A 144,179-nucleotide genomic window follows, 5' to 3' on the forward strand; every position below is an offset into this window, starting at 1 on the left:
CCTTTAGTATTAAGCATTTATTTTGTGTATAAGAAATAAATACCAGGGCTATACCTGATTTACACTGTATGCTTAGTGCCTTTCTACTCCCCCCTTTGAAGAGATTGTAGACATTAAGTAAATCTTCCCCAGCACTGGGGAAGAAGGAAAGAAGAAAAGAAGAGTAGTGTCACCTTTCTTTTAGGTGAGCCTCCCCTACAACTAAACCTTTTACGGGCTGTGTAAAAGAAGTTCAAAACATGTTTGTGGGGAGGGAGAAGGCACAGTGCTCCAGCCCTTTTGACCAAGAAGTGGTTATAATTGTTAAGTAACTAATTAGAAGACATAGCCAAATATCAAGTAATTTTGGAAGTGAGGCACTAAGAACTGGGGAAATCAGGAAAAGCCTCTTCTAAGAGGTGACACTTGAACTGAGCCTTGGAAGGAAGCACACGTTTCTAGAGGAGGGAGTGAAGAGAGAATTAATTCCAGGCAGGGGGATAAGTCTGGCAAAGGTATGGAAAGAGAGGAAGGAGATGGTTTACCATGTATTTGGAATAACAAGTATACTAGTTTGGTTGTAAAGTAAAGTGTGTGGTGGGGAGTAATGCAGAATCAGTCTGACAGGATATTTTAGAGCCAGATTTAAAAGGCCTTCCTTTGTCAAACAGAAGTTTGTATTATGTTGTACAGACAATAGGAAGTTAATGAAACTTCCGTAGCAGGGGGGTGGCATGGTCAGACCTTTGAATGAATGGAATGAGTGGAAATGGATGAATGGGAAAAAACAACTATAAAGCACTGATGTGCTAGGCACTGTTCTAAGTCCTGGAGATCTAAATAGTACTTTCCCTCAAGGAGCTTACATTCTAATAGGGGGGAGTAAAGGAAATGGTGGCCACGAAGGGTATTTTCACCTTTTAAGTGTCAGGGATAGTGAGTAGAACATTAGGGTAGTTGATTTATATATCTGTTGCAGAAGATATTGTTGATTTTGTTTCAGTTGGAGTGGTTTATGTATGTGTAGACAAGACAGATAACTGGGGTGAAAAAGTGTGGTAGGGTCTGAGGCCAGCTGGCAGAAGAATGGTAATTCGGGTTTGGCGTGTGGAGCAAACGGTGACAGTGGTATGTATGGCAGCAGGGTAATGAAGCTCAGTCGTGTCTAGGACCAGCTAGATAGAGTGGGCTTTCAGTTATCAAGGCAGCATAGTCCTATGGCATTACAGTTTGGAAGGCACTGTAGCATGATAACAAGGTAGAAGATGGGGAGGAAACATGGCAACTGGTAGTACAATGGATAGAGCACTGGGCCTAGAGTCAGGAAAACCTGAGTTCCAGTTGCCTTTAGATACTTACTAGCTATGTGACCCTGTGCAGATCACTTAACCTTGCTTTGCCTTGGTTTCCTCAATTGTAAAAATGAGGATGATAAGAATAACACCTGCCTCATGAGTTGTCATGAGGACCAAATGAGAAGGGAAGTGAACATTCTATTTTAGAGTATATTATAGAGAAGAAAAAGGGGGAGTTGTCCATAGGGGCCAAAACAGATGCACAGGAAATTCATTGACCAACTTAAATTTTAAGAAGACATGTAAGGTGGGGCAGCTAGGTGGCAAAGTGGATAGAGCACCGGCCCTGGATTCAGGAGGACCTGAGTTCACTTGATACTTACTAGCTGCGTGACCCTGGGCAAGTCACTTAACCCCGGGCAAGTCACTTAACCCCAATTGCCTCACACAAAAAAAAAAAAAAAAGAAGAAGAAGAAGACATGTATGGAAGGCATAAATAGGGACAGGTTACTGAGGGTGAATAGAAAAAAAATGCAGAGAGAGAACTATAGGATCAGCCTTAAAGCTCAGAAAAAGCTGACTGGCAAAAGTCTACAAAAATGTTTTTTTGTTTTGTTTTTGTAGCTATGTTGGAGAAAAGAGAAGGATTAAATAAAGGCTAGGACAGCTACTTGGGGTGGATGGTGAGAAATATTGGATATTAGCCCTGTTAAATTATTATTTTGCTTTTCTCTTTTCTCTGTCAACAAGAATGATCTTTAGACTGGAGACAACAAAGGAAAAATGGCTAAGAGGGAGTTAGCATCCAAGATAAACAGTGGACTAGTCAAGCAATCACCTAGCCTCCCTTGATGAGTTCAAGCTGTTAGGCCTAGCTGAATTACAAACCAGACTACTTACCAAGAGAACTGGCAGATATAATTGCTGAGCCACTATGATCTTTGAAAGACTATGAAGAACATGAGAAGTACTATAGTACTAGAGAAGGGGAAATATTCTAATTTTCTCCAAAAAGAAAGAAAGATAGAAAGAAAACCAAGCATGCAAGTTGTAGCTTGATTTTTATTTCTGTGAAAATTCTAGAATTTCTTTTCAGAGGGAGGACTATTGATCACAAAGAACCAGAATATCATCATCAAGAACAGGTCACATCTGGGCAGCTAGGTGGCACAGTGGATAGAGCACCAGCCCTGGAGTCAGGAGTACCTGAGTTCAAATCCGGCCTCAGACACTTAACACTTACTAGCTGTGTGACCCTGGGCAAGTCACTTAACCCCAATTGCTTCACACCAAAAAAAAAAAAAAAGACCCAATAAAAAAACAAAACAAAACAAAAAAAACAGGTCACATAAGATCATTTCTTTTTTTCCCCCTGACGTTTTTCCTGCAGTGATAAATGGGGGATTCCCATAGATACAGTTTACCTAGATTTAGCAAGACATTTGATAAAGTGTTTCATGCTATTCTTATTTCTATGATGGAGATATTTTACAGTTGAGGGAATTGAAGCCAGAGAGGTAAAGTGATTTCACAACATCCCACAGGTAACAGATGTTAGACCTAGGATTAAAACCCAGGTCTTCTGACTCTAAATATAGGATCCTCCCTCCTTATTCTGCCATAGTCTTTCTCAGTAGAATTGAATTAAATTGAATCACTTCTTCTTTCTGATTCTTACCTGTTTTTGTTTGACTTGAGGTTTTTTTGTTTTTACAGCAATAAGTTGTAGTGTAAAGAGCACCAGATTTAGAGTTAGGGGATCTAGGTTCAAATACTAGTTCTACAACTTTCTGTCTTTGTGACTTTGGGTAAGTCACTTAACTAACCTCTTTAGGCCTCAGTTTCCTCATCTACAAAATAAGGGAATAGGATTAGATAATTTCTAAATTTTCTTCCAGTTCTTAGTCCAATTCTACTGTTCTATTCAATATCCAATTCAGTAGATAATCATTAAGGTACTTTGGAGGTTACAAAAACAAGCTTTTTACCTGTTGGCCCTTCGGTGGCCTGGAGTCAACCAGAGAGAGTTAATAGAGGAGTCCCAGAATTTGACCTGGTTCTAGTTGTTTGGTATGGTAAGATTGAAGCAATAGATCGTTTCCCCTTCTAAGTTAATTAACTTAATAATTTCCAAGAAAGGTGCAGAGATAGATAATAAGCTATTTAAGTGAAGAAAAAAGACAGAAAAGAAGAAACAGGAATTCAGAATGAGGAAAACAAAAGAAGGGACAGAAAGTTAGAGGTCTTATTTTGTGATATCAATATGTGGTACATTATTTCTCCTTTTAGGGTTAAAAACTAGACTTTTGTATGAGCTGACTTCCCCATCTTACTGATGTTTGTCATTGGAAGAATACTACAGGGGAACGAGTCATCCTGAATTGTGAGGGAAAAAAAAGTTTCCTTGGAGGCCAAGTCACAAAGAGGGTGCCTCCTAACACTGGGGCATTGTGCTCAGTAGCCAGAGATGACAGCTTCAAATCAGGAAAACTCCTCTTTTACGCAATCAGCTTGTTCTGGGCCCACAATGATTTCAGGAGCCTTAGCATTTTATAGGGTGAGCTTCCCACTGGCAGCAGCTAAAGAAGCTCATTATGCCCCACTATCCACGTGATCTACTTCATCAACCAAATGGAAATGGAAGAATAAGTCCCCCTCACAAGATCCTTCAGTGTGCTCTTCACAATGACTTGCAGATGTCCTCTTCCTCCATGGGCACACAATGAGTTTCCTTGTCCTGTGCCCTGATACAGGAAATGCATTATCCCCATCCCAAGACAGGCTTTGGGAGGGGAAGCTGAACCACTGAAAGAGAGCAGTTCCCCCCACAAAATGAAGAGCATTTGCAGAAGCTTTTAGGAGGAATCACTCAGGATTTATGAGCCACCCTGCTAGGGTCGGCTACAGTTGAAGCATCAGTTCATTACTAATGCTAAATGTCCATAAAGGGAGAGTGGGAGAGGGAGGGAAAGGGAACACAAATCGGTGGGAAGCCTAGTCCCATAGGTAATTAATGCTGTTTGTTTATGGCTGGCTCTGACTCTCACTGGTGGTGGGCTGAAGCTCCAGTGGAGTTCTTGCTTCAGCTACTCTTGGGGCCTCCTTCACAACAAGTTTCTTACCAGTAGTTTCATAGCTTTAGAGCAGGAATGCCCTTTATTAGAGGTTATCTAGTCTAACCCTCATTCATTTCACAGAAGAGAAAATAGAGGCCCAGTGAGGAGAGATGCCTTGCACAAGACCACAGAGGTAGTAAGTTATAAGATATGAATTCTCCCAATTACATTTTTTGGGTGCAGGAAAATGAGGGTTAAGTGACTTGCCCAGGGTCACACAGCTAGTAAGTGTCAAGTGTCTGAAGCCAGATTTGAACTCAGGTCCTCCTGAATCTAGGGCTGGTGCTTTATCCATTGTACCACCTAGTTGCCCCATAGGATATGAATTCTAACCCAGGTTCTTTGACTCCAAATCCATTTTTACATCATCTTTACATGCACATTTATTCCTCCTTCTTTCCCTATCCAAAGAATCATTCTTTGTTACAGAAATTAAAAAGAAAGAAAAAAAAGTAGTTTGGTAAAATTAATCAAAATATCCAACAAGTCTGAAAATGTTCCATACCTGTGGTCCCCCGCCTCTGATGTATATTGTTTCCCTGGTTATGCTTGTTTCACTGTACACTTATTCATATAAATCTTCCCAGAGTTCTTTTCCATTGGAGCACACTGCATATACATTAGGTTCTTTGTCATTTCAAACTACATCTACCTCATTTAGGATCTGCCTAGAAACCTCACAGTTCACATCAGGTAAAAGGAACACCATTTGTGATCAAATCCTATATTCTAGCCTGTGGAGATGATGCTAAACCAGCCTGTTAGTGACAACCTCTGTCTACATCATTGATTTTTCCATTTCCAGGGAGCACTTATGAAATTCTTCTTCAAGACCAATAGTACACTAATAGAATGCCTGGGTAGTCTTGCTAAGGGTGGGTTTGCATTATAAGGCAACTCCTACTACTTAAAAAACTAGACTTCATAAGTTCAAAAAAAAAGTAAGAGGTCTTAACCAACTTCATGCTTCTTAGGTGCCATCCAACTCATACCTCCTATGAGTCTTCTGTTGTATGTCAACTAGATATCACTAGTATAAAGGTTGGGGTTTATGTTAAATGGAGACCAATAGAGAAATATGTGACCTCAAGCCATCTTAGATGCCTCTGGAGAAATAGAGTAGAGTGGATTGAGTCCTGGAATTGGAGTCTAGGGACTGGGTTTCAAATCCTCCCTCTGACATTGGTAGCTATGATTCTGGGTAGGTCATTCAACCTCTCTAAACGTCAGTTTCCTTATTTGTAAAATGGAGATGATAATGATTCCCATACTGTCTACTTCACAGGGTTGTTGTTGGGCTCAGATCAAATAATCTATACAAAAAGCAACCTATGAAACAATGACAAAAACCTAAATATGAGTTATTCTTAGATACATGTATTGTGAGAAAATAATGGGATTTGGCAGATACTCAAAGGCTCACCTGGAGATTAATCTAAACTGATTGAATTAAGTGAGAGTGATTGACTTTGCTGATTAGCCTACTTCAAGTTAATTAGATTGTAACCACACCTGGCTAGCCCATAAGAAGGTATTGTTCTCAGAAGCTAAGAACTTTGAACTCAACTCGAGACCACCTTCAAGTCCAGTGAACCAATGGCTTTGGATGATGCCTACCAATCAGCTTGAAGCAGTGTGTAAGGACCGCCTCTGCTCCAGACCCATAAAAAGCTTCCACACTCAGTTTGAGGGGAGTTCATGATTGAAGCAGGCTCATGGTAGAGGACTTGAGGAAGAACCAGACCAGACTGGAACTCTAGGCTAGATAGGCCTTTTCTTAACTCCACGTGTTCTCTTTTTTCTAATACCTGGTATGCTTTAATAAATGCTTAATGCCCAAAGACTGGTGCTAAAGCTTCTAATTTAAGGTGACCACACATTAGATTTTGTAAACCCCACAATTTAGATTTTAAACAACACAGTATAAAGGATATATAAATCAAATAATATTGTGGCCCTCCTCTGTAAAGTTATGCCCCCTTTCCCTGAACTCCCTCCAACACAGTTCTCTCCTTTGACCATTGTATGATAAAACTACTCTGACTGACCTTCCATTGAGTAGAATTCAACCAAATGCCACTTCAGCAACATAGCTGTGGTCCTATAATAATTGATGTTCATAATGAAACACTAATATACTGCAAATTCATGACATACCATCAAAGAAAGCTTCAGGTAGGGCATGGTGTTATTGTTAATGTATTTCACTTGATAATAATAATTTCTATTTTATCCACCCAGTAATAATAGCTAATATTTCTATAGTCCATAAAGTTTTGCAAAGTATTTTACACACAGACTCATTTTGAGCCATAACATACTTATTTTATAGATGATGAATCACCTTCCTTTTAAGCCTTATCTCATATTACTCACCTTCTCAAACTACATTCCTAGATTGCTATATGCCCTTCCATCAGGCTTTGACTTCTTTCTTCATACTTCTGTTCAAACTATTCTCTACACATGGTCTGTCCTTCCTTGCCCATCTCATTTCTCACTTGAATTCTTGTCCATCCTTTAACTCGATTGTTACCTCCTCTAGAAAGTCTTCCTTGCTATTTTCTATTGGAAATTACCCTCCCCCACCCCATCCCAACCTCACTAGCATTTTGTTTTGTATCTCTAATGCCCTTATTCTCCAATACTATAGTGGTAAGAGATCTGTGGATCACAATGGATCCATGATCTTGTCCCTCTAGGTATTCCTCCAGTGATGCAGATCCCAACCATGCTGTGTGACTTTTCTGTTTTTCTACATCATCACAAGGAGTCCACCCAACATGCTGGAGGTCTTCCTCATTTTCTCTCAGTGTTACAAGGATACCAGTTGAGAATGCCAGCTCTAATAGCCTTGTGGTTATCCCTCTCCCTTAAGGGTAGGATTGTATTCTCTAATGCCATTGGTTTAAGTCCCCATTCTGGTATTTTTCCTTCTAATCTTGGAAGTTCCTATCCAGGCAGCTTTCTCCTCCAGTTGGTGAATTCATCACTGGAGCCCCCGATTTGATGAAGTACCCAACTCCATCCATGTCTCCAAACTCAGCTCAGCCCATGACTCCCCTGACTAATTCTCCATATCTGCTTCTGTGACATTCTCATGACAGCAACACCTCCACCTTTTACTATAATTAGTGAGTTTATCTCTGGAATCTCCATTTGATGAAGTATCATCAGCCATACTCACTTCAACCTTGGCTCAGCCCATGACTATCCAGACTACTGTCCCACTCCCAGCTTTTCATTTTCCTTGTACTGTTATTTTCCCCCATTAGAATGTAAGTGTCTTGAGGGCAGAAACTTTCTTTTTGCTTATATTTGTACCCTGGAACTGAAAACAATGTCTGGTACTTAGTAAGTACTTAACAAATGTTAATTATTAATAATTTTTCTACTATCCATCCATCTGTCATCTATCTATCTCAGCCCCTGAAGGGGGTCAGCTCATACTTAAAGTATTTGCTACATGGCCTTCAATTCATCAAGTTCACTTCCAAATGCAGCATATCCAACAGATACATGAGAAGGTATCTATGCTATTTTTGGACTGGGTCAAGCCAGTGGTTCTTTAGGACCTTGGTTGCCACTTTATTCACGCTTCTTGTTGTTGAGACATTACACCTGTGCCTGACTCTCTGTGACCCCGTTTGGGGTTTTCTTGGCAAAGATACTGGATTGGTTTGCCATTTCCTTCTCTAGTTCATTTTACAGATGAGGAAACTACAAATACCAGCATGGGCTTCTGGTACTTGAAGCTCACAAGTTTGTAGCTATCTCTAATACTCTTTCACCTAACAAAGAACAAGAAGAACAGACACAGTAGAGACAGAAGCAACAGTAGAGTTACATGCTCACAAGCCATATGGTGGCAACCCTTATGAGGAGATAAAAGCCCAATGCCTCTAACCCCACTTTTGAATGAATTCCCAGTTCTGGCTCCTCTATCTTTTTCTTTGGCTACCTACAGCTTTACAAGGCCCAATTTGCTTCCACCTTCCCCTCATACTCCAGGCATCCTCTCCAGCCACATTTCCACAGGGTTTGCCTTGGCCCCATTAAGGTATCTTCCATATCCCTCCACGCTCTCCCCACCCTCAACTTTCTAGCCATAAAGACCTACCTGATGTCCTGGGACCACTCTAGCCAAGGCTGAACCCTGTTAACAATGATAGCCTAGCTGAACTAATTCCTTAATAATTACCATACTTCCACCCCATCATAACCACCCCTTCCCAGTGATTCTAAACCCCATTACAATTTTCAAACCTTGTTCTTCATCCCATATTACTGTTCCCAACCCCCTCAAAACAAATCCCCTCCAACCTCCTACTCTAAAGATACCCAGCATTTCCACTGTGCTCTCTGGAATGCCTGCTTCATAGGTAACAAACTAGATTTCATCTTAAACCTTTTCCTTTCTTGCTCATTGCATCTTCTTGTTCTTACTAAGATCCGGCACCTTCCTGATCCCATAGCCTACCTGGCTACCTTTTTTTGGAGGGAAGGGGAGGGCAGTGAGGTTTAAGTGACTTGCCTAGGGTTACACAGCTACTAAGTGTCAAGTATCTGAGGCCGAATTTGAACTCAGGTCCTCCTGAATCCAGGGCCAGTGCTTTATCCACTGTGCCACCTAGCTGCCCCCTTGGCCACCTTTTCCAGAGCTGATTACACTTTCCCTCATATCTCCACCACCACTCACTGCTAATGGTGGGGCAGTCGGATTACTCCTTAATCCCTATTGCCACTTCCTGGATCTCCCTCTACAATTATTGCTCAGTAACTCTTCTTCCTTGAGGTTCATTCAATCCAGGAATTAGCACATTACTGTATACATAGTAGGTCCTTCATACATGTTTATTGAATTGAATTAAAATGGAAGTGAATTGAATTATATAAGTACCATGGTGAAATTGTACTAGATGAGAAATAGGAATCCCTGAATTTATCTCCTAGCTGTAACACTGTGTGACCTTGGACAAATCACTTTATCACTCTCTCAACTCTGAGTCAGAATATTTCCTCCCAAGGTTGTTCCAAGGATCAAAAGAGATCATGTAGGTAAAGCACAAATCAAAGCCTTTATTAAGCACCTACTATATGCAGAGCACTGTAGTAGCTAATAGAGGAAACACAAAATTTAGAAAATTCCCTCACAGAACTCATAGTCTATACTAGACTGTAGGCTCCAGTGATTTTTTTCCAAATGATCAAATTTTCAAACTCAACACATGTTAAATGTTTTATCTTTAATCTTTCTACTTTCTATTCTAAAGGAATGCCCCCTCCAGGAGCAAAGGAACCTGTGTAAAGAGAAAGAGGGCTGGCTCCTGACACTGAGATGGAACTAGAAAGCCCCCATGGCTTTTCCCAGCCCTCTCACCAAAACAAATCCCACTGATTAGCTCGACAGAGAACAACTTGATGAAAGTTTCTAAGTAGGAAGTCTCACACACTGGCCTCCCCTAATGTTAGCCAGATGGCCAAACAATGCTTTCAAGCCCCCTCTTCATTTCTTATTAATGTTCTGGAAACAAACAGTGTCATTAACTACAATTACAGAATGGGGTGACTTGCCTTTACCTCACATCATGTTGCTGGTGTGGAAAAAAAAAAGATTTTCTAGTCATCTTTTCAAAAAAAAATTATAATGTTCCAAGTCCCTATAATACCTCCTATAAAGGCATCCCCAAACTACACGATAGGAGATATGAAATAAGAAAACTGCATTCAAAGCACTCCAAAGCATAATGGGTTGTTGACTAGGTCTGGGTCACCATTAAAGGCTATGATGTGGTTTGGCGGCCCATATTCTGAACATAGAGCTTAGGAAACCCCACGTATCCATATCCATAGACAGTTTTGGCCCCCAGTTCCAGCAAAATCACTCTTTGCTAGGTCCTCCATATATTTAGCTGACTGGCTCAACTTCAAACATTACTCACACCCTATGGAGCTGAGTAGAGAAATGCATTTGATCTCTCCCACCTTCAGCAGCATCAGCTGTGTGTGTATGTGTGTGTGTGTGTGTGTGTGTGTGTGTGTGTGCGCGCGCGCGCGCGTGCGTGTGTATTTTCCCCCAAATGTGAATGTTTGATATAAAGACAAGGCACATTGTTGCCTTCCATTTCATGGCAATGCCAGCATTTTTCTCACTCAGGGATTCTGATTGCTCTGTAGGAAGAGGTGATCTGTGCCTGATGGGCAGGACTATAATTTATTGGTTTAATATGCTCATTTTGTGATGCCTTTTAGCAGATTTTCCCCATTTCTTATTTTCTATCTCCTAGTTCATGCTTTCTGTCATTATGTATAGGATTTTTGAATTCTATCATCTTCAAGGATGTATTAGTAGGGAGGAAAATGAGGGGACTTCCCTGGATTTGGATAGATCTCTATTCTACTTTGAAAATGAGATCACCAGGCCCTAATATTGAAAATGCAAATAAAATACACAATATCCCTCTGGCCCTTGGTTTCCTCCCCTTGTCGAAATAAACTGAATGACCCATAGCTATAGAGGAAGCATTATATAATGGATGGAATGCTGGATTTGGAGTCAGGGATACCTGAGTTCAAATCCTTCCTTAATTACTTGCTAGCTATAAGGCCATGGGCAAGTCACCTAAGTCTCTGCATCTTAGGTTCCTGGTATATAAAATGGGGATGATAATACCTATCTCCATAGGATGGTTGTGAGGTTCAAGTGAGATAAAACAACTTTAACTCTATAAATGTCCATTTTTATTATCATCTCTACGATCCTTTCTATATCTATAATTTCTTTAGTACTTATCATATACTTCCTTTGGGGGGGGGCAATGAGAGTTAAGTGACTTGCCCAGGGTCACACAGTTAGTAAGTGTCAAGTGTCTGAGGCCAGATTTGAACTCAAGTCCTCCTGAATCCAGGGCCAGTGCTTTATCCACTGTGCCACCCAGCTGCCCCATACTTCCTTTTTAAAAAATTATTTTTCCATATATCCTTAGCAAGAAAATTTTCAAGGACAGGGACTGTGACTTTCCCATCAGTTAGTTAATAAACATTTTTTTTGGTGGTGGGGGGGTGTTTTTTTGCGGGGCAATGAGCATTAAGTGACTTGCCAAAGGTCACACAGCTAGTAAGTGTCAAGTGTCTGAGGCCCCAGGGGCTGTGACTTTCTACCTTCTCTCCTCTCCTCTCTTTCCCTAAGATCTTTTCACCTTTGTTTCTCTCCCCTTTTATCTTCTCTTTTCTTCCCTTGCTGGAGGGTTAGAATTTTTTTTCCCCTAGAGCCCACTCATATTCACTCTCCTTGACCCTGTACCTTGTTAGGGGGCATAGTAAATGCTTGCTGATCTACTGATTGATTATTTGTAACTGCTTCCTCCTCTAATTGTCTCCCATTCTGCCACCTTTCTTGGGCTGGCTACCTCCATTCCACTACATGGGTAGTAGTTTCACTAGAAAAGAAAGAGTGGAAACTGGACTCCAGGCACTGGATTTGGGGCCCTCAGTGGCCCATTATCCTTTAGCCCTCTATAGAGAATCACTCGTTTAATGATCTGTAAAGCTTAGCTTAGAATCATGTTTAGAAATTTGACCACATAATGCATCTGCCCACCCTGCTTATATCTCCCATGCTGTACTATATAGTTGTTTAGTATCTCTATGCAGATAACTCTCAGATCCATATATCCATTCCTAGTTCTTCTAGTTAAATGTCAGCTTCACATCATCCAACAATTATCCAAAAATATTGTAAACTCAAACTGGATATCCCTTAGACATCTTAAACTCAACATGTTTGAAACAGAACTCATTATTTTTCTCCCTCCTCCTAAATCCAACTTCCCTGCCTAAAATCCAACCTTCTGAACTTCTTCCTTATTTATATTGAAGGTACCACCATACTTCTGTTCACCCAGATTCTTTTTTTTTTAGTGAGGCAATTGGGGTTAAATGACTTGCCCAGGGTCACACAGCTGGTAAGTGTTAAGTTTCTGAGGCTAGATCTGAACTCAGGCACTCCTGACTCCAGGGCCAGTGCTCTATCCACTACGCCACCTACCTGCCCCACCCAGATTCTTAATTTTGGAATTATATTCAACTCTTTACTCTCCACATATCCAATCATTTTCTAAGTCTTATTGATTCTACCTTTACAACACCACATTCTTCACCTTCTCTCCAATACCATAACGATTACCTTAGTTCAAGTCTTTCTCACCTCTTACCTGGATTATTTATTGTGATAGCTTCCTAAAGTTTCCCTCTCAAGTGTTTTAAAAGATAGCCAAGCTTGAGTCTGGGTAGCTATAGTGGGCCATCATCAATCAGTGTGGCATAGCAGGATAAAAGTTCCAGACTTAAGTGCCTTAGCTCCTCTAGGACATGGTTTCTGGAAGTCCAGTTTGGAGGCTGCAGAAGCAATAACAAGGATGGCAAGAATATGACCAAGGTGAAGCATGATTGGGTCATGTCAAGTCAAATATTTTTTGTTGTTGGCTATCTTTTTGTCAGGTTTCCTGTCATTGAAGGTCTTCCTGTCTCATAGATGAACTATACTGTCTCCTTTATTATGGTAATAACTGTATTTGCATTTACTCCTCACTCTCACTTTCTCACTTGAGCGAAACTCAATAACTTTTGAAACCTCAACCCTAGGAAACAGTGAGAAGACACAACTGCAATAACAGAAGTGGAAATATTTTTGGACTCCTTCAAATAATTCTACCTATGGGTGAGCCTGCCCTTAGTAAAAGAATGATGAACCTATCACTCAACAGGCACTTATTAAGCATCTACTATGTGCCAGGCACTATGCTAGGTGCTTAAAGAGACCAAGATGAAAATGGAACCATTCCTCCTCTCAAGGAAGGAAGGAAGGAAGGAAGGAAGGAAGGAAGGAAGGAAAAGAAAGAAAGTATGCTTCAGTCTGTTTTAGATGTTATCAGTTCTTTTTCTGGAGGCATATAGCATCATGAGTTCTTTGGGATTGTCTTAAATCATTGTATTGCTAAGAATAGCTAAGTCATTCACAGTTGTTCATCATACAATATTGCTGTTACTATATACAATGTTCTCCTGGTTCTGCTTACTTCACTCTATATCGGTTCATGTTAAGTCTTTCCAGGTTTTTCTGAAATCATCCTGTTTGTCATTTCTTATAGTATGATAATATTCCATTACAATCACATACCACATCTTGTTCAGTTATTCCTCAATGGGCATCCCTTTAATTTCCAATTCTTAGCCACCACAAAAAGAACTACTATAACTATTTTTGTACAAATAGATTCTTTTCCATTTTTAATTTATTTATTTGGGATACAGATCTAGTATTGGTATTGCTGCATTAAAGGGTATGCACACTTTTTATAGCCCTTTAGGCTTAGTTCTAAACTGTTCTCCAGAATGGTTGGATCAGTTCACAACTCCACCAACAAGTATTAGTGGCCCAGTTTTCCCACATCCCCTCCAATATTTATAATTTTCCTTTTCTGTCATATTAGCAAATCTGATGGGTGTGAGGTGATACTTCAGAATTGTTTTAATTTGCATTTCTCTAATCAATAGTGATTTAGAGCATTTTTCATATGACTATAGATAGTTTTGATTTCTTTTTCTGAAAATTGCCTGTTCATATCCTTTGGCCATTTATTAATTAAAGAATGACTCTTTTTATAGATTTGGCTTAGTTCTTTATGTTGAGAAATGAGGCCTTTATCAGAGAAACTTGTAAATTTCCTCCCAGTTTCCTGGTTTCCTTCTAATTTGGTCTGCATTGCTTTTGTTTGTGTAAAACTGTTTCAATTTCACATAATGAAAATTACCCATTTTACTTTCTGTGATCCTCATTATCTCTTGTTTGATCATAAACTCTTCCCTTATTCTTAGATCTGAAAGGTTAAATTTTCCATGCTCCCCTAATTTGCTTATGACATCACCCTTTATGTCTAAATCATGTACCCATTTTGACTTTATCTTTTTGGTCTTATTTTTCTCCCTAGTAAAATAGGAGGCAAAGTGCTTAGCTCAGGAGATGAGAGGAGGAAGAGCCATGGGAGGTTTGAGGAGAGATAGAAAGGTTTGGAAGAGCTGCTATGGTGAGTAGGTTAGTAAGTTAATTTGGGAGGAATAAAAGGATTCCTTGTAGCTATGTAGGCCCAGTAGATGTTATGTAACATAAATATGTAGTGGACCTAGTCAACATGGTTATACGATTTTCTCTAGGTTCTTTCATTAACACATGTGTAGGAGCAAAGGTATCTGATGGTGGGAGTGATCCAAGGCTGATCCAAGGCAACTTTAGCAAAAAGATAAGGAGGCAAGAGACTCAAAAGAAGAGGACAGTTTAGAGTTGAACTGGTTTATCAAAGGGTCAAGATGGGGAAAGGATGAGAGTGTGTAGCTCAGGAGTAATGGCCTGGGATGGGGGAGACCAAGGGGTCAAGGGATTGGAAACCACGGTGGGGACAAAGAACAGGGTTTGGTATTGCAAAATACAGGGAGAGAAGGAATGACAAGAGATTTTAATCAGATAAGGGAATTTCAGAGTTCATGAACATGGAAGTGGGACATTTGTGGGTCATGGCAAGATCAAGAGTGTGACTGTATGTGGCCAAGGTGAGATGAAGTAGATCATGTGAAATTAGTAAATTGAGGCCCTGGGAGGGTAAGGTGTTTGAAGGAGTATCAATATGCATTGATTATGGGGCAGGACTTGGGAAGGAAAGAAAGATTTTGAGCCAGACACTGAACTCATTGAGTAAAGAAGGGGAATTTGCTAGAGGTCTCTAGACAACAGCTATGAGAATTTTAAATGAGTGGTAGATACAGATTAAATGAACTTCAAAGGAGGATAGGTTACTGAGTGATGAAGGTAGAAGAAGAAGCTAGAGGTAGCATTGGGGAGCAAGGAATACTTTATTCCAATTCCCCTACCTCAACCAGTGAGTCAGGGAATGAATGAAAGTGCAGCCAGCTAAAGAAAGAAAGGTAAGAAAGGCTGTGTCTGTGAGGAGAGAGCCAAGTCTCTGTGAGAGCCAGAAGATGGAAGTAGAAAAGGAAAAGATTTAGGACAAAAGCGAGTTTGTTACCCATGGAGCAGACATTCCAGAGAGCACAGTGGGTAGCTTTAGAGTAGGAGATTAGGGGGAAGGGAATGGGAATAAAAGACTGGGCAGTGGGGAACAGGGGAAAGGGAGGAAAGAATGAAGGAAAAAGCATTTGTTAGGTGCCTGTTATATGCCAAGCACTATACTAAACACTTTACAAATTTTTTTCATTTAATTCTCACAACCCTGAAAGGTAGGGTTTTTTATATTTTACAGTTGAGGAAACTGAGAAAAATACAGGCAACATTTGGAAAAGAAATGAGTATGCTAGAAGGAAAAACTGGAAGAGAAATGAGAGCTATGGAAGAAAGAACTGGAAAGGGAATGAGTAGGTTAACATAAGAGGCTTAAAACCTCACATAAGCAATAGACTCCTTGAAAATGAAAATGAACCAAATCAAAGTTAATGACTTCGTGAAACAAGAGAAATGAAAAATTTCCAAAGAGTGGAAAAACACAAGAAACTGACTATAATTCTACAGAGGAAAGAATGGATTTTTAAAGTCCATTCCTGATTTTTAAAAAAAGGACCAAAGCTGAATAGAAGCTTTGAAATACAGACACAGAAGTAAAAGATAAAAATTAAAAGGTAGATATGAATTTTTATGCTAATCATAAGGGACTAAATAAGGATTAAATGATTATAGTGTTATATGGGAAGATAGTAGATGAGTCTCCTCCGAATCTTATTGCTAGGGGTCATAGAAGGTCTATAATAAGACAGAAGCCTTACGAGTAAGTTTTTAATGTTCTGATGATCTTGAAAGAAAAAAAAAGGATGGATAAAGGAATGCGTTGGTGGGGAGTATGGAAGGAGAGTAAGGCTTGGGGGAATTATTTCACCAGGGTATGCAAGTAGAAGAAGACTCTACAAAGGGGGTGGAGGGGAACAAACACTTAAACTTCACTTTCATTTGAACTGCTCAAAGAAAAGAAATACATACACAGTTGAGTACAGAAATATAGCAGAAGGGAAAGGAGTGAAGGGAGGTTGGGGAGGGATAATATGAAGGAGGGTAGATTGGGTGCATAACAAACTAACCATACAGGATGGATCTCAAGGAAGGGTTTTAAAGGAAAGAAAGCATCAGAACCTGTGTTTGGGCTCTGGGCAGGGAAAATAAAGAGGGGTAGGGGAGGAGAAGTAGATTGCACCAACAAAGACCATTAGTGCTAACACACACTTTCTCTTTCACCACCTTCTTCTTTATAAAGAGGGAGTGTGAAACTATTAACATAATGACCAACATCCCAAAAGACTCATGATGAAATATGCCCCCCAACTCCTGACAGAGAGGTTATGGATTCACAGTACAGATCAAAACATTTTTTTGTATGTGGACAATTAGTGAATTTGTTTTGCTTAATTATGCATATTTGTTACAAGGGTTTTGGTTTTCTTTTTCAAGTGGGGGGGGGAATGTGGGTAGGAGAGAAGGTGGATTTTCATTATCTGAAAAAATAAAAATTAAATTTTAAAAGAGGGCATAGGTTGAATGCAACTAAGTTTGAAAGAGAAACAGTTAACTGGGGGAAAATGCTTTTTAGTAAATTTCCTCAATAGAGGTCTCATTTCCAAGATATGTAAGGAACTGATTCAAATTTATAAGAATCAGCCATTCCTCAACTTGTAAATGGTCAAAGGAAATGGAAAAGCAGCTTTCAAAGGAAGAAATTAAAGCTAGCAATAGACATGAAAAAATGTTCCAAGTCGCTAATAATTGGAGAAATACAAATTGAAGCAAATCTGAAGTTATAACTCACACCCTTAGATTGACAAAATTGACTCTCCCAAAAAGGGAAATGACAAATATTGGAGGTGCTGAGGGGAAATATGTACATTAATGCACTATTTATTCATAGAGCTGTGAATTGACTCCACCTTTCTGGAGAGTAATTTGGAATTGTACCCCAAAAGTTTCTAAATTGTGTGTATACTTTGACATGATGATATTGCTAGTAAGCCTATATCCCAAAGAGATCAGATAAAAAGGAAAAGGATCTATAGACACAAAATATGTATAGCAGCTCTTTTCGTAGTGGCAAAGAACTGAATTTATTAATTGGGGTGGGGGGATCTCTGTGTTGTATGTATGTAATGAAACATTACTGTGTCATAATAAATGATTAAGTGAATGTTTTCAGAGAAATCTGGGAAGACTTATGTGAACTGATTCCGAGTAAGTGAAAGGAACTAAAAGATCATAACATTATAAAGGCAAAAAACTATGAAAGACTTAAGAATCCTGATCAGTGCAATGACCAACCGTGATTCTTAAAGGACCAGTGGTGAAGAATACTCCTCACCTCTTGACAGAGAGATGATGGTGTCAAGATGCAGAATGAAATATACGTTTTTACATGGCCAATTTGGAGATTTGTTTTTCTAGACTGTATATTTCTTATAATTTTTTTTCCTTTATTTTTCAGTGTGGGTGGGTTGGGGTAAGGAGATAAAAATATACTTGTTAATTGAAAAGTAAAAAGAAAATTTTTATTTATTTTTTGTTTTTAATTAATTTTTTTGCAAGGCAGTGGGGGTTAAGTGACTTGCCCAGGGTCACACAGCTAGTAAGTGTCAAGTGTCTGAGGCTGGATTTGAACTCAGGTACTCCTGAATCCAGGGCCAGTGCTCTATCCACTGCGCCACCTAGCTGCCCCCAAAAAGAAAATTTTTAAACGAGAAAATAAAAAAAATGGACCAGTCATACGGTAAGAATGAGGATAGCCGCTATGCGTCATTAAGGACATTGAATGTCAAAAGAAAATTATGGCCCCTAGCATATTAGGTAGACCCCTTGTGGTGAACTTGTTGGAGGACATGGACAAAAGTCACATAGGATGAACAAGCAGGAATAGGTGGCAATTGGAGAGGATATCTGCTACAATGTGTTCATAAACATTTGAGTATTTGAGTATTTTTATGTATTCCTGGGGGAACTTTGTGTATTGGCCTATGGTCTTAAGCATAGGTCTTAGCATAGCAGACACTTCACTGGGTAATAACTATCTGCCCTAAGGTCAGCAATAGATTAATAGGATCATAAGTCTAGAGCTAGAAGGAACCTCAGCAGCCAACTAACAGAACCCCCTTACTTTATTTTTGAAGAAGTTGAAGTCTAGAAAGGTTGTAAATATATAAGAAATGGGATTTGAACACAGGTCTTCTGACTCCAAAGCCATTGATTGTTCCTGCTAATGTCCATGATTCATCCTTCCTCATATTTTCTGAGCCTTCCTCATTCTCTCAGTCACACTTGTGTCATAAGTATGCAACACCTCATATACCTAGCATCATCTGGGAATGAATTCCTCCTAACTGAATTTTCCAGATAACTGAAGCATAACCATTTACATGCTGACTTTTGAAAAAATTGCTTCCTTGGGGCAGCTAGGTGGCACAGTGAATAAAGCATAGGCCCTAGATTCAGGAGGACCTGAATTCAAATCCAGATTCAGACACTTGACACTGTGTGACCCTGGGCAAGTCACTTAACCCTCATCACCCTGCCTCCCCGCCAAAAATTATTTCCTAGACAGAACATAATTTAAAGTTCTTGTTTTTGGTAACTTAGCATTATCGTGTACATCAGTTACTGTGTAATACTGTAAGAACTATGATGACCTCAAGGCTATTGGGATGCATATTTGCCCATACACTAAATGGCCCCAGATACCTATAGCAGCTTTGTGACTGCCAGGTCTGAGTTTGTCATCTTTTCTGTCCCCTCCCTCACTGTTAATGGTCACATATTGCTACTGCCAATGTGCCTGCTTCTAATTACCCCGGCTTTCTAATTTGCTACTTTTAATCTACTACCAACTGAGAAACCAGATAATTAAGGCTGTTAGAATGGTTTTAAAAGTAAGAATAAGTAGGTTCTGTATGATATCCCAGGATTTTATGGAATAAAAATACATTTTTAAAAGTTGGAGAACAGTATTGAGGTCATCTCGCCTAACCCCCTCATTTTATAATATGGAAACATAGATTTGTTGAATTTGCCAATAACTAAAATATGTGAGCCTTAGTACAAAAATTGTATGACTTCTAGTCAGGCTACTTGGGGCTTTTAAAATTTCCTATTCTTGGCTATGTTCCAAATATTTTAAGAATGTTGGATAAATAAATTCTAGATAAGTCAGATGTATTACCCAAAAGGAATAACACACTAATAATACTCACACACACATACATATGGACATTTATTGGCTATAAGTGATAGATATAGATATATAATGAATTCAATATAAGTTCATGAAGCTATATATTATATATGTATCACTAAGCTATATATCTATTATATATATAGAAGTATATCTCTAATGCAAAATCCCCCTAAACCATATATTTTATATGTATATGTAGCTATATATTTTATCTGAATGTATGTGTATATATTATGATTTTATGTATGTTATGTATGTATTAGACTAGACCTCTGATTTCATAGCTGAAGAGAACTCCAAATGTAAAAATGCCCTCCACTGATATAGATCAGCAAATCTTTTGTGAGTAGTAGCCTTAGAAAGTCGCCTGAGGCACTGAGAGGTTACGTTGCTTCTCTGTGGTCATATAATTAGTATATGTCATAGGTACAACTTGACCCCTGGTCTTCCTGACTCCAGGGCCAAACTTCAATCTAGTATTACATGCTGAGTTTCATACACTAAAATATCAAATTAGATCATCATTAATTTATCAGATCCACTAGCCATCTAGTTCCAATAAGGAGATAGGACACAGGTAGTTAGTCTGATAGAGTTAGGGAATTTGATTTGACCAGTTTGGCCACTATTTTGTTACAGAAGCTGGCTGCTTCTTAATAATGTGTACTGGATGGGTCAGTTTATTTTTAGTTTTAATTTAGGTAACCACAGAAATAAGATTGGTAGATGATAGGATGGGAGAGTTCCAGGAAAGGTCTATAGCTTCAGGCACTGTCTGGAACCAGGGTGGAACACTTCTGGAAGGAAACTAAGGCTTTCAGGGGCTGGGATGAGGGCAGTGGGCACTTAGGAAAGGGAATATCAGGAGAGGGAAAGGAACATATACAGGGAGGCATACCTGGAGGTGAGGAGATGAAGAAAAACAGATGAAAAATTGCCAAGCAAACTTCTTAACAGTTTTGCCTTGGGGCAAGCCCTGTCCACACCTATCCATGGTTGTGTTACAGCAAGCAGCATTTCTGGGATGCTTACCAGCTGTGTTCTAGAAGTCTGTCATTGGTGAACATCCAAGAACACAGAGAGGGCTTTGCAAACTCTCCTGATTTTAAAATGAAGTGGAGGTCTTCCAGCAAGAGTGAAGCAAGAAAAATAAAAGTCATGTTCCACTTCCCCTTTATCCTTTTTTGCCTATACGAAATATCTCTGGCATTTTTAAACTTGGAGATTTAAAAATTCTGTTTTGTTTGCAATCCCTATGTTTAACAAACAATTTGGATATGGAAAACTACCATCCTGAACCTATTTCAGATATGTTTCCACTTAAGGGAACTATCAACTCTCTTGAAGTTTCTCAGTAACTGAACTTCACAGATAACAGCAGATTGGAAAATGAAGACAGTTAATCCCTAAACACGAGAAACATTTGGCCCATATCCCAGATTAATACAGGATGCGACAATTTGGTCAGGCCTCAGTCTCTTGAGAACGTGCTCATACAGTTCTCTGAAAAATGTGTCCAGGATCCTGAGAGAACCCAGTCTGATTTTTGTGCCATGGTAAATGCACCAGCAAGAAGCTTTCAGTCTTGGTCAACACCTAGAAGGCCAAATAGTTATCTGTAGCCCAGCTTCTGCCCAGTGACCGCAAAGCTTCTAGCACAGTTGAGAGGCTGCCTTTTAATAAGCAGACCTTTTGATAAAGCTGATTACGCTTTCTCCCCCACTGGAGCCTTTGAGCACCGGCCAACTTCTCCATATAACAAAAGAGGGCAGGAAAAAAATCCAAACATGGGTTTCATTATAAAACCAGGGGGGTGAGAGAAGTATATTTATTCTGTAAGATAACACACACCTGCTCTGGGCTTGGGAGTCTCATTTTCATCTGTTGCCATGGCAAACTCGTTACACTTCAAGGCCATGTGGCTTTGTTTCCTTTCCTGAAACCTGGTCCTTGTCCTACCTTTTCTAACACAATGACATGGAAGCTGGCAAGAGCATAATTGATTCCCCCTCTTCTCCATTAACATTTCACATTTACTCGGCAAAGGACCATGCCTGGCTTTTCCTTTGAACCATTGGTAATGAGGGCCCAGTGCTGTCTTGTATAGCCACCATCATTGTTAACATTCCAGCTTTCCTTCCCTTCCTCGCCAGCCATAAACAAGTTCTGCATCAATGGCCTTCTTCCATCCAGTTTTACAAATGAGTGGCTTGATTCCATGTTTTGCTGCTAATCCAGGTGCCCGGGGTAGTACATTGTGGAGTGAAGAAGCACATGAGAAAGAATAAAAATAGAACGGTAGTTTTGGAAGGGAGCCAAAGCAGCTACTTCATCTCAACTTGCCTTCCACATGAAATCTTCTGGCCTCAGATGTGCCAGCTTTCTCTTTTTGTGTTTCCACTCCTCTCTCCCTCTCCCTGGTCCCCTTATTTCTGCCCTCTCCTCTTTCTTAATCCACCTTCTCGTTACCATCCTCACAATAAAGGGAGCACTAGGACGTCAGGGGAGGTGCCAGAAATATCTGCTCCAATATTTAGGAGGGCTTTCAACCTAAGAACCTTTCCTCCAACCCTTAGACTACAGCGTGGCCGGAGTGTCTAGAAACAAGTGGGCAGTGTTGGCACACACACACCTTCATTTGTCTGTTCTTAAATCCACCTATTCATGCTGACTAGCACAGCTTCAACTGTCACTTTCTAATACTGTGGGTAAGGGAAGAAATTTGACACCAGGCTAGATGTTTCTTGTGGGTTTACATGGATTCCTACACTAAACACGAATTTCTTTCACATATTGTAGTCCTCGGCTTTTTTCAGTCGCTCATCACCTTTTGTCTGGGTTGTTGCAAGAGTCTCCTAATTGGTCTCCCTACCTTCATTCTTTCCCATCCCTAATCAATCGTCCACATAGCTGCTATTAGAAGTGGACCCGGGGCAGCTAGGTGGCGCAGTGGATAGAGCACCAGCCCGGAGTCAGGAGGACCTGAGTTCAAATCGGGCCTCAGACACTTAACACTTACTAGCTGTGTGACCCTGGGCAAGTCACTTACCCCCAATGCCTCACCAAAAAAAAAAAAAAAAAAGAAGTGGACCTAATATTAGCACTCTTAGTTCAAATGAAACGAGATACTTGCCAGCTATTGAACAGTTGAAAAAGGGTTTTACTTTACTCTAACACAATAAAGACATACAACTAGGAACAGTGGCATTTAGCTTCTCTGACGTGGCCCGCTTCATCTTCATTTGTTAATGTGACTTGCCTTTGGCCTTCAGAAATCCACGAAATTAGGCCTTGACTCCACATGGGTGGGACTTTGCATGCCCTTAGATGACCAGGAATCTGTGTCAAGGGAGTCAGGGCCCAGTCAAGTCCCAGGGACAGCTTTGTTGCCTTTTAGGAAAAACTAATTCCCATTTCAGGGAAATAATACTAAGACTCTATGACTTCCTATCACTTCTGCCAAAATTGATACCCCTGAAGCAAAGGTCTGAGAGGCAGCATGGTGTAGTAAATAGAGTGCTAGACATAGAGTCAGAAGGATCCAGTCCAAATCCCACCTCTGACACTCTCTGGCATTGTAACCACGGACAAGTGGCTCTCTGAGCCTCTGTTTCCCCATCTGTAAGTGGTGACATTACAAGTACCTGCCTTATAAAGCTGTTGTGATCACTTAACCCTCATTGCTCACTTAAGCTATTGTGACAATCAAATGATTTAATACCTATAAAGCACTTTGTAAGCCTTCAAGCACTATATAAACCACAACTGCTATTCCTTTTAGGCGCAGATCATTCAGGTTAGTTGTCAGTGCTCTTCTCTTCTCTCTACTTAGTCCTGTCTTCGATAACAGTCACCCATACATAACTCATAAACACCATCCTTAAGTTTTTACCTCAGAAGGACCATTCAATAGAAAACAGAATAAACAGGTAAAGTTAGAGGCAGAATCTCTTGAATAGCTTTGAGAACTCCTCAGGTGCCACAAATTCTGAATGGGCTGTTCCTGTATCCCCAGTCTCAACCATATGTTTTAGGAGAGCCTTGGTAGGTCTACCTTCCCAATATGTCTTTTATCTGTCCCCTTCTTTACATTCACATCTAGGTCCAGACCCACTCCACTTCTTCCCTGTGCTATTAAAATGGCTTCATTGGTCTCCCTGCCTCCAAGCTTGCTTCTTCTCTAATGCATTCTCTTCATAGCTGTCCAACTGCTGTCCCTAAAGATCAGGCCTAAATTTTCTCCCCATACACAGGAAACTTTAGTTTTGGCCCTTAGGCCAAAATACAGACTTCTCTAATTTAAAGGCCTTCAAAATCTGCCTCTAATGTATATTTCCAGAATGATTTCACATTGATACTCCAAATTCCAGTCAAATGGATTTACCCTGTGTACAGCATTCCATTTCTAGCCCATGTGGCTTTGCCCAGGCTTATCCTCATGCCTGTAATGATCCTATTCCTCATTTTCTTATCTTGTAATATTTAGTTCCTTTAAAGTTCAGCTCAAGTGACCCTTTCTACACAATGCCTTTCTTGAGTCCTTTGGTTATTGGTGCTCCTTCCCAATTACATTGTATTTACCTTGTTTATATTTTGTATTACATTTACTTGGAGGCAGCTAGATGGCTCAGTGGATAGTGTTCCGGGCCTGGAGTTAAGAAGACCTGAGTTAAAATCTCAGACATATACTAGCTGTGTGACCCTGGGCAAGTCTCTTAACCTCTGTTTGCCTTAATCCACCAGAGAAAGCAAACCACTTCAGTATCTTTGCCAGGAAAACTCCATATGGGGTCACAAAGAGTCAGGCATGATTGAACACCAGCAACAACTAGTATTTACTTATGTGTTGTTTTTTCCCAGTAGAATGTAAGTTCCTTAAGAGTAGAGACTGTTTTGTTTTTGTATCTCTAGCACCTAGAATATCCCTAGTATATTATGGGCACTAATAAATGCTTGTTAAGTTGAATTGAATTGGCAATAGGAGATTTAGACTAGGAAGAAGCTGTCACCTGTAGAAAGTTAGCGAAGTGAACTCTTCTGATTTTGAAGAGTTTGTCTAATCTCGTTGCATATTTATGGTTTAGGTTGTTTTGGCCAAAGAATAAGATTTATCCTTTTCCTGCTGCAATAGTAAATGTACGCCCAAACAGCTGAGCTCTTGTATCCCTATCTCTATTTAAAAATGTGGCATAGATATTCCTAGGAGCTGTGCATAATATTATTATTACAAGTGTTGCCCTTGTAGAGTTAGAAATCCATGGGAAAACCAACATCCTTCTGTGGCATAAAGCCACTGCTGGAGAATTTGATTAGGCTAATGGTGTATCTGGGCAGGTGGCTACCACAGAGCTCATCTTGTCTATCAACTTGGTGATGCTAAGAAATCTTTAAATCACTCCTCCATTTAAAATAGGATTGGGTCTTAAAGATATGAATGAGTGAATTGAAAATCATTCATTAAGCACTTAATATTGTTAAGGACTGTGCTAAGCGTTGGGGAATACCTGTATAAAGCAAAGAGAATACCTGCCCTTGAGAAGCTTGCATTCTAATAAGGGAACACATACAGGAAAATGATGGCCAAGCACAGATATTTTGGTTTGGAAAGTTACAGAGATGGTTGAGGGAGAAGAACCACACGATTATAAATTGATATACCCCATCCAGGAACACTGTCAGCTGATTTGATCATGGTTCGTAGTTCTGTAACTGGAAGGGTGAGTCATAAGGACTGAAACTGGACAGCTAGGTGGCAACGTAGGTAGAAAGCCAGGCATGGAGTCAGGATAATGAGTTCAAATGTAACCTTAGATACTTACCAGCTGGGTGACCCTGGGCAAGTCACTTAACTTCTATTTGCCTCAGTTTCCTCATTTGTAAAATGAGAGAGTGATTGTAAAGCATATAGTATAGTGCCTGGCACACAGTAAGCAATCTATAAATATTACTGTTACTGTTGTTGTTGATGGTGATGATGGTGATGATGGTGTTGAGGAGGGGGGATGATTAGGATGGGAATGAAATGAAGCATGTGTTGGACTTCCTTGAAATAATATTCTGGGAAGGCAATTAGCCGTCAGGAGAGTGAAGCTCCAAGTCATGGCCTCTGCCAGAATTCCTTTTAAAAATTCAATTTGCTTCAATTCAGCAAGCATTTATGAAATGTTTACTATGTTCCAGGTACTGTTCCAGGGGCTGCAGATACAAGGATAAAACCAAGACAGTTCCTGTCTTCAAAGGGCTTATATTCTCCTGAATATTTTCCAAAAATAGTAACACTTTTTTTTTTGGTGGGGCAACGGGGGTTAAGTGACTTGCCCAGGGTCACACAGCTAGTGTCAAGTGTCTGGGGCAGGATTTGAATTCAGGTACTCCTGAATCCAGGGCTGGTGCTTTATCCACTGCGCCACCTAGCTGCCCCCCACATTTCTTCTTCAAGTAACTTCCCCATCTGTACAATGAGAAGGCTGCACTGTGCAAACTGTAATATTCTATGAGCCCATGTAATTTCCCCTAGAACAAACTGGTCACATAAGCCTCAAAACAACAGAGGAGCGAGGCACCCACACTTACAAGCATCTTATGGTAATTAAGCTAATCTTGCCTCTGTGTGCCAGAGCAAATCCTCATCCTGGGTTTATGTCTCACTTTCCTGTCTTGCTACTTGTGTGGCTTTCCTCACCTGCACCATGAGAGGATTGAACAAGGTGACTTATAAAATTTTCACTCTCCTGGTTGCTAATTACTTCTAGCTCTAAAGCTAGATTTTGCTTTGGTTCACTAAAGAATGTTTTAATTTCACAATGAAAGAATTTTCTTCTTTAAAAAGTACTTTCCCACAATATGACTTTGATTTTATTTTTATTTGCTTCCAGAGAGTGGGCCCCATTAATTTTCCTTGGTGCGGGTGCACAAAGGAGCAAAAAGATCTTTTGGTTTTAGAAATGTTTTTTGGACCATTTCCCATTGGCATAGGAAGAAGTAACAAACTGGGTGGCTGGTGAAGGGCATAGAAAAAAGAGGAATATTACTGGGCAAAGGGGATATCAACATAAAACACATATCCAGTGTGACTTAGTTAAGCCACAGTCATCTTGAAGCATTCCAAGATGGCTTCTGAAATCAAATCAAGCTTTAAGTCAGTGCTTGAATAGACTGAAAAGACATCAACGATGTCAAGGAAAAAAACTTTCAACTGAGTGATAGGCCAAGAAACAGTTAATTAATGAATAAACTTCCTACGCACAGAGAAACTAGTTTGAAAATGGAAAAGGTTGAATTTGGTTAAACTACTTATTTCAAAACTATTTACTAATTGCTTGTTTGATGGAACCCAACCTTCTCCCCACCTTCCATCAATTTCTCTATATAGAAATACCTCTGAGTGTTTATTTTTTGCCAAATTATTAAACATAGATGAAGATCACCTTTAAATAAATAAAATGTTAATTCCAGTGGAGTTTAAAAACAGTTGTTAAATTTGTTCTTGTTGTTGTGGGTCTTCATATTTCAAGATCTTGAAGGGCCACATTTTCTTCACCCTAGCAGGTGTTTTTTGCCACCAGCACCAGCTGTAACATGTTAGAGACTATTTGGTAGACCATCTGGGACCTTCATCTTTCATTCACGTCGAACTCTCCAGGGAACCAGTTGAAGTTAACTGAGTGAGCATTTAAGGCAGGGACCAGGGAAAAAGAGCATGGGCTAGTAATGTGACATAAAGAAATCGTCACAATATGGAAGCATTTCAAAATAGTGGGAGATGAGAGAGGCAGGGAGAAAGAGAAAGATGAGAGGGAGGCAAACACAGAAGTTCAGCATCTTATAGTATTTAGACAAGTGTACATTCCTCTTCTAAAAGACACCCAAAATAATTACATCAGTATTCTTTGCTGTTCATAAATTGCGTGCTTGTACTGTGTATCTTCTAAAACATTTAACATAATGCCCTTGCTCATAATTGTCATTTGATAAATAATTGCTGAATAAATTAAAGCTATTCTTTTCCACCCTACATATAAGGTTTGAATTATTCCACAGAGCATTTGGGCCTTGGCTAAACAATCAGGGATATAGACAAGGGAAAAGCAGGAGATATAAAACCTAGAAAATCTGATCTGCCTAGTGACCTATCTATAGCTAGGCTTTGAGGACATTGTCAGACCCACACCCACACATACACACACACTGTGTTCGTGTGTATGTATGTTTATATGTATGAGTATATACATATATACACAGGTATATGTATACACACACACACATTGTATATGCTTACAATTATATGTAATGCACACATATACATGATGTGCATATGCATGTCTGTATGTCTGGATATCTGCTATAGATATGGGCCAAGAAAGAAGACCTAGAAGGATCCATCAGACATGTGGGAGTAATGTCATGAAAATACAGAGAAAATGGAATATCTAGAAGGAAAGGGTGGCAATCTGCTGGAGAAGATGGGAGGGGATGGGATAATATATATGGAGAGGGGTTGGTTTTGACATAGAGAAGGGCCATTTCCTTGTCAGAAACTAGGGGGCACAGAGGACAGTGCAGGAGAAAATGTCTGCTGGTTTTGAGATGAAGACGTTGTAAACTCCTTGATATTGGGGACTTGCATCTCATGAATATTCATATACCCCAAAGAATCAAGTGCAAGGTCTTCAGTATACACATATGTATATGTACATATGTATTAGAGGTATAGACAAATGCTTTGTACATGTATACGTGCTATGTATATGTAGGCTTTATCTATACTTTTAAGTGTATGTAATGTATATTACTTGTATACCCTAAATGTGGCCATTCCCTAAAGTTCTGTCCTAGTCCTTCTTCTCTTTTCTCCCTGTATTCTTCCTCTTTTTGTAAGATCAGCAACTTCCCATGGGTTTAATTGTCGTCTCTATGCATGAGACTTTCAGATCTATCTATCCAGCTCCAGCCTCTCACCTGAGCTTCAGTCCCATCACTAATTGCCTATTGGACATTTCAAAATGAATGTCCTGTAGACATCTCAAATTCAAGATGTTCAAAACCAGAACCCATTATCTTTTCCCCAAAATCCTCCCTTCTTTTTTTTTTTTTAAATCACCACCATCTTTCCAATCTCTCAGGTTTATCACCTAGGCATTATCTTCAATCCTCACTCTCCCTCACCCCACATATCTAGTCTTATGTTTTCTACTACCATAACTTTGCTCACATTCATTCCCCCTTCGTACATTCACACAGCTACCCAGTCCTCATCATCTCTCAACTAGATTATTACAATAGCCTCCTATTCAGTATCCCTGCCTCAAATCTCTCACCATTCCCATCCTTTCAATGCACTGCTGCCAAAGTAATATTCCTTATTAAGTATACATATGAACATGCAGACTCTCTTCACTCAACTTCTTTGGCTTCCTCTTGCCTCTAAGAAAAAAAAATATAAACTCCTGTTTGGTGTTTAAAGCCTTTTACAACCTGTCACAACCTATCTTTCTAGCTTATTGTATAGTACATCCCCCTGGCTCTGGAATCTAGGTAAACAGGTCCTCTCTTTGTTCCTCACACATGATGAACCATCTCCCACCTCCATTCTTTTGTACTGGCTGTCCCATGTGTCTGGAATGCACTTCTTCCTTACCTCTGCCTCATAGGTTCTCTCTCCCTTAAGAGACAGTTTGAACACCACCTTCTACATGAAACCTTTCCTGATCTTCCTGTTAGTGCCCTCCCTCTCAAAATACCATGTATTTAACAACTTTGTATATCTTTGTATTTATTCACTTAAAAATATATAGAAACAAACATATATGCATGTATATATACATATGTATGTATATGTGTACGTGTGTGTATGTACATATGTGTATATTTGTTTCCTTTATTAGAATGTAACTTCCTTGTGGATAGGAAATATTGTATTCTGTGTATCTGGATCCCCAGTGCCTAGCATATTGACTGGTTTATAGTAATTATGAATGAAACAATTTACTTCCTATGTAAACTAGTAAAAGTACATTCATGGAGAGGCTAGGTGGCACAGTGGATAAAGCACTGGGCCTATTCAGAAGGACCTGAGTTCAAATGTGGCCTCAGACACTTGATACTTACAAGCTGTGTGACCTTGGGCAAGCCATTTAACCCTCATCCCCCCCCCCCAAAAAAAAACTAATACATTCATGGAACCATATTTCAAAAGGATGTTTTATATGCCCAAGGGGCTATAGAACTGTGCATACCCTTTGATCCAGCAATACCACTGCTAGGTTTATATCCCAAAGACATCCCCAAAAGGAGAAAAAGACCTATTTGTACAAAAATATTGATAGCAGCTCTTTTTGTGGTGGCTAAGAATTGGAAAGCAAAGGAATACTTGTCAATTGGGGAATGACTAAACAAACAGTGGCATATGATGGTGATGGGATATTATTGTGTTATAAGAAATGACAAGCAGAATGATTTTAGAAAGGCCTGGAAAGACTTGTATGAATTGATGTATAGTGAAGTGAGCAGAACCAAGAGAACATTGTGCACAGAAACAGCAATATTGTTTGATGAAGAAGTGTGAATGACTTGACTGTTCTCAACAATACAATGATCCAAGACAATCCCAAAGGACTATTATTGATGAAACATGCTATCCACCTCCAAAGAAAGAACTGATACTGATGGAACAGCCTGAAGAATGCTATTTTTCACTTTCTTTCTTTTTTCTTTTAATCAAGTTTTCTTGTACAAAATGACAAATGTGGTAATGTTTTACATAATCATACATATATAACCCATATCTGATTGTTTGCCACTTCAAGGAGGGGGAAAGGAAGGGAGGGAAGGAGGGACAAAAATTGGAACCCAAAACTATAAATTAAAATGTTTATTATATTATATATTATTTATTATATTTTATATTATAAAAAGGATGTTTTAATTTACACTGAACTTTCACTAGCCCACAAACTAATGCTGCCCACCCACTCCCAGCTCTGCTGTCCAGTAATATACATTATATACACCATTTGAGACTGAGCTCACAGGCCATTTTCTCCATAAAGCTTTCGCTGATTACTTCCAAATAGGTAATCCCCTTTACCTCTTAACTCCTCTAGGATTCCAGTATTCTTTTCATAGCCATGTTATATTTATGTGGATATCTTATCCCTTCTACTAGTCCAGTAGTTTTCTTTCTTTTTTTTTTTTTTTTTTTGCGGGGCAATGAGGGTTGAGTGACCTGCCCAGGGTCACACAGCTAGTGTCAAGTGTCTGAGGCCTGCTTTGAACTCAGGTCCTCCTGAATCCAGGGCCGGTGCTTTATCCACTGCACCACCTAGCTGCCCTCAGTAGTTTTCAAAATATGGTCCTTGGACCCCTGGAAGTCCTTGAGACCCTTTTAGGATATTTAAGGGGTTAGAACTATTTTCATAATAATACTAAGATATCATTTATCCATTAAAATACTCCTCCCTTTCCCTACCATATTTCTATGTGAGGCTGGGTTTTCTTCAGACACTTCAATTAAAACAACATATCACAATCAATTGAATGCAGAAGCATGAGAATCCAGCTGTCTTCTATTAAGCCAGACAGGAAGGAGGTTTGCAAAAATGTGTAAAACAATGTCACTCTTGTCACTGATTTTTTTAAAGAGTAGAGTTAGTTTCATAAAAATATGTTATTTATGTTAACATATAATAGATTTATTATTATTCTGATAATTAAATAACATTTTAAAATAACTTCTTAGTTTTAATTTCTAATATGGTAAATATCAATAGATATAACCCACATAAGCAAAAGCCCTTTGGAGTCCTTAATAGTTTTTAAGAGTGTAAAGGGGTCCTGAGACAAAAAAGTTTGAGAGCCTTTGCACTAGATTATAATCAAGAATTTATTGAATGACTACTAAATTCCAGACATTTTACTAGGTACATGATGTACACATACAAAAGTGACATAAGTCTCTGTCCTCAAAGAACTTATATCATATTGGAAAGATACAATATGTTCACAGTAAATACAATATGCATAGAAAATGAATGAACGATAATTTTTAGGGGTGTAGGCGTGAACAACTGGGAAAATCAGGAATGAGGTGACGCATCAGTAGAGCCTTGAAAGGAGCAAATGATTCTTAGGGATGGTGGAGAGGAAGGAGACAGTTACAGGCTTAGGGGACAGCCTGTGCAAGAGCACATAGATTGAAGAGAGAATGTTCTATATGGGGAACAGCAGGTAGGCAAGTAAGGCTAAAATGGAGAGTACTGCATATGAGTGAGGGGAAATAATGTGAAATCAGCCTAAAAAGGTAGTCTGGAGTCATGTTGTAAAGGGCTTTATATGCCACAGAGAAGATTTTGGGTGTGGTTGTTTTTTTTTTTTAAATAATAAAAGCAATGGAGAAATACTGGAAGTTCTCAAGCAGAGGAGTGACATGGCCAGACCTCTACTTTAGTAATATCATTTTATGGAGAATGTGTTGTAGAAGAAAAAGATGGGATGCAAGGAAACATCCCTGAATAGAAAACTTGAATAGCCCTAGGCAAGAGGTGATAATGGCCAGAGCTGGAGTCATTGTGAGCTTGTGAATGGAGAGAAAGGGAGAGATGTGAGAGATGTTGAGAAGAAGCTGTTGGCAAGACCTGGCACCTAACTGGATATGAAAAGTGAGTGAGAGTAAAGAATCAAGGATAATGCAAGACTTAAATAACTGGAAAAAATTTAATTGATTACGTAGAATGAACCAATATAATAAAAATGAACACGCTGCCAAAATTAATTCACTTATTTAGTACCATACTAGTTAAACAACCATATGATTATTTTATAATGCTAGAAAAATAGTAACTTTCATTTGGAGGAAAAAGGTCAAGAATCTTAGGAGAAATAATGAGACATATTTTTTGGACACGGCTAGTGTGAGTTCATAGCTAAGCTGTGTATCCATTTAGAGTTTATCTTGAAATATGGTGTGTGATGTTGGTCTCTTTATACCCAATTTCTGGCAAACTACTCCCCCCCCCAGCAGTTTTTGTTAAATAGTGAGTATTTGTTAAATACCAGAAACCAGGCTCTTCAGGTTTCTGGGGAGAAGCACTATTCTACTAAGTTTCTTGACTTTGCACATTTGTTATAAATACAAATGTGTATTTGATACACATGTTTGTTCACATTTTTAAATTTTTATCCATCTTGGGTGAGGCAGGTGGGAGGGAGATAGAAGCTGGAGATAATGTTCCCCTTCTCCCTCCAAAAAAGAAAAAACAGAAAGAAGGCCAAAAAGGATCAGTCAGGACATCTCTGAAAGTTACATGTTGAAGTTATTAAATGCTTCAAAAGTGAGTTCTACATAATAGAGATTCACAGTTTTATGTATAATCCTCTCCTTCTACAATGTATTTGGAAAAGCTCATTTCATTCCTTAAGTTCAGAATTTAAAATTTAAAAAGAAATGTTTTAAAAGAATCAAGAATGACTTCTAGACTGTGTATCTGGTTGATTGTATATGTCACAAAAGGACAGGAACTCTTTCTTATCTTATTCTTTGTGGCCCCACACAGCACCTAGCTTCTTCCATTCAACAAATAGAATCCCAGCTTGACAGACCGTTTCATTTTTTCTTTCTGTCCCAAGACCTACTCTAGTGCTGAGCATATAGCAGGTGCTTATTAAATACTTAAAGAATGAATGAATGCATGAATTGTAAGGGACCTTAGTAACTATCCATTCCAATGTGACCTGACATGTAGTCATCTAGCATTTGCTTGAAGACATCCAGCCAGAGGGAACTAACTTCCTAGCAGGGAAATACCTTCCACTTTTGGATAGCTCTAATTGTTAGGAAATTGGGGGCAGCTAGGTGGTGCAGTGCATAAAGCACTGGCCTTGGATTCAGGAGGACCTGAGTTCAAATGCAGCCTCAGACACTTGACACTTACTAGCTGTGTGACCCTGGGCAAGTCACTTAACCTTCATTGCCCCACCAAAAAAAAAAAAAAAAAGATTTACTTGTTAGGAAATTATTCCTTAAATCAAGCCTGATTTTTTGTTTGCAGTTTCTGCCCATTGTGCCTAGTTCTGCCCTCAGGGGCCAAAGAGAAGAGGTCTTCCCTCTTCCACATGTTTTTGTAGTTACTCAGAAAAGTTCACTTACAGACACTAATGCCACATGGCTTGTCCTCACACGGTTTCTCCTCATAGTGGAGCTTCCCTACAGTATCTCTTCAGTAGGGGGTTCAATACCAATTCTCATAGTATTTATTCTCCTTATGTTTATTTTTGTAATTATAGATGTATTTGTAAGTTCCTTGAGATCAGGGATTGTTTCATTCCTTGTATTTTTATTTTGCCCCCCCCCCATCACAGTGCCTGGCATTTGGTAGGCATTCAATAAATGGTTGTTGATTGATTGCCTAAGGCCATACACAGAAGTAACACACCTAGGATTTAAACCCAGGTCCTCCAATTTCAGATTCCATGTTCTTTTCCACTGTAGTCTCTGGAAACCTTGACATCTTTTTCTGGCTAAACTGTCCAGCCATGCCTCTTACAGACCACACTTCTCTATCTCCAATCAAAACACCAGCCCTTCTCCATTATGGTGATACCCCTATCTTCCTAATCTGCCTATGCATCATTAACTTAGGCCCTACACTCAGAAGTGCCAGTTCTTTCAATATGCTAGGATGGTTTTTATCTGGGCCAGGCGACTTGAACTAATTGAAATCATCTAGGTGCTCGCCTACTAATTCCCTACTTGGTGGTAGTGTTCAGTCATTTCAGTCATGTCTGATTATGGTTCAGTTCAGTTATTTTCAGTCGTGTCTGACTCTTTGTGACCCCATTTGTGGTTTTCTTGGCAAAGCTACTGGAGTGGTTTGCCATTTCCTTCTCCAGCTCATTTTACAGATGAAGAAACTGAGGTAAGCAGGGTTAAGTGACTTGCCCAGGGTCACACAGCTAGTAAGTGTCTGAGACTGGATTTGAACTCAGGAAGATGAGTCTTTCTGAATCCAAGTCTGGCACTTAATCCACTGTAGCACCTAGCTGCCCAAACTCCCTACTTATCTTACTTTCAACTCCCTATTAGCTACTTGTATGCTATCCTTTCTGAAGGATACTTCCCCTAGGCAGAAAAAAGGGAGCAAGATAAGAGTTGAGAATATTTGCCTTCTCTCTGTTTTTGGTTATCATTGTCCCAGGGGTACAACAGGGGTAGCAGTCCTACCCCTTCTTAGAAAGACCATTTTATATATAATGTTCTATTCTCCTTCCATATGGAAGGCTCTATTCAAGGCACTACAGGGTATACCCAGGAGTGTGCTGGTAACTATTTAACATCCTGCTCTTTGGGAAGAAAAAAAAAAAGGATGCAGGACACACTTTGAAATTTAATCTGCGTTAACATTTGCTCCAGTACTTTAAGTCTAGAAAATCAACTAAATAATCAATTTGTAGTTTGCTGATTTCTGAGGTGTAAATGCTCACACTGAAAAGTTAACTAGAGAAAGTTGGATCCAGCGCAGTATACTTCTGAGTACATACTATATAGTAAAACTTAGCAATAAGTTACTATGTGGTGGTTCTTAGTTCTTTCTCACAAGGAGCCTACTAGATACAGGAGGTGATCAATGCATTGTCATCGGCTATTTTGGATAAAATGCTGCAGACCATTCACATACCAATGTATTTGCACACTGCTATATATTTTGTTGTTGTGCAGTAGTTTCAGTCAGTCTGACTCTTTGTGACCTCATTTGGGGCTTTCTTGGCAAAGATAGTGGAGTGGTTTGCCATTTCCTCCTCCAGCTCATTTTACAGATGAGGAAATTGAGGCAAAGAGGGTGAAGTGATTTGCCCAGGGTCATACAGCTAGTTAGTGTCTAAGGTCAGATTTTAATTCAGAAAGATGAGTCTTCCTGATTCGAAGCCCAGCGCTCTATCCACTCTACCACCTAGCCACCCACTTCTACCCATACAGACCCTGAAAAATAGAGCAAGGATATACAAAATCATGATTGTACCAAGGACCACATGGTATTGTTAAAATCTGAACTGTCAGAGTGTAAGTGCCAATGAGGTTGTTAAAAGAAGCAGTCTGTCAGGGGTAGCTAGGTGGTGCAGTGGATAAAGCATCAGCTCTGAGTTCAGGAGGACCTGAGTTCAAATCTGCCCTCAGACACTTGACACATACTAGCTGTGTGACCCTGGGCAAATCACTTAACCTTCATTGCCCTGCAAAAAAAAAATTCTTTTAAAAAGCAGTTTGTCTAGTTTGCTGTGATCCTATCATTCAGGAGAGTCTAATCTATTGTATCTGTTATTAGATCTAATTTGTTTTGTGCCTCTCCCCAGGAGGCAACTGTCTCACCATTGAATAGGTGTCCCCCCCCCCAGCGTTTCCCTCGATATAAATGAACCCCAGCCTTACAAAAGTAAACATTTTATTGTGTTGTACATGAAGTCCTTTTGTCTTAAGGATAGAAAAATACATCTGGCTAAACAGGAAAAAGAGACCTTAAGAAAATGGGGGTGTTTGTCAGTCCACAGTTATTGCAATATCATTTTCAGTATCTCTTTGCTAAGGTGCTAAGGGAAACACCCTAAGTGATTTTAAGAGGGGAAAAAAGTCTGTACATCCCACCCAGAAGAAGGTTGAAGAACTCAGGGAGACACATGTTGCTTCTGCCTCAGGATCAGTGACAGAGGCCATTTGGATGCTGAAGGGGGGGACAAGTGCTCAAGAGAAGTTACCCATGCCCAGGGAGCAAGTGAGAAAAGGCCATCAGCAGGAGCTGGCTTCCCCCAGTCCAGTCCCCCATCCAGGAATGCCTTAGCATCCAGTCTAAATGAAGGCAACAGCCCCTTTGCCCCTAGACTCCCGGGAAGCTTCAAAGGGGCACCACCTGCAGAGTGGGCAGAGGTCCTCTTGGAGGAGGGACATACTCCTCCTCCCTCAGGAGCCGAAGCAGGATGTTCTTCTTATTCCGGGGCCAGCTGTAAATGTGAGTGTTCTGCAGCCACGTGGGCACGTGGTCCTGTAGGAAGGAGAGGAGGGGGTTAGATGACACGGGCTCAGGTGGTTAGAAAAAACCCCTGGGTATCCCTCCCCACCACCACGACCACATGCTCCTCATGTTGGCTTCCTGGAATCACTGCCTTCAGACTTCAAGAGTTTGCTCATGCTTGTTCTTCTACCAGACTTGGTGGCATTTTTGTTTCATTTTTTTAAAGTGGCAGGAGGGGTTGCGGAGCTTACACATGCAGTTCTGTATGTAAGCATCACATCTAAATCATGGAAACCACATGTGCTGGGAATTTTCCATCAGGAAGAAGCAACCTTCCCTTTAGGTTATAATGCACTTTTCATCACCTTCACATGAAAGAGATGGTGCCAAGGTTGCTCTGAGTGATGTGGTTTTTCCCATGGCTAGACAGGAGAGGGGGGAGGAGAGTTTGCTGAGACTGTATGCTTCCTCTGACTTATTATCCTTTCACTCTAACAGTTCCCGTCTGTGCTTATGGTCACAGAACTGGATGGATGGGTAATAAATAGAGCTCCCCCAGTGCCTTAGATACTAGTTGTTCCAGATCTAGCAACAAAAGCATAAAGTCAAACCAGGCTGATTCTTCTTCCTATCCTTATTCTAATGCTCTCCTTAAGGTCCCTGCCATGGGACAATCTCACAAGGTGAAGCCACCTTTCAATAAGTTAAGTAAATCCTTACCTCAAAGTGCTGATGGTTGACCCACAGTATGCTTAATTCTACCCATAGTAAACAATAGGACCTCAAAGTTCTGACACATTTTAGCACCTTCTCATTACTATCATTTTTATTACACATTCACTGAGTATTTGAGTCTTGTGAATCCTGTATTCCTTTCCCATTTCATTTTCAGTTCAGTTCAGTTCAGTTCAGTTAAACATACTAAGCATAAATATATTGAATGCTAGGTGCTGGGGGAGATCTAAATGAAACACTTCCTGCCTTTAAGGAGTTTATATTCTACTGTGAGCATAAATATATATAGATAAGTAAATACTAGGTAATCTCAAGGGAGAACACTGACAAATGGTGGTAAAAAGGAAAATTCTCCTGTAAGAGATGATCCCTAGGCAAAGCCTTGAGGGAAGCTAGGGCTTCCACCTAGAGGTGGAGGAATTGAAGGAGTATATTACAGGAATAAGGGAAGGCCTGGGCAAAGCCTTGTAGATGTCATGTCAAGTACTGGGACTAATTTGGTTTCTCTTCCTTCATGCCACACACTTAAAGATTTTACCAATGCAATATTGTTCATCTCCCCTACTTTCTGTCCATAACTAGTATCTGTCAGACCCACATATTCCTGCTTACTTTGTAAACTCTGACTTTCCTCATACCTACTTTTTAGAAACACAAACACAAACACACACACAACACACTAGCTCAACCACTGATTCCACATTTTCCTGCCTCACAGATCTACAATCCATTAAAGGATGACTATATAGCTTGGCTAACTCCAGGTTAGGAATGCTGTCCCTAATTCTTGGGTAGGTGAATGCCAGGCTAAAGATGACCTATCCTGGGACCTGGGACTAGTTCATGGTTGACCTGGAGATTTTGATTTCCTCTTTATAGGCATTTTGGGGAGTTAGACTGCCTCTGGGGCTTTCATTACACAGGTCTAGAATAAGCCCATGTCCTTCCAAATTCCACTCAGCTTCAAACAATACCATTGGAACATGCTTCTAGGAAGAATACGGGCAGCTAAGTGGCACAATGGATAGTTTTCTTTTTTCCCCCCATAAAAGTATTTTATTATTTTCCAGTTACATGTAGAAATAGTTTGCAACATTTGTTTTATAAGATTTCTAGTTTCAATTTTTTCTCCCTCCCTCCCCTCCCTCCCCCCTCTCCAAGACAGCTAGCAATCCGATATAGGTTATATATGTACAATCACATTAAACATATTTCTGCATTGGTCATGCTGTGCAAGAAGAATCAGAGCAAAAAGGAAAAACCTCAAAAAAAGAAAAACAAAAAACAAAAAAAATTAGAGTATGATTCAATGTGCATCTAGATTCCATAGTTCTTTTTTTTTTTCTGGATTTGGAGAGCATTTTCCATCATGAGTCCTTTCGAATTATCTTGGACCACTGTATTGCTGGGAAGAGTCAAGTCTATCACAGTCGATCAACACACAATGTTGTTGATACTGTGTACAATGTTCTCCTGGTTCTGCTCATCTCACTCATCATCAGTTCCTGTAAGTCCTTCCAGGTTTCTCTGAAATTCTTCTGCTCATCATTTCTTAGAGCACAATAGTATTCCATTACATTCACATACCACAACTTGTTCAGCCATTCCTCAATTGATGGGCATCCCCCTCAATTTCCAATTCCTTGCCACTACAAAAAGAGCAGCTATAAATATTTTTGTACATGTGGGTCCTTTTCCCTTTTTTATGATAATGGATAGAATTCTGAGCCTGGAGTTAGAAAGACTTCTTTTTCTGAGTTTAAATGTGGACTCGGACATTTACTAGCTATGTGACCCTGGGCAAATCACTTTCCCCTGTTTACCTCAGTTCCTCATCTATAAAATGAACTGGAGAAGGAGATGGCAAACTATTCCAGTATCTTTGCCAAGAAAACCCCAAATGGGGTCACATAGAGTCAGACATGACTAAACAACAAAAATATGTTCCTGTCTTCTCCTGAATAAGTCCAGAGATTCCATTCTGCAATCATGGGTACCTACCCTAGAGCAGATCAAAATGGCCAATGCTGCCATTGAATGCAAAGATCCTCCAGGTCTCTCTGAGATGAACTCTGATCCTACCCTATGTTAGTTACATAAAAGGATTTAGAGGCATCCATACCCAAAGTGGTATTTCTTTCATCTATCATTTATTTATTTATTTGTAAATAGTATTTTATTTTTTCCAAGCACATATAAAGATAGTTTTCGACATTCATTTTTTTTACAAAGTGATATTTCTTTTTTTTTTTTTTTTGGTGAGGCAATTGGGGTTAAGTGACTTGCCCAGGGTCACACAGCTAGTAAGTGTTAAGTGTCTGAGGCCAGATTTGAACTCAGGTACTCCTGAATCCAGGGCTGGTGCTCTAGCCACCAAAGTGATATTTCTAAAGCATAGGTCTTATCATTTTCCAGCTCAAGAAACTTCAGTGGATTCCTCTTGCTCTTGGATAAAATGCAAACTCTTCTGTTTTGGTATTTAAAGACTTTCACAGTCTGTCTCGAACCTATTTTGCTAGACTGATTTCACATTACTCTTCCTCACACACTCTATGTTCCAGCCATAGAACATAGAACAAACAGCTTACTTGCTATTTCCCAATCACAACACATCACTTCCTATCTTCATGCCTTTGTTTATACTGTCCCCTAGGTCTGGAATCACCTCCCTCTCACCTGCCTGCACTGCTTGGAATCCTTGGTTTCCTTAAAAACCCAGTTCAAGTGCCACCCTCTCCAGGAGGCTGTTAGTGTTTCTCCCTCTCCATATTATTCTGAGTATGTTTTTCATTTACTTACCTACATACATATTGTCTTTCCCTGCCTCACTCCACAGTAAAATATAAACTCCTTGAGAATAGAGACTTTTTTCATTTTTTTACTATCTTCAGGGCCTGGCACATGGCAGATTCTTAATAAATTCACCCTCCCCCAGTTCATGTAGTCCCTCCATTCCTAGCTGGTAGTATCTTCTAGAGCAAAAAGTCCTGACATGAACTGTGGCAGAACTCAATTTAAGGAGAGACCCCAGTGGAATTCACTTATCCTTCCAGCTAATGAGGGTTGTACTAGATGGGCTTTTAGCTGAAATGTAACAAAACACATCTGTTGAACAACCAGCAAAAACAGGCACATCCAAATAGTTGGCCTTTTATGTGTAAAGATAAGAAATATCAGATAAAATTCATGCTTCCCTCTTTATTCTCATTGGTTAAAACATAAGCCACTTCATATTGTGGAAGAGGGTTTGGGGGGTGGGGGGTCATTAAGGCAGCGGTGGTCCTGCCAGATAAAGCCCTAAAACCCAACCAATCCAGGCCACTGAACTGAGTGGCTAAACCTCTTGATCTTTTGGCTAACCTCACTTTCTGTAAGCACTGATAAAAAGTTGGCAGGTCTCTCCACTTCAACTCCCATAGGATAGAGCCAGGTGACTCAAACTGTATTAATTATAAACTTTGGGGTTCTTACCTTCTTAGCGTTGGGGAAGAGCACAGGGATGAACCGAAAGTTCATGCTTCCTTGTTTTATGAACTCAATCTGCATCTGGAACCAGATAGATTTGTGGGTTTAATTGCAGGAATTAGTTTGAGAGGTTAATTAATGCTACCTGAACACACAGGCACAGGCAGTATTAAGATTCTAATTTCCTTATTGGAGCACCAAGAGCTAATCATTTTAACTCTTTTCCTCTGCATGGTGCCATGCTAAGCAGCAGAGTGAGACGTCATTTCCAATTTTTTTAAAATATGATTTTCAAACTGCATAAATGTTTTTCATAATCACTTTCCTTTAAAAAAACAGAAGATGCTCTAAAATGTTTCAGAATTATATAAGAACTAAGTTTTCAAGAAGTATATAGTGGAATAAGCACTGGACTTGGAGTCAGAAGACCTAGATTCAGGTCCTGACTTTTACAAACATACCAGCTGTAAGACCCTGGGCAAGTCCTTTAACCTCTTGGTAATCCAGACAAATCCCTTAGGATTATAAAGTACAGACAAGTTGCCAATGTGCATCAATTGAGGGAGTTTCTTCATCAAGAATTTCTCCACAATAAAATCACAGCTCCAAACTATTTTAAAGGACAGCTAGGTAGCATGGTGGTTACATCACAGGCCTGAGTTCAAATCCAGTCTTAGACACATTCTAGGTATGTGACCCTGGGCAAGTCACTTAACCCTGTTTGCCTCAGTTTCCTCATCTGTAAAATGGAGCTGAAGAAGGAAATGGCAAATCACTCCAGCATCTTTGCCAAGAAAACCCCAAATGGAGTCATGAAGAATGAGACATGACTGAAAACAACAATAACAACAACCAAACTATTTCCTCCTCCTCTCCCCATGGAAAATTTTTTTCTTTTACAAATATAATTTTCCCATGGCCTAAATGATATACAAACTTGATTTTCAAGAATCATTATCAGCAAATAGAAGAAAGAAGACTGAAGTTGGAGTCATACTATGAAAGGATATTTAAAACTATAAAGGGACCTCAGGGGACCTTTAGTCTAATCCCTTCATTTTACAGGTGAGGAAACTGAGGCTGAGGGAGATTAAAGGGATTTACCCAAGTTCACACAGATAGTAAGTATAAAAGGACCCCAGAGCCAGTACACTTTCTACTATACCATTGATTCCTGAGTTCAAGTGTAGACTCTGCCTTTTAGCATCTGTGAGACTTTGGGGGCAGTCATTTAACCTTTCTAAAGCTTCACTTTTCCCATTTGTGAAATCAGAATATAGTTGCATCACCTATCAGGGTTGTTATGTAGAAAATGTTTTGTAATATGTAAAGAGTGGTCCAAAGGTGTGGCTAAGCAATTAATAGCAATGCAGACCTGTAAGCATGGTGCTGGACACAGAGGTAAAGGGTGTCAGGTTTAAGGTGGCCAGTAACTGGTGACTACAAAATGTGCCTGGACCACCAGGTTGAAGCCAACTGCTAACCACAGTATAACTGTATACAGTTTGCCCTCACCCTGAGATAGACCTTTCCGGTAACATGAATCATTCTTGCTGTGCTTTTAAATTTGTCCATAGGGACTTCTCCGCCCACACCATGAAGTTGCAATGCTTATCACCCTGAAATTGATCACCTACCAAACAGGTCCCAAGGTTTCAGCTTATTTAGTAGGATCTGGCCTGTACCCGATCTCCCTATCAGCTTTTAGGTGTGGTGGAAGGGTCCTAACACTATTTTCCAGTTAACTGATTGTGCCTAGGCTAGGGAATCCATAAGCGTGTGGTCATCCCATGTATGCTTGCCTGGCTCAGCCGAGCTCTGGAGAGCTGGAGTAGGAACACTTCTGAGTGTGTTCCCCCAAGAACTGGCACTGGGATGAACCACTACCCACACACCAGCTGCTGGCACAAGCTGTGTGCTTGGAAATGGAGAGAGCACCCTTGGTGCCCTAGGAGTTTGCTTCCCGTCCACCCCAGGCTTCATTCTATCAACTAATGGCCAAGGAGTGTAAAAACCCTGAGTCAGGTCATGATTGCGAGTCAGTTTACTCCATGGACTGACACCATGGACATGGCTCCAACATGAAAACCATTGTGGTCCTGAAACCAGAGGCAATATATAAGTCTTTCCTCACCTCCTAATTTTTTTCTTTAATTACATATCCTGATTCCAAGACCAGATATAAGCCCGAGAATAAGTCATCCCTGCTTTTCATCCAGACTTTGCCTGAATTCAAATCTCAGATCTACTATTTACTAGCTATATGACGATGGGCAAGTTCACTTAACCCTCTCTGGATCTCAGTTTCCTTATCTGTAAAATGATGAGGTTGGACTACATTATTTCATTGGAAATTAGAATTAGAGACCACCTAGTGATTGGAGATCATCTGTTATTTCATATATGAGGAAACTGAGACCCAAAGAGGTTAATTCTCTAATGACCCTTCCAACTATAAATTCTATGATTCTGAGCCCTAACAAGTGATAAACTCTCTTTCTTTTTTTCTTTTTTTTGTGGGGCAATGAGGGCTAAGTGACTTGCCCAGGGTCTCACCCAGCTAAGTAAGTGTCAAGTGTCTGAGACAGGATTTAAACTCAGGTCCTCCTGAATCCAGGGCAGGTGCTTTATCTACCATACCACCTAGCTGCCCTGATAAGCTCTCTTTCAAGAAAGAAGCTCAAGCAATAATGACCTATTTAGCTAAATACCAGCCATCCTATCCCAATCCCTATGTTCCCAACCTATTTGAAGTATGCAGACCTTTAGTCCTGCTTTATTGTGGATTCCAGAATTGTGTTGTTTATCTATCTTAACCTTGCCTGCCCTCCTGGCTCTGGATCTTGGCCTTGTCCCCTTGCCTTACAGAGGGATCCCTGATACCAGCTGCTCCACTTCTCATTTCAGGTTCTATGCCCCTGTTCTCAGTGAATAGGACGACCCCTGAGTAATGGAACCGTCTGGATTGGTGGCAGATGTTACCTTATACAGCACAGAGGGAGAGCCTTAGCCCAGCCTCATTAGGCTCAGAATCTAAAGAACTTCAGAACTGATCCAATCTAGTGTTGCCTAACCCAAATATACTATAATTCATCCCCCCCCCCACGCCACCTTGGTGGCTGAGTTGGGAGAGAAAAAGGAAGCAGGGAATGAGAGGCACAGGATATATTGAAGGAAGAAAGAAGAGTCAGTTTTAAGTGCTAAGCTCTAAGTAGTAAGGGCCTTTGGTAGTAAAAATTTGAGCTTCTTCCACCCTTTCATAAAATTGGAGAGCTCATCATGTAATTGTGTGCCTGTTGCAGAGATCACCAGCTAGGGAGCTTCTGGGGCTAATCTTAGGCAGGTGGGTGGAAAACCTGGAGCTAGTCCAACCTCCCACCTACGGGTTGAATCCCTTCTGCTGTAACCCCAAGAGATGAGCATTCAGTCTCTTTTTGAATCTCTTCAGTAACAGTGAAATCACTACTTGCTAGAAGAACCCCACTGCATTGAAAGACAGTTCTGGTTGTTGCCTTTAAGTTGTGCCAAAACCTGTTTCTTCAATTAGTCCTAGTTTGAGTATTCTTTGAAGGCCAGCTGTGAAGTTGGAAACTTCTGCGCTGGTCATTGGAGAGGTCAGGAGAAGCAAATCTGACCCAATAATAGTCTAACTCAAACTTGATAGCATTTTCCTCAAAAACAAAAAACAAGTGAATAAAGCACCAGCCCTGGATTCAGGAGGACCTGAGTTCAAATCGGGCCTCAACACTTGACACTTACTAGCTGTGTGACCCTGGGCAAGTCACTTAACCCTCATTGCCCCAACCAAACCAAAATAAACAAACAAAAAACCCACGACCCTGTGAGGTAGGGTGTATGAATATTATTGCCTCCTTGTTACAGATGAAGGAGTTGGGCCAAGAAATTAAAAGTGACTTGACCAACATCACACAACTTGAAACTTGAACTCAGGTTCATGGTGTCATCGATTTGGAGCTAAGAGGGACCTTGGGGGTCTCTTATTCTAAGCCTCCTCATTTTACAAGGTGGGAAACTGAGACACAGAATGATGAAATGACTTGCCCTGGGTCCCAGAGCTCAAGCCCTACAGATCCAGCGTCCTTTCCTCTATCCCATGATGCCCTTCCACTCTAACCCCTCACAGCAAGCTTCCGGTGTCTTTTTATACAGCCAGGCAGACACAATGCTGAGCCCCCAGGGAAGGAAATGTAATTTGTTAGAGAGAATGCTTATGTCTCCAGGAAGGTGAGCTATTGCAGCTTCTCTCAGCAGCCCTGCCTGCCCAGGACTTACCATCCTGTGGATATACTTAGTATGTAAGCCGTGTTCATCTTCGTCCAGCTGGGACTCTGCTCCTTCCACATCCTGTTTGTATTTGGGGCTGATTGCAATGATTATCATCACTGTCTTCTGTTAATGAGAGAGAGAAGCACTTTTATGGACGTGTAAAGTGCAGTCTGTTTGATAAAGGCAGGTTGGAAACTGGCCAGCCAGGATCTTAAGTGTGTTCTGACGTGCTAAGGGAGGAGGACGAGTTTCATTCACTGGGGAAAGTAAAATGCATCACAATCCCTATTCTGTCCACCCACTTCTTTTCCCCCACTCCCCTCTCCAATCAAATACCTGATGTAAATGGATGGAGGAGGCAGTCTCCAAATAGATATTTATGGCCCGCCATTTTCTGTAGCTCTCCTTAATAACCATCTCAGGAAGGATCATATTATGTAAGAGGAAAGCATTCGGCAGGATTCAGCATCCATGCGGAAAGACTTTTCATCAATGATGAACTGCAACTCTGCACCTAATGGCTGCCTTTCTATTTGGATGCAGCCTAAGAATCAGAAGAAAGAGGTTCTCCTGCACAAAGCCAAACCCCTCCACACTTCAGACAAAAGGCCTGCATTGTAGGGAGGCTCCAGGCCCCCACCAGCCCCTGCAGAAAGGTTAGGTCAGCACCAACCAGAATGCAGCTGCAACACTGGTCAGCACCAACCAGGATGCAGCCGCAGCCATCAATTTCTCTCCTGTTAAACTGCAGAGTGTCCTCCTCACAGAGCCTGGCCAGCCAGTCCAGGGAAAACAAATCACAGCTCAGTGAGCAGGGAACTGCTGCAGATGATTTAAGGGACTTCAGAGATGACTGAGTACCCAGAAACTGCCTGCTCAGGAAAGCCCCAAGACTAAACAAAATGCTGAAGGATTGGGGTGGAGGGAAGAGAAGGAAGGATAGGAAAATGTTGACCTCCCGTTACACTGGATTCCCATCTTTATTGTTTTTAAAAAAAAGTTTGTTCTGATTTTTATCAATCATCTGTGCCTGGTCTCTTCTGTATTTCCAATTTGCCGGTTTTTACTCCCTCTGCAGGATGTCACCACCTACCTCCTCATCCGCCCCTCCCTCTGTCCTTGCCAAGACTTGCCTGGCTTGCAAGAAGAGTGGGTTTTTTAGGGTCAGTCTATGCTTCTAACACAGGCAAGAGGCAGAGCTTCTGAACCAAACAACTAGGATTGTGTATCTCTTAGAATTCTGGGCTTCTTTTAAGGTTTAGCTCAAGCAGCAGCTGCTACCTGAAGCTCTTCATGATCCCCCTAGTTATTCATCAAAAAGTGTTTATTAAGCACCTACTATGCTCTAGGGACTGTGCTAAGCCCTTGGGATACCAAGGAAACCAAAAAAGCATGGCCCCTTCCTCAAGGAACTTACATTTTAACAAGGGGGACCAACATGAAAATAATTATGTACATACCAGATATAAAGTAATCTCAAAATGAAGACCCTGATATCTGGGGAACAGGGAAAGGCCTTGTGCCAAAAGACACACATGGGTGTCTGTCTGTCTGTCTGTCAAGGTCAAGATCTCTGGGTCATGTGATACATGGAGGGGAATAGAGTGTTAAGAAGACTGGAAAGGTAGGAAGAGCCAAATTATGAAGAGCTTTTAAAGCCAAAAAGAAGATTTCATATTTTATTTTGGTGGCAATAGGGAACCACTGGAGTTCATTTAGTAGTTCGTCTGCCCCCATATTACTTTGTATTTACTTGGTATATACTTTTATATACATTTAGCTGTGCACATGTCACATTCCCCCACCTCTCTCCACCCCCAGTAGATCGTAAGCTCCTTGAGAGCAAGATCTATGTTGTTTTCAGCTTTGTATCAGCACTTAACACAGTGCCTAGCATCTGCATCTACAAGGTACTAGACCCTTTTAATGAAAAAATGAATGAATCTAACCCAGGAAAGAATGAGTGGACCTTATAGTCCTGCTGTTTGCTTACATCACGAAGGTAGCGCTCCATCCATTTGATTATGTCAATGCCTCGGACTCTGTCCTCAAATATGTCTATCTGTAAGAAGAGGATTTGGAGGAGATAGTATTAATGAAGTTGACAACAGATTCAGGGTGTGAGCAGACATAAAGAGAAGTACCTCAGATTATTTGTTTTTGGGTGGATGGCATGGTTTAAAGGGAAACCCATGTCTAAAGAGGAAAAGAAATTTTCCTTAGAAAATTTCATATTCCAACATCGTTCAAAGTTTGAATAATTACTATTCTTTATTAACATAGTCGTTACCTCTAGTTATACAATTACAGGGGCTCTCACACACTAAAGCTATCCCCAGTTACATATATATATATATATATATATATTTTAAAAGCTGAAAGTCATACTTTACCATAAGCTTAATGAGTCAGTAAAATTTACCAAAAAGCAAATGAAAATAAACATGATCCTAGGAATGTAAAACTTGGCAGATCCAGGAATAATAGTTCGGTACTCTACATTGATCAGATCCTAATTAGAGTATCACATCCAATTTGGGCTTGGATATTTCAAAAAAGGATTATGAAAAAACATAGTATTTTGTACATGGAGTTAGGGGGAGTGGTGGGGGAGGCGGAATTAAAATGACAGAATGGAAAGAGCCCTGGAATTGGAGTCAGAAGCTATGGGTTCAAATCCTACCTTTGTCACTTACTACCCATTTTATCTTAGGCAAATTACTTTCACTTTCCTGAGCATCAGTCTCCTCATTTGTAAAATGAGAGTATTGAACTCTATAGTCTCTAAGACTTTCTAACCCAATCCATTATCCTATTTTAATAGAACAATAAAAAAAACTTGTTTAAAGAAATGAAGTGTTAAAATTATACTAGGAATAGGCCCAAGGAATAGTAACTAAAATGAGTCTTGGAATGAAAATTCTTATTATGAAAGGTGAAGCATTGGTATTATTTAGCTCAAGAGTGGGGTTCGTGTAGTGTAATGGCTTTCATTTTAGGAGTTAATATTTAGAAGGTGCTTCTTATTCTCCAATTCCATAGAGGACTAACTGGAACATCCCACGTTGGCAGTATGGTTATATAGGGGAAATGGGTGACTCCAGCATGATTACATGCTAGAACTGACTACCCAAGAGAGACTCTGAAATTTCTTTCCCTGTGAATATGCTATCTAAACCACCCTGCATACAGCAGCCATGTTAATATCCCTAAAACATCGCCTTTATCACGGCACACAGCCTCTGCTCAGGATGCTATGATGGCTGTTAACTACCTATGGCATCTAATCAGTAGATCTTGAATCATCACCATTCTCTACCTGACTTTCAAGTCTCTTCATCACCTGGTTCCACTGTAGCCATTTCGTCTTGTTTCCTATTGGCTCCCCAATCTGTACCCTTCACTCTAGTCTGGCTGATCCCATGGACTGCTGTCCCATCTGACTCTCACCTCCAGGCTTTGAATCATCCTTCCTGACCTCTCTATCCCTGCCAAATGACCTCTCTGGGTTTTTTCAAGGACCAGATCACATTCCACTTTCTCCAGATGATTGTGGTCCTTACCGAGTTCTCTTGTTTCTTAATTCCTTTTTAAAGTCATTATTTGCCCTGATAATTAGGCAACTATGTAGTCAGTCTTGTCTTATTAGTCCATGCCACGTAACGTGGCCCTTCTTTATAATGCTTTCTTATTCATTGTTTTGGGTGAGCATGTTTTACCCTACACATTAGACTGTAAGTTCCTTAAAGAAAGAGATCGTGTTTCACGTAGTACATTTGTGTGGCTCATAATGCCTAGCTAGACACAAAGTGAGCACTCAATAAATGCTGGTTGACTGAATCTTCCAAACAGCAAAGCTACCATTTGTCTGGGGGGGAAGCATGGGGTGACAGAGTGCTAGACTGGGAGTAATGAAATACCTGGGTTTGAATTACCATTCTAATGACTTATTAGTTGTGCTAAGGCAATTCACTTCACCTTTCTGAGCCCTACTTATTCATCTGTAAGTTGGTGGTAATAATTCCTATAGTTGCCCCCCCCCCAACAGAGTTATTGAGAGGGAAGCTCTTTGTCAACCTCAGCATACTATTGAGATGTGAGCTATTATTATGGGATGAGCTGTGGCTTTCATCTTCTTGGAACCTGAGGACTGGGCAAATGATAACCTTTTGAAGTCCTTTGAGCAATGTGTCTAGCACCAATGTTAACCCCAAATGTAAATTACCCAGTGGTAGTAAATAAGGGAAGCACAGTCAGTAACCCTCTCATGGCTTGAGAGTTCCATCTTTGCTAGGCTGTAGTGGGAACTGACCACTGGTGACCTAAATATATGGACTCAGCCTATGAGCTTGTGCTAAGGACTTCACAATGGGAGGCCACTATAGGCATAAATAGCCCTGGCAGTCCCAGGTTGGCAAGGAGGCCACAAAAGGACACAGGCCTGTTCTAATGGTGATCTGTTTATTTTTCAATTAACCAAGACTAAGAGGGTGGGAAGAGTTGGACACTGCCTTTTGAACATTTATGCTTGGGGCTTTGGAATTTGACCTCATTGCACACTAGACCAAGACTTTTTTTTTAATGTCAGCAACAAAAGAGTGACATGCTAGTTACTCAGTAACAAAGGCATTGTAATTTTATTACAGAATGTGCACTAATGCATTTTTTAAAACTTTGAGAGATTCCTAGACCAGTCAGATTTTATTAGAAGAAAATATGAATTTAAATAGATACCCCTGTTAAGTGATGCTAAGTAATTTTGAAAAAGAAAATTTAAGTGACAAGCGTCCTCTCTTTACCCTCCCTCTTCATCCTACAAACTGCCTATTTTTTATGCATTCCTTCAATTTTGCACCATCTTGCAGAATGTAATCATCAGCAATTAATATTTATTGCATTCCCACTGAGTACACAGAGGACTTCATATGAAAGAAAAGAGAGGCCTCTCTTCCTGTAAAAATCTGCAGTGTCTCACAATAGCTTATTGTGGTGTGATTTCATTTCTCCAGAAAGTCACCTCCATGGTTTTACCTTAAGCTGCATTGAATCAAGCAACTGTGGTGGGGCAAGAAGGGTCAGAATTTTCTGAGCTCCCTGAATTGGCCCAAGATCATACAACATTAGCAGCAGGACTAGGGTTGAAATCTTTGTTTCTAGATTGCCTGGTCTAGTGAAGAAAGAATCAGAGCACTGGATAAAATTAGCCAATTATTCCCTATTCAGAAAGGGGTTAAGGGGTAGGGAGAGAGAAGGGAGACAGCATGTGTGCAGAGGTGAACCTGGACTAGGGTGGTGCTATTTATTTAAATAGAACAAAGATACTCTGCCTTTCCCCTTCCCCCATTTTGCCTGACCAAATCTCTCCATTCTCACTTGAGGCTTAGTCAGCTAGGACCAATGAATAAGTAAATCTATTTGCAAGGCTGAGTTAAAGCAATTTTCCGTTTTAGGCAATTGTTTTTAATATAGCATCACTTCTAACTGGAAGGGAGTAGTCCTAAGTTCTATTTGGTGTGTAGTGATGGGAATGGAACGGGACCTGTGATTTCATTGGTGCAGAGAACTCTCAGAGAGGAAGGCCCTCTACCAAATGGTTCCTTTTATGAAATTTACAGCCTTAGATAATGGCCCGGGGAAGGGGAGGCACTGAGAGATTAAATGATTTGTTGAGGGTCACAGAGCTAGTATTTGCAAAGGCAAGAGTTGAACCCAGCTCCTCCTGAATTTGAGATTGCCTTTATGTCTCCTGTATCACTTTACCTCTCAGTGGCAAACAAGGCTTATGAAATGAAAGGGGAAGCTTATGGTATCCCATATCACAAGAAGCATTAACTACATCTGTTAGAGTTAGCAGATGGAGGGTAGTAGCTGACAACTGGAAGGTTGACAAAGTGTTTTACATATGTCCTCTCATTTCAGCCTTTTGAGATAGGGATTACAGGGGTTATTATTCCCATTTTGGGATGAGGAAACTGAAGCTCATGGAGATTAAGTGACTTGATTATATGATTATACAGCTTGTAAGTGTCAGAGGTGGGATTTGAACCCAGTTCTTGTTGATTCTAAGTCCAGCTCTCTGTCTAATCTACCATGCTTCCTCTTGATGAAATATGAACCAGAAGTTCTCTATTTGTGTTAGGTTATGGAGGAGACTCGTGCATGTTTTCAGTGGTATTAAAGTAATTTTTAAAAAGCACACAGAAAACACTGGGAGAGAACTTGAATAATTTCAAATTTACCTAAACCCACAACCATTAAGTTTATATTCAGATGAAACATAAATAAAACAGTTTAAAATGTCAACAGCTAGCAGTTTTATTTATCTCTCTACTCTTTTTGATTTGTTATCTTATCTCCCTCCCTGTTCCATCTTCTCTTTGGACAAAATACTTACAGCAGTTTGAAATCCATTTACCAACAAAAAGTTCACAAATTTCACGACCTCCACAGCTGTATCCACAGAATAGGTTATGAAGACTTTACCTAAGAGAGATTTTTTCACATAAATTAGAAACTATTCAAGGCACTCAATTCAAAGAAACAGTTGTTCTTCTATAAGGTGAAACCTATCTAGCCCATTGATAGGATTATACCTCCAGCCAAGTAGGGGGCAGCTGGCTTGGCCTTCACCTCCCTTTCTAGTCCAAAAAGGCCACAGTTGTCTGTGCACAGTAGCTGAGTCAATTAAGGGGAAAGGGGCTTGGAAAAGGTGAGTTCAAGAGGCAGGTGACTGATAGGGAGGTTACTTGCTGACCAAAGGCAAAGCCTCTGATCCTTGCCATGTGAACATCAGTTGAACCAACTGCAGATATTTAGCTTGGGAAAGAGAAGATTGCAAGGGGCGGGCTGTGGGGAGTTGTCTTCAAATATTTGAAAGACTGTCATTTGAAAGGGTAATTTGATTTGTGTTATCTTGTCTCCTAGGGCAAAACAAGGAGCAAGGAGTAGAAGTTGCAAAGGGAATATTTAAGTGTGCTTCCAGAAAAAAACTTCTTTAAAAAAATTATAGGGGCAGCTAGGTGGCGAAGTGGATAGAGCATTGGCCCTGGGGTCAGGAGTACCTGAGTTCAAGTCTGGCCTCAGACACTTAACACTCACTAGCTGTGTGACCCTGGGCAAGTCACTTAACCCCAATTGCCTCGCCAAAAAAAAAAAATTATAGTAGTTTTAAAATTACATGTAAAGACAAATTTTAACATTCAATTAAAAATTTTGAGTTCCAAATTTTCTCCATCCCTTCCTTACCTCCCCCCTCTCCAAGAGGGTAAGCAGTTATATATAGGTTATAAATTTACAATCATGTAAAACATATTTCCATATTAGTTATGTTGTAAAAGAAGAAACAGACCAAAGGAAAACACACACACACACACACACACACACACACAAAGAATGAAAATTGTATGCTTTGATCTGCATTCAGACTCCATTAGTTCTTTCTTGGAATGTGGAAAGCATTTTCCTCATGAGTTCTTTAGAATTGTCTTGGATCATTGTATTGCTGGGAATTGCTAAGTCATTCATAGGTGAACTGTTAACGTATATGGTGTTCTCCTGGTTCTGCTCACTTCACTTTGCATCAATTCATGGAAAAACTTTAACAAGTAGAGCTGTCTAAAAGTAGTCTGCTCTGCCTTCAGACTTTGGAGGTGTTCAAGAAGTAACTGAACAAGTACTTGTTGAGTACATTATAATAGAAATTCCTTTTAAGTATCAGTTAGATGATGAGGCTGCTGAAGTTCCTTCTAAAACTAAAATTATGGAATTCTGTAATGGAAACTGCTGGACCATTAGGAGTTTAAAAGCTGTTGCTTATATGACCGAAGGAGGATAAGGCACAAAATCAGAGGATTTAGAACAGAAAGAGACTTCCTTATAGCTCATTTAGTGTCTTCCAGTATTTTACAGATGAGAAAACTGAGGCCCACAGAGTGACTTGAATAACCTGCCCACTTTCCCACAAAGAATAAGTAGCAGAGTCAGAATTCAAACCCTGGTCCTCTCTGCACCCAATTTTTTTTAATACTCTCAGTTTAGGGGGCGTCTCTACAGAGACTGAAGGCTCAGAAATCATAAGGTGGCTTTAAAACAGTACCCAGAGTCTGCCTTACCCTTGTGATGAAGCCATCACTATCTGCTTACAATCATACTTGGTATTGTGCCCAAACAACTCTCTGTGTCCCTGAATAGGACAACAGAGCTGGGAATCATTAAGTGAGGTATCCTAGGGAAATGTGTGAGAACAGAGGGCCATCCATTGAGCCCTTTTTCACTGCTTGATGCTCTGATGTCCTGATTATCTTGCCTGACTACTCTAGGGGAGTAGGGTTGGGGAGGTAGGGCAATTTCAGCTATCTATTAAGTACCTACTATTTATACACTGGGCACTGGAGGGTGATACAAAAATTAAATTAGACATATTTCCTACCCCATAGAGCTCAGGAACCATTAAGTGAATACAGCACATACACAGATAACTACAATGTAAAATGATATGTGGTAAGGGTGCAAGAGAAATCTAAACTAAGTGATATGTCAAGGTGTGTTGGGAAGGGAAGGATGTTCATTAATTGGGAAAATTAGGAACAAAGACTTCATGAAAGAGATGGCAATGGAACTAGGCTTTATGGACAGGATTTCAAGACATGGAAAGGGGGGTAGGGGTGGGGGGAAAGGGCATTCCAGGCAGAGGGCCTGAGCAAAGGCATGGAGGTAGGAAAATGAAGGATGTATCTGATTTGTGATTCTGTGTAGATTTAAAAACTATCTATTCAGAAATTTTAGCTCAAGGTATAGGTACAAATGAGATTAATAAGGCATGAGATGATGTAGGGGTAAAAAAGGGCTAAGGAGAGAACTTTGGGGAATAGAAATATTGAGGAAGCAGTGTGATAGAGTGGTGAAATAATCTCTGGACCTAGAATCAGAAAGACCTTGGTTCAAATCTTGCCTCAGTAGTAATCTATTAGTTATGTGATCCTGAATGAGTTGTTTAACCTTGGGGAGCCTTGATTTTCTCATATATAAAATGGCTGTGATAATAGCACCAACCTCATAGAATTGTTGTGAGGATCAAATGAGATGATATGTGCAAAGTGTTTTGCAGACCTTAAATAAGCGAACTATTATTTTAAGAGGTTAGGAGAGGTTCACTAACTAAAGATCTCAGGATAAATGAGAAAGGCCGAAAGAGAACTAGCAGCATATGGTGTCTCAGAAACCAAAGGAGGAGAGTATATCCAAAAGGTGTGGGTAATCAATAGTGTCAAATTCTGCCAAGAGTTTAGGGAGGGTCAACTGAAAAAACTACTAGAGCTGGCAATTAAGGAAACTATTGGTAACCTTTAGGAAAACTGTGGAAGCTGGACATTAAGGGATTGAGAAATTAGTGGGTTGGAAAGGAGTGGAAGTGTTGAGTACCAATGACTTTTTTCAAGAAGCTTAGCATAAAAAAAAGCAAGAGACATGGATTGGTAGCTAGATGGAGCAAAAGGGTTAACAAATGACTTTTTTTTACGATTGGGGAAATCTGAACATTTCTGTAAGCATATAGGAAAGAGTTAGTGGGCAAAAGGGCTTGAGCATGCATGGGAGAAAGTGGGTGATTGATATTGTAATGTCCTGGAGAGTGTGGAAGGAAGAAGTGTTAAGAAGTAGAAGAATCAACAAAGAGTAAGGAACATATCCTTTAAGACAGAAGGAAAGAGGTAGAGATTGGGTTAAGATACTGATGAGTTTTGAAGTATAATGGAGAAGAATTAAAGGAGCTCACACTGGATGACTTGTCTTTTCATAAGAAACATATGAGTCATATGTCATGACTGTAGGAGGTTGAGGATATAAGGAGTTAATAAAGTTAATATGAATGATGATTTGAAGAGTCAATGAGAGTGGAACACAAGCATTGTCTAGTAGCAGAGAGGGTGCAGTTAAGGTTATACACTGTAAATTGATAGCTGGCAAAACCATCATGATTTTGTGACTTTGACCACTTTCATTATGACAAGAACAGCATTGAAGAAATCTGATGGTGGGTGTTAGAATTAGCTGGGGGGCAGGGTGGAGTGCAGCTAGGTAGCACAGTGGATAAAGCACCAGCCCTGGATTTAGGAGGACCTGCATTCAAATCTGGCCTCAGACACTGGACACTTACTAGCTGTGTGACCCTGGGCAAGTCACTTAACCCTCACTGCCCCACAAAAAACCAAAAACAAACAAACAAACCAAAATAAAACAAGAATTAGCTGGGCAAGAATGATGGAAAGTCAGCATGTTAAAAGTGACATAAAAATAAATGCTGACATTACCAAAGATGATGGCAAGGAATAGTATGGAAAGAAAGGGAACCAAATACTAATGCCATTGACAAAGCTAGGAGAATAACCTGAAAGTTGGTAGATGACAGTAACAAAAAGGGAATTAGAATTTTATAAAAAGATTGCGTGGACTTCACAGTAGGAAAGGTTATTGAGGCAAGGTGGAAGATAAATGATCTGGAAGTGGGAGTGGAGAGCAAAAAATATATCAATCTTTCTTCCTGGCTCTAATGAGATGGGTCAGAATTGGGAAAAGAAGAAGCTTACATTACAGAATATTTGGTGAGATATCAAATCATGTGCTCTAGAAAAGCCAGCTTTCTGTTAAAGTGAGGAGGTTGCAGATGCATTCAGGGAAAATTTTAATTGTATAAATTGTTGAGACTAGAGTAGCAATTCCAAAAGGCACACAGTGAAACAGACATGGGAAGGGGACAAATGGCAAGAGTTGGTCAGGGGAAGAGTAGAGTTGTTCTGATTGCGGATGAGAGTTTGGTAAGTGGTATTACATTTGTAATTCACATCTAGGGTGGTAAAACAAAGATTGGGAGACCTCATAGCATAGGAGGTAGTGTGATATAGTGTGTTGGTAGTAGGGGAAGATAGTTATTAAGTAGGTTAGAAATTAGTCTCTTGAGTTCATAGTATTAATTAGACCCAAAGTTCTGTTGGGGAGTGGGGTTGGTGGCCTACATGGAATCTCATCATTGGATGGTTTTTGTCATTTTTAAATGAGATCTACAGGGATTCTGAAAGGGGAAGAATGGGAAGGCATAAGTAACCAATGGCCTGGATAGGAGTCATGATGTAGTGGAAAATACACAATTCTGGGTAGTAAGAAACTTGGGTTCAAGCTCCAAATCTACTACCAAATGGCTGTGTGACCTTGAGCAAGTCACTTAACCTCTTTAGACTTCAGTTTCCTCATCTGTCAAATTATAACTACAATATTTTTATCACCTACATCACAGTGTTGTTGTGAGAAAATTGCCTTGAAACCTTAATCAATATACATTGAAATGATCATTGCATAAAATGTGGATACTAATTTTTAGGGCTATGTGATATGTAGTGGGGGAGAGGGAGATGGGAAAGAGGTAGGAATTGTCTTGTCATTCAGTCGTTTCTCAGTTGTGTCCAACTCGTCATGACCCCATTTTGGTTCTTTTAGCACGCTCTAATTACAAACCTAAATGTGTAGAAACTAAACTAATCTCCTTTTTAATTTTGAAAAAACAAAACAAAACCCAAAACACATTCTGAATGGAAAAGAAAATGTGCCCATGGCACAGACACAAGGCAGAAAAGGACTAAATAAGACAGACATGGACCACACATTTCTATTCCCCTAGTGATCAGCAAACCCTACAGGGTTTTATTTCAGGTCTGGTTCTGAGAAGCACCCAGACTTGGAAAATGCTTATTGGAATCATCTGGGTTTCTCCAGTAAGCACAACAGAATGCAACAATCCCATGAGAAGTCCTTGTTTTTATAAGGTTTCTGGAACTCACAGTCCTGCCTGACCTTAATATGAGAACATTTTGGTGATATTTCAACATTTCTGGTTCTGGCCAGAAAAAAAATGAAGTGGAAAAGGAATCACCATCTGACACTGGACTGAATGTCTCTTTGAATAAAGTATTTGATTGTGAAGCCTTATGGAAGATGTGAACCCATTTTTCCAAACCCAATGTCTCATCCCTCCAGAAAACGACCTCTTTCTTGATGGTTGCTGTTAATTTATTGTGCAATGTAAGGTCCTTGGCCAGTACCACACACGCACATGCAGACAACTGATCAATTCAGTCAAACAGCTAGGCAGCTCAGGACACCATTTAGAAGGAGGGAGGGAGAAATGGGTATTCTTTTAAAAGAAAACCCAGTAGCAAGCAATTCCTTAGCATGAATGATAGCCCTTACAGGGTTACCCAGCATGCACTTGCGAAATGCCTGGTAACTATTAAAGCAAAACACTTTCTTTTACTGGGATTATGAGAAATATCCAAAGACTAGAGGTTATTAAGCAGCGAGTGATCAGAATAATAAGATTTTACAACAAAGATGAGAAACCAACAAACATGCAACTTACGCAGTTCTTCTGGCAAATTGCTTGTTTTCAAAGTCCCTCTGATGGCGGGTGTGCTGGGGGGTCTTGGGATGGCAGCTGGGGAAGGAATCTGGTTAATCTGGTGTCTGAAGTCAGCAGGAAGCTCATTGGATTCATCCTGAGCAGCAGCTTGGTGAGGTGGCTGGTTATATATCTGACCCCTGGGAAGGAAACAGATAAAGGAAAATGTATATTCTGCCAAAGAAGAACTACGGGGCACAGAATGTCTTTGAGAAATACAAGGCGATAGTTGTCTCTTGTACTTCTTCTTCTTCTTTTTTTGAGGCAATTGGGGTTAAGTGACTTGCCCAGGGTCACACAGGCAGTAAGTCTTAAGTGTCTGAGGCTGGATTTGAACTCAGGTCCTCCTGACTCCAGGGCTGGTGCTCTATCCACTGCATCACCTAGCTGCCCCTTCTCTTGTACTTCTATCCTTTCTCTCAAACCTGGCAATGAACACAGGTTTGGTGTGACTTTATTTAAATATTTATAGATCCCTTACTCTATACAAGGCTCTGTGCTAAAGCTTTTAAGTTTGGGGGAAGGATTTTAATTATTTTAATTTTTTTTTTTGGTCTTTTAACTTGTGTGATATTTCAGTGGGTTCTTCCCTATACCTGTATGTACTTCTGCCATGTGTATGTGTGTGTCAGTTCTTAATACTCAGCCCAATACTTGGCACATAGTGAGTACTTAATAAGTGCTTATTTTATTCATTCATTCATTCATTCATTTGGCAACCATGATCCTTTTTCCTGCTATCAGAGAAAGAGGGCCTGTATGGAATAGTGGATAGTCAAGAAGATCTGAGTTAAAGTACAACCTCTGACACAAATTATCTGTGTGACCATGGGCAAATTATTTAACCTCTCAGTGCTACAAACAACTCTCTAAAACTGTAAGTTAAAAACAAGTTGCTGATATGCATCAGTGGGCTAAATTTTCATATGAGTATTTCCTGATGCCAATAAAATCATAGGTCTAAACTGTCTCCTCCTTTTCCCTCCAAAAAGAAATTAAGGAACAGTATTGACAGTAACAATGAATATAGCTACTAAATAACTAACAAAATGAGAAAAGTAAAAAAAAATTATGGTTTGGCTGTGTAAAAGTAAAAAATACTAATTTTTTTCATTTTTATAACCTGTTTACCATTTCTTTCTCCTACCATATTGTTCAATAATATATGTATACATATATATATATATATATATATCTTAAGTATATATATAATGTGTATATACACAAACATTTAAGGATAATATATATCATATTATAAATATTACATATATACTTATATGTATATAGGGAATGAAGGGTAGAAGGAGACGGCAGCTGAAGCATGGTGGCTTACAACAAAGTTAATCTAACATATTTAAGGCTATGTTATATGGGATATTAGATATATGTTACAATATATTATATATACATCTGTGTATATGTGTATATATGTGATGTGTCTATACACACACACACATCTATATCCTTAAATAAATGTTGGATTAACTTTGTTGATGACATTTATCTGATCAGGACAATAGCCTTTTATGTTTTAATTCAATTTCCACATTGTGTTGCTTTTGTAGCAAGCCTGTCTTCCCACAATTTAAAAAAAGGAAATAGAGGAAACATTTCTCTTTGAAGTTTTGTCTCACCCAACTGCAGTCAGAAGGCTTCTGTGTTATCTTCAGTATTATAAAAAGCCTATGATTTCATCTGTACATGTACTTGCTTCCTCCATTGTTGCAGATTGCACCCCCTCCACACTTTAGTAAACAGTTTTATATGTTGTGGCTAAAATAAAATCATTTTGTAGACAACATTTGCAGCCAGTGAGCCCTCCAGCGTAGCTACTAGGCTGTGTTTCAGATGACAGACATGGAGTCTATCACTGGACCCATACTCAAAGCTTTTCCACTTGGTAGAATCTATCAGAATTTGTCTTCCATTGGCATAGCATTTGAGAGCTAAAGGTTGCTTCTAGAGCACAATGAGATTCTTAGTGGAGTTTTATGCTCCTCATTGGGTTTATAAGAAGATTTCCCAGGATTTCGGTTCTAGTTGGTTCCTTTTAAGGAAAAAACCAAACTGACGATTTGTATTTTGGTGGATGTAGAGACGAAGTACTGAGAAATGTTTCTCCATCAAAAGAGGATCTGGTGTCATTTCTCTTTCCCCAACAAAACTCTTCACTGGAATAGTTTGTGGTAAAAGAATCATTGCTTAGTAGATGAAGCAGAAGATAAGACATTCTCTAGCACTAAGCACAGTGCCTAGCACAAAGTAGGTGATTGATGCTAGTTGACTGACTGATATTCTTACAATACTGAGTAAACACACACACACATACATCAAACCCTTTTTTACATTTAGTAAGTTGGCTAGATGAGGTGTCCAGAATTTTTCATCTAAGTAAAAAATAATAGAATTTTTCTAATTATTTGTGTTTATTCTGCCCATAGTACCCACCGCAATGAAACCAGCCCCACCAGTAAGTACAAGAGATGATTCAAAATCTCCTGAAACTATTCAAAACCTAATTTATCTCATGAAGATGCTTGAAAATAACTTTTGTTCCTTTAGAATTTTAGCTATTCTTCTGTCAATCTTATTTACAATGCTTTGAAATTTCTTACATCATTTAAAGGGGAAATATCAGCTGTATTAAATTAAAGATAATTTAAATGATGCCTATGATCCTTTTATGTGATTTTAAAAATGAAGCTTCTATGTCTTCTAACTCATTAATAATAAGGGAGAAAATAAGGAACACAAGTATGTTTTCTGTCTTATCATTCAAAAGGATTTTTTTTTTTGCCACAATGAATGCTTGGGGGTTAATTGGCAATTTTTTTTTTGAAAACTCATTTTAATAGTCTCAACCAATTCTATAAAGCAGAAATTTAATGTATTAATTTGTGTGAAGAAGAAAGGATTTGCTTAAGTAAAGGTACATTTCATCCTAACTCCTGTCTAAACTAGTATAAATTAGTTTGGCTTAAATTAATGAGATTCAGATAAATATTCAAGACCATCCAGGTGCTGTCTAATTTTGGACACATAGCTTTCTTTAGAGGCATAAAACTTTTAAAAGGATTGAAAGGAGGCCAATGAGCAGGGATTGATGTTTAAATGGTTGAAGAATTCGAATGATGACTAAAAGCTAAAGAAACTCAGATTATTTTGCTGAGAAAAAGCATAGGGAAGGGAATAAGCATTTATACGGCACCTCCTATGTGTCAGGCACTAGGTTAAGCACTTTTCACAAATATTATGCCATTTACTCTGCACAACAACCGTGAGAAATAGGTTTTATTATCATCCCTTTATAAAGTGAGGCAAACAGCATTTAAGTGACTTGCCCAGGATCATACAGCTAGTAAGTATCTCAGGCCAGATTTGAGCTCTGGTCTTCTTGACTTCAGGGCCAATGCTCTATCCATTGTGCCATTAGCTGCTATCTTAAATCATTTATGGGGTAGACGATGTAATGTCAGTCTGTCAATAAACATTAATTAAGCTCCTACTATGTGCCAGACACTGTGCTAAGCACTGGGGACACAAAGGCAAAAGAGTGGGGTAAAAGTCCCCACTCCTAAGGAGCTCACAGTCTAATAGGGAGACAATATGCAAACAACTGTGTGCCAACAAACTATGTACAAGATAAATCTAAATCAACAGAGGGGAAAAAAAGTAAGAGGCATTGGGAAAGGCTCCCTGTAGAAGGTGGAAATTTATCTGAGATTTAAAGGAAGCTAAGAAGCAGAGATGAAGAAAGTTATAAAAGGCTTTGAATGCCAAATAGAGGATTGCCTATTTGATCCTGGAGTTGATGGGGAGCCATTGGAGAAAAGGAAATGGGGGCGAGGCAGATGACATGGTTGGACCTGTACTTTAGAAGATCATTATCCACTACTGAGTGGAGGATGGACTGGAGTGGGGAGAAATTTATGGTAGAGAGTCCTCCTACCAGGAGGCTACTTTAATAGTCCAGTCACAGGGGTATGAGGAAATGTACCAGGGTAGTGTCAGAGAATGGGAGGGAGTACAGGAGAGATGTTAGGATGGTGCAATCAATGGGTCTTAGCAATAGATTGGACACTGAGGGGTGAGATTGAGGAGTTGAGGTTGCAAGCCTGGATGATTTGGAGAATCATGGGAAGTTAGGAAAATGGGAGGGCTAGTGAGGAAAGAAAACTAGTTCCATTTCGGATATGTTGAGTTTAAGATGTTTATAGGACAGGACATCCAGTTTGAAATGTCCACTAGGCAGCTAGAGATGCACAGACGTTACATTATTGAAATATACAAACACAATGATTACAGTAGGAAATGACAAATATTCTCCTTCACTGAGAATTTATATATGTCTATATATATATATGCGTGTATGCATATGTGAGCCTACCTGTGTGGGTAGGGATATGGGTATGAGTGTGAGTGTAGGGAGTAGGTTTAAGCTTCAGCAAATGAGGAGATAACATCTCAGTTGTTGGGGACTGCTATATCCTAGAGGTTATAAAGAATGAACATCTTTTATGAGGTAGTTTCAAAAACAGCACACGCTGCTGATATTGACTTAGGAGTGAGGTACTTCTGACTGAAAGTAGAGAGATGAACAAGACTGCTTTTCAAGATCATTTCCACCAAAATGATTCTAGACTTGTATTTATATGATGTATTGGATAGAATGCTAGACTTGAGTCAGGAAGACCTGGATTCAAATCCTGCCTCGGACACTTCCTTAACCTTGCTCCTCCTCAGTATCCTCATTTGCAAAATGGGGGTAATAATATCTGTAGTCATTATCTTACAGGGTTTTTGTGAGGATCAAATGTGATAATGTATTTAAAGTGCTTTTGAAAACTCTAGGTATTACATAAATTTCAGTATTATATTGTTAGTTTAGTTATTAGCATTATGAAGAAATACCTATAGAAGAATTTCCCTTCCTCCTTCACCTGAGAAGTCTATATTGTATGAGTTTGTATAGACTTTACTTCCTTATTACTTGGTTGTATGACTGAACCTTCATGTTTGACAAATCTAGATCAAGAAGGGAGAGACAGAGGGTAGATCCAACTGGAATGTATCCCTAGGAGGGAAGAAAGGAATAAGCATTCTTATAGCACCTACTATGTGCCAGGCACAATGCTATATAAGCACTTTGCAAATATTATGTCATTTGATCTTCACAACTGTGAGAAAATAATTATTAATAATGGATTTCTTGGGGGACCCAGAGATCAGCTTCTCAGTGCTTTCTCTCCATTCCTCCTACCCCCCCCCCCACTCCAGAACATCCAGTTCTCCAAGATCTTATTTGGGACAAACCCAAGGGAACAAAAGAAATGGAGATAGATTCTGTAGTCTAGCTCAAAAATCAAACCTCACCTAGATAACTAGACTTGCCTTTGCCCTCCAGAGAGGGTTTTTTACATTTTTCTCCCTGATGTCATCTCTAGAGTTCATTTTAATATAGACCACCCTCAAGTCATGTCAACCAATGGAATTGAATGATGCCAACCAATTACCTTTGATCAATGTATAATGACCCACCTCTATCAAAAGAGGATAAAAACACTTGGAAGAGGCCACAGTTTTTGTCTTGGTGGTGCTCTGGGCTCTGGGCTCTCCCTCTTAGGACAGTATAGGTCTGGCAGACTTAAACCACAAGAAGTTTGGGAGACTCATGATCAATCCTTTACTGGTGATGTAGGAGGCAGAAAAGGGGTTAACAGAAAAACCTAAGACCCAAGTTCTAATTCAGATATGAGCTCTAAGAGGGATTCAGACCCCAGTTAATGGATAACTTGCAAGTCAGGATGCTAGGTTCTCTTACCCACATAAATTAGTACCCATAACGGGAACAGAGGGAGAGAGGCCATGAAGACCTCAGACTATAACAATGATAAAATAACAGGCTATAGAAACTCAGACTAGAAATAAATGATAAATGAAGATATTTTGAAAACTGGCCATGGGAATCAGAAAGAGACATGGGCAAAAAAGGCCAAATTTGTCCCCAGATTCACCTTATGACATGTAAACCCCCAAAACACACCTCCACAGAAAAGGGTACCCATCTCGGGAGTTGGCTTAGGACCCCAGGAACTCCAAATTAGGATAAGCCCTCCACTGTACCTCCCAAAGGTGGAAATTATTATAATGAAACTGATAATCAACTTATCCATACTATAAATATAACTGTCTTTTCTTTCCCTATTTGAGAGATACCTATCCACTAGTCTGGTTCTCTCCCTGTGGTCACCCACAGTATTGAAGTAAAACTTGGGAAACTGAGTCACTGAGTCTTATAATTCTTTTGGGATGACTCACGATCAATCTGACCCTAATTCCATCCCACATCAACTGGCATATAATATTAATAAATTAAAATATGTTTGCTGCCCAAACTGGTACAATCATAATTAATTTCAAAGAATACACAACTGTATAACATAGGTGATATTATTCCCATTTTATAGTTGAGGAAATTGAGGCAAATACAAGTTAAGTGACTTGCTCAGGGCTGTACAACTAGTAAATATCTGAGGCCAGATCGGAATTCAGGTCTTCCTAATTCTAGGTCTAGCACTCTATCTACTGCGTCACCTAGCTGTCTTAACTCTTGATTCCATTTCAAAAATTCCTGAATGCTGACTCTGTATCACTTACTGGTATCTTGGGGGCACCGGGGAAGAATAGTCTCTTTGTGCATGTCTTTCTTCTTGGCCACGAGGACTGGGATAATTCAGGATGACTTTTTGAACAGGAGGATGGAGGTCTCTTCCACAGGGTCCGGGAAGGCCTGGCACCAGCTGAGCTGGATGTACCAATTGCTGGTAGGCTGCCCTAGGATACTCTTGGCCATCTGAAAAGTTAAGACAAAACAAAGAAACACTGAAAAATGTTCTCCTCTCTCTCCTGCCTATGAAAGAGAAAATGAGCATGGTACAAATGGCTGCTTTTGGACATAGAATCATAAATTTAGAGCTGAAAGGGGCATCAGAGGTTACAGAGTCCAACCCCCTCATTTCATAGATAGGAAGACTATGTGGCTATGTGACTTGGCCAAGGCCACACAGGGAGTAAGTAGCAGAGGAGGAAGTGGAACCCAAACTCTAGAAACTCTCAAATTAGTACTCTTATCTATTGTACCATATATCAGCCCAGGGAAATTAACCCTCTCATTTCCTAAGGAATTTATTTCATTTCTTGCCAGCGACCCCTACAAAATATGTCATTTAAACAAAGAGTAATTCAATTTTGAGATCCTTTGACAGCCCCAAATCCCATGCTTCTGCCACAAACTGTAAAGAATAACACAGCTTCCCTTCCTTCCTAGGTAGAGTTTGGAGAACGAGAGACTAATACACTGATCAGTCTAGCACAGAAGAGCCACTTTGAATACTTCAGGCACAATCTCTGCTCTTAAGTAGCTTAGAATCTCATAGGAAAAAAAAGACAGGAATGCATTTCCACTCAAATTAATTCTACATATATTTAAATGTCTCCTGTGTTCCAAGCATTTGGCTGTGCCCTGGGGATAAAAAAAAATCCAACCAACCCCACCCACCTAAAAAACAGATAAACAAACAAATAAACCAACAACCAGTCCCTGCCCTCAAGAGGGTTACATTCTCCTGGAATATACTTAACCATAACATGAGACAGTACCAGGTGAATGCCACAAAAAAAACACAGAGAAGGACTAATGGGAATTCAGAACTGAGCTTTGAAGGTTGGGAGAGTTTCATCAGGCAGAGGGGCAGGGACACAAGAGCAAAGAAGCAGTTAAGTGTCAGTTGCATATAGGGAATGCATTTGGGTGGCAATAGAAGAGGCAGGCTTGCTTTCCTGTCCTATGGGCCACAGAATCCTGGGAGCCAAATCCTTATTGGAGGTTCCCAAGGCACTTACACACCAAACACTATTGCTTTGATCTTGATGTTTAAGCACCAAGAAAAGTACGTGGCATTAACAAGAGGGTTTTTTTGTGGGGTTTTTTTGCATTATCATTAGTACTTCATTCTTGCCTAGCAAGAAATAAGAACCTGGCTGACTTCTGGCTACTTGTTCCTTCTGAAGACCCAGCTCTGTGGGCTAAAGCCATGGAATATCTAATACTTTCTACCTCAGCCTATGTTTGGGAAAGTGGAATTTCTGAACTTGCTGCACCAACATCTAAATATGGAAACAAGCTAGCAGTGGAACAGGATCTGAAGTTGAAACTTTCATCACTTCACCCAGATTTCCAGGCTCTGAAAGCTTTAAAAACAGTGCCAGCCAACCCATTAATAACTCAGTGTAATAAAACAAGCAAACATGCCTTCTGCAGACTGAATCATGTCTCAGACACATGTGTGTTACCAATTTTCAAATGTACATGATTCATATAAAAGAAATTCAATTAAATGAATTGATGAATTCATAGCGCTTTTCTTATCACTATGCATTTTTCTCAATCAACAAGTACGACTATAATCACATAGAATTAAAAAAAATTTTCCCCAATTACATGTAAAAACTATTTTTTACATTTTAGTTTTGAGTTCCAAATTCTCTCTCTCCTTCCCCATCTCCCTCCCTGACACAGTAAGCAGTCTGATATAGGTTATTACACGTATAATCATGTAAAACATTTCCATATTAGTTATTTTGAATCACATAGAGTTTTGACAGTTTTTTTAGCTTAAAAAAAAAAAAAAGGGTACCATATGATTATCCGTTTGGACCTGTAAAGGAACTCAGAGACCATCTAATCCAATCTTCTCATTTTACAGATGAGGAAAGTGAAGCCCAGGGAAATTAAGTGACTTTCCCAAGTTCACACAGGTAGTACGCATCAGAGGCAAGATTTGAACCCAGGTTTTTTGACTCCAGAGTCACTTTGATCTCACCTGTGGTATTTTACAAAGGGAAATGAGTAAGGAATTGCTAATATAGCTGTAAATATGTTGTATACTATAATTTTACTTCAAATAATGTTATAATACTTAAGTACTTTAAGATTTACAGGGGCAGCTAGCTGGTACAGTGGATAAAGCACCAGCCCTGGATTCAGGAGAACCTGAGTTCAAATCTGGCCTCAGACACTTGACACTAGCTGTGTGATCCTGGGAAAGTCACTTAACCCTTATTGGCCCACAAAAAAAAAAAAAAAAAGATTTACAGAATATTTTCATCACAGGAACCCTGGGACATTTGTTGTTGTTCGATTATTTCAGTCACCCCATTTGGAGTTTTCTTGGCAGAGATACTGGAGTGGCTTGCCATTTCCTTCCCTGGCTCATTTTACAGATGAGGAAACAGAGGTAAGCAGGGTGAAGTGATTTTCCTAGGGTTATACAGCTAGTATCTGAGGCTGGATTTAAACTCAGGAAGATGAATCTTCCTGACTCCAGGCCTGGCACTCCATCCATAGCTCCATGTAGCTGCCTGGGACATAGTGTGGAACCTCTTTTTTAGAGATGAGGAAAATGAGTCTCAGAGAGGTTGAGTTGTTCGTGATCACATGGCTAGGAGGTGGGTGTCAGAGCTGGGATTCAGTACCAAGTCTTCTGATGCCAAGTCCAGCAATCTCCCCTTATCCCAAACTGCCTTTGCAGGTCTGAGTGTCCTTAGAACTGAACAATTTTGGTGCTTTTTTTGTATGAGTGGGAATTTTGTCAATAAAAGTCGTTGTGTTTATCACTTGAATTAGGGAGCAGAATTTGTTATTGTCCTTCTTTATGAAACAGAAAACCAAACTCTATGATGTTGAATGTGTGCTAAAATAACAACCAGAAATATTGTGCAAATCTGGATGAACAATAGTAACTGACTTGTCTGGAGTCTTATGTTTACAAAGGGCTTTTATCTCATTTGATTCTCACAATAACCTCCTTGTGATGTAATCACTACAGTTGTTATGCCATATTACTGATGAGGAAACAGGGCTACAGAGAGGCTAGATGATTCGGCCAGGGTCACACACATGACCAGGAGGTGACTGAAGTGGGATTGGAACCCTGCTTTCCCTGACCCAAGGATAGCTAGGTAGCACAGTGGATAGAGTACTGGGCCTCAAGAAAGGAAGACTCATCATCCTGAGTTCAAATCCAGCCTTAGAAACTTACTAGCTATGAGACCCTGGGAAAGTCACTTACCCCTGTTTGCCTCAGTTTCCTCATCTATAAAAACGACCTGGGGGCAGCTAGGTGGCGCAGTAGATAGAGCACTGTTCCTGGATTCAGGAGGACCTGAGTTCAAATCTGGCCTCAGAAACTTAACACTTACTAGCTGTGTGACCCTGGGCAAGTCACTTCACCCCAATTGCCTCACAGAAAAAAAAAATACAAAACGAAAAACGACCTGGAGGGCAAACTATTCCAGTATCTTTGCCAAGAAAATCCCAAATGGGGTCATGGAGAGTCGGGAATGACTGAAAACAACATTTTCTGGTCCTAGGCCTAGCACTCTGTGCCCTACATCATATTGCATCTCAATTAAATTTTAAAATCTCCATAGTAACAGCAATGATTGGATCTTACAAACTAGTGAACATGAAGAGACAATGAAGGAAAAACACTAGCCCTTGCCTCCTTCTCCTGAGGTTGAGGAAATTGTCCTGCTTAAAGATAGCTTAGTTTTCATTCTTCCATATGCGTCCGTGCTCCCCAAAAGCAGTAGCACAGGCTGTAGCACTGGGTGCTCATCTTCTCCTCCTTTCTGTTTCTCCTTAGCCTTGGAGTGTGTCATTGAAAGAAAATGGGTTTGAATCTTGGCTCTTTTCCTCCCTACCTGAGGAACTCCCCTACATTGGGCCTTACTTTGTCCTCATCTCAAAAATGAAAGAAATGACCTCTAAGTTCTCTTCCAGGTTTGAATCCTATGATCTTACTTTTATATACATTATAAAGAACTGAAGACTGTTTTCTTATCTGAAGGTGTGTCCCAATGACTAATGATCATTACCCCTGATAGTCAGGAATGCTAGTCTGAATATAGTAAGGCTATTTTGAGCCCCAACCCAAAGATATCACTTCAGTCATGTCTAACTCCTCATGACCCCTTTTTGGGGGTTTTCTTGGCAAAGATACTGGAGTAGTTTGCCATTTCCTTCTCCAGCTCATTTTCACAGATGAGGAAACTGAGCCAAACAGGATTAAGTGACTTGCCCAGGATCACACAGCTAGTGTCTGAGACCCAATTTGAACTCATGAAGGTGAATCTTTCTGATTCCAAGGCCAGTGGTCTATGCACTGAACCACCTACTTGCCCTCACCCAAAAAAATAGTACCTAGAGCTCTGACTCTTTTTTTGGCAGGGCAATGAGGGTTAAGTGACTTGCCCAGGGTCACATAGCTAGTAAGTGTCAAGAGTCTGAGGCCGGATTTGAACTCAGGTCCTCCTGAATCTAGGGCCAGTGCTTCATCCACTGCGCCACCTAGCTGCCCCCCTATTGACTCTTAATATTCCATCACACATCAGGGACATAAAGGTAAACATGTATGCACATACATAAAAAGGTATATTGCATTTATTTAGGATGTTGTATGTTATAGTAGGTTCAAGTCCCAGGTCAACCACTTCCCAGTTATATAACCTTGGCGATCCATTTCTCTTAGGGTCAGTTTCCTCATCTGTAAAATGAGGAAATTGGATTAGATAATCTTTAAAAATCCTTTCAGCTATATGGAAAAATTCCATATGTTTGAGATTTTATTTAGTTTCTCACTGGGTTGGATTAGATGGAGATAGCTGTTGAAGGAAGCTCTTTGCAACTTAATTATTACTTGGATTGAATGAGTACATTCAATTCTATGAATCTGTAAATATAGGAACTATTATAGTCCTTCTCTATTGCCACCACCCATGAATGAATTATTATGCAAAAAGTAAGGCAGTGAAGTAGGGAGAACATCAGTTCAAATGAAAGGTTTAGGCCTCAGCCTTGGTATTCCTAGCACTGCTATCACATTGGCAAATTCAGAAGTAACTCAACCAATAAACAATTGCTTCCCTGACCTGGGAGTTAGAAAACCTGAGTTCTGTTTCTGACTCTGCCAACAACTAGCTGTGTAACCTTGGACAATTAATATCTCTGGCCTCAGTTTCCTCATCTTTCAGATGAAGAGATTTAGACTAAATGACTGCTAAGGACCCCATATGGGGAAGCCAGGTGGCACAGTGGAAAGATTGCCAGCCCTGGAGTCAGGAAGACTCATCTGCCTAAGTTCAAATCTGGCCTCAGACATTTAATAGCTGTATGACCCTGGGCAAGTCACTTAACACTGCTTGCCTCAGTTTCTTCTTCTGCAAAAAGACCTGGAGAAGGAAATGGCAAACCACTTCAGCATCTTTGCCAAGAAAACCCCAAATCCCAGAGTCCCAAAGAATCAGACATGACTGAAAAATGATGGTACAACAATAGCAAGGTCCCATAGCTTTAATATGCTCTGATTCTATCTGGTATAATTTAAAGGTCACTAGTAAGCTTCCTTCTGCACCACCTCCCTGCACTGCTCTCTACTATTTTTCCTACTGACTTGTTACTGGAATTTCAGTATTAAAGGCTTATTCCCATGGGCCTTAAAGGCTTTTTGGTCTTTAAGAGAATCCTGGGAAAATGTAAACACCTGAAATTGTAATATGTTATGAACTAACATTTCAGTGAGGGTTAATTTATCACATCCTACCAACCATTACAGCAAGAACAACTACCCTAAAGGGTAGGCCACAGGATAGTGGCCTAGTGAAAGTGAGGAAAAGAAAAGTAGAATAAGACTTACCAAGGCTTAGTGAAAGCTATTAAAATGGGTTTTTTTGTTTGTTTAAAAAAAAAAAAGACTTACCAAGGCTGTGTTTAGGAGGGAAGGGAAGGGAAGGTACAGCAATTAAAAAGGAAAGGGGGGGGGGCAGCTAGATGGCGCAGTGGTTAAAGCACTGGCCCCGGATTCAGGAGTATCTGAGTTCAAATCCAGCCTCAGACACTTGACACTTACTAGCTGTGTGACCCTGGGCAAGTCACTTAACCCCCATTGCCTAAAAAAATAAAAAAAATAAAAAGGAAAGGGGAGACACAGACACACACACAGACACAGACACACACACACACACACACACACACAGAAATCAAGAAAGAGATAGAGAAGGAAGAGTAAAGAGGGGGAGGGAGGGAAGACAGAACTGTGACTAACTAGGTTTGGTCCAGGTTGTCAAGAGCTTTACATGCCAAAAAGAGGAATTTGAATTTTACTCTAGAATCAACATGGAGCCACTGGCATTTATTGAGTAGGAGAATACTATGATCTGACCTGCCCTTTAAGAAAATCCATAATGTCTCTTCCAGCTCTACGTCTATGATCCTAGATGAATCAATCCCCTGATTTGTTTAGGCAGTGCACCAACCAGCAGTCTTGTGCTTTCATCAATTCACATTTTTCATAGCATTTTCTTTTTTTTTCCTTTTATCTATCTATTCATTGATTCATTTGTTTGTTTATTTAAAGTTTTGAGTTCCAAATTCTATCCCTCTCTCATTCCCTCTCTACCCTCTACCCTCCCCAAGGTTGCAAGCAATCAGTACAGGTTATACATGTGCAATTATTTCATAGCATTTTAAGGCTTACAAAACACTTCCCTCAAAACAAATAGCCTTTAGAGGCAGGTAGTTCAAATACTGTTATTACCATTTCATAGGTAAAAATACTGAAGCTCAGAGAAAGTAAGTGACTTGCACATTGTCCAGTTGCTAGTAAGTAATGGAACTAAGGGAACTCAGGCCTTCTGTGCTGTTAAGTCTAGGAATCATTCCACTAGACCACATTGTAACTTAAAATTTGTAAACTAAAAGTTCAACATAGGCTTTTAGATTATGAGTCAATATTTGCCTTCCTTATTAAGTGGTGTGAAAGAAAGAAAAATGGAAAATTATTTTCAAGTCTTCCCTTCCAAGATATAAAGCACTTAGTTTAGATAGGATAGAAAAAAATGGCCAATATAAACTACTGCAGGAACTCCCACAGCTGTGAACAGCTGTGCATAGCTCTAGATAACTCTTTTCCATCTTGTTTCTTCTATCCTGTTTATTTTCTCTCATCATGTTTGTGTTCCATCATGTAATGACTTTCTTTAGGAGTGGGTGGTTGTAGGTATGGCAAGGGTATGCTGGACCCAGCACTAAACTCCAACCAGAGCCCAATGTTAAATGTTCACTGGAAGCATTTGCACCTCAGAAACCCACCACCTCCACAAATCACAGCTTTTGTTGACTGTTTAGACTTAAGAAAATGTTAATAGTGCAGATTAAAATTTAAAGTGTGAGTGCCCACATCTTGTTAAGTATGTAGCAGCACTATTCCCATTGCTTGAATTCAGCAGGAGTGGAATGAAGGCTCAGGGAATGAATTGATCACCAAAGTGGAGGTCTGGTGACTGGAAGCGGATGATGATGATGGTGGTGGTGGTGGTGGTGGTGATGATGATAAATGGGCAGTTATATAGAGCTTTAAGGTTTATAAAATGCATTGCATCTGTTTTGCAATCTCATTTGAGTGTCACAATACCCCTATGTGTGATAATTATCTTCTTTTATTCATTCTCCTTTGCTAAGTCATTCTAGAACCCTATAATAAAATAAAGATTCCATAGGTAGTTGGAGCACTGCTTGAATACTGGACCTGAAGTCAGGAAATCTGTGTTCAAATCTAATCTCAGACACTTCCTAGCTGTGTGACCCTGGGAAAGTCACTTAATCTCTATCTGCCTCAGTTTCCTCATCTGTAGAATGGGGATAACAGTAGTATCTACTTCACAAAGTTGTCATGGGAACAAATTAGGTAATATTTGTGAAGTGCTATGCAAACTTTAAAATGTAATATAAGTGCTAGCTGTTATTACGTAGATCTCTTTTCTTGTTTATTTTCTGAGAAAGTCGTTGACTGTACACCCACTATCTTGGCTCATTCCTTGCATTAGTGGTCTTAAAAGTTGTCATATAGTCAGACTTTGGACCATTATCACTTTGTTTCATTTTGAGTGCTTGGGTGGGCCTTCTTTTGTTTCTTTTTCAGTTTTACCCTGTTTGAAAACATTTTTTGACAAAGATAACCCCCCTTCCATTAACCATTTTGTGCTATTCATTACAAAATGATAAAATATTCCATCCATATGCAAGGTGATCATTATTAATCTATATTTTCACTGGGAAGGGGAGTAAAAACTGCTTTTATAAAGCAGAGAGGCATTGGTATCCATGGTTTCTAGCTGCATGAGTACCCTTCAGGCAAACAGTTGGGGTTTTTTTTTGAAGGGGCTTTGTTGGCAATCTATAAATAATTCAGCATTTACACACCTGCCTGTAGAGTTTAGTATCCAAGTGTGGAGGTGAGAGTGTGAGGATAACCCATGGGGCCAGAGCCTTCTGAAATAGGCTGGGACTGCCCCAGGAGCATGCCCAGCCTCCTGTACTATGAAAAGCAGACACAAACTGGCCTCCCTGAGATTACATAGCCTTGGCAAGCAAGACTTGCACTAGGCAGGAGTGTTCTAGCAGAAGAATCTGTCTTTTATCCTACCTACCTTTTTTGTCCCTTCACGGTAAGGGTTGCTCTGCGATGTCTCAGGTGTGATACAGGGAAGAAAGTAAATTGGCTAACTCATTCATGCTATAGTGGTAATGACTTACTGTATAACTACTCCCACGAATGGGTCTTTTGCATTTCACAAGTGAACAACTGCAAGGTTAATGCTTAACTAGAAATAAAATACTAATGGAGCAATTTCAGCCATAGAGGTGATAGGTCCAGATACTTCATTTGTGGGAGGGCTGTCTTAGACCCTCTCAAATGACACAGCTTCAGTTCAACTAAACTCAGTGAACACTTACTGAGCCTTACTACTGAGGAAGTTCTAGGCCTTAGGCTAGATACAAAGTTTAGAAAAGATAGGATTCCTGCCCACTATGAGCTTCCAGGTTAGGCATGGTCTACAAGCTAAGTGGTAAATGCAAGGAAACAAAGCAAAGGGCTGTGAGAGGTGTGTGTGTATGTGCTGGGGATGGGGCAGTCATATAATTAATAAATGTGCCAGGAAGAGATCAGTGAAGGTTTAGATCAGGAGCTCAGAGGGTTTTTAGAAGCCATCTTGTCCAACCCTTATTTTACAGACAAGGAAACTGGGCCCCAGCGAGGCTAAGAGGACACATTCAAGGCCATACTGGTACTGAATGTCAGGGATTAGGACTTGAACCCACATCCTCTGACTTCACAGCCAGGTCTCTGTCCACTCACTGCACCAAGTAGTTGCACAAAAGCTGTCTGAATTAGGCTATAAAGGATTACAAGAAATTTGAAAGGTAAAACAGGGAAAAGAAAACATCCTAGTGACAAGAAACATGGCATTAGTCACTGGGATTTTTATCATTTTGGCTTCCAGCACCTTTTCCTTTAATGTAGCCTGCTGGGAGTTTGAAGGCCATCTGTGTTCCTTCTGATGGACTTCATCACCTTGATGTATGTTTTGTAAACCCTATAGTGCCTTTCAAGTCCCAGTGGCCTCAGGAAAAACCCTTAAAAAGCCAAGAACTTCGTTGGGCCCTTCTCTCTGAAAATGTCATCCCCTTCCACCAATAGGGGATGGTGTGAGGAATTCAATAAAGCACTCTTCAGAAAAGAAAGAACAGCAGTTTCCTGGAAGCTTACCATGATGAATGCCTGTGATGAGAATTTGAGGAGATAGAAGACTAGACAGGCTAGTTAGGGATCTCTCCAGGAAGATATAGCAATGTACAGTTCTGAGAATGAGGGTGAAAATTACAGCCCGAGGGCAGGATCAAACTTCCCCAATGACCCAGGCAAAAAGGGAAGGACACTTATAAAATATGAAATGGCATTCAAGGCAGGGCTTGTTGGAAAAATGACTTATCTCTCCCATGAAATTGCTTTCCATTTGTCTTAGGAATGCTTCAGAGAAATCATAAGTGCCCCAAGAAAGGCTTATTTTGCCAGGCAGGCAAAACTCTAACTAACTAAATGAATGAATGAATCAATCAATCAATACAAGACTAACCTATATCTGATTGCTTACCACCTCAGGGAGGGGGGAGGGAATGAGAGAGGGATAGAATTTGGAACTTAAAACTTTAAATAAATAAATAAATTTTGCCAGGCGGGTCCTGCTCTGCCAACACACCAACATCATTCTAAGCTAAGGAAGCAGTACAGAAGCATGGGAGTCTGATATAAATGCAAAGAGACAGGCAACCTAGAACCTTGGAAAACAGGCTAGAGGAGGGTTCTGGAGCTTCACTTGGTGTGCCCTTCTGACATCAGGCAAGTTTCAGTGAAACTGAACCTCCAGTAGAATGTCACTCCTTGAAGGATGGCACTGTTTTGGTTCTGGCTTTGTATCCCCATGGTGCTCAGCACGGAACAGGAAGTCAATGAAAGCTTGCTGAGTTGAATCTCTAGGGAAGGGGAGCATCTCTCTTTCTCCTTGATACACTTAAAACCATTTAGCTGTGGGTCTCTGGCCTGAGTCTGAGCTGTCCTGGCCAAAATGTTCTTCCTCCTCCCTGTCTCTTAGAATCCCTTTAGAGTCAATCCTCTCTTTCACGAGGCCTTTCCCAGTCAGCTTAGAGCACCATCCCCTCTTAGGTTACTTCCCCTCTGCTCTGCAGGTATCTGGGAAGTGTCTATTTATATACATGTTATGTCACTCCATTAAATCTAAGCACTCAGAGGGCAGGGCCTGTTGTTGCCTTTCTTTGTATCCCTAGTACTTAGCCTCATGCCTGCCACACAGTACTGCTTGCTGGTTGGTTGGTTGGTTGGTAGATGAATAAGTGAAAACTCACCCCAGTCTATGCTACCTAGTTGGTCCTAGACCATGTTTGACATCCCATCCAGCCATCTATTAGGCTCTCTATCCATCTTGGGCATTTTGTCATCTGCCCTGCTTCCATGTAATTCTCTCCTCCCATCCTTCCAGTCTTGGCTCTTGCTCTGAACAACCACCAAACAATACCTGCTCTGAAATGCTGAACTTGCTCTGATGTCTTGAATGATATTTCATTCCAGAGCGCCATTTCTACTTGAAAGACAATCTGTTGCCCTATGGCTCCACTCACCATTTCTGTGACTTCTAGGACCAAAATATCCTTCCCCGGCTACCACTTCTTTATTGGTATTGTCACCCTCATTAGAATGTAACGCACAACCGTTTCTGTATTTGTAACCTCAGTGACTGATCCAAGAAAGTTGCAAGTGGGACTGGCCTTGGAAAATCTTAAGACAACAGCAAGGATGGCTGCCAAACCCACCAGCCTATGGAGAATGTTTAAGGGAAGTCAGATGCTTTCCCTGTGTTTTGCATTGTCAGGAAGTGATAATGGGCTGCCATCAGTCAGTAGAGCAGTAGAGTGGGACATTTGATAGAATTAAAATGGGACTTAGGGGCAGCTAGGTGGTGCAGTGGATTCAGGAGGATCTGAGTTCAAATCTGACCCCAGACACTTGACACTTACTAGATGTGTGACCCTGGACAAGTCACTTAACTCTCATTGCCCCGAAAACAAACAAACAAACAAATAAATAAGTAAATAGATAGATAAATAATTTTTTTAAAATGGGACTTACATGGAACACGGTGATCTGGCTCTCCTGGGCCCTGGTACTGACAGTCCCGCTGAGTATGTGGAGAAGGATCAGGAGGCAGTATCTGTGCACATCCTGGGTACCTCTGAGGTCCAACCTGGACAAACTCTCTGGACCTGAGAGGCCTGGGGAAGTCATGGGGGTAGCACACTGATGTCAAGGGCAGGGGCCTTTCTAGCTGTCTGATACCCAGGACATCCTGAGGCTGGGAGTCATAACCAGTGTCTACTGTGGGCAAATCCAGTGGCCCTCGGTTCCCAGGGGGCTGGTGTCGATGCACATTTTCTTGGCTCCTGCCAGGGGAGTCTGCTGATGCATTAGGTAAACTTTGGTCTGATTTGCCTGAGTCATGGCCAGTGTCAGGAGAGGCTGCTGAAAATTGAGATCCCAGTGGCTGATTGCATTTTTCCATAAGTGAAAATGGATGCTTAGGGGGGAATGCTCCAACCACTGACTCACTGGCAGCTGAGGAACTAGAGGGAAAATCTTTGCCGGGATCTGGGTTTCTCCTCCAGAAGCTGTATTCACACTCCTCCAGTATCTTGTTACGCAGACATCTATCCTGATGTTCTACAAACCAGTAGTGGTTTGTGAGCTCTTGGGCCCTCCCGGAGGGGGAAGGGTCTGCCAAAGAAGTGCAGGCAGCTCCAGGTGGGTATGAACCATTGGGTACCATATTGCCACCATTTGGACCATGTGGTTCAAATACCCCTTCCATTGAATATTCTGGGAATGGTTGGATTAGCTGAATTGGGTATGGCTCAGATTCATCCACCTCAACAGGAATGCTTCGGCTCATTCTAGCTTCTGAAACAAAAACCAAAAAGCAGTTTTCAGAATATAGTGTTTCTTGGTGATCACCATTTGATACAGCTTCAAGATTCATCTTTAATGATGCTTAAACTTCAGTATTATACTTCAATACTAGTAACACCCAAAGAAATCATAGCCTCTTTATACCTTTGAATCAATCAATTAGGAAGAATTTGTTAGTTGTCTACTATTTACCATTGGGGATACAAAGATATGAATGAAACAATCCCACCCTCAAATAACTTACATAGGATTGTATACAAAATGCAGCCAATTGGTGAATTAGGGAAGGCCTCAAGGAAGAGGCCATATTTTTGTCAACTGGTTTCATGAGTCACTTTGGCCAAGAAAAAAAAAGTGTTACTTGATGGCTGATCATCTAGTGATAAGCTTCTGAATACTTAATAATTCAGTCATGTCCAATTCTCTGTGACCCCATTTGGGGTTTTCTTGGCAGAGATCCTGGAGTGGTTGGCCATTTCCTTCTCCAGTTCACTTGACAGATGAGGAAATTAAGGCAAACAGAATTAAGTGACTTGCCCAGGATCACACAGCTAGTAAGTGTCAGGCTGGATTTGAACTCAGGTCCATGAGTCTTCCTGACTCCAGGGCCAGCACTTTATCCACTGTGCCACCTATCTGCCCATACTTAATAATAGCTCTCATTTATATATCATTTTAAGGTTTATAAAGTACTTTATATATATTCACTCATTTGGACCTCACAACAATCCCATGAGATAGGTGTTATGATTATCCCCACTTTATAGCTGAGGAAACTGAGACAGAGATGAAATGCCCAGGGTCACACACCTATTAAATGTTTGAGACAGGATTCAAACTCAGGACTTCCCAATTCCAAGTCTAACACATTATGCACATGTCACCTAATGGCCTCTACTTAGCTAAGGTAGTTCTTGGATGAAAGACATACAGAGTGTTGTTGGACCCATACTTGAAGCCTTTCTAGCTTGGTGGAGATTATAATAACAATAATAATGATTTAAGATGAATGAATGAAAACGAATGAATTTAAGATGAATGAATTAAAAGAATTCCTGGTATCCTGAAATCAAGAATGAATGAAGAAAACATTCTTAAACCAATTAAATTACTTCTCTAATACTAGCATCCACCCATACCTTCAAAACTGTAAAATGGACGTTAACAGATTTGGAGAATATTCTAGCAAGAACCCATCTAACGTTAATGAAACAAGGGACCTATCACTCTAAGCCAGCTAAAGAAAGAGTAATACCTCCTTGATGAGAAGGAAGAAAAGGAATTAGATATGCTTCAATCCACAGAAATACTTTTGGAAAAAGCAGACATCACTTCAATGAGCAATAGTAAAGGCTGATAACAGACATGTGCCACTGTATTGGTTGAATAGAACCACAAATGGTTTACCTCCAGATGGAATCTGTGAAATAGGTATAATTGAAGGGTGGAATAAAAAAAACCCCATCCATGGGTAGCATCTATATGAACTTAGCCAACAAAATACTGTCAACTGAGCATTGAATGGCTGAATCATGTAAATTTGTGGAAATGAAGTTGTTTATGATGGCAACTAAGGATCAGAAATTATAGTAGGATTAAAGAGCCTAGACTTAGTGATCGAAGAAGATTATATAAGGAGATAGGATAAACTGGGCAACACATCACTACAAGCAAAGAAAAAAAAGCACCTACTGAATACCTAGCAAGGCATAATTTGGTGAATGAGATTGTATTTTATAAGCGGCCTATCATTCACAAACTAACAGACAACAAATCCCTGTGCTACAAATACAGATCTCAAAATATCCTTGAAAATTAACAAATAAACTGTCCTGGAAATGGAACATTATCACTGACAAAACTGATGCCCACAATGACTTAGATGTAACAGTAAAACTTGAAAGTTTAAGAATATCCATTTAGGTTGTACAATGGATAGATTGCTGGGCCTGGAGTCAGAAAGATTCATCTTCCTGAGTTCAAATCTAGCCTCAGACACTTACTAGCTCTGTGACCCTGGGCAAGTCACTTAACCCTGTTTGCCTCAGTTTCCTCATCTGTAAAGTGAGCTGGAAAAGGAAATGGCAAATCACTCCAGTGTCTTTGCCAAGAAAATCCCATACAGGGTCATGAAGAGTCAGACACAACTGACTGAACAACAAATACCAACTACTCATAATCTCTAGACTTCATGGAATGAAAAGCTTTGAAAATATAGACACCTAGCAAAAGAAATCTGACTTGCACTAAGTGAACACCTAAGATGTACTTAAAGGGACAATGTAATGCAAGAATGCTCTTACTTGAGAAGAGTTCAGGTATATGCTCCAAACAGTATCAAAAAACCCAATAATGACCCATTAAGATCTGCATTCTTTAAGGAGATTTTGAAAAAAAAATAATTTAAATAAAATTATCCTTCAATATATATCCCTTTGGGGGGAAGGGCGGGCAATGAGGTTAAGTGACTTGCTCAGGGTCACACAACTAGTAAGTGTCAAGTGTCTGGGGCCGGATTTGAACTCAGGTCCTCCTGAATCCAGGGCCAGTGCTCTATCCACTGCACCACCTAGCTGCCCTAATATATCCTTAATAAAAAAGAAAACAACCAATTTCAGTCAAAAAAAAAAAAAAAGAAATCTGACTTGCAGATGAAAACTTCCATATGTGTTATATCCCCCCTACAAAATGTGAGCTCCATAAGAACAAGGACTATCTTATTTTTCCATTTTTATCCCCCAGAGCTCAGCATAGTACCTTGCACAAAGCAAACGCCTAAATGCTTTGTTCACTCATTCATTCAAGAAATTAAACCATGTGATAAATATCACCCCCATCACCTTGTCTGCTTCTAAAATTGTCCCAAAGATATTTTCAGTGATCCTACAGAAATGCACTTTTATTCAGTTATTTCAAAAAGAAAAACAGTTCTTTTACACACCTGTGCCAGTTGTCCACAGAACATTTAATATAAAAGAATGAGATGAAGAGCATGGTAATTATGATAGCAATTTGTATGATGTTTTAAGATTTACAAAGCAAATTATATAAATCATCTTATTTGATCCTAACAACTCTGTGAGATACAGGCCAGTAATATCCCTGCTTTACCAAGGGGTCTCAGGGAGGTTAAACCCAGGGTCACACAGCTAGTAATTGTTTGGCATAGTCTTAAGAACTCAGGATTGCTTAAGAATATTGTTTCTAGGGGCAGCTAGGTGGTGCAGTGGATAGAGCACTGGTGCTGGATTCAGGAGGACCTGAGTTCAAATACAGCCTCAGACACTTGACACTTACTGGCTGTGTGACCCTGGGCAAGTCACTTAACCCCAATTGCCTCACCAAAAAAAAAAATAAAAAGAACATTGTTTCTACCATGAGCTGGAGGATGTCAGAGAAACCTGGAAGGACTTACATGAACTGATACTGAATGAGAGGAGCAGAACCAGGAGAACAATGTACACAGTATCAACAACATTGTGTGTTGATCCACTGTGATAGACTTGACTCTTCTCAGCAATACAATGGTCCAAGATAATTCCAAAGGACTCATGATGGAAAATGTTCTCCACATCCAAAAAAAAAAAAAAAGAACTATGGAATCTAGATGCATATTGAACCATACTATTTCTAATTTTTTTTGTTTTTGTTTTTCTTTGTTTTGTTCTTTTTGCTCTGATTCTTCTTACACAGCATGACTAATGCAGAAATACATTTAATGTGATCGTACATATATAACCTATATCAGATTGCTTGCTGTCTTGGGGATGGGGGAGGGAGGGAGAAAAATTTGAAACTAGAAATCTTATAAAAAACAAATGTTGAAAACTATCTCTACATGTAACTGGAAAATAATAAAATACTGTTATGAAAAAAAAAACAAAATAAAAAAGAATATTGTTTCTAAGAAGAGGGGTGTGAAACCAGTGTGCTCAAGGCAACCAAATCTTAACTAATATATGTTTATCCTGAGCAGACATACTTGGACTGATTTTCAACATAGAAAGTGAAAGAACTAATTGGGTTGGACTCACCTGCGATTGAAGTCATTTTTCCAATTTGAGTAGTGAGCAGATCAAATCTCACAGCACATTCAGTGTTTGGAGTGTTTCACATGTGCTTGGAATCCATAAAGAAAGAAAATCCTAGGAGAGAGAGAGAGAGAGAAGGTCATTGTGACATTTGCAATCTTGATAACTTTCTATAGGACATGTCCTGTATAAGCTGCTTAATTACTCCTTAATTACTTCAATTGAGGCAGCTGCCTCCAGGTATACCCAGCAATGTCAGCTTGGGCAGGTTGGCAGAAACACATAATTTAGCACAGATTCATCTTTAATGATGCTTAAACATTTTTCTACTCACAACCCCTTTTCACCTGAGAAATTTTTATGCAATCCCGGATATACAGGTATATAAAATAGGTATGCAAATCAAATGTTTACTGCTAAATTTATCATGACCCCCACATTGTTACACAACCCCATACAGGGTTGCAACTCTCGGTTTAAGAAGCTTTGATTTAGCACACAATCTATTCAGTATTACTTTCTTCACAGAAATACAATTTTGAATGCTAGATGTTAGCATATATACAACATGGAAAGGTTGTGTGGTGTCACGGCTAGTGAGCTGATTCAAGAAGGCAAGTTTGGTCTCTGACACATACTGGCTATGTGACAGTGGACAAGTCATATAACCCGTCAAGCAATGGGTCAAAGACTATAAAATGAAAAAAACAATTTCCCATCTGCATTGGTACAGGGAGTTCCTTACTTTGATTAAACCAAAGATCCAGACCAAAACAAATGCCCCTCCCCCCAACACCACCACCACCAAAAAAACAACAACAAAAAGCAAACCCCAAGCTCAACATGGAACAAGGTACAATAAATAGCAATCACTTGGTTAAGTACTAAACCCCACTAGTCTTCAAATGTTAATAACCACAGTTTAATCCAACTCTAGTTGCACTTTCCAGGAATTGATTCTGTTACTAGAGCACAAAAACATTGAGTCTGTCTTTGTGCCATGAATTTTTTTTAGGTTTGGGGCTATAGTGAGTATTGGGCTTACTGAGAATGGTTGTTGTTTGGATCTGCCTAAAAGCCTTTTATTAAACTGAGTACTTAAATTATTCTAGCTAGCAATTCTACCTTATCTCTTCTCTATGCTCCTTTACTCTCAGGATTCCAAAAGTCCCTATGCTGTGACAGTAATTTTTTTTCATTTTTTTAACATTTTTATTTAAAGTTTGGAGTTCAAAATTCTCTCTCTGCTTCTTTCTCCTGCCCCCTTCCTGAGATGGTAAACATTCAGATATAGGTTACACATGTACAGTTATGTAAAATATTTTCATATTAGTAATTTTGTACAAGAAAATTCAAATTAAAAAAATGAAAGAAAGAAAGTGAAAAATAGCATGCTTCAGTTTGCATTCAAACAATATTAGTTCTTTCTCTGGAGGTAGATAGTATGATTCATCATTAGTCCTTTAGGATTGTCTTGTATCGTTGTATTGCTGAGAATAGCAGAGTCATTCACAGTTCTTCATTGTACAATATTGTTACTGTGCAGTGTTTTCCTTGTTCTGTTCACTTCACTATGCATCAATTCATGTCAAGTCTTTCCAAGTTTTTTGGAAATCATCCTGTTTGTAATTTCTTATAGCACAATAATATTCCATTACAATCATATACCACAACTTGTTTGACAGTTCCCTGATTGATGGTCATCCCTTTGATTTCCAATTCTTAGGCTCCACAAAAAAGAGCTGCTATAAATATTTTTGTACAAATAGGTCCTTTTCCCCTTTTTTGGACGTCTTTGGGATACAGACCTAGTAGTGGTATTGCTGTATCAAAGGGTATGCACAGTTTTATAGCCCCTCGTGCCTAGTTCCAAATTGTTCTCCACAATGGTTGGATCAGTTCACAGCTCCACCAACAATGCATTAGTGTTTTGACAGTAAAATTGACTATCCATATGACTGACTTCTTTGTGCTCTAAGTTCTTGCAGTCTTTCATGTCTAGCCAAAAAAGAAAGGGGAAAAAAAAACCCCTAACAACATGGAATCATATACATGTAGCATTTCATTCTAATCAGGAAGTTCTTCTGGTAACCAAAATAGTTTCTCTTCTTTTATCAATTTTTCATTTATATGAAATTGGTTTATATGTTAAAATTTTTGTATTTCAACTTTTTACAACCTGGTCTATGCTAGCCTGTTTCCTAAAAAAGAATATTATATATTGTAACACTTAAATTAGGAATTGACAACCTTTTAAATGGAAACAATTTGTAAATATTATATATGTATATAATATTTAAAAGTCACATGGTATTTTTATATTCTTTTATGTAACTTTTGCAAGTTGCCATAATATTAATTAAAATAACTCTCAAGATGTAACACCAGCTTTAATGTAGCCCATACAACTAATACTGTCTTTAAGAAAAGTCACATGGTCATTTTATGTTCTTTTATGTAACTTTTGGAAGTTGCTATATTATAATTAAAATAATTCTAAAGATATAACACCAGCTTTAATATAGCCCATACAACCAATACTATGTCTTTAAGAGGAAATAGACTCTTGGGTGACTGGGAGAGAGTTTACCTATAATCTGGAGATAGTTAATTGTAGTAGCTGGAAAGAGACTATGGAGGTACACAGGGAAATGGTTTAAAAAAACTTCTTTGCTGACATACTGAGCAAGTTAATTATCAAGGAGGAAAACTGAAGAGACCTTTCTTTCCTGAGAGAACTGAGTTTAACACTTATGCTGTTGAATAGATATTCCAAAGAGAATACTTGAGAAATTGACTATTATCCTGAGAGCTGAAAGGCGGGACAATGTTTCCAGAGCTAAAAAGTAAGCAGTTGCTATTGATGGTTAGAGGTGACTAGGTTGTGATCTTTTTCACTGTGATATATTGTTGAAATTTAAAAATATGTCTTTGTATTATAGTACATTATATGGCCAGAAATGCTGGTGTTTATTTAAGCCTGTGAGACTAGGGGAAAGAGAAACAGAAAGAGACAGAGTGCTTATTAGAAAAGTGGTTTCTCTGGTTTAATTACTTAAGGAAGGGGAATCAGAGCAAATTCATGAGACAGAGTGAGCATTTCTGTTGATTTATAAGACAATATTAGAACATATTCTTTGATTGTCTTAGAACCTGGGATGAGAATTAGTAAAGTATGAGTAATATAGCAGATTGAAGGGTGAAGGGTTAGTGTGATTATTATCAAGTAGAGTGTACCACACAGCTTTTCCAACCCACCTAAGTTATAGTTGGGGATTATCGTCATCTGAACACTGCTACAAATAGAAAGGCCAATTAATAATAATATCTTGTCACCAGGAGGTTCTTTTTCTAATGCATCTATGTGGTTTTGAAACTGGAAAAAAGGACACTGAGGAGTTGCTATAGACCTGTCTTATTAGCTTATTAGTAAGATGAGTTTGAAAAAAATAGCACAATTGTCAACTTGGAAGGCAGGTGGAGCCTGACCCTTAGGGTATGATGGATGAGACTGAAAAGACCAAGGGTTGAAGGAGAAGGAAAGGATGGCAGAGGAAACCATGACGGACAGAAATACCCAGTGTAGTACAAAACTAAGAAGATGAGAGAATGGGGCAGCCCAAGGTGGGGTTCTGTGTTTTTGGTGATAGTGGGCAGGAGGGGGAAAGGAGGAAGAACTTAAGAGCTATAGCCCTGAGCTTTACTTCCCTCCAAAGCTGGTGAGTTTGTGCATTGAGATGAGTCAACCCACAAATACAAAGTCATTTGTTGGCTTTAATTAAGAGTGTCTTGCAGGTCACAATCTGTCTTTTGCCCATCTTTGGAACAGATGAAGTTACAGTCACAAAAAAAACTGTGCCATGGGTCATCTTTTTATCTTCCCCACCTAGTGCATAGGAGGGACTTGATGAGTCTATGTGGAATCAAATTGAATATCATGGCTTCAGTGCATCTACCTAATTAACCACATTTCAGATGATCTCCAAATGAGTCAAACAAGTGGAGGAGGGGAAAATAAATTTCAGCTTACAAGAGGAAGATGGGGAGAAATAATGATCGTAGCTAGCATTTATATAGTACTTTAAGGTTTGTAAAGCACTTTTCATGTATTTTCTCTTTTGATCCTTACAACAGCATTGTGAAGTAGGTGCTATCATTATCCCCATTTTACAGAAGAGGAAACTGAGGCAGAGAGATCAAGTGACTTGCCCAGGATCACACAGCTAGTAAGTGTTTGTGTCAGAATTTGAACTCAGATCTTCCTGATTCTAAGTCTAATATTCTAACCACTGTACCTCCTAGATGCATGAGGAAAAATATTAAGTGTCTAAAATAAAAAGAGAGGTTGAAAAATCTGTGGCTGACGTATTTAAAATCAGATTTGAAAAGAGGGAGTGAAAAGAAATTTAATTGGCAGGAGAAAAAATAATGAGAAATCGTGTGTAATGAGGGATTAACTTACTCATAAGGTAACTATAAGAATGTGCTATGGGGCGGCTAGGTGGTGCAGTGAGTGGATAAAGCACCGGCCTTGGATTCAGGAGTTCCTGAGTTCAAATCCGGCCTCAGACACTTGACACTTACTAGCTGTGTGACCCTGGGCAAGTCACTTAACCCCATTGCCCCATAAAAAAAAAAAAAAAAAGAATGTGCTATGCTAGGGGCAACTTGGTGGCACAGTGGATAAAGCATCAGCCCTGGATTCAGGAGGACCCAAGTTCAGATCTGACCTCAGACACTTGACACTAGCTGTGTGACCCTGGCCAAGTCACTTAACCCTCATTGCCCCACAAAAAAACAAACTACAAGAATGTGCTATGCTTTATTTTTAAAATGAGTCTTGGAATTTAAAGGTTTTAATTTTTACCAGTTATCAAGTTGTCTATCCTACCTTAAGTACTAAAATAGTAAGTAGAACCTAGATTTAGAGATGCAATTAGGGTGGGGTGACTGGGGGTTCCTCTTGGCAGCAATCTCATTGTAATCATATTAACCCTGCATTATGCAATCACTCCATCCCTCACCTGGTCCTGAGTACTACCCATAGGGACTTCCTCTTGGGGCCTGCATTTCCCCATGTAATGATTGGAATGACGCCACCTGCTGGAGAGTTATAGTAGGAAAGCTCCGCCATGAGGAGAAGGCGTCTGAGAGCAAGCCATGCGGCTTGGCATCAGGAAGTGATGTTTGCTTGTGGATACTGTCTATCAAAGCTACCGGCCAATTAGCTTGGAGCTGTGTGTGCATGTGGATGGGATGTTCCCAGTTTCACAGGAGGCTTGTGGAAGGAAGAAAGGGCGAGGCTGGCTGTCTTGCGCTCTTTCCTCAGGACTCTTGTGGAGGGTGGAGCAGAAATGTGAGCTTCCTGAAATAGACAGCTGAATCTAGGCCTCTTTCTCTCTTTCTTCACCAAATGCTTATTCTCCTTAATAAATGCTTAAAAGTCTAACTCTTGCTAAAGCTTATAATTTATTGGCGACCACTCATTAGGTATTTTTAGACAGACTAGCTAGAATTTTAGCCCCTTACACCCACTATCACATGCTTTCCTTCTGTGTTTTGGATGGAGATAAAGTAGTTGGCTGGGCTGTTGGGACATGAACCAGAATTCCATGGGACAGGCTACCCCCTCTCACAGTGAAACTGTATGTAACCAGGGGATACTACCTTCTTCACCTTCTGTCAGATTGCCAAGGCCTAGGGACCTAGCTAGTATTAAAAGAGATGCTATGGGGCAGCTAGGTGGCACAGTGGATAAAGCACCTGCCCTGGATTTAGGAGGACCTGAGTTCAAATCCTACCTCAGACACTTGACACTTAACTAGCCATGTGACCCTGGGCAAGTCACTTAACCCTCATTGCCCTGCTAAGAGAGAGAGAGAGAGAGAGAGAGAGAGAGAGAGAGAGAGAGAGAGAGAGAGGATGCTGTAATGCACCAACTGGGGTGGGATCCTACAGCCCAGAGTAATTTTCCCTGCTCCAACTCTGTTCTGTTCCATCCCCAGGCAGCTTCCCAAGCAATAGTGCCTCAGGGTTTCATGGGCAAATATGGTGTGGGGGGTGGGGCAGGTTCTGTTTCCAGAGAGCCATGTATCCTGAGATCCAAGTTCTTTCCCCACACTTGAATTTGCCCTAGAAAATCTATTTTTTTAAACCAGAAAACCTAGTTACATCTCTGCCTTTGTTTATTCATTTTGCATCCTTCCCTGAAACACTACATTCTTTGCAACAAGGACCATGTTCCTGCATTTTATTATTCTGTAGGGTAATGCTCTCCAAACTTCTTTAAAAAAAAACACACACACACACCTCATAAAGATTTTTGTAGTATATTTCTCCCAATATGTGTATGCTTATTTATTGATAAAGTGTGTATATGTGTGTGTGTGTGTACATGTTTCTAAGTTTAGTTTATTTCAGAACTGGTTTTGATGTCTGCCACAGCTGAAAAAAGATACCTGCTAAGGATACGTAGCCCCAAATGGAAGAAGTCCACTGTTGGAACACTTACAAAATCATGAAGCTCATTTTAAAATTCTATTCATCAGTTATGCACAGGATTTTGTTGAAATATGGCTAGTAAATTTCCACATTCCCTTCTCACAATTAGTTATTCTAACAAAATTCATCCCAAAATGTTGCATTCGTAAATCTGTAACAAATGGCTTCAAAAGCTACTAAAACTCTTTATTTGAAAGATTTTTTAAAAGGTTAGAAAATTGTCTTTCTAAGTTTTTAGAGTGTGAGGATATGAGCTATTTTATAGGTGACACACATCAGTTTTGGCAACCAAAAAAAAAAATCACATAATGATGGAAACATTTCCAAACATCTGTTTTCAAAATGCTCTATTCATAATATGTTTTAAAAGGCAGTTACTTTCTCATTCATTATTAAAAGTCACCTTTGCCTGATATCCAATATATATAGGGAATAAACTCAAACATATAACATCAAAAGCCATATCCCAATGGATAAGTGGTAAAAGGATATGAGTAAACAACTCTCAAAAGAAGAAAAGCAAACTATTAACAACGATATGAGAGCCTCCTCCAAATCACTAATAACAAGAGGAATCTGAAATAGAACAACTCTGCAAAGATGACAAAAGATGGGCATAGTCAGTGTATGCGGAGCTGTAGGGAGACAGGCAGGCATACTAATACGTTGTTGTTGGAACTATGACGTGGTCCAAACATTCTAGAAAGCCATTTGGAATGATGCTGACAGTGACTACAATGTCTGCAAGCTTTGTTCCGGAGATTTGACAGACAGGCACATAGCCCCAAAGAGGTCAGAGATGGAATGAAAAGACCAATATACACCATATAGTGTCACTCTTATAGTAGCACAGAGAACTCAAACAAAGCACATGTCTGTCAGTTATTGTTCAGTGGTTTCAGTCATATTCGACTCTTCATGATCCCATTTGGGGTTTTCTGGGCAAAAATACTAGAGTGGTTCACTGTTTCCTTCCCCAGCTCGTTTTATAGATGAGGAATAGAGACAAACAGGATTAAGTGACTTGCCCAGGGTCACACAGCTAGTAAGTACCTGAGGCCAGATTTGAACTCAAGAAGAGTCCTCCTGACTCCATGCCTGGACCTTGTGTTTGTTAAATTATACAACCTCTATCCCCTACACCACTAGCCAAGTCCATCAGTTCAGAAATAGCTAAACAAAATGTTGGAATCACGTTTGAAATTAACATGAATAATATAGAGAGGGATGGGAAGACATATAAAATGATGCAAATGAAGTAGATAGAACCAAGAAAAGCATATATAAAATTGGAACAATGTAAATAGAAAAAACAACAATACATCAAAACTAAATATCCGATCTTTGCCCTGAAGAAGAGATATGAGAATGTATCTCCTCCATTTCTTTGCAGAAGTGTCTACTGTGGCTGTAGACACTGTATATTCTATTGGATTTGACATTGGCTGCTTCATTGGAACTGCTGTTTATTTTCCTTTTTTTATTCTTTGTTGTAAGGGATGATTTGCTGGATGGGGAAAGGGAAGAGACCTATTGGGAAATGAAGCCAATGTAAAAACAAGAAATACCAATTAAACAATTAAATGTCATCTTTACCTCAAAGGGGCAGATTAAATGTGTTTACTTTTGTGAAAATATCTGTTAGGTAGCATGGTACTCAGATCTCTTTACCATCATAACACAGGTCAGAAGATTTGAGACACTTGTGTTTTGAGGGGTTTTTTTGTTTTTGTTTTTGTAGAAGGAAGAAACTTAGCATCTTTAAGTTTTGCATCTTTTAAACTTGGATATAACCAACAAAACTTCATGTTCTTTTTTAGCGTAAAGCCTTTTGGAGGTTACTTTTTGTTTGTTTCAATAGCACTTTCCAGATAAATATTTCATCCTGAAAGAGCTATATTCTTTCCAGTATTTAAGTCTAGAACTCTACAAAAATGTTTACACAGTATTGCCTATCTCTTCTCATCATAGCTTTTGTCAAATATTCATCTTATACTTTCTATGACTAGTTTTATGTCTTTGAGAATTCACCTAAGTCTGTGGGTGTTAAAACCAGGCAGGTGAATCTCTCAACACTCAAACTGATTTGTGATCTCCTCCATTTGGAATTGCCCATCCATCTATTCATAAATCAGTAAGTACTAATTGTGTGCCTACTGTGTGCAAGGTAGTGCACTAGGTGCTAGGTTTACAAAGGTAAGAGTGAAACAAGCCAAAATGTACTAAATTAATAAAAAGTCATTTCGGGGAGGGAAACCACTATTATGTGAGAGGACCAAGAAAGATTTAAAGTAAAAGGTGGTGCTTGAATGGAGTCTTGAAGGAAATAAGAGTTTGTTAGGCAGAAGAGAGGAGGCAGCACATTGTAGGCATGGAAGATAGCTAATGAAAAAAGCATTTAAGATAGGAGATGGAGTGACAGAGATGTTGGACAGCAAAAAGGGCATTTTTGACTGGACAGAAAAGCACTGGAAGGCGAGCAATGTTTAATAAGGCTAGAAAGGAGGGTTTGGCCTAGGTTGTGAAGGTTAAATGCCAAATAGAGGCGCTTATATTTGATTCTAGAGGCAGAAGAAACTGCTAGGTTTTACTGATTAGGAGACCAACGGTGGGCAGACCCACATTTTGGAAAATCACAGGCAGCTGTGTAGAAAATGGATCAGAGAAGCTTGATTCAGGGGTAGCAATTAGAAAGTTATTGCAGTAGTATAGATGAAAGGTAATATAGGCCTGAATTAGCAGGGTGATTGGGTAAAGGAGAGAACTGGATAGATGTGAGAGATGTGGAGGTAAAAACAGTCAGATTTGGCAAGTAATTGGGTATGTAGGGATGAATAAAAGGGAGAAGTCAGGGTTAGAACCAAGGTCATGAACCTAGGTGACTGGAAGGATGATAGTGACTCAATGGAAACAGGAAAATTGGAAAAAGGGGAGAAATTTTTTTGGCAGGGGAGGAAGGTACTAAGAGCTTCTATGCAAATGACAACTCATCTTGTTTCTGCTCATCTTATACAACTCTGTCCCACTGAAAAGGAAAGGAGCGACTGCTCTCTTCCTTCCTTGTCTTTGCCTTAGAGCCCAGAGTCTTCAAAAGGATGATTGTTGCTGTAACCATGAGGTGATCTGAGGGTTCAAGTATCACCATGTGGGAGGAGAAAGGGGATTTTTCTCAATGGTACCTATACAGTAACCTTGGATAGCTGGGTCACAGTTAGGTTATAATTGCCTGAGGGAGTTGATGCTGGACAGAAGGGGAAATTGGCTGAAGACCAGCAGTGGGAAGGGTGTAAGGGGTCATTGTGGGAGAGTAGTGGGTGATAATACACTGTGTGCTGAAGACAAGCCCAGTGATTGGCTCTCCCAGGGAAGATAAAATGTCATAGATCTTTCTACTCTCTGATTGGTTGATTACACACTTCCATGGGTTATCCAACGGCACCTCAGTTTTCTATGTGTTGTTTGACAGTAGACCACAGCTACTCAGGCTTTGCACATATAGAGTAGATTAAAATATTAAATAACGACAGACTCACAGAGTTGGAAAGAACCTTGGAAGCTACCTAGTACAATCCATACCTGAATAAGAATTCAGTGTGTCCATCTTGCCGTGCTTAAAGACCTCGAGTGAGGGGAAATCTGCCTTCACAGGCAGCCCAGTCCACATTCAGATAACGCTAATAGTTTAGGAGTTTTCCCTGACATCAAGCCCAAATCAGCTTCTTTGCAATGTCCACCTACTGCTCTTAATTCTGCCTTATGGGACCAGGTATAATAAGACTAATTCCTCTTCTACATAATTGTGATTGATAATCTTCTGCTGACCTGTAATTCCTCCTGTAATTCCAAACCCTTATGCACAGTAGAGAGAGCTCAGGGGAAAAAAAAAAAGGCTGGGTTCACAGAAGGCAATCAGTTAAGGGCAGGATTTTCTATTTGACCTAGAGTCCACTTAGAGCCTTGTACCAGGTCCAATGGGAATGTTACACAATCCATTTCATATTTTATTTCTACCCGAGTTATTGTGAAATACAGGCACCATGGCAGATGTGTAATTGGTAATGTTTGCATCTGGGGCCAAATAGCTAAATTGCTTTTCAGAAACAAAGCCTTAACTCGGGCCTCCCCAGCTCCTCCCAGCCCAGGCTTTGGGATCTTGCCTTTCTCTTCCTCCACACAGTCAGTACAAGAAGTCTCCAGTCTATCACAGCTACTTTTCTACCCAGCACAAACATTCTACCATTACCACTTTGCTTTGTACACAGTTTGCTTTGTTTCATTTCTGAGCTGCGTACTGAGGGTGTGTGTTCTTCCCCTCCCTCTCCCAGCATGTCAGCATAAAAACAAACCTGCTATTTAAAGAGAGTTCACCTCTGCAAGGTTTAGCTAAGCCTACTGAGAACACTGAGTGCGTTAAAGTCCCACTAGACCATTTTCAAACGATGGCTTCCATTTCCACTGTTTTCCTTCCTCATCAGTGATTCTTCCCCAGCTACAAAGTTTGATACACAATAGGAAATGCCCTTCAGCTCCCCCAGATTGAACATGGAGCAAATCCATTTTCTGAAGAGTGGGTAAGTGTCTTGAAATCTACCGTGTGTGTCTGCGGGCCCATGGTTAAGTGGGAGGGCAAGGTATATCAAACCAGGTCGGGAGAATGAGGACAATATGCTGTCAAACACTCCTTGCCACACAATTACTTTTCATCGTCTGTTCTTCAAATACAACTGCCAACACTTAAGCTCTTATTTAGTTCTAAAGTGTAGCTGGCGTGTAAGCTGTTTTCTCAAACAGAAAGGAGGCCTGCAAATTCTGTGTTCTGCCAGCAGGCCCTCTCAGAGGTGAAGAGAGAGAAAGGTTTCTTTCACATGAGAGAATCACAGAGTTTCAGCTCTGGAAGTCACCTCTGATAGGAGCCACATCCAGTCCAGACTTGAGCTAAAGGCACCTGCTGGAGTTTTATAGATGCTGAAGGTGTTCTCAAAGTGAACAATCATGACTACTGATGGTGCCAGATCTGCTTGTTAATTCTTACTGCAGCAAGGAATTGATTGATTTATGCGAGCTGTGTGAAAAGGAAACTTCATAATAAAGCATATCATCTTGAATATTTTAATTTTTAAAAAAAGTGTTATTGCTATCTATTGTTCATTTACATGCATTTCTCACCTTCTTGAAAAGAGCTATCCCTTGTAACAAGAATAGAAAAGAGGGGAAAACAAAACCCAGTTCAGTAAAATGAATCAACACATCAACCAAGTCCCTTACTGTATGCAGTGTTGTTGTTCGGTCATGCGTGACTCTTCATGACCCCATGGACCATACTGTCCATGGGGTTTTCTTGGTTTGTCATTTCCTTCTCCAGTGGATTGAGGCAAACAAAGGTGAAATGATTTGGCCGGTGTCACATAGCTAGTAAGTGTCTAAGGTTGGATTTGGACTCAAGTCTTCCAGACTCCAGGCCCAGAGCTCTATCCACTGCGCCACTTGGCTATCTCCTAGTAAGCAGTGCACCACACCCAAAGCTCCTTACCCTTTCAAACAAGGAAGGGAAATGCATTCTCCTTATTTCAAATAACAGGTGTTTATAGATCCCTTTCTGTGTTCAGAATGGTGTTCCTCGTTTAAGGGGACTCAATGGAATTATAAGAAGTGATCCCTGCCCTCCAAGAGATAATACAGAAGTAGCACACTAGAAACATTTCAAAGACAAGTGCTAGATTGTGTGGTCCTGAACCCCAGTGGCAGTGTGGTATGTAGGGCACCAAATTCAGAATACCTGAGTTTGAATACAGCTTCAGACACTGACTAGCTGTCTGATCATGGGCAAGTCACTTGGCCTCCCTGAGACTTGGTTTCCTCATCTGTAAAAAGAGGAGCTGGACCAGGTAGCAACTCCAGACCTATGATCCTTAATAGGATTTCTGCTTCATCATCTCAAGAACACTGATTCATCAGAGGGAGTACTTCCTTCTGCTTCTCAGTAAATCATCTTTATTAATTTTATGGAAGAAAAAAATTGCAGTGGCCAACTTTTTAGGGATGAGACTCTCTGGATCAAAGATCACTGCAGACGGTGACTGTAGCCGTGAAATTAAAAGATGCTTGCTCTTTGGAAGGAAAGCCATGGCAAATCCGGACAGCATACTAAAAAGCAGAGACGTCACCCTGCTGACAAAGGTCTGTATAGTCAAAGCTATGGTTTTTCCAGTAGTGATGTATGACTGTGAAAGTTGGACTTTAATGCTTTCGAATTGTGGTGCTGGAGAAGACTTTTGAGAGTCCCTTGGACAGCAAAGAGATCAAATCAATCAACAGTTAAAGAAATTAATTCAGACTGTTCTTGGAAGCTGAAGCATAAATACTTTGGTCACAAGACAAAACTCACTGGAAAAGACCTTGATGATGGAAAAGGTTTAAGACAAAAGAAGGGAATGGCAGAGGATGAGATGAATAGAGAATGTCATGAAAGCAATGAATATGAGCTTCGACAGACTTCAGGAGATAGATGGGGATAGAAGGGCCTGGCATGCTGTGGTCAATAGGGTCACAAAGAGTCAGACACGACTGAATGACTGAACAACAACAAAAACAGCAACAACTCTGGATTTAGCTAAGCTAGCCTTTGAAGGGCAGAAATACAGTTTATCTCCTGGCCCATACCAAATGGATAGATAGATAGATACATGATTAGATGCATGCATGCATTGATGACAGAATGTTTTAGAGATAGATAGATATGTATATGCATCATACATTTATACATACATAGATGATAGACAGGACATTTATGAAGCACTTCCAGGATACCAGGCTCTTTGATAAGTGCTGAGGATACATATACATGTAAACAAAAGAGTTCCTAGGCTCAGTGACCTTACGTTGTAGTGGGGTAAGAAGACAACACACAAAAGGGAGCTGGAAAGCAGGGGGCTAAGTGAAGGAAAGGATACCATCCCAGGGGCAAGGCTGTTGGTAAGAGAGTGAAGGAGGTTAAGTTCAGCTAGGAGTAAAATGGGCATGGCTCGGGCTCCTCATGAAATGGCAGTGGGTGCTAGGGACTGACTAATTAGGAGATCAAGCTGCAGGGTAGAGATATCTCCAGAGGGGCAAAAGCTGCTGTAGAAAAGGCAAAGTCCTGAGCTGAGCCAGGCAGGAACTAAGTGAGCATAGATGGCGTCCCCCATGAAATGGCTCCCCAGGCTAGAGACTCACTAATCAGGAAATCTGTGCTCTTGTGGAGATGAAGACAATAGAGCTTATGTTCCATGGAACCCAGGGTTACCTTTCATATCAAAATAGGCATCTGGGTAGTACTAGAGAGAAGGAAGTAGGAATTAAGGTAATAAAATTAATGAATGTATATGTTACATAAAATGTACATACTCGGCATTATACAGTGCTAAGGGAAGGTCTTCAGACATTAGGGTGGACCCCTGGAGGTGAATTTATCAGAGGACATAAACATGAATCATGCGGAATGGGCAGTCCTGGTTTAGTTGAGATCTGCATTGTTGGAGGGAGCACCCAATAGGGGGCGGCTAGGTGGCGAAGTGGATAAAGCACTGGCCCTGGATTCAGCACTACCTGAGTTCAAATCCGGCCTCAGACACTTGACACTTACTAGCTGTGTGACCCTGGGCAAGTCACTTAACCCCCATTGCCCCGCAAAAAAAAAAAAAAAAAGATAAGGTCACAAACAGACTGAAATACTAGAATATATAACCAATTATATACTAGTAAAGAAATCCAACAAATCCTACACCAGTGCCTCATTATGGTATGGGGAGGGCTTTGGTTTCGCAAAGGCTATGCCTAGAGGGGCACAAAATCCATCAGGTTCTCAGTACAGGCCCCAAGACAGATTTTTTCAGTCTGTGTTCTTATTGTCTGAGCAACAGCCTTATAATCAATTAATTAATCAACAAGCATTTATTAGGCACTTACGATGTACAAAGATACTGGGCTAGGCACCTGGGATACAAAGAAAAAAAATGGAAACATCCCCTCCCTCAAAGAGCTTACATTCTAATGGGGGGGGATAGACAAGGTATATATAAATATGTATGTGCATAATGAATGCAATAGATACGCGATAACAAAAAGGCCTATCAAGAGGTTGGCCATAGGGCCATAGGGCGATAGCCAATCTTTGGCCACAGTTCCCAAAGACCATCACCAAAGGATTGTCATGAGAGAGGGAGTAGCTGCATGGATAATAAGTAGATCCTACAATAAAATTAATAAACACAAAGGAAAATAGAAGGCGTTCCAGGGCAAACAGAAAAAGCATGACTGAAAGTGAGAATGAGCAGAGCTGGACTGGGTGGCCTCTAGTCCGCTTGGGTTGTGAGGTAGGAGGAGGGCAGTTTTGGGAAGCATACAGTGAGATGTGGCAGCTAGGTGGCACGATGGACAGAGCAATGGGCCTGAAGTCAGAAAGACCTAAGTTCAAATCTATGTGACCCCAGACAAGTCATTTAACCCTGTTTGCCTCAATTTCCTCATCAGTAAAACAAGCCGGAGAAAGAAATGGCAAAGCACTCCTGTATCTTTGCCAAGAAAACCCCACTTGGGGGATCTGACAAAGAGTCAGACATGACTGAAGAGGACTGAACAACAGTGAGTGATCTAGCCTTGCTGACTCAGAGGGTGTGTACCAGGGATAGTGGGAAATAAAGTTCATAGGTTCACAGAGTTAGAGTGCAAAGGGACCTTGGAGACCATCCCACCCAAGCCCTCCTTTTACAAATGAGGAACATGGAGCACAGAGAGGTTTTTTTTTTTTTCCCAGGATCGCCTAATATGTATCTGAGATGAGATTTGAACCTAGGTCTTCTTGACTGGAGAATCCCATTGCTCCACAACCAAGCTGAATATGTAAGGTGGGACCTGACTACAGAGTGCCTGCAAAACCAGGCAGAGGATTCCGGTCCTTGCAGGCAAGAGGACTCCATTGTAGATTCTTGAGCAGGGAAAAGCAAGGAAAGCATTCTTTTAGGAAAATCACTCTGTAAGTAGTTCACAGGAGTGGTAGGTTTGAGGTAGAAGAGACAAGAAGCAAGGGAACCAGTTCTAGGGCTGTTGTAAGAAGCTGGGAACCAGGTGATGAGAACCTAGAGTGGGATGGGGAAAAATTAGAGAGGAAAAGGCAGAGCCACATGCAGGAAGGTGTATTACTGAAGACATAGAAATTGTTCTGGGACAGAAAAAAATGTAAGTTACTGTGTGAGAAACTGTTCATTTCCAAATGGGCATTTCACTCAAATGCCTCATTGAGGTTAAAGATCCTATGATCTTTAACAGGCAAGCTCAAGTCTACTCCCTCTTCCACAGGACAATCCTTCAGATATTTGTAGACAGCCCTCATGCCTCCCTTCCTTTCCCCCTTCCTGAGTGTACAGTTTTCTGGTTCCTTCAGACAACTCATTTATTATAGGATTCCCAGGATCTTATTTTCCCAGTTGCCCTCCTCTGGAAACCCTCTAATTGATCATTGTTCATCTTAAAATGTAGCACACAGAATTTAACACATTACTGTAGAGATGGTCTGACCAGGGTAGAGTACCATGTACTATAACCTCTTCCTTAAGAGAGATGTCTCTATAAATGATCCCTAAGATTGCATTAACTTTCTTGGATGCCACATCACCAAGCTGACTCATTGAGCTAGCAGTCCACTAAACCCTCTAGATCTTTTAAACTGCTGTCTAGCTGTGACTACCCAAACTTTTTTGTTGTTGGGGATTTTTTAATACCCAAGCATAAGATTACATTTATCCCCATCAAATGTTATTATAAGTAGATTTCATCCAGTATTCTAGCCTGCTAAGACCCTTTGGAATCCTGTTTCTGCCATTTGCTATTTTAGCTATCCTCTCCAGATTTGTAACATGAGAATATAAGCTTCTTGAAGGTAGGGATGGATTTATTCTGTGTCTTTATCTCTAGTGTCTAGCTCAGTTCCTGGACCATAGTTCAGTTCAGTCATTTTCAGTCTTGTCTGACTGTGACCCCATTTGGGGTTTTCCTGGCAAAGCTCCTGGAGTGGTTTGCCATTTGCTTCTCCAGCTCATTTTATAGATGAGGAGACTGAGGCAAACAGCATTAAATGACTTGCCCGGAGGCCAGATTTGAACTCAGGAAAATAAATCTTCCTGACTCCAAGCCCAGCACATTATCTACTGGGCCACCTAGCTGCTCATAGTAGGTGCAAACAATTTTTGTTGATTGATCATTTGCTAATTTGATAAGCAGTTTCATCTAAGCCTTTTTACAGGTTAAAAAAAAAAAGACTCAGGGAGACCAGTCAGAAGACTATTGCAATAGTCTAGGAGTGAGGTATTGGCTTTGTGTGTGGAGAGAAGGGGATGTATATATCAGATGCATGCATTAAAAGGTAGAAATAATAAGATTTGGCGACATATTAAATAGGTGGGATGAGCATCAGTAAGAAGTTGAAGATGACAACATAGATGAGCCTGGATAAATGAGAGGGTAATGGTGCCATGGACAAGTTGAAAAGTGGAAAAGGGTTTTGGGGAAAGGTAATGAGGTAAAATTTTGAACATGTTGAGTTTGAGGCACCCACACAACATCCGATTTGAATTGGCTGAGACCCGAACTCAGAAGAGTGGTAGACAAATGCATATGAGAACCATCTCCAGTGAGATGACAGTTGATCTTACCAAGCAAGTTAGTCTGGAGAGAGAAGAGAAAAGGGACCAGCGTGAGCTTTGGGGGACATAACCTAGAGGAGGGAGACTGAGAAGAAGCAGCCAAACAGATAGGGGAAGAACCAGGAGAGAAAAGTGTCTCAAAAACCTAGAAAGAAGTGAATATACAGAGGAAGAGGGTGAGCAGTAGTGTCAGAGAAGTATAGAAGGATGGGTTTGGAGAAAAAAGTCATTAGATTTAGCAATTAAGAGATCACTGGTAAAAATAGATAGTCCAGATAATGGTGAAAAATCTATGACATGCATGAGAACCCACTCATTTTTTAAAATTAGCAAACTGTCAGCAACACTGAAATCCTATACTACTTTTTTCTTTTTCTTTCTTTCTTTCTTTCTTTTTCTTTCCTTCTTTCCTTCTTTCTCTCTTTCTTTCTTTCTTTCTTTCTTTCTTTCTTTCTTTCTTTCTTTCTTTCTTTCTTTTTCTTTTTTTTTTGTAAAAGGTAGGATAAGACCAGTCATGTAGTGAGAGAGTGAGGGATAACCACCTAGATAATTCTTTTGTTTTGGAGGTATGTCTGTAATGTCACAATATAATAGCATTTATAAAGTGCTTTTAGGTGAGAGAAGTTATTAATAACCAATGATTTGGGAAGATCCAGAGTTTCCCCCCTTTTTCTAAGGTCCTGATTTCAAAAGCTCAGTTTCTTGAAGGACATGACTAATAATGAGATTGGACTGATTTTCCTAACAATCTTGTTCAGACTCCCTACCCCCTCCCTCCAATCCCTCTCAGGTAGGGAAGCCACTGTGCTCTTCCCAGGTTTGGGTGGAGATAAATTCTTTGAATAGATTGTCCAAGGCTGGGGGTGGTCTGGGCATAGGCATAGTGTCTCTTTGACAAGATGTCATTCACTGCCCCCTCATTATAATATTAATTATCTCCTTAATTATTAACCAATCAGAGATGATTGCTCCCCGCCTCCAGGAACACCCCTCTTCCAAAGGGCATATAACCCATGAGCCCACCCACCAATTGCCTTTGTTCTGAGGGGTTTCCAAATGACCATTCTTTTATTAATAAACATGCTGACATTATTAATAAAATTATTAAATTACCCAGAAATTATCTCCCTTGAACTTTTTAAACATCACAAAGGTTTGAAAAGTGCATTACCAATATCTTATTTGAATCTCACAATTACCTCAGGAGGTAGATGCCCCATTTTACAGATTTAGAAACCGAGGTAGAAAGAGGTTAAGTGGGGAAGAGAATAAACACCTAATTTGTGCCCACCACTATGCTAAGCACTTAAAAAAAAACCAAACTAACAAATATTATCCCATTTGATCCTCACAACAATCTTCCAAGGTAGGTGCTATTATCATCCCCATTTTGTAGTTGAGGAAACTGAAGCAAACAGGTTAAGTGGCTTGCCCAGACTCACACAGCTAGTAAGTGTCTGAGGCTGAATTTGAATTCAGTCTTCCTTGAATCCAGGCCCAGTCCTCTAGCCACTGCACCAAGTAATTGTCTCTAGAGATCTAGATCAGAGATCTAGAAGAAAGGCCCCAACACACTGGGGTGGATCTGGAGTAAAGGATTTACAGGATGATATGGACAAGAGTAGAAGAGAGAGATATGCCCCACATTGATGAGATCTGACTCATAGAACTAAGGATATGTGTCAGAAGAGTGTGCAGTTATTGGGATATTTGATAGATCTTTGAAGAATTAAATAAGGTCTGCAGAGTTTGGGGTCAGGGATCTGGACCTCTGAATTTCATTGGTGTGGGCATCTCCCAGTAAGCAAACTCCATTCACCAATGCTGATCAGCAATTCCTATAACTTACTGCTCTTAGAGGCATTGAGTTGGCACAGTGGATAGAACTCTGGGACTGGATTCAAGACCAAAGTTCAAATCCAGCTTCAGATATGACCCTGGACAAGTTACTTAACCTCTCTCTCTTTGCCTTAGTTTCCTCAACTGTAAAATGGCAATAACAGCACCTACCTTGCAGGGTTGTTGTGAGCATCAAATGAGACAATTTTTGTAAAACTGCTTAGCACAGTGTATGTAGGAGGTGCTCTGTAAATGCTTAATCCACTCTTTCCCTAAAATGACTTCTTGTAATGCCATAAGATTAAATGACTTGGGGGCAGCTAGGTGGCACAGTGGATAAAGCACTGGCCCTGGATTCAGGAGGACCTGAGTTCAAATTTGCCTTCAGACACTTGACACTTACCAGCTGTGTGACCCTGGGCAAGTCACTTAACCCCAATTGCCTCACCAAAACCCAAAACCAAACAAAACAAGATTAAATGACTTGCCTATAAGCAAGCAACTGGTTTGTCAAGGGTAAAACTTGAACCCAAGTCTTCCTGACTTCAAAATTAGCCTCCTTTCCACTACCACATGCTGCCCCTGAGGAATTATGGAATGAAAAAATTCGGGGAACCATTGACCTTGAGGCTACAGAAGATATAATGCATATGACCCATGGTCTATAAGAAGCTGATTAGACCATGCCTGTGTTCTTTTGTAGTATTATAGTCAAGGTAGAGGATGAGACTGCAGAATCTTGATTTGAAAAAAGGGATTTGATTAGGGCTCATTAAATTTTAATCATAAACTGAATTCAAAATAAATTGAAAACTGGTTGACAGAATACAAACAAAGGGTGCCGATAAATGGTTTGGGGGCTTAGTTAGGGGAAGGTTTCCAGGGGCTTGTGAAGCAAAGATGGGCTGAATTTAATGAAGGTGTGAAGTATCTGAAAGAAGATAAATAGTATAGTAATTAAATGGAGTAAGAGCAGGAGTGAGGCTTCTGGATAATTAATAAGCTGGATAACTGATTCCTAAGCAATCAAAAGGAGGGAAAAAAAAAGCCAGATTTCAACAGCTGCTTGAGGTATCCAATTTTTCTTTTTTGGTCAGCAACAGAGTGTAAGAGTCCTTTGGAATCTATATAGCCTCTGAATGAGTAGGTGGTTTGTATGTTAACACATCTATCTCAGTTTTACATAGATTTACATAGGTTTCAAAATTGCTATTAGGAAGGTCCAAAAATCTATCTGACTTTTGTCAGAATTTTGGCTATAGTTTTTTAACATCTTGCTTGGCTACTAGTGAGAGATATTTTATAAGAAGGTTTCTAAGAATGGGGGATTTTAAAAAAATCATTTAAAACTCTAATAAAAATAGTAATAATAACATAAAATTCAGTGCCTCTCATCCCCTTCCCCAAATGTATGCAAACTTCATAGCATTGGTCTTCTTGGTAAATAATTGTGGAGGCCTGGTTTTGAGTGAACTGCTTGGCCAAGAGTCAAACTCTAGTGAACAAATACTTCCAACCTTACTTGCAAAATTTCCCAGACATAGAAGTTCTTCCGTTTTGCTTGCCAGAGGATTTGAAATAGTGGCAAGTGTTGGAGCCAAGGGAGCCCTAACTGCCCTTTTGGAAAAAAAAAATCATGCTCAGTAATTCTCCCAATGCAATGACTTGCTCTAAATTCATTTGGCTTTGGGCATCTTTTAGAAACTTGAGTGTGGGAGCTACAGACTACAGAGAATGAACAGACATTTCTTTGCTAACTGGCCACAAGCATTCAGCTATAAAGCCGAACATTATAGGTGTTCAATTCAATTCAACAGAGCATCGATTAAGCCCTGACTGTATACAAGGTACAGTGTTAGGTGTTAGGAAAAGTGAGACATTAAAAAACTGTAGCTGAAAGTCCATGAGAAGGATTGAGCCTTCAACGAAGCTAAGGACTGTAAGAGGCCAAGATAAGGAGAGAGTGTATTTCTGGCATGTGAAAAGAAAAGGCATCAAAGAAGGAGATGGAAAGGCGAGTTCTGGAAACAGCAAATATTCCAGAGAAAAGAGCACAAGGTGATTGGGAGAGGGAGAGAAGAAGAGCAAACCTCAAGTCTAGAGAAAGCCAGTTAGTTAGCTAGGAGTCGAAATCAAGAGGATAGAATAATGGCATACTGGAAATTCCTGGAGTTAGGAAATAATTGGACAGAATACTGCCAAGCATCCTAGGGCAAATAACTTCCATGACTGAACCCAAATGTGTGCCCGCACGCACACACATGCATATACACAAATATCTACCAATAAGCAAACATGCCATGGTTGGGGAAGGGAAGGAGGGAGGGCCGGCAGTAGAGCAGGTGGTCGAGAAAACCAGGGTATTGTGGCAATGCTCTATCACCTCAGCACTTATTGGTATCAGCTCCCCAATTAGACAGCCAAGTCCCAAGGGCACAACAGGAAGGCCACAGACTGGGTTGAGGGCTCATGAAAGCTCCCACTCTCTAGTCACCTTTCAATTTTCCTCTCTCCAAGGCTCTTCTTCAAGATGTGTTCATACACATTAGCACATATGCAAATACAAGTAATACACATGAGAAACCGGAGTGGTGAATCTAGACAAACATGGAAGAACTAGTGGAATTCAGATGCATCAGAAGGTAGAGGAACAGCCAGTAAACAAACTATCTTAGGGTCTATAAACATGGAATCCATGAGAGAGACCCCAAAGAAAAAGTTTCCTAATTGCAGAGAGGCAGTGGGGTTAAAAAAAATATCCAGGTGTTTGACTAGGGGTTGTCTTTCTGTTAGAATGTAAGAAATGAATGAGGGCAGGAATTGTTCCACTTTTGTCTTTGCATCCCCACAGCCTAATAAGCACACATTAGGAGCAGCTAGATGGCCCAGAAGAGACCTGAGTTCAAATGCTACTTCATATCCTAGACAAATCACTTCACTTCTGTTTTCCTTAATCCATTGGAGAAGGAAGTGGCAAACCATTCCAGCATCTCTGCCAAGAAAACGCCATGATCATATGATCCATGAAGAGTTGGACATAACTGAAATACTGAACAACAAAGGAGCTTAATCAATGCTAAAGTGATTGATCCATTAATATTACTACTAATAATAATAGATAACATTTGTATAGCACTTACTATTGGCTAGACACTATGCCTTCTTCCATTAGGAAGGAACACATCATTTAATGTGTTTTGCTTTTGATCATATTATTTTGCTGTTGATGCTTGCAGTTTAGCTATGCTTTAAAAAGGGAATGAAAGATTTCCTGTAACAGAAAACTGATGCAAATTCAAAGGATTCTCCTGTATCACGTTATTCAACATGTAAAAATACAAGCTTAATTTAGACAAGCTAAATTCTCTCTCTCTCTCTCAAAAGAGAATTCCCCAAATATTGTGAATTCTCTTCCTTTTTCATTTTCAAAGACCTTGACAAACACTAACTTTCTCTGTCCCTTGGGCCCACTATCCCTCCACCATCTTCCTAGATTGGCTTTTCTTTCTGATTGCCAATTGTACAAGCACATGTGTGTTACTGGTTATAAATACAGAGTTTGAAGGGGAACGGTAGAAAGAGGAAATTACAAGCTATTTGACCCCAGGCAAGACATCTAACTTTTCTGAACCTGGCTGTCTCTCAGGCTTGTTATGAGGAAAGCAGCTTTTTAAATGTTAAGTGCTAAAGTTCTTTTTGTTTTGTCTTGTTTTGTTTTACTGGTTGGTGAAGGGAGGAAAACTTCTTTTACCAGTGAAGATCTATGTGAAGTCTTAGTTATCTGGGACACTGAGAGCTTAAGTGACTTTCCCATGATCATAAAGTTAGTGTGTGTTAGAGGCAGGACTTGAAACCGGGGCATCCTCACTTGGACCACCTGTCTATCCAACTCATCATGCTATCTCTCAAACTGCTAATTACCATCACCATCATTATTATCAGTGGTAGGAGTGATAGTAGTAGTTGGAAGAGGAGGAGGGGGAGGAATGGTAACTCATGAATCCTGATAGAAATCCCTGGTGAAATAAGTCGCTAGGAATGTTCCTACACAATGAGCATCTTAGCCCTAAGAGCATTTTCCCTCCCAAATTTTCCCAAAATTTCTAAGGTTACCTTCCTTGTTGGCTGAACTGGTGGCCTGCAAATAGGGACGGTGGCCATATTACTAAGAGTCTGACAATGCTTTCTCAGCTGGCTGATTTGGGGCTGCAGCACCATAAAAATAGGATTGTGGCGTGACTTTTGGGAATCAAAGCTGTCTTGGCAGCTGAGCAATATTTAACCCAATGTTTGACGATGATGCTGTAGTACTTGACTAGAAAATCTAGTAAATCATCTCAAGGGATGCATCCTTGAAAATCCCAGAATCCCCACACCATCTCACCTCAAAACAAAACAAAACAAAACATCCTAAAACCTGGACCCTTCAGAGCCACAACCATGACATGGATTAGAAAGGGAACTGATGCCAGCCTCATCAATTCACTAATAGCAATCAATCAGTAAATTAACCAATAAGCCTTTATTTATTAAGGTATGTGCTAGGTACTGGGTTAGGCTCTGAAGATTCAAAGACAAAAGGATTTGGGTATACTTAGAGGGTCCTGACATTGGTCCCAGCTCTCAAAGAGCTTACATTTTAATGGGTAGATAGATTGTAATAACAGATAAGTAAACATGGGCTAACTAAATACTAACTAAATAAGTATACAGGGATGGTGGGGGAGGAGGGCTCCAGGAACTGGAAAAATCACAAAAGGCCTCTTAAAGGGCCAGCATATCTCATTCAGCATAAGTCTATTCTGAATTTCATTTATGATGCCTGCTGGCAGTTTCCAGAAACACAAGAGAATTGGGGGAGGGGGGGAAAAAGAAAAGAAGGAAATTGTTGCCTGAATAGCATTAAGTATTCTTTAGGTCATCAAACAGGGTTTCTAATCATATTTTGTCAACCTAGAGAGTGTACAGGATGTGTTTTGTAGTTTCTTTTCTGAGGATATTAAAGGTGTCACAAACATTTATTACCCCGAGAAAAGAGTAATTTCAGCTGCTCTGTAATCCTGCATTTCTCAGCTGCTAGGTTTGCCAATGAGTCCTCTGGACAGCCCTTGCCTCTCTTTAGACAGTGGGAGCTATAAAATGGATTTTTTTTCCTAAACAAAGTTCATAAAGTCCTTTCTCTTTTCTTTTCTAGTTTATGTCATCTGGCCCTTGCCCCACAAGCCATGTCTTCTAGGGGACCCAGCTAAGCTCTCTGTCCTGATACCCCCAGCCCCTGATACAAATGTTTTTGGTAAAAGTGGGCGAATCAATGACGAAGCAGTAGAGAGAAACCTCACTTGAAGAGAAAACAGAAAACAAATGAAGATGTGTGTTTTTTCCTTCCCTTCCCTTCTCAGCCCCCATCCCTTATGCCCACTCTTCTCATTCCAATATCTGTCCCTCCCATTTGACTACAAATCCCAGATGGGATTTCACATTCTATGGTTCAAGCATTTATGGAGGGAGCACTTACTCTCTAATTCAGCAAGCATTTATTAAGTGCTTACTGGTCACTGGTGCTGGGAATATAAAATAAAGAAAAACAGTTCCTACTCCCAAGGAACTTAGAATTTATTTGGTGTAATGCACAATAAAAGAATCCATTTACTTTGTGGAACGCTAGTGGTACCAGGCACTGTGGGGGTTACAAAAATAATGTGACTCAGGTAGCTTATGGGGCAACATCATTAAAAAACACGAAATAATTAGGTCACTGCTAAGGCCATCCATCATAGCTATCCCTGATCTAATAGAACTTAATTTCTTTTCGGTGGTTGTGTGTTTCTCAGTGTGGGGGTGGTCTTTCCTATGCCAGTACTAAAGAGACCTCCCACAAAGTACAGAAAACTCAAGAACATTAGTCTGGGTTTAGCTTCTAAGAGCCAGGGTAGCACTTCAGTACTAGTTTTCCCTAAAGGTTCCTTTTTGGAGCCAGGAAATGAATGGCTTATTGAGGGAAAACACACCAGCCCACCAACTAATTGAAAATTGGGAGAAACTGCCTGGCCTAAGCAAGTGTTGATTTTTCTCAGCTTTGAAACAGGGATGCAAGAAAACTTGGGAACTGTCTTCCCAGCACTGCCATTGACGTGTCCTGTGGCCGGAGGCCAACGACTTAACTTTTGCCAGTCTTAGCTCTCTTCCCAGGGCAAATGGGGATCTGTCATCTTATTGTGGGAACACCAGGTTCCCTAAACAAATGTTTATCCAGGCAAGACCCAAAATTTAAGAAAAGAGTCTTGCTCCCCGCTCCCCCTCCCCCTCCCCCTCCCCCCCCCCCCCGAAAAGAGTTAATTTTTGCCTCGTTGATTGAAATTCTAAACCACCAAGTAACACTCAAGCAGGAGGGGGAAAGATTTCACTGTGCTCTTCTTTTTCTAAACCAAAGCCAGAGAAATAAAGGGTGGGGAGGAAAAGGGGATGGGCAAAGGAGACAGGCCATTTCAAGAGATGAGGAAGAAAAACACAATTTTAAAAAGTGGGTCAGTGGCTGGAAACAAGACCAGGCGGGGCAGCAGCAATCTTGAAACAACTTACCTTAGAATTAGGATGAAGGAAGCCTGACAAAGCCCAGGGGATGGGAAGAGGCAAAGGGAGGAGGGTCCTTTTCTCTCCCTCCCTCCTCTCTCTTTTCACTTCTTACACCGTCCTCTGGGTCTGGGTTGCTCTGGGTGTCTCTCTTTCTCTCCCAGTCCTGTCTAGTCTCAGGTAAGTTGCAGAACAGGCTTTGAATCAGGAAGTGGAAGTTGTATGCAAATCAAAACTGAGAACTAGAAAGCTCTGTCTCAATATTTTCCTGTGGGGGAGTGAACCTACAGCGAAGTCACTTTATTTCTTAAAACCAAAACCTCCTTCATGTACTAGAAATGTCCAGTGACCAATTAGGTTTCCTCTTCCCCTAAGCGTCCAGGACTAAAGAAACTGAGTGGAGGAATGCCAGGGGAACTTGAGCAGCCGGGACAACTCCCTCTGGGTCCCAGCTCCCGGGGAAGCACTCTTGGGTAATTGTTGTTCTGCCTTGTTAATTATTGTTATCAATTAATTCAGGGCTCCCTATGGGAAGAGGGAGGGTGTTTTATGGGGAGAGAGGCTGAGAAACAGTGTAGTGGGGAGAAGAGTTGGAGGAAGAAGACCTGTGTTTTGGATCCCTGGGAGAGTCTTAGTAGCTGTGTGCCCTCAGGCAAGTGCCCTCAGCTCTCTGAGGCTCCATGTTATAAAATAAGGCGGTTGAACCAGCTCTTTCTAGCTGTAAGTATGGAATCCTATAAAATGAAGTGATTCATATTGTTGAAGCTAATTTTATTCAAAACAAAACAAAACACCTTTGTTCCCTAAGTTCTGGAGGGAAGATTCATTCTGAAGTCTTCCTTATTTAAAGCATGGAAAAAGTCAGTGGATCTGTAGCTACTTTTCAGGCTATGTTGCTCAGCCATAGTTTCACCATGGTTCACATTCATAAAATCCTGTTAATTTCCTTGGTCTTTCATCAAATCTGTTTAATTTCCCTTCTTTTAGTCGGTCAACAACTCAGTGCAGTGGAAAGCGTGGCTGGATTTATGGTGAGAAGGTACTGATCCAAATGTACCATTGCCACTTCTTACTTGTGTGTGACCTCCAGCAAGTCATGTTATCTCTTTGGGCCTCAGTTTCCCCAACTGTATAACTAGAGGATTGGATTGGTTAGAGGATCTCTAAGCTAAGGTGCCTTCCTGATCTAAATTTTACTCTGTCACCTGTGGCAGACTAAACAAAATTGAAAATATATGTATATATGGTTCTTTCTCTTTCAAAAGCCCACAGTTTTATAAAGTCTCTGGGATAAGGACTAGACCTGTGATTTCATTGATATAAGGAACTTCCAGGTGAGGTCAGGGATGGGGGCAAATGCAAGTCAGGGTCTTGGGTTTAAGTGTGGGAGTAAATAATCCTAGCTCTGACCTTTTGGAGATATAATTTCAGACAGCCAGTCTCCTGTGATCTTCTCTGGCTCACCTCAACTTCTCTTTTGCTATTTAGCTTGCCCATTCCCTAGAACTGCCAGCTCTCTTGTGCCACCCAGAGCAGTCTCAGGCAGGAATCTTATATGGCAAGATGTTTCCCTGGTTTTTTACCTCTCCAGTCCTTTTGCTAAGCAGTGGAAATCTGGATCTTCTATATTTCTGCATAAACCCTTTATCTTTTCATATTATCCCAGTTGGAATATATTTGAATATATGTATATGTGTATTTCAATAAATATGTACATATACATATTTGCATCATATAAATGTATGTATATATGTATTTGTTTTATATATATGGGTCCTGGTTCGAGTTCTTGAGCTTGTATTGTATCCTCTTGACAATCTAGACTGGGTTTTTCTTTGTTTTAAAACAAGACTTAGGGGCAGCTAGGTGGCGCAGTGGTTAGAGCACTGGCCCTGGAGTCAGGAGTACCTGAGTTCAAATCCGCCCTCAGACACTTAACACTTACTAGTTGTGTGACCCTGGGCAAGTCACTTAACTCCAATTGCCTCACTAAAAAAAAAAATTTTTTTTTAATTTAAAACAAGACTTAGGCCCTTGATCTTTAAACTTATTATTGAGAAATCTCATTATCTGGCCAGATGGAGTGGCCTGGGTACTCACATCTTATCAGTACCTTCTGCTCTTCTGATTGGACCCTCTGACAAAGAGCAGGGCCATGGACTCCTGGGTCTCTGTTTAAGAAAGGGGCTCAACACAGACTTCTCTTCATTTCCCACCAGCTACTCTGCTTTTGAACTTATTTTGGGCTTCTCCATCATGTAGACACCATCCCCCTGATTGTTTTCAACTTCCTTTTGTGTGTTGTCTTCCCCCACTAGATTTGTTTGTTTGTTTGTTTGTTTTTGGTTTTTTGCAGGGCAATGAGGGTTAAGTGACTTGCCCAGAGTCACACAGCTAGTAAGTATCAAGTGTCTGAGGCCAGATTTGAACTCAGGTCCTCCTGAATCCAGGGCCAGTGTTTTATCCACTGCACTACATAGCTGCTACCCCCCCCCATTAGATTTTAAGCTCATTAAGGGCAGTGGCTATCTTTTTTTTTTTTAACTTATATTTGTATCTTTAGCACTTAGAACAGTGCCTGGCATATAGTAAGTGCTTAATAAATGTTTACTGAATTGAAAATTTAAAGAGTTGCATGGGGACACTGAGAGGTTATATAACTGGCCCAGGGTCATACACCCAGTATGTATCAGAGCACGGACTTGAACAATGGTCTTTCTGGCTCTGAGCCCAGCTCTCTATCCAGGAAGCCATACTGCCTCTTTGGACTGCTAAGAGGATAAGATGAACAAGAGAGAATCTCTGCCCTCAAGGAGTTTACAAGCATCAACATCTTCTTCATGTTTAAGTTTTTCCAGGGCAGTCAGAGAACACATTTTTTTTTTAAACTCCTAGTATAAAATTCTGCTACAGGAAGATTACCTGGGAGACTTGGGACCAACACAGGAACACTTGCCATTGCGGAGTATTGAGTATACCTCAGTGACTCCCTGTCACCTGCTGAATAAAGCCTTAACTGCTTGGCCTGGCATATGAGGCCCTCCCATAATTACCTACAGCCCTATCTTTCTGGCCTTATCTTACATACTCCCTACTGTATACTCTAGGCTCCAGTTAAATTATATTTCTTGCTCCCCAGTTATATCCTCTGTCTTCTCATCGTTGCTGTCAACATTTTAAAGCTTTGCCAAATTCCTATCTCTTGCTTATTGAGAACCTACCCAGCCTCAAGACGGAACTTAAATGCCATTTCCTCCTTGAAGCAGAAATGAGCCTTTTCTCCTAATACTTCACAAAGCACTTAGTCCTTTGCTTATGCATGTACCGAGACTTCAGCAAAGTATTTGATAAAGTAGCTCAGAGTACAGTCTTCTCCCCCACCCCTAGACCTGACTGTTTGATTGTGCTGCTTTGAGTGCCTTCCTTTCTACAGAGACTTTGGAACTTGCTACTCTGCCAATCTACCTCAGCAGAGTTGATTGTTTATAAGTCAGGCATCCCCAGACTAGAACATATAGACAACATGTAAAGATGTGGACTCTGTAATAAGACAATTAGATTTGGAACTGGTTGAATAATTGGATGTAAAGACTACTTAATAACGATTCAATGTCCGTCACTCAATCAGTCAACAAGCATTTGTTAAATGCTATATTCCAGGCACTGTGTTAAGGGGGAATACAAAGAAAAATTCCTGCCCTCAAGGAGCCCACATTCTAATGAAGGAAATGCCATGTACATATTTAGGTATATACAAGATAATAATCATGTTTATCTACCACTTTGATGTTTGCAAAGAGCTTTATATATGCTATTTCATTTAATCCTTGCAAAAACCTTAAGAGGTAAGTGCTATTTTTTTTTACTTAATAGTATTTTTTCCAATTACATGTCGATAGTTTTCAACATTCATTTTTGTAAGATTTTGAGTTCCAAATTTCTTTCCCTCCCTTTCCCCCTCCCTGAGAGAGCAAGCAATCTGATATAGGTTATACATGTACAATCATGTTAAACATATTTCCATATTAGTCGTGTTGTGAAAGAAGAATCAGAACAAAAGGGGGAAACCATGAGAAAGAATAAAACAAAAAGAGTGAAAATTGCATGCTTTGATCTGCATTCCGACTCCATAGTTGGATAGCATTTCCCATCATGAGACTTGGCATTGTCTTAGATCACTGTATTGCTGAGAAGAGCTAAGTCTATCATAGTTCATCATCACACAATGTTGCTTATTATTGTCTACAATGTTTCCCTGCTTCTGCTCACTTCACTTAGCATCAGTTCATGTAAGTCCTTCCAGGTTTCTCTGAAATCTGCCTGCTCATCGTTTCTTTTTTTTCTTTTTTTTTTTTGGTAAGGCAGTTGGGGTTAAGTAACTTTCCCAGGGTCACACAGCTAGTAAGTGTCAAGTGTCTGAGGCTGGATTTGAACTCAGGTCCTTCTGAATCCAGGGCCGGGGCTCTATCCACTGTGCCACCTAGCTCCCCTGCCCATTGTTTCTTACAGCACAATAGTATTCTATTGCATTCATATACCACAACTTGTTCAGCCATTCCCCAGTTGATGGGCATCCTCTCAACTTCCAATTCCTTGCCACCACAAAAAGAGAAGCTATAAATATTTTTGTATACATACATACATACATATATATATATATATGTCTAGTAAATGCTATTATTATTCCCATTTTACAGATTAGGAAACTGAGGCTGAGATAGGTTAAGTGACTTGCCCAGAGTGTACAGCTAGTAAGTGTGATTAAAGCTGGATTCAAACTCAGTTCTTCCTTCATCTAGTGTTCTATCCACTATGACACTTAGCAACCCCGATTCTGTTTAACATTTTTTACCAATGACTTGGATGAAGGAATAGATGGTATGCTTATTATATTTGCAGTAATGTGGAAATAGAACAGCTAATGCAGTGGATGACAAAATAAGGATCTAAAATATTTTGGCTGGCAAGACAAGGGTTCTTAATCTAAGGCTCCCAGAACTTTTTCCTTTTTTTAATATTTTGATAACTAAATCTCTGGATTTCCTTTGTAATTCTATGTTTTTTATTTTATGCACTTAAAAACTATTATTCCCATCAAATACACTGTTTTTGGACTTCTCTAACACTCTCCAACTTGCCTTCTTTCCCACCTTGTCACTGGGAAATCTCACTAGCTGCAAGACTGAATTTCCCTGGACAGTATAAGGGGCCAAATTCAATAAGGCCAGTGGAAATTTCTGCACTTGATTTTTTGGGGGGTGGGGGCGGGGCAATGAGGGTTAAGTGACTTGTCCAGGGCCACACAGCTAGTGTCAAGTGTCTGAGCCCGGATTTGAACTCATCCTTCTGAATCCAGGGCCGATGCTTTATCTACTGCACCACCTACCTGCCCCACTACACTTGATTTTTTAAAAAATCAACTTCACAAGAACACTATGGGGAGAGACATGGCTCAACAATAATTTGTGTGGAAAATAAATATGGGGGTTTTAGACTACAAGCTCAATATGAGTCTAGAGTATGGTATGGAAACAAAAAAAGGCTCAAGTGACTGTAGCCTGCATTAAAAGAGGCATAGAATCTAGAATGAGGGACAGGGTAATGCTTAAGTTTTCTGACCTGGTTGAATCAAATCTGGAATATTGTTTTCCATGTTGGCTCTCCACATTTTTGGATGGGCATTGACAAGTATTGTGAAGGGACTGGCAACCCTGTCACAAGAAAAATTAGTTGAATGAACTGGAAATATTTAGTGGGGAGAAGAGAAGGGTTGGGAATATGTGGGGAGAGTGAGAGTTGTCTTCAAGTGTGTGAATGAATGAATGAAAAAAATCATTTATTAAGCACTTACCATGTGCCAAGCACTGTTCTAAGTGCTAGAAGTATGAATAAAAAAAGTTAGACTAATGTTCTCAAGGACTAACACTCTCATTGGGGGAGATAACATATAAAAGAGTTCAGCTACAGGGCAGATGGAAAGGTCCTAAGGGGCAGTGATAGTGTAGATGGCAAGGCCAGAAGTCCTGAGGCTGATTACTTAAGTAATTAAGATGATGAGGCAAGGCATATGGTGGTAAGGCTTGAAATATCTTAGTGGGGCAGCTAGATGGCGCAGTGGTTAAAGCACTGGCTCTGGAGTCAGGAAGACCTGAGTTCAAATCCGGCCTCAGACACTTGACACTTACTAGCTGTGTGACCCTGGGCAAGTCACTTAACCCCCATTGCCTGCAAAAAAAAAAAAAAGAAAAAAAAAAGAAAAAAAGAAATATCTTAGTGGAAGAGAAGATAATAAGTCCTGGAGATCATCGTGTGGGAAGGGATAGAATTTTTCACTTCCATCTCATTTAAATCCTGTGAGCAGTCAAGCAGCCTACACAAGGTAAAAGGCAAAAGGGTAGGGTGAACTGGGTGGTGTTTTCTTTCTATTTTTATTCTCTGATGGGGTTCTGGGACAGCTTGAATGGGGGAGAGGTAGAAACAGGAATGATATCTAGGTGACACAGTGAATAGATTCCCTGGCCTGGAGTCAGGAAGTCAGTCCCAAGTTCAAAATTGGCCTCAGATACTTACTAGCCATTTGACCATGGGTAAGTCATTTAACCCTGTTTGCCTCAACTTCCTCATCTATAAACTGAGCTGGAGAAGAAAATGGCAAACCACTCCAGTATCTTTGCCAAGAAAACTTTAACTGGGGTCATGAAAAGTCAGACACGACTGCAAAATGACTAAACAACAAAAGGAGATGCAAAGGGTGAAGAGCAGTTAGTCACTTGGAAGGAGAATTAAGCTTACCTTGCTTAACCCCAGAAAACAGCTGGGGCAATGGGTAGAAATTGGAGAAAAGCAGATTTCAGCTGTATAGAAAGCTTTCGTAAAGCCATCCCAGAATGGAATGGGCTACTTCCACAGGTAGCATTGTCTCTCACTAGAGAGCTTCAGGCTAGTTGAGCATCAGCTGGCAGTGTGAAAGAAGGGGATCTTAATCAGATACAGTATAGACTACATGGCCTCCAAGGTTCCTTCCAACTTTGACATTCTGTAATGCAATATAGGTCACATTTTACGTTACAGTTATTTGTGTGTATATTAATGTTTTTCTCAATGAAATGGTAAGTTTCAGAGGACAGGAATGTTTGTGTCTCCACCAGCCCTTCTCATAGTTCTCCACACCCAAACAACACTCAATAAATGTTTGTTGAATCCAATGGTGTGAATGTTGTATTGCTGGGTTGAACTGTTTTCTGCAAACCACTATGTGACATGAATTCTGCTGGCACTGGGCAGAGAAAGAGATAAATAACATATAGTCCCAACTCCAAAGACTCGGGGAACATCTTTTTGAAAACATAGGAAAGCCCGATAGTAAAGGTTTGCTGAAAGTATTAAATGGACCCTGTCTTTAAGGAATTTTAGAACTGAGTTTTTCCCTCCCTACTTTAATATAATATTTGCATAATATGATATAATATTGACCCACTGATTGCTTGACCCTGGTCAAGTCACTTAATCTCACTGCTCTAAGCAACTCTCTAAGACTGTAACTTGTAAACAAAGTGCCACCCTACATTGGTAGAAGGAGTTTTCTCTTCTGGGAGGCCCCTCTATCAATGAAATTAGTCCCTTCCCTGTCTTTACCCTATCAGTGAAATCAGTCCATTCCTTACATGGTCACTGTATTATCTGTGTCTTTATTGAATACTTAGGCAGGCTTTTGGCAAGGTTGCTTTTAGTACAATAATCTCTGAGAAACTCCTAGCAACACTTCATTGGAAAAGGATGCAAGGAACAAGGCAGCTGTTCTCCATGTGCTATTAATATGAGTGCAGTTTCTAAGGTGATAAGCGACATACAAACACACCAACCCATCCTGTAACCCCTAATAAGAGTCAGCCCTTGCCTCTGATCTGAGAACTGGAGTTCAACTGTTGGGAGTTTTTGTGTTTGCCCAATCTTAGCATTACTCAGTATTCTTGCAAAAGCCAGCTGGGGAAAACCCTCTGCAGATTTAGACCAAGTGCTAGGAAACTCTCCTCTGTCTGCCACTGGATTCTCTGACGTAGGCTCTGGAAGGAAACGGAGGAAGCATCCGTCAGTCCTGGATAAGCTTTGACTTTTCACCTCTAATTTTTATAATTACTAGTGGTGGCAGGAGTACCATTTGAAGCGCCTATGGTATTTTAACCACTTTATAATGACTCACACAAATCAGGTGATTGAATTTGAACATCCTTGTTACAGAGCCAGGTAGTGAATACACTTCATAGGATCATAGATTAAAATCGGAAGGGACCTGGAAGCCATCAGTCGAACCCCTCTTTAGAGATTTTCCCCCCTGTATGGTCCCCTACTCTGTCTAGGGATAAAATCTTTTGTGGAGAAAACATTTGTATTTAATAGAAGCCTTTTGTAGACAATACTTTGACTTAAAGGAATTATTCTAAAGATGACATTTCAGGTACAATGTTCAATTGGTGTGCAAGATATTTTCCAGACAGTGAATCAATCAATAAACATTTATTAAGCACCTAGTATGTGCCAAGCCCTGTCAAATCTTTTAAATTATACTTTGGAGATGTTAGGTATAAGCAAGGCAGGTTAACAGTCTAGACACCAGCTTGGTGCCTTGCTTTCACCAGCTTTTCCAAATGTCTGGTTGCCAATGGAACTCCAAGCATTTTAGGGAGGAAGATTTAAGTTGGTTGATTTCCTAGGGAATGAGCATCTCTTTCCTGGCAGCTCTGAAATCTTGTTTTTCTTTAATCTTTTTTTTTCCTTTTTGGAGGCAATGAGGGTTAAGTGACTTGCCTAGGGTCAGGGTCACATAACTAGTAAGTGTCTCAGGACAGATTTGAACTCAGGTTCTCCTGATGCCAGGGCTGGTGTTCTATCCACTGCACCATCCTAATCTTGTTAGGCCAATTAGTTAGGTGAGCACTAGCTGTGATTCTCTGAAAAAAACTGTCAAGAGGAGTTGGGTTACTATTTAATTTGTTTCTAAAAGCATTTAATTTTATTTCTGAACTCCAGTCCTACATTGTTAACTGCCTGTTACACATCTCTAATCAGCTGACATGGCAGCACCCCAAACTCTACAAGTTCTATATGAACTCATCATTTTTCTCTGATAAACTTGTCCTTCTTCCAAAGTCCCTATTTTTAAAAATCGCACTACCATCATCCACTGTCCCTGATTCCAGTCTTTTCCTTATCCCCATTGAATCAGCTTCTGAGTCTTATAAATATATCCAATTTGTTGTCCACATTAGCACAGACCATCAAATAGGGGACAAATACTGATACAGCTCATTTCTCATTTCCTTTCTCTTTCTTTAAGATGCAGGTCAGTTCTCTGATATCCTTGTGTGAAAGTGAGCTCTCCCTCCTCAGATTTTCTGAGTTCCTTTCTGGACCTCTTCTTTGCTTCCATCATATCCTGGATCTTATATTACTTATCTCTCCAGTAGAAGGTAAATTCGTTGAGGCCAAGGACTGTTGTCTAAAATGACAAACATTTAAAATATTTTTGTATCCCTAGCACCTTTTTGCCCCTTCTTTTTGGAGGTAGTCAGGGTTAAGTGATTTGCCCAGGGTCACTAGTATGTATCTGAGGTTAAATTTGAACTCAAGTCTTCCTGACTTCAGGGCCAGTACTCTCTCCAGCCACCTAGCTGCCCTGTATCCCTAGCACCTTGGGGGGGAAAAAAGATGTATAGCTAAATGCTGCAGTGGATAGAGGTGATGGAATCAGGAATACCCGAGTTCAAATACAGCCTTAGTCACTTAATAGCTGTGTGACCCTGGACAAGTCACTTAGCTTCTGTTTGTTTCAATATCCTCAATTTAAAATGGGAATAATAATAGTACCAACCTCCCAGAGTTGTTGTGAGGATCAAATGAGATAATAATTTTTGTAAAGCACTTAGCATAGTACCTGGTTTGTAGTAGGCACTAATTAAATGCTATTATCATTATTAGTAGTACAAATTGAGACCAAAATGGAATGAGGATAGTGGGCTGGATTACCTTTGGGAAACTCTTTAGTTCTTTTAGGGATTTCATTCTTTCTGAAAGGATCATTGTTTTAACATTGATAAGTAGCCCATGCCTGGTGCCTAGTACATAAATGATTGTTAAACACTGTGTGATGATCAACTGTGACTGACAACTCTTCTCAGCAATGCAAGAATCCAAGACAATGCCAAAAGACTCATGTTGAAAAATGCTCTCCACATTCAGAAAAAAGAACTTTGGAGTTTGAATGCAGATTGAAGCATACTTTTTTACTTTGAAGTGTATTTTTACTTTGGTTGTTACTTTGTTGTTGTTGTTGTTGTTTATTTTTTTCTTGCATTTTCCCCCTTTTGTTCTGATTCTTCTCTTACAACATGACTAATGTGGAAATATGTTTAACATGATTGTAATATATAACCTATATCAGGTTGCTTGCTGGCCTTGGGAGAAGGGAGGGAGAGTGGGAGAAAAATTTGGAACTCAAAAAAATAGCTTTCCATGTAATTGAAAAAAATTTAAATAAAACAAATAAATAAAATCAATGATTGTTGTTCCAGTAGTTGATTGACTATTCATATTCTGTTTATAGTTGTCATTCAGGGAATACCCCAGTCCTCAAAGAAGTCATCTTATGACCAAGTGGAGAAGTATGTGGTTGGCCTGGGTAGTCTGTAATGAATTACCGATGAAGAATTGAACAGAAGTGGTATAAAAGTATCATCTGAGAGATATACAACTGAAAAAGGACATGAGTCAGCTATGTATGGAGAGAAGGAGATAACTGAGGGACGGTTGCCTGTGTGCTTCACTGGTACCCAGAGTAGGGGTTCTTAATCTGGGATCCATGGGTAGTTTTTAGGAAATGTGTGAACTTGGATGGGGAAAAAACACATTTTTATTTTAATAGAATTGGTTTCTTCTATAATGCTAGATGTTTTATTTTATGCATTTAAAGGCATGATTTTGAGAAGGGGTCCATTGGCTTTACCAGACTGTCAGAAGGGTCTGTGACACACAAAAAGGTTATGGACCCTAATCTAGAAGAAGTTCCTGGATTTATAAGAGGATGTGGACATAAGTTTCATAGGATGAGGAGGTATGGATGGGCTTCATCACTGGAGGTAATATCCATATTGATGAGGTCACTGATCCATTGAAGTATCAAAATATCCACAGAACCCAGCACCACTAATACCTATGTGGGCTATATATGGGCCTGTTTCTTTTAATTGATTGGCATATTTTCAGTGTCACCAATGGCAAGTTAACAGCATGGTAAATGCTTTCTATGAGCTAATAATCTAAGATAGACCACTCCCAAGTTAAAAATATATATGGGGGAGGGGCAGCTAGGTGGTACAGTGGATAAAAGCGCAGGTCCTGGATTCAGGAGGACCTGAGTTCAAATCCAGATTCAGACACTTGACACTTACTAGTTGTGTGACCCTGGGTAAGTCACCTAACCCTCACTGCACTACAAAAAAAAAGAGAAATATATATAGGGAACTGGATAAATATTTTTGACAAATACACAGATAAAAAGTTTTAGTTTCCTTCCTATAACATAAGGGAGAGATCACAGGTGATGCAATATAGTAAAAAAAACCTAAAAATAACCTATTTATATGATATTTTATATACATTTGAATAACAGTATGCTTGTTCTAAGAGTTCACTATAATTCAGATAATGAATATACAGAATAAAAAGCTGATTCGGGAACTGACTATATATATTGCGGTAGTATAGGTGAGAAGGCTAAAACTAATGGTAGAGATTGTGGATGTAAAGAAAAAGGGATAAATGGAAAATAGATGAAGACAGAAGGTAGAATCGCAAAATTTGGCCATTGGTTGGAACTAGGGGAGTGGGGGTGTAAGGGAGAGGAAGGAGTCAAAGATAACTCCAAGATTACAAACCTTGGCTGCTGCTGCTAGCTAGCTAGTTTGCATTTATATATAGCACCTTAAGGTTTGCAAATATCTTTATAAATATTGTCTTATTTGATTTTCACAACCATGGGAGGTAAGTGCTATTGTTATCCTCATTTTTATAGATGAGGAAACTGAGGCACACATCAGTGAATTGACGTGCCAATGTCAGAAGGAAAGTCAATTTTAACTCAGGTTATCCTACCTCCAGATACAGTGCTCTGTCTGCTTTGACCCTTAGCTGCCTTTAGTTGAAGCATGGTGGTACTCTTATCAGAAATGGAAAAATTTGGGGCAGCTAGGTGGAACAGTGGATAGAGCACCAGCCCTGGAGTCAGGGGGACCTGAGTTCAGATCCGGCCTCAGACACTTGACATTTACTGGCTGTGTGACTCTAGGCAAGTCACTTAACCCCAATTGCCTCACCAAAAAAAAAAGAAAAGAAAAAAATGGAAAAATTTGGAGAAAGAATTTTTGACATGTTGACTTTGAGATCTCTAGAAGACATCCAGGTGAAGCCATGCAGCAGGCATTTAATAATGTTGGTTTGTAGTTCTGGAGAGATATTAGAGCTTCAAGTGCTTAAAGAACTGGCCTATGGAATCAGAATTAGGCTTGTTCTCTTTAGCCCATAGAGCAGAACCAGGACCAATGGATGATACTTACAGAAAGGCAAATTTAGGATCAACATCCCAGAGCTGTCCAAGAGTAGAAGAGGCTTTCTCAGGAGGTAGTGAGTCTCCATCATGTTCTGTATTTGAATAGACACATGATGACTGCATTATGGAAATACTGTAAAGGTGGTTTCTGTTCAGGGACAAGTTGGACAAGATGACCTCTAAGGTCCCTTTGAACTCTATCATACTGAGACTATGAAAAACCACCAGGATGAGCATAATTCTGGAACCATGATCTATCTGAGATTACTCTGCAATTTCTTCCTTGGGGACAGGGCTGACCCTGGATAACAAAATGAAGTTTATCTTTAACCCTTGTGCCCTCTATGGACATCCCTAGTTGCTCCTTGGGCCTGAGGTCAAGAAGACCTGAGTTCAAATCTGGCTTCAGACAACTTACTGGCTATGTGATCCTGAGCAAGTCCCTTAACCTCTGTCTGCCTCAGCTTCCTCACCTGTAAAATGGGGATAAGTGCCTACCTCCTAGGGTTACTGTGACAATCAGATATGATCTTTGTAAAGCACTTAGCATAGTGCCTGGTACATTGCAGGCCTGTAGTAAGTACTCACTCTTTCCCCTTCCCCTCCTGTGGGCCGTGGCCTTTTGGAGTTTCCCATAGCAACTCTATTTTTCCTCCTTGAAACTGAGCATCATAGAATCTTATTTCTGGAAGAGTCCTCAGGGATCATCCAGGCCAACAGGGGTTGTACTTGAAGCACTAGTCTCCTCTATGACATTCCTAACAAGTGGCCACAGAGCTTCCCTTTAAAGACCCTTGTTGGTGGAGTACCTTACTATTGAAGCTACTCGATTCTGATCTTGTATTTTTTATGATGGGATAGACTTGGAGTCATGAAGACCTGGATCTAAATACTTACTAGCCGTGTGACTTTGGGCAAGTCATTTAACCTCCTGCTGCACAGAGTTGTTGTGAGGATCAAATTCATATGTATGTATATATGTGTGTGTGCGTATATGTATGTATGTATGTACACAAGGCATGTATGTGTATATATGTGCACACACACCTATCTATGCATGTGTTATGTACTTATACCCACGTGTTTACATGTATGTGCACATAAAGTTCTTTGCAAACAAAAGTTCTATATAAATGCTAACTATTATTATAATTATGATTTTTATTATGATTATTATTATCATATATCCCCTTAAGATCAGGTGCTCACTGACTTGCAAGGGGAAAATGTGGTAGTTTGATAAACCAGTCCATGGCATGTTGCTGAGAGAATGGGAAAAGGACAGCTAGAGCAGGGGTGTCCAACTCAAATAGAAAGGGACACACTAAACCATAGATAGTGATCCCCGCAGGCTGCATATTGACTTAGAAAATCACCTATCAAAATTATCCATATACTATTTATTTTTATTTATTTTGTTAAATATTTCCCAATTGCATTTTTCTTTTTTTCTTTTTTTTTTGCGGGGCAATAGAGGTTAAGTAACTTCCCCAGGGTCAACACAGCTAGTAAGTGTCAAGTGTCTGAGGCCAGATTTGAACTCAGGTCTTCCTGAACCCAGGGCCAGTGCTTTATCCACTGTACCACCTAGCTGCCCCCTCCTAATTGCATTTTTTTTGTGAGGCAATTGGGGTTAAGTGACTTGCCCAGGGTCACACAGCTAGTAAGTATTAAGTGTCTGAGGCCAGATTTGAACTCAGGTACTCCTGACTCCAGGGCCAGTGCTCTATCCACTGAGCCACCTAGCTGCCCCCCCAATTGCATTTTAATGGAGTTCAGGTCCCTGCACCCAAGAGGAAGTATTATGGGCTGTTTGACACCTCTGGGCCAAAGGAAATCTCCAGCTCCCCCCCCCATACCCATGGGCCAATGATCTGGAAATAACATGCCCTTCTCTTGCTGTTTAACCCAAAACCCCAAAGTGACTCTAGTGTTGGGGGTTCCAGGTTATGGAGGACACACCCAGGCAGGATGGTCAAGGAGATCACAGAGTAATAGATTTGGACCTGGACAGTACCTTACAAGTCACTTTATATTTGAGGGAACTGAGGCTCAGAAAGGTGATGCATTTTCCCCCAAGGTCACAGAGGTAAGCAGATGGTGGATCTAAGGTTTGAACCCAGGTCCTCTAACTTGAGATGCAGTGTTCTTGGGGGGCAACCAGTACCTACTAAATAAAACCATGTATGCATCTTCTGGTTCTCACTCCAGCCCTATTTGGTTGGTTGGTGTTTCCCTAGGAAAGCTGGATTTTGAAGATGGTCCTTTTATTACAGGGACTGATCTTTTTGCAGAAAGGGGCAGACCCTAGGTCTCTTATCTGGCACAGCTGGGACCTAGGGATGAGTTCACCATGTTTTATGTGCTTCTCTTGGATGCGTTGCATCAACCCTGAGCCTCCCAGGGAGGGCCCCCAGTTCACAGGTAAAGGTGAACTCATCTCATTGCCCTCTGCCCCCCATTTATGCTTCTCTTAGCACCCACCTGTTTCCTGGGGGTACCAAAGCCTGCCCGTTCCCTTTCAGGGATTAATATTCACAACAAGCAGCAAGCAATTAATTTAACTGGTCGAAATTTATTGTTCATTCTCCTCAGCTAGGATCTGCTGGGGGTTTATTTTTCACTGGTGATAGATTACCACATGACAACTCCAGAGCATTTGAATTTAAACTGTGCCGTTCCCAGGTTCCCACACCCTCCACCTTAGCCCCTCAGAGCTCTGTGCTTTATACAGTGGCATGTTTTGACAAATGCTGCTGCTGAGAAGGTAATTCTTGGTCGCTGGCCTATTGGAGCAGATGCTAAGCATGGAGCTGAAGGAGGTTGAAGGTTTTGGATTTCCTGCCTGGCACATCTTGCTGGTGACTCATTTAAGGCCAGGTGCTTTGGGGGAGAGTTGTGACAATCTCATTGGGCAACCCCTCCCCAACCTTGGAGGAGGCTAAAAAAAAATGCATCCACCTTTTCATTCAGTGCCTCATCAGACAGAGCCATAATCTCACAGTAGACTGCACATCTGGGAAAAAAAAAAAAAAAAAGCACGTGCCATAAGCCCCAGATAGCTCCTCTCCTCCCTGCTCTGCCCTCCCTACACCAAGATGCTTACATCCCTATCTAAACAGAACCATCCTTTGGTGGTACTGAAAATTTCAGAACAAAGACAAAGGCTCTCAGGGAGGTTCCGATTTGGAGAAAAAGAAAAAAATATTAGGAGTAAAAATAAGGTGGGGGAGGGTTCATAAATCTGTAGCTGGCTTTTATCAAATCAGAACTTGTAGCTCTCTGCTGACAATCAGCCAACAGCTGAAAGCCACAAGGGAGAAATCCCATTCGCAGCTTCTGGCTGGCTATTAGCTACCAGCAGCCTCCTGACCCTGTTTCCAGGGAAGTAACAGCTGGCAGCTGACACAGGCTCAGGCATGGTGGGCCACTTTCGCTTCTCTGGGAATGGATAGGAGATTGGCAGGAAATAAGCATTTAAAATATGGATATTAGAAGAGCACTCTCCCCCCCTCCTTCCTCTATTACTCTTCCAGATTCGGCTTTTAGGTGCTAATGTCTATTATGTGCTGGGGAACTTGAGTAGATTTTTTTTTCTCCTTTATAAAAGGATTAGGTAGCCCAGCTTATGCCCTCCCAACATCACTGTGGCAGATAAAGGCATATTTCTAGACTCTTTTTCACTACCACCCCCAAAAAGAAGAAAAAACAGAGAAATAGCAACCTTAATAGATTTCCTTACTTTAATATTTCAAGGATCAGTAAACTGGAATGCTTTCTTTCCTCACCTCTGCCTCCCAGAATCCTTTGCTTCTTTCAAGACTTAGTTCAAGGGCCACTTCTTATATTAGGTTTTTTTCTAATCTTACTAGATTTTGCTACCTCATTTCGACCCCTTCCCCCCTAAAAGCCCCATCTGTGTGATGTTTATATTTATAACTATATATATGTATGTATGTGTATATATATATATATATACATATATATATATATATATATATATATATATATATTTTGTATTGACTTATCTACGTGAGAGGGCCTAGAAAACGGATCACAAGATCAAAGACAGCATTAGAAGAAACCTTGAAGGCCATCTGCTCAAACCCTCTCATTTTACAGATGATGAAACTGAGGCCCAAGGAGACTTTATGGCTTGCCGAAGATCACACAGGCATTAAGAATGTTGGCTGGGGCAGCTAGGTGGCACAGCGGATAGAGCACCAGCCCTGGAGTCAGGAGTACCTGAGTTCAAATCCGACCTCAGGCACATAACACTTACTAGCTGTGTGACCCTGGGCAAGTCACTTAACCCCAATTGCCTCACTAAAAAAAAAAATTAAAAAAAAAAAAAGAATGTTGGCCTTCTTCCCCCAACTTCCAACAGAAAGTAGACTCCTGAAAAGCAAGGACGATTTTCATTCTTGTTATTTTAGCTAAAGTCTTTAAGACTTGGCAGGTACATAAATGCTGTTGAATCTGAATAGAACTTTAATATCCCTCCCTGCCCTTTGGACTTCAAAACCATGGCCTCTCTACTGATGACCTCCTGGAACTGCTTCCCTTCTATTGATGATTTTCTGTTTTCCCCGTATATAACTTGTTTTGGGGTCTCCTCATCTTAGAACAGCCTATCTCATCCCAGTGGCCCACTCAGCATAGAATATCATTCTGCAAAACTCACATCGCTTCTTCCACAGGGAAGCTGTCCTAGAGCCTCCATTCTGTGCAAGGTCAGAGGCCTTGACTTCATTCTCCTCCTGGCCCTACCCTTGACTTTAAAACCATGTTCCCTTACCAAGGTACCTTCATTCCTTCCCAAGCCACTCCCACTTAGCTCTTTTGTATGTTGTCCCCCCCCACCCCCCATACACACACATTGTAAGCTCCTTGAGGGCAGGGATTGACTTTCTATTTTGTTTGTTTTATCATCCCCAAAACAGTATAGCACCTAGGATGTATCAAACGCTTTACAGTCATCCCTTCTACATCACAACTTTCCCCATGGCAGTTTCAATATATCTCGGGTTGGCATAAAAATTAAATGGAAATTTTCGGGTAGTTTTGTGGAAGCTGCAGATAACACAGATAGAGTTTAGAAATTCAGAAATGCATAAAATATATGTATTGCATTGTAAACACTCCATACAAGAAAAAGAAAAAAAAAATTCAGACTTCCTCTCTGGTATAAAGGAAAGGCCAAAAAATGTTACATGGATTTTCCAAATCACAGGGGTACCACACCCCTAACCCCTGCGATGTGGAAGGGATAACTGTATAATGCTTGTTTCTTCTTTTCCTTCCTCTGTTCCTCCCTGATGCTCTTCCGCTTTTCCTTCCTTCCTTCCTTCCTGGAACCTGGTCAATAACCCTGGAGTCTAGACAAATAATATTTAAGGGAGCAGGAAGATATACTTCTAGCCTGAAACTCTCTCCTTCTCCTAGATGCCCCCACCCCCATCTCCTACTTCCCCTTCTGGCAGGAATGAAAGTCTTTCTCTGGAGAAGGTTGAGGGGAGAAGAGGCTAGAGAGGTCTATTCTGCCTCCCTTCAAGCCACATAAGGATTCTGTGCTTGCCACTCGTGGAGCTTCACTACCCATGTGGGGCCCACACTCTTTGCTACATACAAAAGACTCAAAATCTTGTATTAACAAATACTTGTAACCATAGCAAAGCCATTGAGCCAGCCAATAAACATTTATTAAGTACTGATTATGTACCAGGCACCATGCTAAGTGTTGGGGATATAAAAAAAAGGTAAAAGACAGTCCCTGCTCTCAAGAAGCTCTGTCTAATGGCTGGGGATGATGTGCAAACAAGCTAAATCTGAAATCAACAACGGAGGGAAAGCACAGGCATGGTCATTGGGAAAGGCTTCTTGTAGAAAGTGGGATTTTAATTGGGACTTGAAGCAAGCCAGGGAAGACAGAGTTGAGGAGGGAGAGAATTCCAGGCTCAGAAACAGCCAATCCAGTGTCCCTGGATTGTAGAATATTATGGGGGTGAGTAGAGTGTAGGAATACTGGAAAGGTGGGGTGGAGGCTACATTAAAACAGGTTTTGAATGCCAAGCAGAGGATTTTCTATTTGATCCTGGAGGTGAAACCACTGGAGTTTACTGAGTAGGTGGTAACACTGTTAGACCTGCAGTACTGGAAGATCCTTTTGACAGTTTAGTAGAGAATGAACTGGACTAGAGACAGACTTGTGGCAGATAGAACAACTTGTAGGCTTTGGTCCAAGTGTGATGTGATAATGGCCTATACCAGTGTCAGGGGAGAGAAGAGGGCATATGAGGAGTTGTGAAGGTAAAATTGATAGGCTTTAGCAATAGATTGGACATAGAGGGGCTAGAGTGAAAGGGATAAGTGAGAAGTTAAGCCTAGGTTTCAAGCCTCGGTGATTGAGAAGACGGTGGTACTCTGAATCACAATGGGAAAATTTAGAAGTGGAGAGCATGCGAAGGGGGAAGATAATCAATTCATTTTGGGACATGTTGAGTTTCAGATGTCTACAGGTTTGAGATGTCCAATTGGTAGTTGGAGATGAGAGACTGGAGGTCAGCAGAGAGGTTAAGACTGGATAAATAGATTTGAGGATCGTCATCATAGAGAGGATAATTGAATCCATGAAAGCAGATGAGATCACCAAGTGAAGTAGTATAGAAAGAGAAAGGAAGAGGGCCCAGAACAAGAGACATGTTGGACACCAAGACTTAGGGGCATGAACTGGATGGAAATCCAGCAAAGGAGACTGAGAAGGAGTGGTCATAGAGGTAGTAGGAGAGCAGGAAAGAGGAGTATCACAAAAACCTAGAGAGAGGAGAACTTCAAGGAGAAGAGGGTGATGAACAGTGTCAGAGGCTGCAGAGAGGTCAAAGAGGAGAAGGAGGACTTGGAAAGGGCTATTAGATTTGGCAGTTAAGACCTCATCAGTAACTTTGCAGAGAGCAGCTTCAGTTGAATGATCACTTAAGGAGTGGGAGGAAAGGAAGTGGAGACACCTATTGTAGAGGAGTTTGGCCACAAAAGGAAAGAGAGATATGGGAAAACAGGTGTTAGCGATGAATGGATCAAATGTGGGAAGCCTCACAGGAGCCTATGCACAGATGTGGAAAGCAGATGGGGTACTCAGAAGATCATAGAAGTCATCACCTCTATCATACTGCCCTGAGAGGTAAAGACTCCTGGGAAATTTGTGGTACTGTTGAATAGGCATTTCACTTTCACCACTTTGAAAACCTTAAATTCTGTGTAAATACTAGCTATTATTATGTCGTTTTGTTGATGGTCATCTCATCCAGCAAAGGACAAAACAGCAAGAAATAACCCTTGTTGCTAGCATCCAAACCTCTCAGGGATTTCATACCTCTCAAGTTCTCAAGAATAATTGCTATGGCTAGAAACATCCATCTCAGGATCACTGTTTGCCCACCTATGCTTAAGAAAGAAACACAAAGCAGAAGAGTCAGCGAGGGACTTGAGATCCAGTTTTAGGCAAACATTTGTATTCACTGCCAACTTTACCTGATGCTAGGGAGGAGAGAGATTCTCCCTCTACTGGAAACGTGAAGAAGAGCTAGGGAATTTTGACTCACTTGAAAGAAAGGGAGAGAATGAACAACTCTCCCCTACTTAGTTGGCAGTCATCTTTGGCACAGTACTGTCATTACCAGGAACTTCCGGGTCATATTTGTCCCAAGAGGCCAGAATATATGTGTCACCTAAGTAACCCACGATGAAAACCCATTCTTCATGGGGTGGCCTCTGAAGGCTCCAGTGAAGCAGAGAGGAGGTAGAGTCCTCAAATTATTCCCTTTACATATTCATGGGATCACAGCTCTAGCAATAGAAGGAAATTTGGGGATCACCTATTTCATTCCCACTCATTTTTGCAAATTAGGAAAGTGAGGCTCAGAGATTAGCTCTGAGTGAAGGTTACTTGACCAAGGTCAAAGAGGTGATAAGTGGCAGAACCAGGATTTGGTCCTAAAACTTCAATTTAATCATTCTTCCTCCTTCCATGGTGCTTCCTTTAACTATGTCCTGACTAAAGAATTCTAATACCCATGACAAGGAAGAATGGTGACCTAAAGCCAGAAATTGTGGGGTTTTTTACACCTGCTTCCTAAGCTAATTATATGTTTGTTCTGTTTTGAAAGCTATTTGGATTCTGTAATTTTTATACTTCACATGAGGGGACCAAGCTCATCATATACTTTCATGTTATCTCTGTTCAAAACAGAAGGCCTTAATCATATAAATAATTAACCCTGGGAGCAGAAGGATACACAAAGGCACAATTAATAAATTTGCTAACATTCCATATTTTATAACCTATAAATAATTTCTCTTGCAAAAGTCATACCTGATCATGTTATGGAGATGACCCTGGATTCTTGAAGATGATGCTATGAATTCTTTGGCAATGTCGACCAATGAAAAAAGTTGCAAATGAAAAATAACTCTTCTACTTTTGTAGTTAATGATGGCAGAGTAGTAGAGAAGAGGACAAAGGGTTCAAAGAATCCAAGTTTTTAGGACAGTTATAAACATGAATTTAATTGTTGGTATTCTTAACATGTGATCTCTGTCCAACATCAGTGAGTTGATGCATTACTATAGTAATTGGACCACATCTGTATTGACATTCCTGATCTAACTGATGTTAGAAGACATAAAGAAATTGCAGCTGGATGGAAAGCTGGCTCACAGATTCTCCTCAGAGGCACAAATAAGGGATCAGCAGAGTTTCTTTCATTAGGAGCCCAGAGACACCAAGGAATATCATTTCATGGGATATTTGATCATTTTGCCATGTAGTGTTCCTAATGAACCTAAGCATAAAGAACATGAAAATAATTACAACGAATGCACCATCTGTTTTAGAAGACAAAGTAGAGAAATTCTACGGAAAACTTGACAATATTTTTCTAAGTTAATCTATATCTCTTTGACTTCAATGCAAAAACAGAAATGGGAGGATAGCAAAAGACATCTTGGAAAATATGTTTTGAAAGTAAAAATTGAAAGAGGTTAAAGATGATAGGTTACTCAGAAGTTTCATGCTTGAATATCATGAATATTTTCTTTAAGAAGCAAATTAGAAGGCCCTGGATGTGGTGAGCATCTAATGACATCACACACACACACACACACACACACACACACACACACACACACAAAATGAAATTGATCATATCTTAACAGACAGGAAACAACTGGTTACTGATGTGGGAGTCATTTTAGAATCCTATCTCTGTGCAGTCAGATTGTTTACCGTTTAAAACAAAGGTCAAAATCAATATCAGATTAGAACAAAGACGAGAGATCAGCAATAGATACTGTATGCAATTAGAACTGCTCCAATGTGACCTACTTATTTATAATTATTTTTTTGTACTTTCAGTACTTTTTAAAATAAAAAAGTAGTTGACAATTGTTGTTAGGCACATTGTTGTTAGTGGGAAATATGCAGGCGTGTTTCATAATAAAGATAAGATGCCTTTGACCTTTTAAAATGAAGTTTAATAGATAAAACAAGAGTAAGATCCAGGACTTTCAAATGTGAATTAGAGTACCTTTTAAAAAAAGTTTTATTGAGGCCTTGTGTTTATTATACCACATTAATTTGTTATTATCCCTTCCCCAGAACCTTCCTTTAAAGTAAAGAAAAAACAGTTAAGCAAAACAACTGTTTCTTACAGCATGAGCAACATTTCATATCTGTAATCTTTTACCTCTCTGTTGACAGAACAGGAGAATGTTTCATTATCTGTTCTGTCCACCTTGCTATTCCTCCTACAAAGTCCTCCATCTCCCAGCTCTGGGTACTTTCACTGGCCATCTGCCATATTTAGAATGGTCTTCTTCCTCCTCTTCACTTCCTGGCTTCCTTCAAACCCCCCACTAAAAACCCCCTTTCTATAAGAAGTCTTTCCCAATACCTCTTAATGCTAGTTCCTTCCCTCTGTGGATTATCTCCAGTTTATACTATCTAGCCTGTTTATTCGTAATTGTTTGTATGTTGTCTCCCCCACCCTCTGTTAGACTGTGAACAACTTGAGAGCAGGAACTGTCTTTTGCCTTTCTTTGTATCAACAGCTCTTAGAATGGTTTCTGGCAAACAGAAGATGCTTAATAAATGTTTTTGGTTGACTGTTCTCCAGAACCAAGATTCAACTTGACCTAATTGTAGAAATCTGTTAACTTTGTCAATGGACTCCAATTATCAGTATTTCTAGGAGAAGTTTGAAGTTGCCATAACAAGGCGGTCAAATAGGCCCAGAAACCACCTTAGCCAACAAACATGATCTCTTTGCTAAATGGCAAGGCTCGACAGCCAAGGGCAAGATCAGTTTAAAGCATACATTTATTTGCAAAATATTATAAAGGAGGGCCCAGAATTGAATAGCAGAATGGACTGGTTTGCATTTGGGTTATTGCATAATGCTTTTAATACCCCAACTTTCTCCCTGAAAATGCCTATGCTTTTTTTCTTCATCTTTCTTTTATTTTAAACATTCACTTTTTAGAAATTTGAGTTCTTTCCCTGATGCCTGCCCTTCCCTTACCCATTGAGAGGGCAAAAAAAAATCTGATATCAACTATACACATGAAGTCATGCAAAACATTTTCATATAAGCCACACTACAAAACAAAAACCCCAACCCCAATAAAAAGCAAGAAACATAAAGAAAGTGAATAAGGTATGCTTCAGTCTGCACTCAGAGTTCATTAGTTCTCTCTCTGGAGGTAGAAAACATTTTTCATCATTAGTCCTTTGGAATTATTTTGTATCATTGTCTTGATCAGAGTAGCTAAGACTTTCAGAGTTGATCATTGTTACTCTATTGCTATTACTGTGTACAGTGATCTTCTGGTTCTTGCCACTTCACTCTGCATCAGTTCATATTTTTTCCTTAGGTTTTTCTAAAACCATACTGTTCATCATTTCTTATAGCTCAGTAGTATTCCATCACAATCTTATATCACAACTTGTTTAGCCATTTCCTAATTGATGGATTATCTCTTCAATTTCTAACTCTTTGCTACCACAAAAAGAGCTGCTATAAATATTCTTGTGCAAATTAGTCCTTTCCTTTGATCTCTTTGGGGTACAGAACTAGTACAGGTATTACTGGGTCAAAGGGTATGTATAGTTTTGAATGTAAAGCCCTTTGGGGGTTGTTTTGAAATTGTTCTCCAGAATAATTGGACTAATTTACAACTTGCCCAGCGGTGCATTAGTGTTTTGATTTTTCCTTGAGCATTTGTCATTTTCTTCTGTTATGTTAGCCAATCTGATAGGTGTGAATAGTTTTAATTTGCATTTCTCTAATTATTAGGGATTTAGAGCATTTTTTCCATGGGACAATTGATAGCTTTGATTTCTTCTTTTAAAAACTGCCTGTTGCTTTCTTTCTTTCTTTCTTTTTTTTTGGCGGGGCAGTTGGGGTAAAGTGACTTGCCCAGGGTCACACCACTAATAAGTGTTGTGTCTGAGGCCGGATTTGAACTCAGGTACTCCTGAATCCAGGGCTGGCGTTCTCTCCACTGCGCCACCTAGCTGCCCCTGCCTGTTGTTTTCTGATGAAGAAATCAAAGCTATCTATTGCCATATGAAAAAATGCTCTAAATCACTACTGATTAGAGAAATGCAAATGAAAACAACTCTGAGGTACCACCTCACACCTATCAGATTGGCTAATATGACAAAAAAGGAAAATAATGCTGGAGAAGCTGTGGAAAAATTGGAATACTGATGCATTGTTGGTGGAGCTGTGAACTGATCCAATCATTCTGGAGAACAATTTGGAACTATGCCCAAAGGGCTATAAAGCTGTGCATACCCTTTGATCCAGCAATACCACTATTAGGTCTTTTTCCCAAAGAGATCATAAAAAAGGAAAAAGGACCCACATGTACAAAAATATTTATAGCTGCTCTTTTTATAAGGAATTGGAAATTGGGGCTGCCCATCAACTGGGGAATGGCTGAACAAGTTGTGGTATATGAATATAATGGAATACTATTGTGCTGTAAGAGACAATGAGCAGGCGGATTTCAGAGAAACCTGGAAGAACTTACATGAACTGATGCTAAGTGAGGTGAGCAGAACCAGGAGAACATTGTACACAGTATCAACAACATTGAGTTTTGATCATCTGTGATAGACTCGACTCTTCTCAGAGATACAATGGTCCAAGATAGTTCCAAAGGACTCATTATAGAAAATGCTCTACAAATCCAGAAAAAAGAACTGTGGAATATGAATGCAGATTGAAGAATACTATTTCTACTTTTTTTTGTTTTGCTTTTTTGAGGTTTTTCCCTTTTCCTCTGATTCTCCTTTTACAGCATGACTAATGTAGAAATATATTTAATGTGATTGTAAATATATAACCTATATCAGATTGCTTGCTGTCTTGGGGAGGGGGGAGGGAGGGAGAAAAATTTGAAACTAGAAATCTTATAAAAACAAATGTTGAAAACCATCTCTACATGTAACTAGAAAATAATAAAATACTTTTATGATTTAAAAAAACGTACGAATGGCTCTCATTTTTATGAATTTGTCTTAATTCCCTATATATCTGAGAAATAAGGCCTTTTCAGAGAAACTTGCTATAAAAATTTCCCCCCAGTTTCTTTCTTTCTTTCTTTCTTTCTTTCTTTCTTTCTTTCTTTCTTTCTTTCTTTCTTTCTTTCTTTCTTTCTTTCTTTCTTTCTTTTTTTGCGGGGCAATGGGGGTTAAGTGACTTGCCCATGGTCACACAGCTAGTAAGTGTCAAGTGTCTGAGGCCGTATTTGAACTCAGGTACTCCTGAATCCAAGGCCGGTGCTTTACCACTGCGCCACCTAGCCACCCCCCCTCCCCCAGTTTCTTTCTAATCTTGATTGCATTGGTTTTGTTTGTACAAAATCTTTTAAATTTTGTGTAATGGAAAATATACATTTTTATTTCTTGTGATCTTCTCTATCTCTTGTTTGATCATAAATTCTTCCCTTATCTATATATCTGAAGGGTAACATTTTCTATGCTCTCCTAACTTACTTATGATTTTATCCTTTATGTTTAAATAATTTACCCATTTTGACCTTATTTTGCTATACATTATGAGATATTGGGATATGCCTAATTTTTGCCAAAGTGCTTTCCAGTTTTCCCAACAATTTTTGTCAAATGGTGAGTTCTTGCCCCCAAAGCTTAGATCTTTACATTTATCAAATACTAGGTTATTATGGTCACTATATGGTATTGTATACCTAATCTCTTCCACCGATCTACTATTCTATTTCTTAACCAGTGCCAGATTGTTTTGATGATTATTGCTTTGTATTATAGCTTAAAATCTGGAACTATTAGGCCACTTTCAGTTTTGCTATTTTTTTCTAGCTTTATAAAATATTTTGTTGTTATATAGAGATCTGAGTCAAATTTATATAAATACAAGTCATTCCCCAATTAATAAATGGTCAAAGTATATGAATAGGCAGTTTTCAGACAAATAAATCAAAGCTATCTATAGTTGTATGAAAAAAATGCTCTGAATCAATATTGATTAGAGAAATGCAAATTAAAACAACTCTGAGGTACCATCTCACAACCAGTAAGATTGGCTAATATGACAGAAAAGGAAAATTATAAATGTTGGAGAGGATGTAGGAAAATTGGGACACTAATGCACTGTTGGTGTAGTTGTGAACTGATCCAACCATTCTGGAGAACGATTTAGAACTATACCTAACAGATAATCAAATTGTGCATACCCTTTGATCCAACAATACCAATACTAGGTCTATATCCCAAAGAGATTTTTTTTTTAAAAAGGGAGAATAGGGCCTATTTGAAAAAAAATATATTTATAGCAGCTCTTTTTGTGATGGCAAAGAATTGGAAATTGAAGAGATGCCCATCAATTGGGGAATGGCTGAACAAGTTGTGGCATATAAATGTAATAGAATACTATTGTGCAATAAGAGATGATGAGCAGGATGCTTTCAGAAAAACCTGGACTTACATGAACTGATGCAAAGTGAAGTGAGGAAAAACAGGAAAACACTGTACACAGTAACAATAGTATTGTATGATGATCAACTATGATTGACTTAGCTTTTCTCAGCAATACAGTGATCCAAGGCAATTCCAAAGGTCTCATGATGAAAAATGCCATCCACATCCAGAGAAAGTACTGATGGAGTCTGAAAGCAGATCAATGCATATTGTTTTTCACTTTTTTTTTTCATTTTTTTTCTTTTGGTCTGTTTCTTCTTTTACAACATAAGTAATATGGACAGATGTTCTACATGATTGTACATATATAGCCCATATCAAGTTGCTTACTGTCTTAGGGAGGAAGGAAGTGAAGGAGAAAGGGAGAAAATTTGGAACTAAAAATTTTTTTTTAAATAATTGTTAAAAATTGTCTTTACAGGTAATTGGGAAAAATAAAATACTATATGTTTTTAAAATACTTTTTGGGAATTTTACTGGCATTATACTTAATAAATAAATTAATTTAGGTAGAATCGTTATTTTCGTTATATTGGCTAGGCCTACCCATGAGCTTAATATTTCTCCAGTTGTTTAGAGCTGTCTTTATTTGTGTGAAAAGTATTTTGTAATTGTGTTCATATAGATCCTGGATTTGTCTTGGCAGGTAGACTCCCAAATGAAAGGCCTATGTTTTTAACTGCAATATGTTTTCCAGAAAAGAATATTGTTGATTTAATTATCAAAATAGAATGGCTGTTGCCTGGTCAGGACATTAAGAATTATAATCTTACTCATTTCACTAGTTGGTTGATCTTAAGCAATTAAGGTTTTTCTCTCCCAAAATAGGCACACCACACACTACAACAAGAATAGCTCAAATTTAATGTTTTAAAATTTACAAAGTTCTGACCTCACAGCAAGCCTGTGCTATAGATAGTGCAAATATCATCATCCCCATATTACAGCTGAGGAAATAGAGCCCCAGAGAGGTTCTCAAGAACACACAACATGTAAATAGCACGAGCTTGGACCTAGGAATACTGAATCAGAGGGGAAAGAATTCTGGTCTGAAGGCACAGAGGTGATCTTCTTTCTAGTGTAGCAATATAGTGGTCTGAAAAAAATATTTTTATTCTGAATTACAGTGTCGGTCTTGGAGTCAGGAAGACTCATCCTCATGAGTTCAAATCCAGTCTCAGACACTTACTAGCTGTGTGACCCTGGGCAAGTCCTCATGAGTTCAAATCCAGTCTCAGACACTTACTAGCTGGGCAAGTCACTTAACCCTGTTTGCCTCAGTTTCCTCATCTGTAAAAAGTGAGTTGGAAAAGGAAATGACAAACCACTTCAGGATCTCTGCCAAAAAAAACCCCAAATGTGACCACAGAGTCAGAAATGACTGAACCAACACAACCACAAACAAACACTAAACTCAACAGGCATTTCCTTGTACATAATAGAATAGAAAGGAGGATTGCACATGAAACTGATCTCCATTTTGTCTACCTTGCTTTTATAGTACAGCAGGTCCCAAAAGTCTTAGTGTGGTTTAGAGGTATTAAAGCTTTAAACTTCACTAAGACTTTGGGGACACGCTGTATATAATAAATTCAATCTGTAGCCGTCTGTCCTATTTGTCTGGGTGTCTTTCAGCTTTCCTTCTGTTCTCTTCTCCTAGGAAGGGCCCTTACTGACAGGAAATCAGTATTACATGAAAAATCCTGTTCCCCTTCCCACCTTTCCAGGCTTCTTATGCTTTACTCTTCTCTCCTCCCACTCCCATACTCTGCTGTCCAGTGACACTGGCCTCCTTGTTCCTTGAAGGAGAAATTCAAATCTTGACTCCAGGCTTTTTTACTGGTTGTCTCCCATGCCTGGACTGCTCTCCCTCCTCATCCCTGCTTCCTGGCTTTCCTTAAGTCCCAGGCAAAATCCCACCTTCTACAGGAAACCTTTCTTGATCCCCCTTAAGTCTAGTGTCTTTCCTTTGTTGGTTATCTCCATTTTATCTTGTATTTAGCTTGGTTGTATGTAGTTGTTGGTTTGGGGTTGGGTTTTTTGCATGTTTGTCATTAAACTGTGAGCTCCTTGAGACCGGGGATTGTCTTTCTTTCTGTCCCCAGCTCTTAAAACCGAGCCTAACACATTGGAGGCACTTAATGAATGTTTATAGGCTGACTGATTGAAGATCATAAATCCTGGGTTTCCTTACAGAATTGTCATAAAGATCAAATGAGGGGCAGCTGGTTGGTGCAGTGGATAGAGCCCTGGCCCTGGATTCAGGAGGACCTGGGTTCAAATCCAGCCTCAGACACTTAACACTTACTAGCTGTGTGACCCTGGGCAAGTCACTTAACCCCAACTGCCTCACCAAAAAAAAAAGGAAAAAAAATGATCAAATGAGACAAAGCATGTAAAATGCTTTATAAACTGTTGCATTTGGTATACATTTGGGCAGGTCTGTCTGCTCCTTACAACTCCAGATCCAATGTCATTTCTCGAGTAGCATGTCAGGTACTGAGTTGCTGAATTCCAAATGCAGGGATTTCAGGATTAACACTGATGTGAATTGTATCTATCTGTCCATGGATAGATCACTACAGATACACTAATAGATCTGTTCTATTCGGGGCCTTTTGGTTTTTCTCCTTCTAGTTTCATATCCTGCTCCCCTCTCCCCTCACCAATCCCTATGGAGTATAATCTCCCTCTAAACCAAAGCTTCTTAAACTGTGGGAAACTGAATGTGGGGGTCATGAAAAAATTGGCAGTAAATGTTTGATTTGTATACCTGTTTTATATACCTATATCCCCGGGGTTGTATAAAAATTTCTGGGGCAAAAAAAGGGGTTATGAGTGGAAAAAGTTTAAGAAGCCTTACTCCAGGGGCAGCTAGGTGGTACAGTGGATAAAGCACCAGCCCTGGATTCAGGAGGACCTGAATTCAAATGCGGCTTCAGTAACTTGACACTTACTAGCTGTGTGACCCTGTGCAAGTCACTTAATCCCTATTGCCCTGCATCCCCCCAAAAGGAACCCCTACTCTATATCACATCAGTCTATGAAGAAGAGAGGGAAATTAGGTTTACAGACTAGCTCAGCTCCTCTGTGACATCTGTCCCACCAAGGGACAAGCCCCTCATCCTTGGATTCAGCCTAAAAAGAAGGAGGTATAGCTGCCTCTTCAAATGAAATTCTTTTCTTGAGTTTTAGGCAAGTGATGCTTGCTTAAGAAGCTGTGATCTGCAGCCACAACTGGCTCATAGCTTGTCATCAGCACCCTGCCATATTCCATATCTCTGCCCCTTATCCCATTTTCAGTGGATACTTTCTCCCTCTAGATCAAGGTCATAGCATCACACATTTAGAGCTAGAAGAGATCTATCAGGTCATACAGTCCAACTTCCCCATTTTATAAATAAGGAAACTGAGGCTCAGGGAGGTGAAGTTATTTTGTTCAGTGTCACACAAGTGCCAGAACGAGGATCTGAACCCAGGTCCTCTAAGTCCAGATCAGGACAATTTCCATATACTACCAGGAAAGAAACCAATAAAGAGGGAAGAAGGTGGTAGCTATGTGAGCGGAAAGAAAGGGTAGGATGTCAGAGATATTGTGGAAGTGAGATACAGCGAGATACAGCCACTGATTGGATATGTGGGGAGAAGAAGAGTGAGCAGTCAAGAATAAGGAAAAGATTATGAACCATGAGACTGGAAGAATGGTAAGGTCTTTATCAGAAATGGGGATGTGGAAAGAGGAGTGGATTTGGAGTGAACAATAATGAGGTCATTTTTCGACATGTTGAGTTTCAGATGTCTCTGGGACACCCAATTTGAAAAGCCCAATAGTCACTGGGGATCGCAGGATTGAAGCTCAGGGAAGAGGCGGGAGCTGGGCGTGCAGATCTGGAAGTCTTCTGCATAAAATAATTAAACCCATGAGAGCCGATGAGATCACCAAGAGCGAGTATAGCAATAGAAGACCGGGGAGCCAAGAAACACACTCTTCCTCAAGGAACACTCCAATTAGGGGGAATGATCAAGACAATGGATCATCTGAGGAGAGTGGGAAGGAGCAGTCAGAAAGGTTCAGGAGAATCATGAGAGAGTGGTGTCAGAAGGCCCTGAGAGGATGGGGTATCCCTGAGGAGTGAGTGGTCCACAGTGTCACATGTAGGGGACAGGTGGAGAAGGATGAGAACTGAGGCAGGAAAATCATCAGATCTGGTAATGAAGAGATTACTGGTAACTTCAGAGAGGGCAATCTAAATTGAATGATGAGGTGAAATCCAGGTTGCAAAGAGTTGTGGAGTGAGGAGAAGAGGAAGTAGTGCCATCAAATGTATACAGCTTTTTCAAGGAGTTGGGATGAGAAAGAGAAGGGCTATAGGATGCTATGAGGGGATGGTCAGTCAATCAGCATTTATTGAAAGGGGCAGCCAGGTGGCACAGTGGATAAAGCACCGACCCTGGATTCAGGAGGACCTGAGTTCAAATCTGGCCTCAGACACTTGACACTTACTAGCTGTGTGACCTTGGGCAAGTCACTTAACCCTTACTGCCCTGCAAAACAAAACAGAAATAAAACAACAACAAAAACATTTATTGAGTGCCTGTTGTGTCCCAGGCATTGTGCTTATACTGTAATGGTGGGGGAGTGGGGGGATAACGTGAAAACAAACTATACATAACTCATATAGGAAGTTATCAACAGAAGGAAGGCACTAAAATTAAAGGAGATCAGCAAAGGTTTCCTATAGACCTGGTGGGGTTTAGTAAAGATTTTTTTTTTTTTAAGGACAGAAAGATGATCATGTTCAATGGCAGTAGGAAATAAAACAGTGGATTGGGAGAAGTTGAAAATTAGAAAGGGAAGGGATGGTTGAGCTTCTGATCTTCTGGAGAAGAGGGAGATAGTATCTGATGGAAGACCTGATATCAAAGGACCCTTAGACAGATGTCAAGAGGAGGAGCTCATGCCCCAGTTATGTCGATCTGGTATGTTCACACTTTCATTTTTTCTGTCGTGTTTGACTTGTGACCCCATTTGGGGTTTTCTTGGCAGAGATAATACTGGAGTGGTTTGCCATTTCCTTCTCCAGCTCATTTTACAGATGAGGAAACTGAGGTAGACAGGGTTAAATGACTTGCCCATAATCAAACAGCTAATAGCAAGGCCTAAACCCCAGAGCCGGGTCTTTCCCATGGCCTCTCCTTTGCCTTGTATCTCTCTTCTATTTGATTTGCCTAAAGTGGATTCTCTACTAGATTGTTAATACTGGTTTTATCCACAGGGAAAGTATGATTTCTTCCCCTATTATTACTAAGGTCTTATTTAAAGATAGTGTCAAGGCTGGTGACATGACCTCAGTGGCAGGAACCCTAATTCCTGGAGCCTGCCTGGATTCGTTGGTTCCCTTCAACCATCTGGGTCAGACCTGTATCTTTTTCTCTTTAAAAACCCATGCCCAAGGGGCAGCTAGGTGGCACAGTGGATAGAGCACCAGGCCTGGAGTCAGGAAGACCTGAGTTCAAATCCGGCCTCAGACACTTGACACTTACTAGCTGTGTGACCCTGGGCAAGTCACTTAACCCTAATCGCCTCACCAAAAAACAGAAACAAAAACAAAAAAACCCATTCCTTCATTGAATTTCATAGAATCATAACATTACAGATTTTGAGCACATCTAGTCCAACTCTCTCATTTTTCAGATGAGTAAACTGAGGTCCACAGAGGTTAAATAACTTGCCTTGAGTCACACAGGTAGTGCCAGAGGTAGAATCTGAACAGAGGCCCACTGACTCCAAAGCCAGTGTTTGCCTCTAAATTCCTGTTTATTTGAAACATGTTTCTCCACTCAGTTATTGAGCTGAAGTGACTGTCACGCCTTGAACCCGGCTCAGGTTCCTGCCTCTACCTACTTGCCCGGATTCTCTTTTATGATTCACTCAGCTGCCCTTTACCCTATGGGAGTGACTACATAGGGCCCTGACACTACAGGTTTACAACAGAAAAACAAAACACTTGACAAGTCTGGTCATAAAAGCAATTCCCACCAACAGTAAGGGGAGGCTTGTTTCCTCATAGGAGGTCTGGCTTTCCATCCAACCAGGCAACAAATGATCTTGGCTGTCCCACTGGGCCTCTCAAATATCCTCGAGAATTGCTTTCGACCTTGAGTAGGTGCTTTATGAGAGGTTAATGCAAAAATCCCCTGCAGCCCTGGGTCCCATGGTTCCACACCTGTTGATGAAGTTGCTTTTAGTTAGCGGCATGATGATCTTGAGCCCAAGCAAAATTCCCAGTAAGAAAAGATGGGGAGCAGGCTTTCTTTAACAATATTTCCCTTTTATTGGATTAAAAATGATGTCTGTCTGGGTTGTAACTGCCCAGCAGAGCATTCGTGCCAGATGGGCTGCTCCCATTCTTGTCCAGTGACAGGATTCAGACTCCAGGGTGGCAGTGGCTTATAACAAGCAGGCCTGTTCATTAGAAGAGCTCTGTTGTGCTGAAGCCAGCTCTCCCCAGACCCAGAGAGCTTTCCAGAGCCTGAGCTGGTTCCCAGAGAAGCTCGTGATAGGCATTTATGAAGGAAAAAAAGCAGAACCTTTTTTTTCCTACTTCTAGTTTCCTGACTCACAGGTCAAGTTCAAAATTCTGATCTCAGATAAGAAATCTTTGGAAGAGCTTAAATCCAAGACTTCATGGACCTTTGAGATCTCCTAGTCCAGCTCTCTCATGTTTTAAGAACTGAAAATAGGGAGAGGTTGCGTGATTTGTCCTGTGCTACACAGACATTAGTAGTAGTAGTAGAATTGATGATATTTAAATATCACTTTTAGGTTTGCATAGTAGACATTATTTCATATTTTATATTATTTCATTATACATTATTTCATTTGAGCTTCACACGACCCTATGACGTAGTGAATAGCAGAGTCTAGATTTGAATTCAAGACCTCTGAGTCCAAATGTGGTGCTATTCCCAATATATTATGCTACGTGTGTGTGTGTGTGTGTGTGTGTGTGTGTGTGTGTGGTGTAAATAGTAGTACTGGTACTAGATTTGGAGTCAAAGGACCTGGGTTTGAAAGCATTGTTGAAGGGGCAGCTAGGTGGTGAAGTGGATAAAGCACCAGCCCTGGATTCAGGAGGACCTGAGTTCAAATCCAGCCTTAGACACTTGACACTTACTAGCTGTGTGACCCTGGGCAAGTCACTTAACCCCAATTGCCTCATCAAAAAAAAAAAGGGAAAAAAATCGTTGTCAAGTTGTTTCAGTTGTGTCCCACTCTTCCCAACTGCATTTTGGGGTTTTCTTGGTGATGATACTGGACTGGTTTGCCATTTCCTTCTCTAACTCATTTTACAGATGAGAAAACTGAGGCCAACAGGGTTAAGTGACTTGCCCAGGGTCACACAGCTAGGAAGTGTCTGAAGCCGCATTTGAACTCATAAAGATGAGTCTTCCTGACTCCAAGCCCAGCTCCCCTATCCACTGTACCACCTAGTAGGTCTGCCATTCACAACTGGTATGACCTTGGGCAGTCACTTAATTTATTAGGGTTTATATGTAAAATTAAAAGGCCTGAATAGATGAACTCTGAGATATACCTTTACAACTCTGGAGTCTAGGAGTAGCAAGTTTTACCAGGTCAGGACAATCAAATGTTTTGCCCCAAGGTGCTGAGTTTATAGAGTGTAGATAGAACTTACAGTCTTAGAAACAACAGAGCTTAGCACTTAATTAGCAAAAATAATTAGTTAAAATAGGAAGCTGCCAGACAGGCTGGGGGGAACTCCCCCCTCCTCCCTATCAGCCTCCCCTATGCCAGCCTTAGGCTAGGTTCAGCCTGATTTCTCTTCAACGGAGGGTACAATTCATGCATGCAGTTTGTAGAACTCGCCTTAAGTACAAAAATGTCCAGGTTCCAAATGTGATGCTTAGTTTCTAGATCAGCTTTAGGTTTCACAAATTTTGGCTTTCGTCTTTTGTTACCTATAATCATACAGTTTTGACATTTGGGAAAACAAGGACTTTGGAGCCCGTGGGGAATAATATGCTGGTAGCTTCCCTGAACACACCCACGCATTTGAATCTGAGCTGGCAAAATGCATTTGTGTGATAGTATCTCATGGAATAAGATGCTTCAAACCCCAGAAGGACATGACATTAATTCTTTTCTAGACCTCGAGGTATTAGATAAACTCTTAAAAAATGTACATGTAGGAGGGGAGTGAGGAGGGTAAGGGGAGGGGGTCCATCTTAGAAAAATGTAAATGGGCTCATCTGGCTTAGACTAACCTGAAACCTGCTAGAAACACACTGGGAATCAATGCAAGCTGGAGAAACCCAAGGACCAGCAAATTAAAGACAGGTTTGAAACATGATAGGGCAGAGAGGAAAAAAAATGCTAAGTCCTTTTGGGGGCAACTTGCCTCCCAGACACTGGCGGGCAAGCTAGAATACTGCCATTGGCATTGGGTATCTTCACCCTGAAAGAGTCAAAACAAAGAATGAAGTAAGCAAAGTGATTAAGGGAATAGAAGGGAATGGTTTAGGAGGAGGAAAGATTAAAGAGGCTTGATCTGTAAAATTAGCCCAAGTTACTCTTGTGGGGCAAGAGCCTCTTCCAATTCCCTAACGGTTTAAGCTTTCTTTTTGAACATAGGAATCCTGGGTCTGATGGGGGTGGGGGTGGGGTGGTGAGAGAGCCTAATCCCATGGGATAGAAAACAAAATGCAAACTCAAAACTTCCCTGGCTCTCCGTTGGTCACCATCATGGAGTTAGCATGAGGAGTAGACAATCATTGGATTGTGATATAGGAGGAAGGTTTCAAGTCATGCGGCTCTGAATCACGACTCTGCCATTTTACTTTCTGTGTGACCTTCCATAAATCATTTAACTTCTTTGGGCCCCAGTTTCCCGACTTGGAAAACAAAGGGGAGTTAGATTAGATCATTTCTAAGACCCTTTCTAGCTCTGGTTCCTCTGAGTCTGTGGCCTGAGTTTGAATCCTGGCTCTGCTAGTACTGTTTGTGTCACCTTGGGCGAGTCTCTTGATCTCTGGTGTCTTAGTTTCCTCATATGTGAAATGATAGGGTTGGACTAGTAGAAGTCCTTAACCTTTTTTGGTGCCAAGTCTTAACACAAAAGACTTTGGCAGTGTGATGAAGCCTCTGATGGACACCTTCTCAGAATAATATTTTTAAGTGTATAGAACCCAGAATATTACAAAACAAACCCAATGATATAAAAATATAATACTCAAGATATTTTTTAGAAAAAGTTTATGGACCTTGGACTAAGAAATCCCCACCACTAGAGAATCTCTAAGGTCCCTTCCTGCTCAAAAAATGATATTGATCTCAGCAGATATTCAGTACAGAGATGCCCCTTTAAAAGGCTCGTGTCAAGAGACAGGGTTAATACTTGCATTTTAGACAAGATCCTTTATGTGTGCTGCTATTTTTTTTTCTAGAGATGGGACCTGTCATTAGTGGCATGCTCACATTGGTCCTAGGTGCAAAGACTGAGAGCTGGAAGCAATTTTAGGAGGTCATCTAATCCAACACCTTTATTTTGCTGATAAGGGACCTGAGTCTCAGAGTGAAGTAAGTGACTTACTTAAGGTCACACAGCTAATAAATGGTGGAGTCAGGTTTCACATCTAGGGCCTATGATTCTAAAACCCATGGGTTTTTTCCACTAAAGAACATACCACGTGGTATAAGAGGGGGTTTGATTCCCATGGGGTTCTACTGTATTTCAAGAACAAAAAGAAAAGGGAGTTTTAACCCCAGGCCACAGTTTCCCAGATCAAATTTCATAGCTGCTCACAGGAGACTAGTTAGAAGTCAGTAGGTAAGAACTCCCTGGTTTAACTGGAGACATTCCCCAGGGGCGAAATTATATTTGACTTGGAGAACCTCACTTGAATGAGCCCAGACAATCCTCCACCTCCAGGCCTGGCACCCCCATCCCCTCTCACCTCATTCCAAGGCAAAAGCCTCTAGGTTTTTTTTGTTGTGTTTTTTTTTTTTTCTTGTCTGAGCTGGCCGGGGTTAACCAGATTATTGCTCCTTCCTCAGGCTGGCTGGTTCCTAGTCATATCATGGCTGGCACTCAGCCTGGAAAGCTCAGCCAACAGCAGCTGGTGGATCCAAGCGCAGCTTGTCCACCCACGGTTTGAACCTACTGCAAGGAACTCCCTTCCCTCTCCTCTCCCTCTTTCCTTCCTCTCCCGGCTCTCCCTCCTTCCCTGCATGCCTCCTCAGAAAAGCAGCCTTTAGCCAGACTACGGGCACATCTTCCAGTTGCCGGAGCCGGCAGACACTGGGGGTTTCCCCTGGGTGGGAGTAGAGGGGCATCCAGGTTGTGTTCCAAGCCAGAGCCTCTCAGAGGACCCAAAGACACTGTAGTCCTGTTTTGGAGGGGGTGTCGTGGGGTTGGCAGGGGGACACCACAATGGCTGGGTCAGAATCATAGTTACCATTTACATAAGGCTTTCAGGTTTAGAAGGAAAGCACGCTCCTCGACCTCAGAGGCAGCTAGTAAATGTTACAGAGGTGTCCAGAGGACTGTAAAGTGAGGTAAAATGAAGCAATGGGCTTTCCCCTTTATAGTCAATAAATACACCTGACTTTGAGCGTCTGGGCTGCCCACAATCAGACGGCAAAGCCCCTAGAACCCCTACTGTAGACCCTTTGATTAAGGTGTCATTTATGCAGCAATGCCACTAACAGGAGTGATGTGCAGAGGATGAAACGCGATTGCTGGAATAATGAGCTCCTTTTTTTGCACAACTTCCGGCCACCTGGCATATGGTCAGAAAATTCCGGCTAGGTCAAAGGTCAGGATGAGGTGATAGGCTCTGTTCCATCCCTGCCACTCATGGTTCCTCATCTGATTTTCAGGGGCTGGGGCCCCTGGACT

At 40.3% G+C, this 144,179-nt stretch overlaps 1 protein-coding gene across 1 annotated transcript; it reads right to left on the reverse strand.

Annotated features, from left to right (window-relative positions):
• Positions 1–36,103: 36,103 nt before the first annotated feature.
• TRAF3IP2 (TRAF3 interacting protein 2) lies at positions 36,104–107,061 on the reverse strand. Its single transcript, XM_044004718.1, has 10 exons — positions 106,649–107,061; positions 81,057–81,167; positions 76,189–77,013; positions 64,244–64,439; positions 57,548–57,726; positions 51,536–51,624; positions 47,135–47,203; positions 45,148–45,264; positions 40,861–40,935; positions 36,104–36,684 (listed from the first exon to the last, which is right to left on the reverse strand). Exons 2-10 carry the CDS (start codon positions 81,070–81,072, stop codon positions 36,538–36,540), a joined length of 1,713 nt encoding a protein of 570 aa, XP_043860653.1. The 5' UTR covers positions 81,073–81,167; positions 106,649–107,061; the 3' UTR covers positions 36,104–36,537.
• Between the last annotated feature and the right edge of the window lie 37,118 nt (positions 107,062–144,179).

This window comes from Dromiciops gliroides, chromosome 4 (genome assembly GCF_019393635.1).
Source record: "Dromiciops gliroides isolate mDroGli1 chromosome 4, mDroGli1.pri, whole genome shotgun sequence".
Taxonomy (NCBI): domain Eukaryota; kingdom Metazoa; phylum Chordata; class Mammalia; order Microbiotheria; family Microbiotheriidae; genus Dromiciops; species Dromiciops gliroides.

Bases quoted from the DNA above. Each gene is read 5' to 3' on its own strand.
- TRAF3IP2 (XM_044004718.1), bottom strand. The intron at 64,440-76,188 runs GTAAGTCCCATT...TTAACTTTTCAG, and splicing joins GCCAGATCACCGTGTTCCAT to ATGGCCAAGAGTATCCTAGG. The intron at 47,204-51,535 runs GTAAGTATTTTG...CTCTTCTTACAG, and splicing joins TAAATGGATTTCAAACTGCT to ATAGACATATTTGAGGACAG.